We start from the raw sequence: 144179 nt of genomic DNA, 5'->3' as shown, positions 1-144179 counted from the left end.
TTTAGAGCCCTGGGCACAAATCACATTGCGTCAGCATCGTCAAAAGTCCTTGCAATGCTTTGTTTTAAGTGGACAGTCAGTTTCAGCCGCTCCATGCCAGTTGATGCACAACAGATAGCATAAAGCGCCACTCCTGAATCCACACTGCAAGGGAGTCATTCTTACTCCTGTCGTTTAACCACGCCTTTTTTTCATTTCTGCACGTTGACATTTACAGACCTGGGCAGAAATCACATTGCGTCAGCATGGTCAACGGCCCTCAAAATGCATTGTTTTATTTGGAGAGTCGGATTCTCCCGGTCCATGCCAGTTGAAGCGCACCAGGCAGCGCAAGCGCCACACTGCTCTAGCCGCACCTCAAGAGGGCCATTGTTACTCGCTTTGTGTAGCCATGCCTTGTTGCATTTCTTCACGTTGACATTTAGAGCGCTGGGCAGAAGTCACATTACGTCAGCATGATCAAAAGTCTTCGCAAAGCTTTGTTTTAATGGACAGTTGGATTCCACCGGTCCATACCAAATGAAGCACAATGGATAGCACAAAGCGAAACTGCTCAATAAACTCTGCACGGGAGTCATTCTTACTCCTGTCCTTTATACCCACCTTTTTGCATTTCTTCACGTTGACATTTAGAGCACTGGCTCCCAGAATGCTTTGTTTCATTTGGACAGTGAATTCCGCCCGTCCATGCCAGTTGAGGCGTACCATACCGCGCAAGAGCTGCACTGCTCCAGCCGCACCTCACAGGAGTCACTCTTACACCTGTCCTTTATCCAGGCATTTCTTTATTTCATCACTTTGCCGTTTAGAGCACTAGGCAGAAATCACATTGCGTCAGCATGGTGAACGGCCCGCGTAATCATTTGTTTTAAATGGACAGTCGGATTCCCCCGATCTATGCCAGTTGGAGTGCAGCAGACTGCGCAAGAGCCGCACTGCTCTAGTCGCACCTCGAGGGAGTCATTGTTACTCTCATCGCATACACACCTTCTTGCATTTCTTCACGTTGACATTAAATAGCACTGGGCAGAAATCACATTGTGTCAGCATCGGCAACAGCCTTCACAATCATTTGTTTTAAGTGCACAGTGAGATTCCCCCGGTGCATGACAGGTAAACCACACCAGACAGTGCAAAGCTGTGCTGCTCTAGTCGCACCTCATGGGAGTCATTGTTAGTCTCTTCGTTTACCCACGCCTTGTTGATTTTATCAAGTTGACATATAGGGGACTGGGCAGAAATCACATTGCGTCAGCATGGTCAAAAGTCCCCGCAATGCTTTGTTTTAAATGGACAGTCGGATTCCCCCGGTCTATACCAGTTGAAGCGCAATGGAAAGTGCAAAGCGGCACAGCTCAATCCACACTGCAAGGGAGTCATTCTTACTCCTGTCTTTTATCCACGCTTTTTTTTTCTTTTTTTCACTTCGACATTTAGAGCACTGTGCAGAAATCACACTGCGTCAGCATGCTCAACGGCCCCCAGAATGGTTTGTTTTATTTGGACAGTGGATTCTGTCAGTCCGTGCCAGTTCATTCGCACCAGACCGCGCAAGAGCTGCACTGCGCTACCCGCACTTAAAGCGTGTCATAGTTACTCCTGTCGTTTATCCAGCCCTTTCCTTAATTTATTTATTTCACGTTTAAAGCACTAGGCAGAAATCAAATTGCGTCGGCATGGTCAACGGCCCTCGCAATCATTTGTTTTAAATGGACAGTCGGATTACCCCGATCTATCCCAGTTGAAGCGCACCAGGCAGCGCTAGAGCCGCACTGCTCTAGTCGCAGCTCAAGGGAGTCATTGTTACTCACTTAGCTCCCCCACGCCTTGTTCTATTTCTTCAGGTTGACATTTAGGGCACTGGGCACAAATCACCTTGCATAAAAATGGTCAACCGCCCTCGCAATTATATCTTTTAAAAGCACAGTAAGATTCCCCCTGTGCATTCCAGTTGAACCACACCAGACAGTGCAAAGCAGCACTGTTCTAGCCGCACCTCAAGGGAGTCATTGTTACTAACGTCCTTCACCCACGCTTTGTTCCATTTCCTCACATTGACATTTAGAGCCCTGGGCACAAATCACATTGCGTCAGCATCGTCAAAAGTCCTTGCAATGCTTTGTTTTAAGTGGACAGTCAGTTTCAGCCGGTCCATGCCAGTTGAAGCACAACAGATAGCATAAAGCGCCACTCCTGAATCCACACTGCAAGGGAGTCATTCTTACTCGTGTCCTTTAACCAAGCCTTTTTTTTCATTTCTGCACGTTGACATTTACAGACCTGGGCAGAAATCACATTGCGTCAGCATGGTCAACGGCCCTCAAAATGCATTGTTTTATTTCGAGAGTCGGATTCTCCCGGTCCATGCCAGTTGAAGCGCACCAGGCAGCGCAAGCGCCACACTGCTCTAGCCGCACCTTAAGAGAGCCATTGTTACTCGCTTTGTGTAGCCATGCCTTGTTGCATTTCTTCACGTTGACATTTAGGGCGCTGGGCAGAAGTCACATTACGTCAGCATGATCAAAAGTCTTCGCAAAGCTTTGTTTTAATGGACAGTTGGATTCCACCGGTCCATACCAAATGAAGCACAATGGATAACACAAAGCGAAACTGCTCAATAAACCCTGCACGGGAGTCATTCTTACTCCTGTCCTTTATACCCACCTTTTTGCATTTCTTCACGTTGACATTTAGAGCACTGGCTCCCAGAATGCTTTGTTTCATTTGGACAGTGAATTCCACCCGTCCATGCCAGTTGAGGCGTACCATACCGCGCAAGACCTGCACTGCTCCAGCCGCACCTCACAGGAGTCACTCTTACACCTGTCCTTTATCCAGGCATTTCTTTATTTCATCACTTTGCCGTTTAGAGCACTAGGCAGAAATCACATTGCGTCAGCATGGTGAACGGCCCGCGTAATCATTTGTTTTAAATGGACAGTCGGATTCCCCCGATCTATGCCAGTTGGAGTGCAGCAGACTGCGCAAGAGCCGCGATGCTCTAGTCGCACCTCGAGGGAGTCATTGTTACTCTCCTCGCATACACACCTTCTTGCATTTCTTCACGTTGACATTAAATAGCACTGGGCAGAAATCACATTGTGTCAGCATCGGCAACAGCCTTCACAATCATTTGTTTTAAGTGCACAGTGAGATTCCCCCGGTGCATGACAGGTAAACCACACCAGACAGTGCAAAGCTGTGCTGCTCTAGTCGCACCTCATGGGAGTCATTGTTAGTCTCTTCGTTTACCCACGCCTTGTTGATTTTATCAAGTTGACATATAGGGGACTGGGCAGAAATCACATTGCGTCAGCATGGTCAAAAGTCCCCGCAATGCTTTGTTTTAAATGGACAGTCGGATTCCCCCGGTCCATGCCAGTTGATGCACAACAGATAGCATAAAGCGCCACTCCTGAATCCACACTGCAAGGGAGTCATTCTTACTCCTGTCGTTTAACCACGCCTTTTTTTCATTTCTGCACGTTGACATTTACAGACCTGGGCAGAAATCACATTGCGTCAGCATGGTCAACGGCCCTCAAAATGCATTGTTTTATTTGGAGAGTCGGATTCTCCCGGTCCATGCCAGTTGAAGCGCACCAGGCAGCGCAAGCGCCACACTGCTCTAGCCGCACCTCAAGAAAGCGATTGTTACTCGCTTTGTGTAGCCATGCCTTGTTGCATTTCTTCACGTTGACATTTAGAGCGCTGGGCAGAAGTCACATTACGTCAGCATGATCAAAAGTCTTCGCAAAGCTTTGTTTTAATGGACAGTTGGATTCCACCGGTCCATACCAAATGAAGCACAATGGATAGCACAAAGCGAAACTGCTCAATAAACTCTGCACGGGAGTCATTCTTACTCCTGTCCTTTATACCCACCTTTTTGCATTTCTTCACGTTGACATTTAGAGCACTGGCTCCCAGAATGCTTTGTTTCATTTGGACAGTGAATTCCGCCCGTCCATGCCAGTTGAGGCGTACCATACCGCGCAAGAGCTGCACTGCTCCAGCCGCACCTCACAGGCGTCACTGTTACACCTGTCCTTCATCCAGGCATTTCTTTATTTCATCACTTTGCCGTTTAGAGCACTAGGCAGAAATCACATTGCGTCAGCATCGGCAACAGCCTTCACAATCATTTGTTTTAAGTGCACAGTGAGATTCCCCCGGTGCATGCCAGGTAAGCCACACCAGACAGTGCAGAGCCGTGCTGATCTAGTCGCACTTCATGGGAGTCATTGTTAGTCTCTTCGTTTACCCTCGCCTTGTTGATTTTATCAAGTTGACATATAGGGGACTGGGCAGAGATCACATTGCATCAGCATGGTCAAAAGTCCTCGCAATGCTTTGTTTTAAATGGACAGTCAGATTCTCCCGGTCCATACCAGTTGAAGCGCAACGGAAAGTGCAAAGCGGCACAGCTCAATCCACACTGCAAGGGAGTCATTCTTACTCCTGTCATTTATCCATGCTTTTTTTTCATTTTTTCACTTCGACATTTAGAGCACTGTGCAGAAATCACACTGCGTCAGCATGCTCAACGGCCCCCAGAATGGTTTGTTTTATTTGGACAGTGGATTCTGTCAGTCCATGCCAGTTCATTCTCAACAGCCCGCGCAAGAGCTGCACTGCGCTAGCCGCACCTAAAGGGTGTCATAGTTACTCCTGTCGTTTATCCAGCCCTTTCCTTAATTTATTTATTTCACGTTTAAAGCACTAGGCAGAAATCAAATTGCGTCAGCATGGTCAACGGCCCTCGCAATCATTTGTTTTAAATGGACAGTCGGATTACCCCGATCTATCCCAGTTGAAGCGCACCAGGCAGCGCTAGAGCCGCACTGCTCTAGCCGCAGCTCAAGGGAGTCATTGTTACTCACTTAGCTCCCCCACGCCTTGTTCTATTTCTTCAGGTTGACATTTAGGGCACTGGGCACAAATCACCTTGCATAAAAATGGTCAACCGCCCTCGCAATTATATCTTTTAAAAGCACAGTAAGATTCCCCCTGTGCATTCCAGTTGAACCACACCAGACAGTGCAAAGCAGCACTGTTCTAGCCGCACCTCAAGGGAGTCATTGTTACTAACGTCCTTCACCCACGCTTTGTTCCATTTCCTCACATTGACATTTAGAGCCCTGGGCACAAATCACATTGCGTCAGCATCGTCAAAAGTCCTTGCAATGCTTTGTTTTAAGTGGACAGTCAGTTTCAGCCGGTCCATGCCAGTTGAAGCACAACAGATAGCATAAAGCGCCACTCCTGAATCCACACTGCAAGGGAGTCATTCTTACTCCTGTCGTTTAACCACGCCTTTTTTTTCATTTCTTCACGTTGACATTTACAGACCTGGGCAGAAATCACATTGCGTCAGCATGGTCAACGGCCCTCAAAATGCATTGTTTTATTTGGAGAGTCGGATTCTGCCGGTCCATGCCAGTTGAAGCGCACCAGGCAGCGCAAGCGCCACACTGCTCTAGCCGCACCTCAAGAGGGCCATTGTTACTCGCTTTGTGTAGCCATGCCTTGTTGCATTTCTTCACGTTGACATTTAGAGCGCTGGGCAGAAGTCACATTACGTCAGCATGATCAAAAGTCTTCGCAAAGCTTTGTTTTAATGGACAGTTGGATTCCACCGGTCCATACCAAATGAAGCACAATGGATAGCACAAAGCGAAACTGCTCAATAAACTCTGCACGGGAGTCATTCTTACTCCTGTCCTTTATACCCACCTTTTTGCATTTCTTCACGTTGACATTTAGAGCACTGGCTCCCAGAATGCTTTGTTTCATTTGGACAGTGAATTCCGCCCGTCCATGCCAGTTGAGGCGTACCATACCGCGCAAGAGCTGCACTGCTCCAGCCGCACCTCACAGGAGTCACTCTTACAGCTGTCCTTTATCCAGGCATTTCTTTATTTCATCACTTTGCCGTTTATAGCACTAGGCAGAAATCACAGTGCGTCAGCATGGTGAACGGCCCGCGTAATCATTTGTTTTAAATGGACAGTCGGATTCCCCCGATCTATGCCAGTTGGAGTGCAGCAGACTGCGCAAGAGCCGCACTGCTCTAGTCGCACCTCGAGGGAGTCATTGTTACTCTCATCGCATACACACCTTCTTGCATTTCTTCACGTTGACATTAAATAGCACTGGGCAGAAATCACATTGTGTCAGCATCGGCAACAGCCTTCACAATCATTTGTTTTAAGTGCACAGTGAGATTCCCCCGGTGCATGACAGGTAAACCACACCAGACAGTGCAAAGCTGTGCTGCTCTAGTCGCACCTCATGGGAGTCATTGTTAGTCTCTTCGTTTACCCACGCCTTGTTGATTTTATCAAGTTGACATATAGGGGACTGGGCAGAAATCACATTGCGTCAGCATGGTCAAAAGTCCCCGCAATGCTTTGTTTTAAATGGACAGTCGGATTCCCCCGGTCTCTACCAGTTGAAGCGCAATGGAAAGTGCAAAGCGGCACAGCTCAATCCACACTGCAAGGGAGTCATTCTTACTCCTGTCTTTTATCCACGCTTTTTTTTTTCTTTTTTTCACTTCGACATTTAGAGCACTGTGCAGAAATCACACTGCGTCAGCATGCTCAACGGCCCCCAGAATGGTTTGTTTTATTTGGACAGTGGATTCTGTCAGTCCGTGCCAGTTCATTCGCACCAGACCGCGCAAGAGCTGCACTGCGCTACCCGCACCTAAAGGGTGTCATAGTTACTCCTGTCGTTTATCCAGCCCTTTCCTTAATTTATTTATTTCACGTTTAAAGCACTAGGCAGAAATCAAATTGCGTCGGCATAGTCAACGGCCCTCGCAATCATTTGTTTTAAATGGACAGTCGGATTACCCCGATCTATCCCAGTTGAAGCGCACCAGGCAGCGCTAGAGCCGCACTGCTCTAGTCGCAGCTCAAGGGAGTCATTGTTACTCACTTAGCTCCCCCACGCCTTGTTCTATTTCTTCAGGTTGACATTTAGGGCACTGGGCACAAATCACCTTGCATAAAAATGGTCAACCGCCCTCGCAATTATATCTTTTAAAAGCACAGTAAGATTCCCCCTGTGCATTCCAGTTGAACCACACCAGACAGTGCAAAGCAGCACTGTTCTAGCCGCACCTCAAGGGAGTCATTGTTACTAACGTCCTGCACCCACGCTTTGTTCCATTTCCTCACATTGACATTTAGAGCCCTGGGCACAAATCACATTGCGTCAGCATCGTCAAAAGTCCTTGCAATGCTTTGTTTTAAGTGGACAGTCAGTTTCAGCCGGTCCATGCCAGTTGAAGCACAACAGATAGCATAAAGCGCCACTCCTGAATCCACACTGCAAGGGAGTCATTCTTACTCGTGTCCTTTAATCAAGCCTTTTTTTTCATTTCTGCACGTTGACATTTACAGACCTGGGCAGAAATCACATTGCGTCAGCATGGTCAACGGCCCTCAAAATGCATTGTTTTATTTCGAGAGTCGGATTCTCCCGGTCCATGCCAGTTGAAGCGCACCAGGCAGCGCAAGCGCCACACTGCTCTAGCCGCACCTCAAGAGAGCCATTGTTACTCGCTTTGTGTTGCCATGCCTTGTTGCATTTCTTCACGTTGACATTTAGAGCGCTGGGCAGAAGTCACATTACGTCAGCATGATCAAAAGTCTTCGCAAAGCTTTGTTTTAATGGACAGTTGGATTCCACCGGTCCATACCAAATGAAGCACAATGGATAGCACAAAGCGAAACTGCTCAATAAACTCTGCACGGGAGTCATTCTTACTCCTGTCCTTTATACCCACCTTTTTGCATTTCTTCACGTTGACATTAAGAGCACTGGCTCCCAGAATGCTTTGTTTCATTTGGACAGTGAATTCCGCCCGTCCATGCCAGTTGAGGCGTACCATACCGCGCAAGACCTGCACTGCTCCAGCCGCACCTCACAGGAGTCACTCTTACACCTGTCCTTTATCCAGGCATTTCTTTATTTCATCACTTTGCCGTTTAGAGCACTAGGCAGAAATCACATTGCGTCAGCATGGTGAACGGCCCGCGTAATCATTTGTTTTAAATGGACAGTCGGATTCCCCCGATCTATGCCAGTTGGAGTGCAGCAGACTGCGCAAGAGCCGCACTGCTCTAGTCGCACCTCGAGGGAGTCATTGTTACTCTCCTCGCATACACACCTTCTTGCATTTCTTCACGTTGACATTAAATAGCACTGGGCAGAAATCACATTGTGTCAGCATCGGCAACAGCCTTCACAATCATTTGTTTTAAGTGCACAGTGAGATTCCCCCGGTGCATGACAGGTAAACCACACCAGACAGTGCAAAGCTGTGCTGCTCTAGTCGCACCTCATGGGAGTCATTGTTAGTCTCTTCGATTACCCACGCCTTGTTGATTTTATCAAGTTGACATATAGGGGACTGGGCAGAAATCACATTGCGTCAGCATGGTCAAAAGTCCCCGCAATGCTTTGTTTTAAATGGACAGTCGGATTCCCCCGGTCCATGCCAGTTGATGCACAACAGATAGCATAAAGCGCCACTCCTGAATCCACACTGCAAGGGAGTCATTCTTACTCCTGTCGTTTAACCACGCCTTTTTTTCATTTCTGCACGTTGACATTTACAGACCTGGGCAGAAATCACATTGCGTCAGCATGGTCAACGGCCCCCAAAATGCTTTGTTTTATTTGGGCATTTTATTTTACAGGAGGTATTCAGAGACATGGATTGGGAAGATTTGGGGATAAAAGTTAATCGAGAATAGCTTAGTAACTCGCGATTCGCTGATGAAATTGCCTTCCTTAGTACCTCAGGGGACCAATTGCAATGCATGTTCACTGACCTGGATAGGCAAAGCAGAAGAGTGGGTCTAAAAATTAATCTGCAGGAAACTAAAGTAATGCTTAACAGTCTCGGAAGAAAACAGCAATTTACAATTGGCAGCGAGGCACTAGAAGTCGTAAGGGATTACATCAACTTAGGGCAGGTAGTGACAGCGGATGCGGATCATGAGACAGAAATATTCAGAAGAACAAGAATGGGCTGGGGTGCGTTTGGCAGGCATTCTCAGATGATGATTAGCAGGTTGCCATTATCCCCTCAAGAGGAAAGTATATAATACCTGTGTCTTACCAGTACTCACCTATGGGGTAGAAACCTGGAGGCTTACGAAATGGGTTCTGCTCAAATTGAGGACGAGGCAACGAGCTATGGAAAGAAGAATGATAGGTGTAACGTTAAAGGATAAGAAAAGAGCAGATTGGGTGAGGGAACAAACGCGAGTTAATGACATCTTAGTTGAAATCAAGAAAAAGAAATGGGCATGGGCAGGATACGAAATGAGGAGGGAAGATAACCGATGGTCATTAAGGGTTACGGAATGGATTCCAAGGGAAGGGAAGCTTAGCAGAGGGCGGCAGAAAGTTAGGCGGGCGCATGAGATTAAGAAGTTTGCAGGGACGACATGGCCACACATAGTACATGATCGGGGTTGTTGGAGATGTACGGGAGAGGCCTTTGCCCTGCAGTAGGCGTAACCAGGCTGATGCTGATGATGATTCCGCCGGTCCATGCCAGTTGAGGCACACAAGACCACGCAAGAGCCGCACTGCGATAGCCGCACCACAAGGGAGTCATTGTGACTCCTGTAGTTTATCCATGCCTTTTTTTATTTACTTCAGTTTCACGTTTAGAGCACTGGGCAGAAATCACATTGCGTCAGCATGGCCGACGGCCCTCGCAATCATTTGTTTTAAATGGACAGTCGGATTCCCCCGATCTATGCCAGCTGGAGTGCAGCAGACTGTGCAAAAGCTGCACTGTTCTAGTCGCACCTCAAGGGAGTCATTGTTACTCTCATAGCTTACACTCACCTTCTTGCATTTCTTCACGTTGACATTAAATAGCACTGGGCAGAAATCACATTGTGTCAGCATCGGCAACGGCCTTCGCAATCATTTCTTTTCATGGCAGAGTTAGATTCCGCCGTTGCATGCCAGGTAAACCACACCAGACAGTGCAAAGCCGCGCTACTCTAGTCCCACCTCATGGGAGTCATTGTTAGTCTCTTCGTTTACCCTCGCCTTGTTGCATTTTATCACGTTGACATTTAGGGGACTGGGCAGAGATCACATTGCATCAGCATGGTCAAAAGTCCTCGCAATGCTTTGTTTTAAATGGACAGTCAGATTCTCCCGGTCCATACCAGTTGAAGCGCAACGGAAAGTGCAAAGCGGCACAGCTCAATCCACACTGCAAGGGAGTCATTCTTACTCCTGTCTTTTATCCACGCTTTTTTTTTTCATTTTTTCACTTCGACATTTAGAGCACTGTGCAGAAATCACACTGCGTCAGCATGCTCAACGGCCCCCAGAATGGTTTGTTTTATTTGGACAGTGGATTCTGTCAGTCCATGCCAGTTCATTCGCACCAGACCGCGCAAGAGCTGCACTGCGCTAGCCGCACCTAAAGGGTGTCATAGTTACTCCTGTCGTTTATCCAGCCCTTTCCTTAATTTATTTATTTCACGTTTAAAGCACTAGGCAGAAATCAAATTGCGTCAGCATGGTCAACGGCCCTCGCAATCATTTGTTTTAAATGGACAGTCGGATTACCCCGATCTATCCCAGTTGAAGCGCACCAGGCAGCGCTAGAGCCGCACTGCTCTAGTCGCAGCTCAAGGGAGTCATTGTTACTCACTTAGCTCCCCCACGCCTTGATCTATTTCTTCAGGTTGACATTTAGGGCACTGGGCACAAATCACCTTGCATAAAAATGGTCAACCGCCCTCGCAATTATATCTTTTAAAAGCACAGTAAGATTCCCCCTGTGCATTCCAGTTGAACCACACCAGACAGTGCAAAGCAGCACTGTTCTAGCCGCACCTCAAGGGAGTCATTGTTACTAACGTCCTTCACCCACGCTTTGTTCCATTTCCTCACATTGACATTTAGAGCCCTGGGCACAAATCACATTGCGTCAGCATCGTCAAAAGTCCTTGCAATGCTTTGTTTTAAGTGGACAGACAGTTTCAGCCGGTCCATGCCAGTTGAAGCACAACAGATAGCATAAAGCGCCACTCCTGAATCCACACTGCAAGGGAGTCATTCTTACTCCTGTCCTTTAACCACGCCTTTTTTTTCATTTCTGCACGTTGACATTTACAGACCTGGGCAGAAATCACATTGCGTCAGCATGGTCAACGGCCCTCAAAATGCATTGTTTTATTTCGAGAGTCGGATTCTCCCGGTCCATGCCAGTTGAAGCGCACCAGGCAGCGCAAGCGCCACACTGCTCTAGCCGCACCTTAAGAGAGCCATTGTTACTCGCTTTGTGTAGCCATGCCTTGTTGCATTTCTTCACGTTGACATTTAGGGCGCTGGGCAGAAGTCACATTACGTCAGCATGATCAAAAGTCTTCGCAAAGCTTTGTTTTAATGGACAGTTGGATTCCACCGGTCCATACCAAATGAAGCACAATGGATAGCACAAAGCGAAACTGCTCAATAAACTCTGCACGGGAGTCATTCTTACTCCTGTCCTTTATACCCACCTTTTTGCATTTCTTCACGTTGACATTTAGAGCACTGGCTCCCAGAATGCTTTGTTTCATTTGGACAGTGAATTCCGCCCGTCCATGCCAGTTGAGGCGTACCATACCGCGCAAGAGCTGCACTGCTCCAGCCGCACCTCACAGGAGTCACTCTTACACCTGTCCTTTATCCAGGCATTTCTTTATTTCATCACTTTGCCGTTTAGAGCACTAGGCAGAAATCACATTGCGTCAGCATCGGCAACAGCCTTCACAATCATTTGTTTTAAGTGCACAGTGAGATTCCCCCGGTGCATGCCAGGTAAGCCACACCAGACAGTGCAGAGCCGTGCTGCTCTAGTCGCACCTCATGGGAGTCATTGTTAGTCTCTACGTTTACCCTCGCCTTGTTGATTTTATCAAGTTGACATTTAGGGGACTGGGCAGAAATCACATTGCGTCAGCATGGTCAAAAGTCCCCGCAATGCTTTGTTTTAAATGGACAGTCGGATTCCCCCGGTCCATGCCAGTTGATGCACAACAGATAGCATAAAGCGCCACTCCTGAATCCACACTGCAAGGGAGTCATTCTTACTCCTGTCGTTTAACCACGCCTTTTTTTCATTTCTGCACGTTGACATTTACAGACCTGGGCAGAAATCACATTGCGTCAGCATGGTCAACGGCCCCCAAAATGCTTTGTTTTATTTGGGCATTTTATTTTACAGGAGGTATTCAGAGACATGGATTGGGAAGATTTGGGGACAAAAGTTAATCGAGAATAGCTTAGTAACTCGCGATTCGCTGATGACATTGCCTTCCTTAGTACCTCAGGGGACCAATTGCAATGCATGTTCACTGACCTGGATAGGCAAAGCAGAAGAGTGGGTCTAAAAATTAATCTGCAGGAAACTAAAGTAATGCTTAACAGTCTCGGAAGAAAACAGCAATTTACAATTGGCAGCGAGGCACTAGAAGTCGTAAGGGATTACATCAACTTAGGGCAGGTAGTGACAGCGGATGCGGATCATGAGACAGAAATATTCAGAAGAACAAGAATGGGCTGGGGTGCGTTTGGCAGGCATTCTCAGATGATGATTAGCAGGTTGCCATTATCCCCTCAAGAGGAAAGTATATAATACCTGTGTCTTACCAGTACTCACCTATGGGGTAGAAACCTGGAGGCTTACGAAATGGGTTCTGCTCAAATTGAGGACGACGCAACGAGCTATGGAAAGAAGAATGATAGGTGTAACGTTAAAGGATAAGAAAAGAGCAGATTGGGTGAGGGAACAAACGCGAGTTAATGACATCTTAGTTGAAATCAAGAAAAAGAAATGGGCATGGGCAGGATACGAAATGAGGAGGGAAGATAACCGATGGTCATTAAGGGTTACGGAATGGATTCCAAGGGAAGGGAAGCTTAGCAGAGGGCGGCAGAAAGTTAGGCGGGCGCATGAGATTAAGAAGTTTGCAGGGACGACATGGCCACACATAGTACATGATCGGGGTTGTTGGAGATGTACGGGAGAGGCCTTTGCCCTGCAGTAGGCGTAACCAGGCTGATGCTGATGGTGATTCCGCCGGTCCATGCCAGTTGAGGCACACAAGACCACGCAAGAGCCGCACTGCGATAGCCGCACCACAAGGGAGTCATTGTGACTCCTGTAGTTTATCCATGCCTTTTTTTATTTACTTCAGTTTCACGTTTAGAGCACTGGGCAGAAATCACATTGCGTCAGCATGGCCGACGGCCCTCGCAATCATTTGTTTTAAATGGACAGTCGGATTCCCCCGATCTATGCCAGCTGGAGTGCAGCAGACTGTGCAAAAGCTGCACTGTTCTAGTCGCACCTCAAGGGAGTCATTGTTACTCTCATAGCTTACACTCACCTTCTTGCATTTCTTCACGTTGACATTAAATAGCACTGGGCAGAAATCACATTGTGTCAGCATCGGCAACGGCCTTCGCAATCATTTCTTTTCATGGCAGAGTTAGATTCCCCCGTTGCATGCCAGGTAAACCACACCAGACAGTGCAAAGCCGCGCTACTCTAGTCCCACCTCATGGGAGTCATTGTTAGTCTCTTCGTTTACCCTCGCCTTGTTGCATTTTATCACGTTGACATTTAGGGGACTGGGCAGAGATCACATTGCATCAGCATGGTCAAAAGTCCTCGCAATGCTTTGTTTTAAATGGACAGTCAGATTCTCCCGGTCCATACCAGTTGAAGCGCAACGGAAAGTGCAAAGCGGCACAGCTCAATCCACACTGCAAGGGAGTCATTCTTACTCCTGTCTTTTATCCACGCTTTTTTTTTCATTTTTTCACTTCGACATTTAGAGCACTGTGCAGAAATCACACTGCGTCAGCATGCTCAACGGCCCCCAGAATGGTTTGTTTTATTTGGACAGTGGATTCTGTCAGTCCATGCCAGTTCATTCGCACCAGACCGCGCAAGAGCTGCACTGCGCTAGCCGCACCTAAAGGGTGTCATAGTTACTCCTGTCGTTTATCCAGCCCTTTCCTTAATTTATTTATTTCACGTTTAAAGCACTAGGCAGAAATCAAATTGCGTCAGCATGGTCAACGGCCCTCGCAATCATTTGTTTTAAATGGACAGTCGGATTACCCCGATCTATCCCAGTTGAAGCGCACCAGGCAGCGCTAGAGCCGCACTGCTCTAGTCGCAGCTCAAGGGAGTCATTGTTACTCACTTAGCTCCCCCACGCCTTGATCTATTTCTTCAGGTTGACATTTAGGGCACTGGGCACAAATCACCTTGCATAAAAATGGTCAACCGCCCTCGCAATTATATATTTTAAAAGCACAGTAAGATTCCCCCTGTGCATTCCAGTTGAACCACACCAGACAGTGCAAAGCAGCACTGTTCTAGCCGCACCTCAAGGGAGTCATTGTTACTAACGTCCTTCGCCCACGCTTTGTTCCATTTCCTCACATTGACATTTAGAGCCCTGGGCACAAATCACATTGCGTCAGCATCGTCAAAAGTCCTTGCAATGCTTTGTTTTAAGTGGACAGTCAGTTTCAGCCGGTCCATGCCAGTTGAAGCACAACAGATAGCATAAAGCGCCACTCCTGAATCCACACTGCAAGGGAGTCATTCTTACTCCTGTCCTTTAACCACGCCTTTTTTTTCATTTCTGCACGTTGACATTTACAGACCTGGGCAGAAATCACATTGCGTCAGCATGGTCAACGGCCCTCAAAATGCATTGTTTTATTTCGAGAGTCGGATTCTCCCGGTCCACGCCAGTTGAAGCGCACCAGGCAGCGCAAGCGCCACACTGCTCTAGCCGCACCTTAAGAGAGCCATTGTTACTCGCTTTGTGTAGCCATGCCTTGTTGCATTTCTTCACGTTGACATTTAGGGCGCTGGGCAGAAGTCACATTACGTCAGCATGATCAAAAGTCTTCGCAAAGCTTTGTTTTAATGGACAGTTGGATTCCACCGGTCCATACCAAATGAAGCACAATGGATAGCACAAAGCGAAACTGCTCAATAAACTCTGCACGGGAGTCATTCTTACTCCTGTCCTTTATACCCACCTTTTTGCATTTCTTCACGTTGACATTTAGAGCACTGGCTCCCAGAATGCTTTGTTTCATTTGGACAGTGAATTCCGCCCGTCCATGCCAGTTGAGGCGTACCATACCGCGCAAGAGCTGCACTGCTCCAGCCGCACCTCACAGGAGTCACTCTTACACCTGTCCTTTATCCAGGCATTTCTTTATTTCATCACTTTGCCGTTTAGAGCACTAGGCAGAAATCACATTGCGTCAGCATCGTCAACAGCCTTCACAATCATTTGTTTTAAGTGCACAGTGAGATTCCCCCGGTGCATGCCAGGTAAGCCACACCAGACAGTGCAGAGCCGTGCTGCTCTAGTCGCACCTCATGGGAGTCATTGTTAGTCTCTACGTTTACCCTCGCCTTGTTGATTTTATCAAGTTGACATATAGGGGACTGGGCAGAGATCACATTGCATCAGCATGGTCAAAAGTCCTCGCAATGCTTTGTTTTAAATGGACAGTCAGATTCTCCCGGTCCATACCAGTTGAAGCGCAACGGAAAGTGCAAAGCGGCACAGCTCAATCCACACTGCAAGGGAGTCATTCTTACTCCTGTCTTTTATCCACGCTTTTTTTTCATTTTTTCACTTCGACATTTAGAGCACTGTGCAGAAATCACACTGCGTCAGCATGCTCAACGACCCCCAGAATGGTTTGTTTTATTTGGACAGTGGATTCTGTCAGTCCATGCCAGTTCATTCGCACCAGACCGCGCAAGAGCTGCACTGCGCTAGCCGCACCTAAAGGGTGTCATAGTTACTCCTGTCGTTTATCCAGCCCTTTCCTTAATTTATTTATTTCACGTTTAAAGCACTAGGCAGAAATCAAATTGCGTCAGCATGGTCAACGGCCCTAGCAATCATTTGTTTTAAATGGACAGTCGGATTGCCCCGATCTATCCCAGTTGAAGCGCACCAGGCAGCGCTAGAGCCGCACTGCTCTAGCCGCAGCTCAAGGGAGTCATTGTTACTCACTTAGCTCCCCCACGCCTTGTTCTATTTCTTCAGGTTGACATTTAGGGCACTGGGCACAAATCACCTTGCATAAAAATGGTCAACCGCCCTCGCAATTATATCTTTTAAAAGCACAGTAAGATTCCCCCTGTGCATTCCAGTTGAACCACACCAGACAGTGCAAAGCAGCACTGTTCTAACCGCACCTCAAGGGAGTCATTGTTACTAACGTCCTTCACCCACGCTTTGTTCCATTTCCTCACATTGACATTTAGAGCCCTGGGCACAAATCACATTGCGTCAGCATCGTCAAAAGTCCTTGCAATGCTTTGTTTTAAGTGGACAGTCAGTTTCAGCCGGTCCATGCCAGTTGAAGCACAACAGATAGCATAAAGCGCCACTCCTGAATCCACACTGCAAGGGAGTCATTCTTACTCCTGTCGTTTAACCACGCCTTTTTTTTCATTTCTGCACGTTGACATTTACAGACCTGGGCAGAAATCACATTGCGTCAGCATGGTCAACGGCCCTCAAAATGCATTGTTTTATTTGGAGAGTCGGATTCTCCCGGTCCATGCCAGTTGAAGCGCACCAGGCAGCGCAAGCGCCACACTGCTCTAGCCGCACCTCAAGAGGGCCATTGTTACTCGCTTTGTGTAGCCATGCCTTGTTGCATTTCTTCACGTTGACATTTAGAGCGCTGGGCAGAAGTCACATTACGTCAGCATGATCAAAAGTCTTCGCAAAGCTTTGTTTTAATGGACAGTTGGATTCCACCGGTCCATACCAAATGAAGCACAATGGGTAGCACAAAGCGAAACTGCTCAATAAACTCTGCACGGGAGTCATTCTTACTCCTGTCCTTTATACCCACCTTTTTGCATTTCTTCACGTTGACATTTAGAGCACTGGCTCCCAGAATGCTTTGTTTCATTTGGACAGTGAATTCCGCCCGTCCATGCCAGTTGAGGCGTACCATACCGCGCAAGAGCTGCACTGCTCCAGCCGCACCTCACAGGAGTCACTCTTACACCTGTCCTTTATCCAGGCATTTCTTTATTTCATCACTTTGCCGTTTAGAGCACTAGGCAGAAATCACATTGCGTCAGCATGGTGAACGGCCCGCGTAATCATTTGTTTTAAATGGACAGTCGGATTCCCCCGATCTATGCCAGTTGGAGTGCAGCAGACTGCGCAAGAGCCGCACCGCTCTAGTCGCACCTCGAGGGAGTCATTGTTACTCTCATCGCATACACACCTTCTTGCATTTCTTCACGTTGACATTAAATAGCACTGGGCAGAAATCACATTGTGTCAGCATCGGCAACAGCCTTCACAATCATTTGTTTTAAGTGCACAGTGAGATTCCCCCGGTGCATGACAGGTAAACCACACCAGACAGTGCAAAGCTGTGCTGCTCTAGTCGCACCTCATGGGAGTCATTGTTAGTCTCTTCGTTTACCCACGCCTTGTTGATTTTATCAAGTTGACATATAGGGGACTGGGCAGAAATCACATTGCGTCAGCATGGTCAAAAGTCCCCGCAATGCTTTGTTTTAAATGGACAGTCGGATTCCCCCGGTCCATGCCAGATGATGCACAACAGATAGCATAAAGCGCCACTCCTGAATCCACACTGCAAGGGAGTCATTCTTACTCCTGTCGTTTAACCACGCCTTTTTTTCATTTCTGCACGTTGACATTTACAGACCTGGGCAGAAATCACATTGCGTCAGCATGGTCAACGGCCCCCAAAATGCTTTGTTTTATTTGGGCATTTTATTTTACAGGAGGTATTCAGAGACATGGATTGGGAAGATTTGGGGATAAAAGTTAATCGAGAATAGCTTAGTAACTCGCGATTCGCTGATGACATTGCCTTCCTTAGTACCTCAGGGGACCAATTGCAATGCATGTTCACTGACCTGGATAGGCAAAGCAGAAGAGTGGGTCTAAAAATTAATCTGCAGGAAACTAAAGTAATGCTTAACAGTCTCGGAAGAAAACAGCAATTTACAATTGGCAGCGAGGCACTAGAAGTCGTAAGGGATTACATCAACTTAGGGCAGGTAGTGACAGCGGATGCGGATCATGAGACAGAAATATTCAGAAGAACAAGAATGGGCTGGGGTGCGTTTGGCAGGCATTCTCAGATGATGATTAGCAGGTTGCCATTATCCCCTCAAGAGGAAAGTATATAATACCTGTGTCTTACCAGTACTCACCTATGGGGCAGAAACCTGGAGGCTTACGAAATGGGTTCTGCTCAAATTGAGGACGACGCAACGAGCTATGGAAAGAAGAATGATAGGTGTAACGTTAAAGGATAAGAAAAGAGCAGATTGGGTGAGGGAACAAACGCGAGTTAATGACATCTTAGTTGAAAGCAAGAAAAAGAAATGGGCATGGGCAGGATACGAAATGAGGAGGGAAGATAACCGATGGTCATTAAGGGTTACGGAATGAATTCCAAGGGAAGGGAAGCTTAGCAGAGGGCGGCAGAAAGTTAGGCGGGCGCATGAGATTAAGAAGTTTGCAGGGACGACATGGCCACACATAGTACATGATCGGGGTTGTTGGAGATGTACGGGAGAGGCCTTTGCCCTGCAGTAGGCGTAACCAGGCTGATGCTGATGATGATTCCGCCGGTCCATGCCAGTTGAGGCACACAAGACCACGCAAGAGCCGCACTGCGATAGCCGCACCACAAGGGAGTCATTGTGACTCCTGTAGTTTATCCATGCCTTTTTTTATTTACTTCAGTTTCACGTTTAGAGCACTGGGCAGAAATCACATTGCATCAGCATGGTCGACGGCCCTCGCAATCATTTGTTTTAAATGGACAGTCGGATTCCCCCGATCTATGCCAGCTGGAGTGCAGCAGACTGTGCAAAAGCTGCACTGTTCTAGTCGCACCTCAAGGGAGTCATTGTTACTCTCATAGCTTACACACACCTTCTTGCATTTCTTCACGTTGACATTAAATAGCACTGGGCAGAAATCACATTGTGTCAGCATCGGCAACGGCCTTCGCAATCATTTCTTTTCATGGCAGAGTTAGATTCCCCCGTTGCATGCCAGGTAAACCACACCAGACAGTGCAAAGCCGCGCTACTCTAGTCCCACCTCATGGGAGTCATTGTTAGTCTCTTCGTTTACCCTCGCCTTGTTGCATTTTATCACGTTGACATTTAGGGGACTGGGCAGAGATCACATTGCATCAGCATGGTCAAAAGTCCTCGCAATGCTTTGTTTTAAATGGACAGTCAGATTCTCCCGGTCCATACCAGTTGAAGCGCAACGGAAAGTGCAAAGCGGCACAGCTCAATCCACACTGCAAGGGAGTCATTCTTACTCCTGTCTTTCATCCACGCTTTTTTTTTCATTTTTTCACTTCGACATTTAGAGCACTGTGCAGAAATCACACTGCGTCAGCATGCTCAACGGCCCCCAGAATGGTTTGTTTTATTTGGACAGTGGATTCTGTCAGTCCATGCCAGTTCATTTCCACCAGACCGCGCAAGAGCTGCACTGCGCTAGCCGCACCTAAAGGGTGTCATAGTTACTCCTGTCGTTTATCCAGCCCTTTCCTTAATTTATTTATTTCACGTTTAAAGCACTAGGCAGAAATCAAATTGCGTTGGCATGGTCAACGGCCCTCGCAATCATTTGTTTTAAATGGACAGTCGGATTACCCCGATCTATCCCAGTTGAAGCGCACCAGGCAGCGCTAGAGCCGCACTGCTCTAGTCGCAGCTCAAGGGAGTCATTGTTACTCACTTAGCTCCCCCACGCCTTGATCTATTTCTTCAGGTTGACATTTAGGGCACTGGGCACAAATCACCTTGCATAAAAATGGTCAACCGCCCTCGCAATTATATCTTTTAAAAGCACAGTAAGATTCCCCCTGTGCATTTCAGTTGAACCACACCAGACAGTGCAAAGCAGCACTGTTCTAGCCGCACCTTAAGGGAGTCATTGTTACTAATGTCCTTCACCCACGCTTTGTTCCATTTCCTCACATTGACATTTAGAGCCCTGGGCACAAATCACATTGCGTCAGCATCGTCAAAAGTCCTTGCAATGCTTTGTTTTAAGTGGACAGTCAGTTTAAGCCGGTCCATGCCAGTTGATGCACAACAGATAGCATAAAGCGCCACTCCTGAATCCACACTGCAAGGGAGTCATTCTTACTCCTGTCGTTTAACCACGCCTTTTTTTCATTTCTGCACGTTGACATTTACAGACCTGGGCAGAAATCACATTGCGTCAGCATGGTCAACGGCCCTCAAAATGCATTGTTTTATTTGGAGAGTCGGATTCTCCCGGTCCATGCCAGTTGAAGCGCACCAGGCAGCGCAAGCGCCACACTGCTCTAGCCGCGCCTCAAGAGAGCCATTGTTACTCGCTTTGTGTAGCCATGCCTTGTTGCATTTCTTCACGTTGACATTTAGAGCGCTGGGCAGAAGTCACATTACGTCAGCATGATCAAAAGTCTTCGCAAAGCTTTGTTTTAATGGACAGTTGGATTCCACCGGTCCATACCAAATGAAGCACAATGGATAGCACAAAGCGAAACTGCTCAATAAACTCTGCACTGGAGTCATTCTTACTCCTGTCCTTTATACCCACCTTTTTGCATTTCTTCACGTTGACATTTAGAGCACTGGCTCCCAGAATGCTTTGTTTCATTTGGACAGTGAATTCCGCCCGTCCATGCCAGTTGAGGCGTACCATACCGCGCAAGAGCTGCACTGCTCCAGCCGCACCTCACAGGAGTCACTCTTACACCTGTCCTTTATCCAGGCATTTCTTTATTTCATCACTTTGCCGTTTATAGCACTAGGCAGAAATCACATTGCGTCAGCATGGTGAACGGCCCGCGCAATTATTTGTTTTAAATGGACAGTCGGATTCCCCCGATCTATGCCAGTTGGAGTGCAGCAGACTGCGCAAGAGCCGCACTGCTCTAGTCGCACCTCGCGGGAGTCATTGTTACTCTCATCGCATTCACACCTTCTTGCATTTCTTCACGTTGACATTAAATGGCACTGGGCAGAAATCACATAGTGTCAGCATCGGCAACAGCCTTCACAATCGTTTGTTTTAAGTGCACAGTGAGATTCCCGCGGTGCATGCCAGGTAAGCCACACCAGACAGTGCAGACCTGTGCTGCTCTAGTCGCACCTCATGGGAGTCATTGTTAGTCTCTTCGTTTACCCACGCCTTGATGATTTTATCAAGTTGACATATAGGGGACTGGGCAGAGATCACATTGCATCAGCATGGTCAAAAGTCCTCGCAATGCTTTGTTTTAAATGGACAGTCAGATTCTCCCGGTCCATACCAGTTGAAGCGCAACGGAAAGTGCAAAGCGGCACAGCTCAATCCACACTGCAAGGGAGTCATTCTTACTCCTGTCTTTTATCCACGCTTTTTTTTTTATTTTTTCACCTCGACATTTAGAGCACTGTGCAGAAATCACACTGCGTCAGCATGCTCAACGGCCCCCAGAATGGTTTGTTTTATTTGGACAGTGGATTCTGTCAGTCCGTGCCAGTTCATTCGCACCAGACCGCGCAAGAGCTGCACTGCGCTAGCCGCACCTAAAGGGTGTCATAGTTACTCCTGTCGTTTATCCAGCCCTTTCCTTAATTTATTTATTTCACGTTTAAAGCACTAGGCAGAAATCAAATTGCGTCGGCATGGTCAACGGCCCTCGCAATCATTTGTTTTAAATGGACAGTCGGATTACCCCGATCTATCCCAGTTGAAGCGCACCAGGCAGCGCTAGAGCCGCACTGCTCTAGTCGCAGCTCAAGGGAGTCATTGTTACTCACTTAGCTCTCCCACGCCTTGTTCTATTTCTTCAGGTTGACATTTAGGGCACTGGGCACAAATCACCTTGCATAAAAATGGTCAACCGCCCTCGCAATTATATCTTTTAAAAGCACAGTAAGATTCCCCCTGTGCATTCCAGTTGAACCACACCAGACAGTGCAAAGCAGCACTGTTCTAGCCGCATCTCAAGGGAGTCATTGTTACTAACGTCCTTCACCCACGCTTTGTTCCATTTCCTCACATTGACATTTAGAGCCCTGGGCACAAATCACATTGCGTCAGCATCGTCAAAAGTCCTTGCAATGCTTTGTTTTAAGTGGACAGTCAGTTTCAGCCGGTCCATGCCAGTTGAAGCACAACAGATAGCATAAAGCGCCACTCCTGAATCCACACTGCAAGGGAGTCATTCTTTCTCCTGTCCTTTAACCACGCCTTTTTTTTCATTTCTGCACGTTGACATTTACAGACCTGGGCAGAAATCACATTGCGTCAGCATGGTCAACGGCCCCCAAAATGCATTGTTTTATTTCGAGAGTCGGATTCTCCCGGTCCATGCCAGTTGAAGCGCACCAGGCAGCGCAAGCGCCACACTGCTCTAGCCGCACCTTAAGAGAGCCATTGTTACTCGCTTTGTGTAGCCATGCCTTGTTGCATTTCTTCACGTTGACATTTAGGGCGCTGGGCAGAAGTCACATTACGTCAGCATGATCAAAAGTCTTCGCAAAGCTTTGTTTTAATGGACAGTTGGATTCCACCGGTCCATACCAAATGAAGCACAATAGATAGCACAAAGCGAAACTGCTCAATAAACTCTGCACGGGAGTCATTCTTACTCCTGTCCTTTATACCCACCTTTTTGCATTTCTTCACGTTGACATTTAGAGCACTGGCTCCCAGAATGCTTTGTTTCATTTGGACAGTGAATTCCGCCCGTCCATGCCAGTTGAGGCGTACCATACCGCGCAAGAGCTGCACTGCTCCAGCCGCACCTCACAGGAGTCACTCTTACACCTGTCCTTTATCCAGGCATTTCTTTATTTCATCACTGCCGTTTAGAGCACTAGGCAGAAATCACATTGCGTCAGCATGGTGAACGGCCCGCGTAATCATTTGTTTTAAATGGACAGTCGGATTCCCCCGATCTATGCCAGTTGGAGTGCAGCAGACTGCGCAAGAGCCGCACTGCTCTAGTCGCACCTCGAGGGAGTCATTGTTACTCTCATCGCATACACACCTTCTTGCATTTCTTCACGTTGACATTAAATAGCACTGGGCAGAAATCACATTGTGTCAGCATCGGCAACAGCCTTCACAATCATTTGCTTTAAGTGCACAGTGAGATTCCCCCGGTGCATGACAGGTAAACCACACCAGACAGTGCAAAGCTGTGCTGCTCTAGTCGCACCTCATGGGAGTCATTGTTAGTCTCTTCGTTTACCCACGCCTTCTTGATTTTATCAAGTTGACATATAGGGGACTGGGCAGAAATCACATTGCGTCAGCATGGTCAAAAGTCCCCGCAATGCTTTGTTTTAAATGGACAGTCGGATTCCCCCGGTCTATACCAGTTGAAGCGCAATGGAAAGTGCAAAGCGGCACAGCTGAATGCACACTGCAAGGGAGTCATTCTTACTCATGTAGTTTATCCACACCTTTTTTTCATTTTTTCACTTTGACATTTAGAGCACTGTGCAGAAATCACACTGCGTCAGCACGGTCAACGGCCCCCAAAATGCTTTGTTTTATTTGGGCATTTTATTTTACAGGAGGTATTCAGAGACATGGATTGGGAAGAATTGGGGATAAAAGTTAATCGAGAATAGCTTGGTAACTCGCGATTCGCTGATGACATTGCCTTGCTTAGTACCTCAGGGGACCAATTGCAATGCATGTTCAGTGACCTGGATAGGCAAAGCAGAAGAGTGGGTCTAAAAATTAATCTGCAGGAAACTAAAGTAATGCTTAACAGTCTCCGAAGAAAACCGCAATTTACAATAGGCAGCGAGGCACTGGAAGTTGTAAGGGAATACACCAACTTAGGTCAGGTAGTGACAGCGGATGCGGATCATAAGACAGAAATATTCAGAAGAACAAGAATGGGCTGGGGTGCGTTTGGCAGGCATTCTCAGATGATGAATAGCAGGTTGCCGTTATCCCCTCAAGAGGAAAGTATATAATACCTGTGTCTTACCAGCACTCACCTATGGGGCAGAAACCTTGAGGCTTACGAAAAGGGTTCTGCTCATATTGAGGACGACACAACGAGCTATGGAAAGAAGAATGATAGGTGTAACGTTCAAGGATAAGAAAAGAGCAGATTGGGTGAGGGAACAAACGCGACTTAATGACATCTTAGTTGAAATCAAGAAAAAGAAAGGGGCATGGGCAGGATACGCAATGAGGAGGGAAGATAACCGATGGTCATTGAGGGTTACGGAATGAATTCCAAGGGAAGAGAAGCTTAGCAGAGGGCGGCAGAAAGTTAGGCGGGCGCATGAGATTCAGAAGTTTGCGGGGACGACATGGCCACACTTAGTACATGATCGGGGTTGTTGGAGATGTATGGGAGAGGCCTTTGCCCTGCAGTAGGCGTAACCAGGCTGATGCTGATGATGATTCCGCCGGTCCATGCCAGTTGAGGCACACAAGACCACGCAAGAGCCGCACTGCGATAGCCGCACCACAAGGGAGTCATTGTGACTCCTGTAGTTTATCCATGCCTTTTTTTATTTACTTCAGTTTCACGTTTAGAGCACTGGGCAGAAATCACATTGCGTCAGCATGGCCGACGGCCCTCGCAATCATTTGTTTTAAATGGACAGTCGGATTCCCCCGATCTATGCCAGCTGGAGTGCAGGAGACTGTGCAAAAGCTGCACTGCTCTAGTCGCACCTCAAGGGAGTCATTGTTACTCTCACCGCTTACGCACACCTTCTTGCATTTCTTCACGTTGACATTAAATAGCACTGGGCAGAAATCACATAGTCTCAGCATCGGCAACAGCCTTCACAATCATTTGTTTTAAGTGCACAGTGAGATTCCCCCGGTGCATGCCAGGTAAGCCACACCAGACAGTGCAGAGCCGTGCTGCTCTAGTCGCACATCATGGGAGTCATTGTTAGTCTCTTCGTTTACCCACGCCTTGATGATTTTATCAAGTTGACATATAGGGGACTGGGCAGAGATCACATTGCATCAGCATGGTCAAAAGTCCTCGCAATGCTTTGTTTTAAATGGACAGTCAGATTCTCCCGGTCCATACCAGTTGAAGCGCAACGGAAAGTGCAAAGCGGCACAGCTCAATCCACACTGCAAGGCAGTCATTCTTACTCCTGTCTTTTATCCACGCTTTTTTTTCATTTTTTCACTTCGACATTTAGAGCACTGTGCAGAAATCACACTGCGTCAGCATGCTCAACGGCCCCCAGAATGGTTTGTTTTATTTGGACAGTGGATTCTGTCAGTCCGTGCCAGTTCATTCGCACCAGACCGCGCAAGAGCTGCACTGCGCTAGCCGCACCTAAAGGGTGTCATAGTTACTCCTGTCGTTTATCCAGCCCTTTCCTTAATTTATTTATTTCACGTTTAAAGCACTAGGCAGAAATCATATTGCGTCGGCATGGTCAACGGCCCTCGCAATCATTTGTTTTAAATGGACAGCCGGATTACCCCGATCTATCCCAGTTGAAGCGCACCAGGCAGCGCTAGAGCCGCACTGCTCTAGTCGCAGCTCAAGGGAGTCATTGTTACTCACTTAGCTCCCCCACGCCTTGTTCTATTTCTTCAGGTTGACATTTAGGGCACTGGGCACAAATCACCTTGCATAAAAATGGTCAACCGCCCTCGCAATTATATCTTTTAAAAGCACAGTAAGATTCCCCCTGTGCATTCCAGTTGAACCACACCAGACAGTGCAAAGCAGCACTGTTCTAGCCGCACCTCAAGGGAGTCATTGTTACTAACGTCCTTCACCCACGCTTTGTTCCATTTCCTCACATTGACATTTAGAGCCCTGGGCACAAATCACATTGCGTCAGCATCGTCAAAAGTCCTTGCAATGCTTTGTTTTAAGTGGACAGTCAGTTTCAGCCGGTCCATGCCAGTTGAAGCACAACAGATAGCATAAAGCGCCACTCCTGAATCCACACTGCAAGGGAGTCATTCTTACTCCTGTCCTTTAACCACGCCTTTTTTTTCATTTCTGCACGTTGACATTTACAGACCTGGGCAGAAATCACATTGCGTCAGCATGGTCAATGGCCCTCAAAATGCACTGTTTTATTTCGAGAGTCGGATTCTCCCGGTCCATGCCAGTTGAAGCGTACCAGGCAGCGCAAGCGCCACACTGCTCTAGCCGCACCTTAAGAGAGCCATTGTTACTCGCTTTGTGTAGCCATGCCTTTTTGCATTTCTTCACATTGACATTTAAGGCGCTGGGCAGAAGTCACATTACGTCAGCATGATCAAAAGTCTTCGCAAAGCTTTGTTTTAATGGACAGTTGGATTCCACCGGTCCATACCAAATGAAGCACAATGGATAGCACAAAGCGAAACTGCTCAATAAAGTCTGCACGGGAGTCATTCTTACTCCTGTCCTTTGTACCCACCTTTTTGCATTTCTTCACGTTGACATTTAGAGCACTGGCTCCCAGAATGCTTTGTTTCATTTGGACAGTGAATTCCGCCCGTCCATGCCAGTTGAGGCGTACCATACCGCGCAAGACCTGCACTGCTCCAGCCGCACCTCACAGGAGTCACTCTTACACCTGTCCTTTATCCAGGCATTTCTTTATTTCATCACTTTGCCGTTTAGAGCACTAGGCAGAAATCACATTGCGTCAGCATGGTGAACGGCCCGCATAATCATTTGTTTTAAATGGACAGTCGGATTCCCCCGATCTATGCCAGTTGGAGTGCAGCAGACTGCGCAAGAGCCGCACTGCTCTAGTCGCACCTCGAGGGAGTCATTGTTACTCTCATCGCATACACACCTTCTTGCATTTCTTCACGTTGACAATAAATAGCACTGGGCAGAAATCACATTGTGTCAGCATCGGCAACAGCCTTCACAATCATTTGTTTTAAGTGCACAGTGAGATTCCCCCGGTGCATGATAGGTAAACCACACCAGACAGTGCAAAGCTGTGCTGCTCTAGTCGCACCTCATGGGAGTCATTGTTAGTCTCTTCGTTTACCCACGCCTTGTTGATTTTATCAAGTTGACATTTAGGGGACTGGGCAGAAATCACATTGCGTCAGCATGGTCAAAAGTCCCCGCAATGCTTTGTTTTAAATGGACAGTCGGATTCCCCCGGTCCATGCCAGTTGATGCACAACAGATAGCATAAAGCGCCACTCCTGAATCCACACTGCAAGGGAGTCATTCTTACTCCTGTCGTTTAACCACGCCTTTTTTTCATTTCTGCACGTTGACATTTACAGACCTGGGCAGAAATCACATTGCGTCAGCATGGTCAACGGCCCCCAAAATGCTTTGTTTTATTTGGGCATTTTATTTTACAGGAGGTATTCAGAGACATGGATTGGGAAGATTTGGGGACAAAAGTTAATCGAGAATAGCTTAGTAACTCGCGATTCGCTGATGACATTGCCTTCCTTAGTACCTCAGGGGACCAATTGCAATGCATGTTCACTGACCTGGATAGGCAAAGCAGAAGAGTGGGTCTAAAAATTATTCTGCAGGAAACTAAAGTAATGCTTAACAGTCTCGGAAGAAAACAGCAATTTACAATTGGCAGCGAGGCACTAGAAGTCGTAAGGGATTACATCAACTTAGGGCAGGTAGTGACAGCGGATGCGGATCATGAGACAGAAATATTCAGAAGAACAAGAATGGGCTGGGGTGCGTTTGGCAGGCATTCTCAGATGATGATTAGCAGGTTGCCATTATCCCCTCAAGAGGAAAGTATATAATACCTGTGTCTTACCAGTACTCACCTATGAGGCAGAAACCTGGAGGCTTACGAAATGGGTTCTGCTCAAATTGAGGACGACGCAACGAGCTATGGAAAGAAGAATGATAGGCGTAACGTTAAAGGATAAGAAAAGAGCAGATTGGTTGAGGGAACAAACGCGAGTTAATGACATCTTAGTTGAAATCAAGAAAAAGAAATGGGCATGGGCAGGATACGAAATGAGGAGGGAAGATAACCGATGGTCATTAAGGGTTACGGACTGGATTCCAAGGGAAGGGAAGCTTAGCAGAGGGCGGCAGAAAGTTAGGCGGGCGCATGAGATTAAGAAGTTTGCAGCGACGACATGGCCACACATAGTACATGATCGGGGTTGTTGGAGATGTACGGGAGAGGCCTTTGCCCTGCAGTAGGCGTAACCAGGCTGATGCTGATGATGATTCCGCCGGTCCATGCCAGTTGAGGCACACAAGACCACGCAAGAGCCGCACTGCGATAGCCGCACCACAAGGGAGTCATTGTGACTCCTGTCGTTTATCCATGCCTTTTTTTATTTACTTCAGTTTCACGTTTAGAGCACTGGGCAGAAATCACATTGCGTCAGCATGGTCGACGGCCCTCGCAATCATTTGTTTTAAATGGACAGTCGGATTCCCCCGATCTATGCCAGCTGGAGTGCAGCAGACTGCAAAAGCTGCACTGTTCTAGTCGCACCTCAAGGGAGTCATTGTTACTCTCATAGCTTACACACACCTTCTTGCATTTCTTCACGTTGACATTAAATAGCACTGGGCAGAAATCACATTGTGTCAGCATCGGCAACGGCCTTCGCAATCATTTCTTTTCATGGCAGAGTTAGATTCCCCCGTTGCATGCCAGGTAAACCACACCAGACAGTGCAAAGCCGCGCTACTCTAGTCCCACCTCATGGGAGTCATTGTTAGTCTCTTCGTTTACCCTCGCCTTGTTGCATTTTATCACGTTGACATTTAGGGGACTGGGCAGAGATCACATTGCATCAGCATGGTCAAAAGTCCTCGCAATGCTTTGTTTTAAATGGACAGTCAGATTCTCCCGGTCCATACCAGTTGAAGCGCAACGGAAAGTGCAAAGCGGCACAGCTCAATCCACACTGCAAGGGAGTCATTCTTACTCCTGTCTTTTATCCACGCTTTTTTTTTCATTTTTTCACTTCGACATTTAGAGCACTGTGCAGAAATCACACTGCGTCAGCATGCTCAACGGCCCCCAGAATGTTTTGTTTTATTTGGACAGTGGATTCTGTCAGTCCATGCCAGTTCATTCGCACCAGACCGCGCAAGAGCTGCACTGCGCTAGCCGCACCTAAAGGGCGTCATAGTTACTCCTGTCGTTTATCCAGATCTTTCCTTAGTTTATTTATTTCACGTTTAAAGCACAAGGCAGAAATCAAATTGCGTCAGCATGGTCAACGGCCCTCGCAATCATTTGTTTTAAATGGACAGTCGGATTACCCCGATCTATCCCAGTTGAAGCGCACCAGGCAGCGCTAGAGCCGCACTGCCGTAGTCTCAGCTCAAGGGAGTCATTGTTACTCACTTAGCTCCCCCACGCCTTGATCTATTTCTTCAGGTTGACATTTAGGGCACTGGGCACAAATCACCTTGCATAAAAATGGTCAACCGCCCTCGCAATTATATCTTTTAAAAGCACAGTAAGATTCCCCCTGTGCATTCCAGTTGAACCACACCAGACAGTGCAAAGCAGCACTGTTCTAGCCGCACCTCAAGGGAGTCATTGTTACTAACGTCCTTCACCCAGGCTTTGTTCCATTTCCTCACATTGACATTTAGAGCCCTGGGCACAAGTCACATTGCGTCAGCATCGTCAAAAATCCTTGCAATGCTTTGTTTTAAGTGGACAGTCAGTTTCAGCCGGTCCATGCCAGTTGAAGCACAACAGATAGCATAAAGCGCCACTCCTGAATCCACACTGCAAGGGAGTCATTCTTACTCCTGTCCTTTAACCACGCCTTTTTTTTCATTTCTGCACGTTGACATTTACAGACCTGGTCAGAAATCACATTGCGTCAGCATGGTCAACGGCCCTCAAAATGCATTGTTTTATTTCGAGAGTCGGATTCTCCCGGTCCATGCCAGTTGAAGCGCACCAGGCAGCGCAAGCGCCACACTGCTCTAGCCGCACCTTAAGAGAGCCATTGTTACTCGCTTTGTGTAGCCATGCCTTGTTGCATTTCTTCACGTTGACATTTAGGGCGCTGGGCAGAAGTCACATTACGTCAGCATGATCAAAAGTCTTCGCAAAGCTTTGTTTTAATGGACAGTTGGATTCCACCGGTCCATACCAAATGAAGCACAATGGATAGCACAAAGCGAAACTGCTCAATAAACTCTGCACGGGAGTCATTCTTACTCCTGTCCTTTATACCCACCTTTTTGCATTTCTTCACGTTGACATCTAGAGCACTGGCTCCCAGAATGCTTTGTTTCATTTGGACAGTGAATTCCGCCCGTCCATGCCAGTTGAGGCGTACCATACCGCGCAAGAGCTGCACTGCTCCAGCCGCACCTCACAGGAGTCACTCTTACACCTGTCCTTTATCCAGGCATTTCTTTATTTCATCACTTTGCCGTTTAGAGCACTAGGCAGAAATCACATTGCGTCAGCATCGGCAACAGCCTTCACAATCATTTGTTTTAAGTGCACAGTGAGATTCCCCCGGTGCATGCCAGGTAAGCCACACCAGACAGTGCAGAGCCGTGCTGCTCTAGTCGCACCTCATGGGAGTCATTGTTAGTCTCTTCGTTTACCCACGCCTTGATGATTTTATCAAGTTGACATATAGGGGACTGGGCAGAGATCACATTGCATCAGCATGGTCAAAAGTCCTCGCAATGCTTTGTTTTAAATGGACAGTCAGATTCTCCCGGTCCATACCAGTTGAAGCGCAACGGAAAGTGCAAAGCGGCACAGCTCAATCCACACTGCAAGGGAGTCATTCTTACTCCTGTCTTTTATCCACGCTTTTTTTTTTCATTTTTTCACTTCGACATTTAGAGCACTGTGCAGAAATCACACTGCGTCAGCATGCTCAACGGCCCCCTGAATGGTTTGTTTTATTTGGACAGTGGATTCTGTCAGTCCGTGCCAGTTCATTCGCACCAGACCGCGCAAGAGCTGCACTGCGCTAGCCGCACCTAAAGGGGGTCATAGTTACTCCTGTCGTTTATCCAGCCCTTTCCTTAATTTATTTATTTCACGTTTAAAGCACTAGGGAGAAATCAAATTGCGTCGGCATGGTCAACGGCCCTCGCAATCATTTGTTTTAAATGGACAGTCGGATTACCCCGATCTATCCCAGTTGAAGCGCACCAGGCAGCGCTAGAGCCGCACTGCTCTAGTCGCAGCTCAAGGGAGTCATTGTTACTCACTTAGCTCCCCCACGCCTTGTTCTATTTCTTCAGGTTGACATTTAGGGCACTGGCACAAATCACCTTGCATAAAAATGGTCAACCGCCCTCGCAATTATATCTTTTAAAAGCACAGTAAGATTCCCCCTGTGCATTCCAGGTGAACCACACCAGACAGTGCAAAGCAGCACTGTTCTAGCCGCACCTCAAGGGAGTCATTGTTACTAACGTCCTTCACCCACGCTTTGTTCCATTTCCTCACATTGACATTTAGAGCCCTGGGCACAAATCACATTGCGTCAGCATCGTCAAAAGTCCTTGCAATGCTTTGTTTTAAGTGGACAGTCAGTTTCAGCCGGTCCATGCCAGTTGAAGCACAACAGATAGCATAAAGCGCCACTCCTGAATCCACACTGCAAGGGAGTCATTCTTACTCCTGTCCTTTAACCACGCCTTTTTTTTTCATTTCTGCACGTTGACATTTACAGACCTGGGCAGAAATCACATTGCGTCAGCATGGTCAACGGCCCTCAAAATGCATTGTTTTATTTCGAGAGTCGGATTCTCCCGGTCCATGCCAGTTGAAGCGTACCAGGCAGCGCAAGCGCCACACTGCTCTAGCCGCACCTTAAGAGAGCCATTGTTACTCGCTTTGTGTAGCCATGCCTTGTTGCATTTCTTCACGTTGACATTTAGGGCGCTGGGCAGAAGTCACATTACGTCAGCATGATCAAAAGTCTTCGCAAAGCTTTGTTTTAATGGACAGTTGGATTCCACCGGTCCATACCAAATGAAGCACAATGGATAGCACAAAGCGAAACTGCTCAATAAACTCTGCACGGGAGTCATTCTTACTCCTGTCCTTTATACCCAACTTTTTGCATTTCTTCACGTTGACATTTAGAGCACTGGCTCCCAGAATGCTTTGTTTCATTTGGACAGTGAATTCCGCCCGTCCATGCCAGTTGAGGCGTACCATACCGCGCAAGACCTGCACTGCTCCAGCCGCACCTCACAGGAGTCACTCTTACACCTGTCCTTTATCCAGGCATTTCTTTATTTCATCACTTTGCCGTTTAGAGCACTAGGCAGAAATCACATTGCGTCAGCATGGTGAACGGCCCGCGTAATCATTTGTTTTAAATGGACAGTCGGATTCCCCCGATCTATGCCAGTTGGAGTGCAGCAGACTGCGCAAGAGCCGCACTGCTCTAGTCGCACCTCGAAGGAGTCATTGTTACTCTCATCGCATACACACCTTCTTGCATTTCTTCACGTTGACATTAAATAGCACTGGGCAGAAATCACATTGTGTCAGCATCGGCAACAGCCTTCACAATCATTTGTTTTAAGTGCACAGTGAGATTCCCCCGGTGCATGACAGGTAAACCACACCAGACAGTGCAAAGCTGTGCTGCTCTAGTCGCACCTCATGGGAGTCATTGTTAGTCTCTTCGTTTACCCACGCCTTGTTGATTTTATCAAGTTGACATATAGGGGACTGGGCAGAAATCACATTGCGTCAGCATGGTCAAAAGTCCCCGCAATGCTTTGTTTTAAATGGACAGTCGGATTCCCCCGGTCCATGCCAGTTGATGCACAACAGATAGCATAAAGCGCCACTCCTGAATCCACACTGCAAGGGAGTCATTCTTACTCCTGTCGTTTAACCACGCCTTTTTTTCATTTGTGCACGTTGACATTTACAGACCTGGGCAGAAATCACATTGCGTCAGCATGGTCAACGGCCCCCAAAATGCTTTGTTTTATTTGGGCATTTTATTTTACAGGAGGTATTCAGAGACATGGATTGGGAAGATTTGGGGACAAAAGTTAATCGAGAATAGCTTAGTAACTCGCGATTCGCTGATGACATTGCCTTCCTTAGTACCTCAGGGGACCAATTGCAATGCATGTTCACTGACCTGGATAGGCAAAGCAGAAGAGTGGGTCTAAAAATTAATCTGCAGGAAACTAAAGTAATGCTTAACAGTCTCGGAAGAAAACAGCAATTTACAATTGGCAGCGAGGCACTAGAAGTCGTAAGGGATTACATCAACTTAGGGCAGGTAGTGACAGCGGATGCGGATCATGAGACAGAAATATTCAGAAGAACAAGAATGGGCTGGGGTGCGTTTGGCAGGCATTCTCAGATGATGATTAGCAGGTTGCCATTATCCCCTCAAGAGGAAAGTATATAATACCTGTGTCTTACCAGTACTCACCTATGGGGCAGAAACCTGGAGGCTTACGAAATGGGTTCTGCTCAAATTGAGGACGACGCAACGAGCTATGGAAAGAAGAATGATAGGTGTAACGTTAAAGGATAAGAAAAGAGCAGATTGGATGAGGGAACAAACGCGAGTTAATGACATCTTAGTTGAAATCAAGAAAAAGAAATGGGCATGGGCAGGATACGAAATGAGGAGGGAAGATAACCGATGGTCATTAAGGGTTACGGAATGGATTCCAAGGGAAGGGAAGCTTAGCAGAGGGCGGCAGAAAGTTAGGCGGGCGCATGAGATTAAGAAGTTTGCAGGGATGACATGGCCACACATAGTACATGATCGGGGTTGTTGGAGATGTACGGGAGAGGCCTTTGCCCTGCAGTAGGCGTAACCAGGCTGATGCTGATGATGATTCCGCCGGTCCATGCCAGTTGAGGCACACAAGACCACGCAAGAGCCGCACTGCGATAGCCGCACCACAAGGGAGTCATTGTGACTCCTGTAGTTTATCCATGCCTTTTTTTATTTACTTCAGTTTCACGTTTAGAGCACTGGGCAGAAATCACATTGCGTCAGCATGGTCGACGGCCCTCACAATCATTTGTTTTAAATGGACAGTCGGATTCCCCCGATCTATGCCAGCTGGAGTGCAGCAGACTGCAAAAGCTGCACTGTTCTAGTCGCACCTCAAGGGAGTCATTGTTACTCTCATAGCTTACACACACCTTCTTGCATTTCTTCACGTTGACATTAAATAGCACTGGGCAGAAATCATATTGTGTCAGCATCGGCAACGGCCTTCGCAATCATTTCTTTTCATGGCAGAGTTAGATTCCCCCGTTGCATGCCAGGTAAACCACACCAGACAGTGCAAAGCCGCGCTACTCTAGTCCCACCTCATGGGAGTCATTGTTAGTCTCTTCGTTTACCTTCGCCTTGTTGCATTTTATCACGTTGACATTTAGGGGACTGGGCAGAGATCACATTGCATCAGCATCGTCAAAAATCCTTGCAATGCTTTGTTTTAAGTGGACAGTCAGTTTCAGCCGGTCCATGCCAGTTGAAGCACAACAGATAGCATAAAGCGCCACTCCTGAATCCACACTGCAAGGGAGTCATTCTTACTCCTGTCCTTTAACCACGCCTTTTTTTTCATTTCTGCACGTTGACATTTACAGACCTGGGCAGAAATCACATTGCGTCAGCATGGTCAACGGCCCTCAAAATGCATTGTTTTATTTCGAGAGTCGGATTCTCCCGGTCCATGCCAGTTGAAGCGCACCAGGCAGCGCAAGCGCCACACTGCTCTAGCCGCACCTTAAGAGAGCCATTGTTACTCGCTTTGTGTAGCCATGCCTTGTTGCATTTCTTCACGTTGACATTTAGGGCGCTGGGCAGAAGTCACATTACGTCAGCATGATCAAAAGTCTTCGCAAAGCTTTGTTTTAATGGACAGTTGGATTCCACCGGTCCATACCAAATGAAGCACAATGGATAGCACAAAGCGAAACTGCTCAATAAACTCTGCACGGGAGTCATTCTTACTCCTGTCCTTTATACCCACCTTTTTGCATTTCTTCACGTTGACATTTAGAGCACTGGCTCCCAGAATGCTTTGTTTCATTTGGACAGTGAATTCCGCCCGTCCATGCCAGTTGAGGCGTACCATACCGCGCAAGAGCTGCACTGCTCCAGCCGCACCTCACAGGAGTCACTCTTACACCTGTCCTTTATCCAGGCATTTCTTTATTTCATCACTTTGCCGTTTAGAGCACTAGGCAGAAATCACATTGCGTCAGCATCGGCAACAGCCTTCACAATCATTTGTTTTAAGTGCACAGTGAGATTCCCCCGGTGCATGCCAGGTAAGCCACACCAGACAGTGCAGAGCCGTGCTGCTCTAGTCGCACCTCATGGGAGTCATTGTTAGTCTCTTCGTTTACCCACGCCTTGATGATTATATCAAGTTGACATATAGGGGACTGGGCAGAGATCACGTTGCATCAGCATGGTCAAAAGTCCTCGCAATGCTTTGTTTTAAATGGACAGTCAGATTCTCCCGGTCCATACCAGTTGAAGCGCAACGGAAAGTGCAAAGCGGCACAGCTCAATCCACACTGCAAGGGAGTCATTCTTACTCCTGTCTTTTATCCACGCTTTTTTTTTCATTTTTTCACTTCGACATCTAGAGCACTGTGCAGAAATCACACTGCGTCAGCATGCTCAACGGCCCCCAGAATGGTTTGTTTTATTTGGACAGTGGATTCTGTCAGTCCGTGCCAGTTCATTCGCACCAGACCGCGCAAGAGCTGCACTGCGCTAGCCGCACCTAAAGGGTGTCATAGTTACTCCTGTCGTTTATCCAGCCCTTTCCTTAATTTATTTATTTCACGTTTAAAGCACTAGGGAGAAATCAAATTGCGTCGGCATGGTCAACGGCCCTCGCAATCATTTGTTTTAAATGGACAGTCGGATTACCCCGATCTATCCCAGTTGAAGCGCACCAGGCAGCGCTAGAGCCGCACTGCTCTAGTCGCAGCTCAAGGGAGTCATTGTTACTCACTTAGCTCCCCCACGCCTTGTTCTATTTCTTCAGGTTGACATTTAGGGCACTGGGCACAAATCACCTTGCATAAAAATGGTCAACCGCCCTCGCAATTATATCTTTTAAAAGCACAGTAAGATTCCCCCTGTGCATTCCAGTTGAACCACACCAGACAGTGCAAAGCAGCACTGTTCTAGCCGCACCTCAAGGGAGTCATTGTTACTAACGTCCTTCACCCACGCTTTGTTCCATTTCCTCACATTGACATTTAGAGCCCTGGGCACAAATCACATTGCGTCAGCATCGTCAAAAGTCCTTGCAATGCTTTGTTTTAAGTGGACAGTCAGTTTCAGCCGGTCCATGCCAGTCGAAGCACAACAGATAGCATAAAGCGCCACTCCTGAATCCACACTGCAAGGGAGTCATTCTTACTCCTGTCCTTTAACCACGCCTTTTTTTTCATTTCTGCACGTTGACATTTACAGACCTGGGCAGAAATCACATTGCGTCAGCATGGTCAACGGCCCTCAAAATGCATTGTTTTATTTCGAGAGTCGGATTCTCCCGGTCCATGCCAGTTGAAGCGTACCAGGCAGCGCAAGCGCCACACTGCTCTAGCCGCACCTTAAGAGAGCCATTGTTACTCGCTTTGTGTAGCCATGCCTTGTTGCATTTCTTCACGTTGACATTTAGGGCGCTGGGCAGAAGTCACAATACGTCAGCATGATCAAAAGTCTTCGCAAAGCTTTGTTTTAATGGACAGTTGGATTCCACCGGTCCATACCAAATGAAGCACAATGGATAGCACAAAGCGAAACTGCTCAATAAACTCTGCACGGGAGTCATTCTTACTCCTGTCCTTTATACCCAACTTTTTGCATTTCTTCACGTTGACATTTAGAGCACTGGCTCCCAGAATGCTTTGTTTCATTTGGACAGTGAATTCCGCCCGTCCATGCCAGTTGAGGCGTACCATACCGCGCAAGACCTGCACTGCTCCAGCCGCACCTCACAGGAGTCACTCTTACACCTGTCCTTTATCCAGGCATTTCTTTATTTCATCACTTTGCCGTTTAGAGCACTAGGCAGAAATCACATTGCGTCAGCATGGTGAACGGCCCGCGTAATCATTTGTTTTAAATGGACAGTCGGATTCCCCCGATCTATGCCAGTTTGAGTGCAGCAGACTGCGCAAGAGCCGCACTGCTCTAGTCGCACCTCGAGGGAGTCATTGTTACTCTCATCGCATACACACCTTCTTGCATTTCTTCACGTTGACATTAAATAGCACTGGGCAGAAATCACATTGTGTCAGCATCGGCAACAGCCTTCACAATCATTTGTTTTAAGTGCACAGTGAGATTCCCCCGGTGCATGACAGGTAAACCACACCAGACAGTGCAAAGCTGTGCTGCTCTAGTCGCACCTCATGGGAGTCATTGTTAGTCTCTTCGTTTACCCACGCCTTGTTGATTTTATCAAGTTGACATATAGGGGACTGAGCAGAAATCACATTGCGTCAGCATGGTCAAAAGTCCCCGCAATGCTTTGTTTTAAATGGACAGTCGGATTCCCCCGGTCCATGCCAGTTGATGCACAACAGATAGCATAAAGCGCCACTCCTGAATCCACACTGCAAGGGAGTCATTCTTACTCCTGTCGTTTAACCACGCCTTTTTTTCATTTGTGCACGTTGACATTTACAGACCTGGGCAGAAATCACATTGCGTCAGCATGGTCAACGGCCCCCAAAATGCTTTGTTTTATTTGGGCATTTTATTTTACAGGAGGTATTCAGAGACATGGATTGGGAAGATTTGGGGACAAAAGTTAATCGAGAATAGCTTAGTAACTCGCGATTCGCTGATGACATTGCCTTCCTTAGTACCTCAGGGGACCAATTGCAATGCATGTTCACTGACCTGGATAGGCAAAGCAGAAGAGTGGGTCTAAAAATTAATCTGCAGGAAACTAAAGTAATGCTTAACAGTCTCGGAAGAAAACAGCAATTTACAATTGGCAGCGAGGCACTAGAAGTCGTAAGGGATTACATCAACTTAGGGCAGGTAGTGACAGCGGATGCGGATCATGAGACAGAAATATTCAGAAGAACAAGAATGGGCTGGGGTGCGTTTGGCAGGCATTCTCAGATGATGATTAGCAGGTTGCCATTATCCCCTCAAGAGGAAAGTATATAATACCTGTGTCTTACCAGTACTCACCTATGGGGCAGAAACCTGGAGGCTTACGAAATGGGTTCTGCTCAAATTGAGGACGACGCAACGAGCTATGGAAAGAAGAATGATAGGTGTAACGTTAAAGGATAAGAAAAGAGCAGATTGGGTGAGGGAACAAACGCGAGTTAATGACATCTTAGTTGAAATCAAGAAAAAGAAATGGGCATGGGCAGGATACGAAATGAGGAGGGAAGATAACCGATGGTCATTAAGGGTTACGGAATGGATTCCAAGGGAAGGGAAGCTTAGCAGAGGGCGGCAGAAAGTTAGGCGGGCGCATGAGATTAAGAAGTTTGCAGCGACGACATGGCCACACATAGTACATGATCGGGGTTGTTGGAGATGTACGGGAGAGGCCTTTGCCCTGCAGTAGGCGTAACCAGGCTGATGCTGATGATGATTCCGCCGGTCCATGCCAGTTGAGGCACACAAGACCACGCAAGAGCCGCACTGCGATAGCCGCACCACAAGGGAGTCATTGTGACTCCTGTCGTTTATCCATGCCTTTTTTTATTTACTTCAGTTTCACGTTTAGAGCACTGGGCAGAAATCACATTGCGTCAGCATGGTCGACGGCCCTCGCAATCATTTGTTTTAAATGGACAGTCGGATTCCCCCGATCTATGCCAGCTGGAGTGCAGCAGACTGCAAAAGCTGCACTGTTCTAGTCGCACCTCAAGGGAGTCATTGTTACTCTCATAGCTTACACACACCTTCTTGCATTTCTTCACGTTGACATTAAATAGCACTGGGCAGAAATCACATTGTGTCAGCATCGGCAACGGCCTTCGCAATCATTTCTTTTCATGGCAGAGTTAGATTCCCCCGTTGCATGCCAGGTAAACCACACCAGACAGTGCAAAGCCGCGCTACTCTAGTCCCACCTCATGGGAGTCATTGTTAGTCTCTTCGTTTACCCTCGCCTTGTTGCATTTTATCACGTTGACATTTAGGGGACTGGGCAGAGATCACATTGCATCAGCATGGTCAAAAGTCCTCGCAATGCTTTGTTTTAAATGGACAGTCAGATTCTCCCGGTCCATACCAGTTGAAGCGCAACGGAAAGTGCAAAGCGGCACAGCTCAATCCACACTGCAAGGGAGTCATTCTTACTCCTGTCTTTTATCCACGCTTTTTTTTTCATTTTTTCACTTCGACATTTAGAGCACTGTGCAGAAATCACACTGCGTCAGCATGCTCAACGGCCCCCAGAATGTTTTGTTTTATTTGGACAGTGGATTCTGTCAGTCCATGCCAGTTCATTCGCACCAGACCGCGCAAGAGCTGCACTGCGCTAGCCGCACCTTAAGGGCGTCATAGTTACTCCTGTCGTTTATCCAGATCTTTCCTTAGTTTATTTATTTCACGTTTAAAGCACAAGGCAGAAATCAAATTGCGTCAGCATGGTCAACGGCCCTCGCAATCATTTGTTTTAAATGGACAGTCGGATTACCCCGATCTATCCCAGTTGAAGCGCACCAGGCAGCGCTAGAGCCGCACTGCCGTAGTCTCAGCTCAAGGGAGTCATTGTTACTCACTTAGCTCCCCCACGCCTTGATCTATTTCTTCAGGTTGACATTTAGGGCACTGGGCACAAATCACCTTGCATAAAAATGGTCAACCGCCCTCGCAATTATATCTTTTAAAAGCACAGTAAGATTCCCCCTGTGCATTCCAGTTGAACCACACCAGACAGTGCAAAGCAGCACTGTTCTAGCCGCACCTCAAGGGAGTCATTGTTACTAACGTCCTTCACCCAGGCTTTGTTCCATTTCCTCACATTGACATTTAGAGCCCTGGGCACAAGTCACATTGCGTCAGCATCGTCAAAAATCCTTGCAATGCTTTGTTTTAAGTGGACAGTCAGTTTCAGCCGGTCCATGCCAGTTGAAGCACAACAGATAGCATAAAGCGCCACTCCTGAATCCACACTGCAAGGGAGTCATTCTTACTCCTGTCCTTTAACCACGCCTTTTTTTTTCATTTCTGCACGTTGACATTTACAGACCTGGTCAGAAATCACATTGCGTCAGCATGGTCAACGGCCCTCAAAATGCATTGTTTTATTTCGAGAGTCGGATTCTCCCGGTCCATGCCAGTTGAAGCGCACCAGGCAGCGCAAGCGCCACACTGCTCTAGCCGCACCTTAAGAGAGCCATTGTTACTCGCTTTGTGTAGCCATGCCTTGTTGCATTTCTTCACGTTGACATTTAGGGCGCTGGGCAGAAGTCACATTACGTCAGCATGATCAAAAGTCTTCGCAAAGCTTTGTTTTAATGGACAGTTGGATTCCACCGGTCCATACCAAATGAAGCACAATGGATAGCACAAAGCGAAACTGCTCAATAAACTCTGCACGGGAGTCATTCTTACTCCTGTCCTTTATACCCACCTTTTTGCATTTCTTCACGTTGACATCTAGAGCACTGGCTCCCAGAATGCTTTGTTTCATTTGGACAGTGAATTCCGCCCGTCCATGCCAGTTGAGGCGTACCATACCGCGCAAGAGCTGCACTGCTCCAGCCGCACCTCACAGGAGTCACTCTTACACCTGTCCTTTATCCAGGCATTTCTTTATTTCATCACTTTGCCGTTTAGAGCACTAGGCAGAAATCACATTGCGTCAGCATCGGCAACAGCCTTCACAATCATTTGTTTTAAGTGCACAGTGAGATTCCCCCGGTGCATGCCAGGTAAGCCACACCAGACAGTGCAGAGCCGTGCTGCTCTAGTCGCACCTCATGGGAGTCATTGTTAGTCTCTTCGTTTACCCACGCCTTGATGATTTTATCAAGTTGACATATAGGGGACTGGGCAGAGATCACATTGCATCAGCATGGTCAAAAGTCCTCGCAATGCTTTGTTTTAAATGGACAGTCAGATTCTCCCGGTCCATACCAGTTGAAGCGCAACGGAAAGTGCAAAGCGGCACAGCTCAATCCACACTCCAAGGGAGTCATTCTTACTCCTGTCTTTTATCCACGCTTTTTTTTTCATTTTTTCACTTCGACATTTAGAGCACTGTGCAGAAATCACACTGCGTCAGCATGCTCAACGGCCCCCTGAATGGTTTGTTTTATTTGGACAGTGGATTCTGTCAGTCCGTGCCAGTTCATTCGCACCAGACCGCGCAAGAGCTGCACTGCGCTAGCCGCACCTAAAGGGTGTCATAGTTACTCCTGTCGTTTATCCAGCCCTTTCCTTAATTTATTTATTTCACGTTTAAAGCACTAGGGAGAAATCAAATTGCGTCGGCATGGTCAACGGCCCTCGCAATCATTTGTTTTAAATGGACAGTCGGATTACCCCGATCTATCCCAGTTGAAGCGCACCAGGCAGCGCTAGAGCCGCACTGCTCTAGTCGCAGCTCAAGGGAGTCATTGTTACTCACTTAGCTCCCCCACGCCTTGTTCTATTTCTTCAGGTTGACATTTAGGGCACTGGGCACAAATCACCTTGCATAAAAATGGTCAACCGCCCTCGCAATTATATCTTTTAAAAGCACAGTAAGATTCCCACTGTGCATTCCAGTTGAACCACACCAGACAGTGCAAAGCAGCACTGTTCTAGCCGCACCTCAAGGGAGTCATTGTTACTAACGTCCTTCACCCACGCTTTGTTCCATTTCCTCACATTGACATTTAGAGCCCTGGGCACAAATCACATTGCGTCAGCATCGTCAAAAGTCCTTGCAATGCTTTGTTTTAAGTGGACAGTCAGTTTCAGCCGGTCCATGCCAGTTGAAGCACAACAGATAGCATAAAGCGCCACTCCTGAATCCACACTGCAAGGGAGTCATTCTTACTCCTGTCCTTTAACCACGCCTTTTTTTTTCATTTCTGCACGTTGACATTTACAGACCTGGGCAGAAATCACATTGCGTCAGCATGGTCAACGGCCCTCAAAATGCATTGTTTTATTTCGAGAGTCGGATTCTCCCGGTCCATGCCAGTTGAAGCGTACCAGGCAGCGCAAGCGCCACACTGCTCTAGCCGCACCTTAAGAGAGCCATTGTTACTCGCTTTGTGTAGCCATGCCTTGTTGCATTTCTTCACGTTGACATTTAGGGCGCTGGGCAGAAGTCACATTACGTCAGCATGATCAAAAGTCTTCGCAAAGCTTTGTTTTAATGGACAGTAGGATTCCACCGGTCCATACCAAATGAAGCACAATGGATAGCACAAAGCGAAACTGCTCAATAAACTCTGCACGGGAGTCATTCTTACTCCTGTCCTTTATACCCAACTTTTTGCATTTCTTCACGTTGACATTTAGAGCACTGGCTCCCAGAATGCTTTGTTTCATTTGGACAGTGAATTCCGCCCGTCCATGCCAGTTGAGGCGTACCATACCGCGCAAGACCTGCACTGCTCCAGCCGCACCTCACAGGAGTCACTCTTACACCTGTCCTTTATCCAGGCATTTCTTTATTTCATCACTTTGCCGTTTAGAGCACTAGGCAGAAATCACATTGCGTCAGCATGGTGAACGGCCCGCGTAATCATTTGTTTTAAATGGACAGTCGGATTCCCCCGATCTATGCCAGTTGGAGTGCAGCAGACTGCGCAAGAGCCGCACTGCTCTAGTCGCACCTCGAAGGAGTCATTGTTACTCTCATCGCATACACACCTTCTTGCATTTCTTCACGTTGACATTAAATAGCACTGGGCAGAAATCACATTGTGTCAGCATCGGCAACAGCCTTCACAATCATTTGTTTTAAGTGCACAGTGAGATTCCCCCGGTGCATGACAGGTAAACCACACCAGACAGTGCAAAGCTGTGCTGCTCTAGTCGCACCTCATGGGAGTCATTGTTAGTCTCTTCGTTTACCCACGCCTTGTTGATTTTATCAAGTTGACATATAGGGGACTGGGCAGAAATCACATTGCGTCAGCATGGTCAAAAGTCCCCGCAATGCTTTGTTTTAAATGGACAGTCGGATTCCCCCGGTCCATGCCAGTTGATGCACAACAGATAGCATAAAGCGCCACTCCTGAATCCACACTGCAAGGGAGTCATTCTTACTCCTGTCGTTTAACCACGCCTTTTTTTCATTTGTGCACGTTGACATTTACAGACCTGGGCAGAAATCACATTGCGTCAGCATGGTCAACGGCCCCCAAAATGCTTTGTTTTATTTGGGCATTTTATTTTACAGGAGGTATTCAGAGACATGGATTGGGAAGATTTGGGGACAAAAGTTAATCGAGAATAGCTTAGTAACTCGCGATTCGCTGATGACATTGCCTTCCTTAGTACCTCAGGGGACCAATTGCAATGCATGTTCACTGACCTGGATAGGCAAAGCAGAAGAGTGGGTCTAAAAATTAATCTGCAGGAAACTAAAGTAATGCTTAACAGTCTCGGAAGAAAACAGCAATTTACAATTGGCAGCGAGGCACTAGAAGTCGTAAGGGATTACATCAACTTAGGGCAGGTAGTGACAGCGGATGCGGATCATGAGACAGAAATATTCAGAAGAACAAGAATGGGCTGGGGTGCGTTTGGCAGGCATTCTCAGATGATGATTAGCAGGTTGCCATTATCCCCTCAAGAGGAAAGTATATAATACCTGTGTCTTACCAGTACTCACCTATGGGGCAGAAACCTGGAGGCTTACGAAATGGGTTCTGCTCAAATTGAGGACGACGCAACGAGCTATGGAAAGAAGAATGATAGGTGTAACGTTAAAGGATAAGAAAAGAGCAGATTGGGTGAGGGAACAAACGCGAGTTAATGACATCTTAGTTGAAATCAAGAAAAAGAAATGGGCATGGGCAGGATACGAAATGAGGAGGGAAGATAACCGATGGTCATTAAGGGTTACGGAATGGATTCCAAGGGAAGGGAAGCTTAGCAGAGGGCGGCAGAAAGTTAGGCGGGCGCATGAGATTAAGAAGTTTGCAGGGATGACATGGCCACACATAGTACATGATCGGGGTTGTTGGAGATGTACGGGAGAGGCCTTTGCCCTGCAGTAGGCGTAACCAGGCTGATGCTGATGATGATTCCGCCGGTCCATGCCAGTTGAGGCACACAAGACCACGCAAGAGCCGCACTGCGATAGCCGCACCACAAGGGAGTCATTGTGACTCCTGTAGTTTATCCATGCCTTTTTTTATTTACTTCAGTTTCACGTTTAGAGCACTGGGCAGAAATCACATTGCGTCAGCATGGTCGACGGCCCTCACAATCATTTGTTTTAAATGGACAGTCGGATTCCCCCGATCTATGCCAGCTGGAGTGCAGCAGACTGCAAAAGCTGCACTGTTCTAGTCGCACCTCAAGGGAGTCATTGTTACTCTCATAGCTTACACACACCTTCTTGCATTTCTTCACGTTGACATTAAATAGCACTGGGCAGAAATCATATTGTGTCAGCATCGGCAACGGCCTTCGCAATCATTTCTTTTCATGGCAGAGTTAGATTCCCCCGTTGCATGCCAGGTAAACCACACCAGACAGTGCAAAGCCGCGCTACTCTAGTCCCACCTCATGGGAGTCATTGTTAGTCTCTTCGTTTACCTTCGCCTTGTTGCATTTTATCACGTTGACATTTAGGGGACTGGGCAGAGATCACATTGCATCAGCATCGTCAAAAATCCTTGCAATGCTTTGTTTTAAGTGGACAGTCAGTTTCAGCCGGTCCATGCCAGTTGAAGCACAACAGATAGCATAAAGCGCCACTCCTGAATCCACACTGCAAGGGAGTCATTCTTACTCCTGTCCTTTAACCACGCCTTTTTTTTCATTTCTGCACGTTGACATTTACAGACCTGGGCAGAAATCACATTGCGTCAGCATGGTCAACGGCCCTCAAAATGCATTGTTTTATTTCGAGAGTCGGATTCTCCCGGTCCATGCCAGTTGAAGCGCACCAGGCAGCGCAAGCGCCACACTGCTCTAGCCGCACCTTAAGAGAGCCATTGTTACTCGCTTTGTGTAGCCATGCCTTGTTGCATTTCTTCACGTTGACATTTAGGGCGCTGGGCAGAAGTCACATTACGTCAGCATGATCAAAAGTCTTCGCAAAGCTTTGTTTTAATGGACAGTTGGATTCCACCGGTCCATACCAAATGAAGCACAATGGATAGCACAAAGCGAAACTGCTCAATAAACTCTGCACGGGAGTCATTCTTACTCCTGTCCTTTATACCCACCTTTTTGCATTTCTTCACGTTGACATTTAGAGCACTGGCTCCCAGAATGCTTTGTTTCATTCGGACAGTGAATTCCGCCCGTCCATGCCAGTTGAGGCGTACCATACCGCGCAAGAGCTGCACTGCTCCAGCCGCACCTCACAGGAGTCACTCTTACACCTGTCCTTTATCCAGGCATTTCTTTATTTCATCACTTTGCCGTTTAGAGCACTAGGCAGAAATCACATTGCGTCAGCATCGGCAACAGCCTTCACAATCATTTGTTTTAAGTGCACAGTGAGATTCCCCCGGTGCATGCCAGGTAAGCCACACCAGACAGTGCAGAGCCGTGCTGCTCTAGTCGCACCTCATGGGAGTCATTGTTAGTCTCTTCGTTTACCCACGCCTTGATGATTATATCAAGTTGACATATAGGGGACTGGGCAGAGATCACGTTGCATCAGCATGGTCAAAAGTCCTCGCAATGCTTTGTTTTAAATGGACAGTCAGATTCTCCCGGTCCATACCAGTTGAAGCGCAACGGAAAGTGCAAAGCGGCACAGCTCAATCCACACTGCAAGGGAGTCATTCTTACTCCTGTCTTTTATCCACGCTTTTTTTTTCATTTTTTCACTTCGACATCTAGAGCACTGTGCAGAAATCACACTGCGTCAGCATGCTCAACGGCCCCCAGAATGGTTTGTTTTATTTGGACAGTGGATTCTGTCAGTCCGTGCCAGTTCATTCGCACCAGACCGCGCAAGAGCTGCACTGCGCTAGCCGCACCTAAAGGGTGTCATAGTTACTCCTGTCGTTTATCCAGCCCTTTCCTTAATTTATTTATTTCACGTTTAAAGCACTAGGGAGAAATCAAATTGCGTCGGCATGGTCAACGGCCCTCGCAATCATTTGTTTTAAATGGACAGTCGGATTACCCCGATCTATCCCAGTTGAAGCGCACCAGGCAGCGCTAGAGCCGCACTGCTCTAGTCGCAGCTCAAGGGAGTCATTGTTACTCACTTAGCTCCCCCACGCCTTGTTCTATTTCTTCAGGTTGACATTTAGGGCACTGGGCACAAATCACCTTGCATAAAAATGGTCAACCGCCCTCGCAATTATATCTTTTAAAAGCACAGTAAGATTCCCCCTGTGCATTCCAGTTGAACCACACCAGACAGTGCAAAGCAGCACTGTTCTAGCCGCACCTCAAGGGAGTCATTGTTACTAACGTCCTTCACCCACGCTTTGTTCCATTTCCTCACATTGACATTTAGAGCCCTGGGCACAAATCACATTGCGTCAGCATCGTCAAAAGTCCTTGCAATGCTTTGTTTTAAGTGGACAGTCAGTTTCAGCCGGTCCATGCCAGTCGAAGCACAACAGATAGCATAAAGCGCCACTCCTGAATCCACACTGCAAGGGAGTCATTCTTACTCCTGTCCTTTAACCACGCCTTTTTTTTTCATTTCTGCACGTTGACATTTACAGACCTGGGCAGAAATCACATTGCGTCAGCATGGTCAACGGCCCTCAAAATGCATTGTTTTATTTCGAGAGTCGGATTCTCCCGGTCCATGCCAGTTGAAGCGTACCAGGCAGCGCAAGCGCCACACTGCTCTAGCCGCACCTTAAGAGAGCCATTGTTACTCGCTTTGTGTAGCCATGCCTTGTTGCATTTCTTCACGTTGACATTTAGGGCGCTGGGCAGAAGTCACAATACGTCAGCATGATCAAAAGTCTTCGCAAAGCTTTGTTTTAATGGACAGTTGGATTCCACCGGTCCATACCAAATGAAGCACAATGGATAGCACAAAGCGAAACTGCTCAATAAACTCTGCACGGGAGTCATTCTTACTCCTGTCCTTTATACCCAACTTTTTGCATTTCTTCACGTTGACATTTAGAGCACTGGCTCCCAGAATGCTTTGTTTCATTTGGACAGTGAATTCCGCCCGTCCATGCCAGTTGAGGCGTACCATACCGCGCAAGACCTGCACTGCTCCAGCCGCACCTCACAGGAGTCACTCTTACACCTGTCCTTTATCCAGGCATTTCTTTATTTCATCACTTTGCCGTTTAGAGCACTAGGCAGAAATCACATTGCGTCAGCATGGTGAACGGCCCGCGTAATCATTTGTTTTAAATGGACAGTCGGATTCCCCCGATCTATGCCAGTTTGAGTGCAGCAGACTGCGCAAGAGCCGCACTGCTCTAGTCGCACCTCGAGGGAGTCATTGTTACTCTCATCGCATACACACCTTCTTGCATTTCTTCACGTTGACATTAAATAGCACTGGGCAGAAATCACATTGTGTCAGCATCGGCAACAGCCTTCACAATCATTTGTTTTAAGTGCACAGTGAGATTCCCCCGGTGCATGACAGGTAAACCACACCAGACAGTGCAAAGCTGTGCTGCTCTAGTCGCACCTCATGGGAGTCATTGTTAGTCTCTTCGTTTACCCACGCCTTGTTGATTTTATCAAGTTGACATATAGGGGACTGAGCAGAAATCACATTGCGTCAGCATGGTCAAAAGTCCCCGCAATGCTTTGTTTTAAATGGACAGTCGGATTCCCCCGGTCCATGCCAGTTGATGCACAACAGATAGCATAAAGCGCCACTCCTGAATCCACACTGCAAGGGAGTCATTCTTACTCCTGTCGTTTAACCACGCCTTTTTTTCATTTGTGCACGTTGACATTTACAGACCTGGGCAGAAATCACATTGCGTCAGCATGGTCAACGGCCCCCAAAATGCTTTGTTTTATTTGGGCATTTTATTTTACAGGAGGTATTCAGAGACATGGATTGGGAAGATTTGGGGACAAAAGTTAATCGAGAATAGCTTAGTAACTCGCGATTCGCTGATGACATTGCCTTCCTTAGTACCTCAGGGGACCAATTGCAATGCATGTTCACTGACCTGGATAGGCAAAGCAGAAGAGTGGGTCTAAAAATTAATCTGCAGGAAACTAAAGTAATGCTTAACAGTCTCGGAAGAAAACAGCAATTTACAATTGGCAGCGAGGCACTAGAAGTCGTAAGGGATTACATCAACTTAGGGCAGGTAGTGACAGCGGATGCGGATCATGAGACAGAAATATTCAGAAGAACAAGAATGGGCTGGGGTGCGTTTGGCAGGCATTCTCAGATGATGATTAGCAGGTTGCCATTATCCCCTCAAGAGGAAAGTATATAATACCTGTGTCTTACCAGTACTCACCTATGGGGCAGAAACCTGGAGGCTTACGAAATGGGTTCTGCTCAAATTGAGGACGACGCAACGAGCTATGGAAAGAAGAATGATAGGTGTAACGTTAAAGGATAAGAAAAGAGCAGATTGGGTGAGGGAACAAACGCGAGTTAATGACATCTTAGTTGAAATCAAGAAAAAGAAATGGGCATGGGCAGGATACGAAATGAGGAGGGAAGATAACCGATGGTCATTAAGGGTTACGGAATGGATTCCAAGGGAAGGGAAGCTTAGCAGAGGGCGGCAGAAAGTTAGGCGGGCGCATGAGATTAAGAAGTTTGCAGGGACGACATGGCCACACATAGTACATGATCGGGGTTGTTGGAGATGTACGGGAGAGGCCTTTGCCCTGCAGTAGGCGTAACCAGGCTGATGCTGATGATGATTCCGCCGGTCCATGCCAGTTGAGGCACACAAGACCACGCAAGAGCCGCACTGCGATAGCCGCACCACAAGGGAGTCATTGTGACTCCTGTAGTTTATCCATGCCTTTTTTTTGTTTACTTCAGTTTCACGTTTAGAGCACTGGGCAGAAATCACATTGCGTCAGCATGGTCGACGGCCCTCGCAATCATTTGTTTTAAATGGACAGTCGGATTCCCCCGATCTATGCCAGCTGGAGTGCAGCAGACTGCAAAAGCTGCACTGTTCTAGTCGCACCTCAAGGGAGTCATTGTTACTCTCATAGCTTACACACACCTTCTTGCATTTCTTCACGTTGACATTAAATAGCACTGGGCAGAAATCACATTGTGTCAGCATCGGCAACGGCCTTCGCAATCATTTCTTTTCATGGCAGAGTTAGATTCCCCCGTTGCATGCCAGGTAAACCACACCAGACAGTGCAAAGCCGCGCTACTCTAGTCCCACCTCATGGGAGTCATTGTTAGTCTCTTCGTTTACCCTCGCCTTGTTGCATTTTATCACGTTGACATTTAGGGGACTGGGCAGAGATCACATTGCATCAGCATGGTCAAAAGTCCTCGCAATGCTTTGTTTTAAATGGACAGTCAGATTCTCCCGGTCCATACCAGTTGAAGCGCAACGGAAAGTGCAAAGCGGCACAGCTCAATCCACACTGCAAGGGAGTCATTCTTACTCCTGTCTTTTATCCACGCTTTTTTTTTTCATTTTTTCACTTCGACATTTAGAGCACTGTGCAGAAATCACACTGCGTCAGCATGCTCAACGGCCCCCAGAATGGTTTGTTTTATTTGGACAGTGGATTCTGTCAGTCCGTGCCAGTTCATTCGCACCAGACCACGCAAGAGCTGCACTGCGCTAGCCGCACCTAAAGGGTGTCATAGTTACTCCTGTCGTTTATCCAGCCCTTTCCTTAATTTATTTATTTCACGTTTAAAGCACTAGGCAGAAATCAAATTGCGTCGGCATGGTCAACGGCCCTCGCAATCATTTGTTTTAAATGGACAGTCGGATTACCCCGATCTATCCCAGTTGAAGCGCACCAGGCAGCGCTAGAGCCGCACTGCTCTAGTCGCAGCTCAAGGGAGTCATTGTTACTCACTTAGCTCCCCCACGCCTTGTTCTATTTCTTCAGGTTGACGTTTAGGGCACTGGGCACAAATCACCTTGCATAAAAATGGTCAACCGCCCTCGCAATTATATCTTTTAAAAGCACAGTAAGATTCCCCCTGTGCATTCCAGTTGAACCACACCAGACAGTGCAAAGCAGCACTGTTCTAGCCGCACCTCAAGGGAGTCATTGTTACTAACGTCCTTCACCCACGCTTTGTTCCATTTCCTCACATTGACATTTAGAGCCCTGGGCACAAATCACATTGCGTCAGCATCGTCAAAAGTCCTTGCAATGCTTTGTTTTAAGTGGACAGTCAGTTTCAGCCGGTCCATGCCAGTTGAAGCACAACAGATAGCATAAAGCGCCACTCCTGAATCCACACTGCAAGGGAGTCATTCTTACTCCTGTCCTTTAACAGTCAGCGGCAAAACCGGCCGGTGTCACTTAGACGTTACTTCGTTTCTTGGCAGATTTCACAGGCTGGACGCGGCGGCATCTCCCGGATCTTATCATCCCTGTCGTCGGTCGCTGGCATCACGGACGCTCTGCGGCGCATGCGTCCTCTGCATTTCACGGTCCTATCCGTGTACGGCTCCGCAGCATCCCCTGGTGCAAGACAGCTCAACCCGGTCCGCCTGGTGTCTGTTGCAGCGTACATAAGGCCTGCCTCCCCGGTGCTTCTCTGCAGTCAGCGGCAAAACCGGCCGGTGTCACTTAGACGTTACTTCGTTTCTTGGCAGATTTCACAGGCTGGACGCGGCGGCATCTCCCGGATCTTATCATCCCTGTCGTCGGTCGCTGGCATCACGGACGCTCTGCGGCGCATGCGTCCTCTGCATTTCACGGTCCTATCCGTGTACGGCTCCGCAGCATCCCCTGGTGCAAGACAGCTCAACCCGGTCCGCCTGGTGTCTGTTGCAGCGTACATAAGGCCTGCCTCCCCGGTGCTTCTCTGCAGTCAGCGGCAAAACCGGCCGGTGTCACTTAGACGTTACTTCGTTTCTTGGCAGGTAGGTTTCTTAAACTGCCTTTAGTACGTACACATTTGGCTGTTTTGCCGCTGACTGCACTGCACTGCCTTCTGTGTGTTCTGCAATGTCTTCTGTGTGTTCGGTATGCGACAAGCCCGTAGAGGGCAAGTTTCTTGTATGTTCCGGTTGCAAAGCAAGTTTCCATTTAGGGAAACACTGTTCCGGGATAACAGACAGTGTTTACACCAAAATGTCCACTGTTAAACGTGAAACATGGACGTGTCAGACATGTAGCTCTGGTGCTGGTTCCAGTAATAGCGATGGCTCACTCGGCCACCACTTTTCGTCTGTTAATACCAAACTTGACCAATTAACCAGCACTGTTCAGACGCTCATGGTAAAGGTTCAGGAACTGCTCTCTTTCAAGGCAACTTGTGAAAAGATGGCTGATACGGTGACCGGCATTCAAGCCTCTATCGCTTTCCTTTCTGAAAAGTATGATTCTATGCTCTCCAAAGTGACTACTTATCAAACCGAAGTGTCTCAGCTACGGGCTCAAGTGGAGTCACTTTCCGGTACTGTCGCCCGTCAGGCTGAAATCCTAGACCAAACAACGATGCAATTAAACGAACTTGATCAATATGGCAGACGTTGCAATTTCGAAATTCATGGCCTCCCTTTGAAGCCTGGTGAGGACTTGAAGTCCTTCATGTGCGACTTAGCTGGACAACTGCGCCTATGTAACTTCCAGGAAGATGAAATTTGCAGGGTACACCGTTTACCGACCGGGAATAAATCTAGCTCTAGCCCTCCTATCCTTGTGCAAGTACAGAACGCTTCAGTGAAAGAAAAATGGTTTCGTGCTCGGAAGTGTCTCTCGGATCTTGCTCAGCCGGAGAAGTTTCCTCGTCTGTTCTTCAACGAAAACTTGACACGGTTGAACCGGGAGCTTTTCCGGTTGGCCCGCTCCAAAGGAAAGGAAAATGGATATAAGTTCGTGTGGACGAGGAACGGAAAGGTTCTAGCAAGAAAATCTGAGGGAGCACCTTTCATTCGAGTTGAGAAATTCTCGGATTTGGATAGGATTGCCTAGACATGGCTGGCACAGAGAGTATGAAATGCACTGATTTTGCGGATGTAAATAGTTTTTTTTCTGATGCTTCCACCAGCAGTTTCAAAGTTGCGCATGTGAACATTCGCAGCATTCGGAAACACTGGAATCAGTTTTATGCCATCATTTCATCATCTCGCCTAACGTTCGATGCTTTTGTACTTACTGAAATTAATATTCCTGCCGAGAGCATTCCACAGTATTCATTGCCGGGTTTCCAAGGCTTCTCGTACACGCGTCCAAGCAGAAAAGGAGGAGGAATTGCAGTTTTTATAAGTAACAGATGGGCAGCTTCACAGTTAACGTTTTCCTTTTCCCAAGCTGAAGTGATATCGCTGCGCTTGAGCACACCTGTTTTTTCGGTGATTCTGTTATCGGTGTACCGACCTCCTAGTTTTAATGCGCGGCTTTTCTTATCCGAACTCGATTCCACATTGTCAACCTTATCGCTCGAGGAACACGTGTGTATCACAGGTGATATCAATATTGACCTTTTGCGTCCTACTGTGGGCTTGGTCGCAGATTACCTCGATAGCCTTTCCAAATGGGGCTTGGAATGCGTCATTTATGAAGCGACTCGAGAGGAATTTCTGGCTGGTAAGCTCACTGTGTCCTGCATTGATCACGTTATCGTTCGTGCTCAAAATCTAGCCATAAAATCCGCTATTGTAGAAATTAAGCTTGCTGACCACTATTTCGTTTGCGCCTCAATGAGTTATCCAGATACTGCGACAGCGCCCACAGATTCTAAAAAACTAATTTCAGTGCTTGATCCGAAAATATTTGATAATCTGGTGGCTCAATATGACTGGCAATCTTTTTTAGCAATAGAGTCTCCTGCTGCCATATATGATAAACTCGTGGAAGTGTTCAAAAACTTAAAAGATAGTGCTACCCGTACAATACATATCAAACAACGTAACGTGGATAACAAGTGGATGTCTTCTGTCATACTCGCAGCAATAAAAGAAAAAGACTTACTGTGGGCCCAATGCAAGCGTGCCCCGAATTGTGCAGACTTACGGGCCCAATTTAAGCTGCTCAGAAACAAAGTTACTGCCATGATCCGTTCCGCAAAGCGAATACATTTTCGAGACAAATTTAAAGCCGCTAGTCACAGCAGTAAGAAGACATGGTCGTTAATTAACAGCTTTAGAGGCACTAATACGCGGGCTGATTTAATGAACTATTTTCATTCTAATTTATCCAGCGGCAGTCAGAATATTTCTGATGAGTTTAATAATCACTTCTCTCGTGTAATGAGAAACGCAAACCTGCAGGTAGATTCTTGTACTTTGCGTCACAGCATTAGTGAATCGGCATATCTGCCTTCAATTTCTCAGGAAGAGCTAAGATCGATTATATTCAATTTAAGATGTAATAAATCTCCTGGAATTGACGGCATTTCTATTAATGAGTTGCGCAGAACCTATGAATACATCCAAGAAGTTTTGCTAACACTACTTAATCGCATAATTTCAAGTGGTGAAATTCCTGTAAAACTGAAAACAGCGAAGGTTATACCTCTTCATAAAAGCGGTGCACGTAATAAAATAGAAAACTATCGCCCCATTTCAATTCTGCCTTCTACGCTCAAATACTTGAAAAACACCTATTGTTAACAATGACAAGCTTTCTGGACGCCCACAGCATTTTGTCGCCTAGTCAGTATGGTTTCCGACCCGGCAAAAGCACTCAGACCCTTCTGGAAGATTTATCCGATCAGTTGAATATAGCTTTCGATAATAACAAAGTTGCTTGTGCGCTCCTTCTTGATTGTAGCAAGGCTTTTGACAGTGTTCATCATGATCTGCTGTTAAATAAGCTTTTCTTGTTAGGATTTCGGGGTGCTTTCTGGTCGTTGTTAGCAAATTTCCTTCGGGGTAGGCGTCAGGTTGTCTCAGTTGGGGAAGTTCATAGTGCATTCTCCATTATTAATGCTTGAGTTCCGCAGGGATCTATACTCAGCCCATTATTATTTAATATTTTTGTAAATGACCTCTCTAGCGTGATACCCGTTTCGCTTTATCAATACGCCGATGATACGATGATCGTAACTACCGCCCACAGCTACTATGATGCAATTGCTTCTTTACAGTCTGCTGCCACAAAAGCTATGGATTGGTTTCAAAATAACCTAATTACAATAAATGTATCTAAGACGCAATTAATCTGCTTCCATAATCCTTTAAGGAGGGTAGCCCTTGACTATCCTCTTGTTTTGCATTCTTCAGATTGTTCAGCTTGTTCTTGTAGACCTTTAAAGTACTCACCTGTTGTAAAATATCTTGGTTTATATCTTGATAGCGACCTGTCTTGGAACAGTCACCTTGCTTACGTTTGTAAAAAGCTTCGAGCCGTATCCTGTCTACTGTACAATATAAGATACTACATGCCCTTATCAGTAAGGAAAACTATAACACATGCTTTAGGCTACAGTCTACTCCGGTATGGAATAACAATTTACGGGCACTGTGCTGTCCGCTGGCACAACAGAATAAATGCGATACTGCACTCCCTCTTAAAAAACATATCTTATGATATGAACCTGAATGCTGACACAGACCGCTTCAAAGTACTTTCGATGCCGAATTTCAATGATCTTTTAATGCAAACGGTTATTTTGAAACACTTCTGGTGCAGTCAATTCCTAGTTCCATACACAGCTTCCCGATGCTTAAGGCCCAGGGACCCCTTTTGGAGGCCACGTTGTTCCACAAGGTACGGCACTAGAGCTCGGGCCCATTATGTGCCCACCTACTTCAATAAATTACCGCACAGTACATTTTGTGCAAAAACGAAATATAAGTTAAAGAGACTGCTAAGGCGTGTCTGTTCGTAAAGGCGTACTTGTTCCTTTTTTTACCGTTACTGTTTGTGTTTTGTACATGTGGTTGTGCCATTCCTTTGCACCATGATGGTCAGTCTGGTATATGGTTATGCATCCTCTCACGGTAATTTTTTCACACGCATTGCTGTACTTCTGTGTTTCATTATGCTCAATGAAATTTCTTTTCATAGACACTGTATACATTCTCATAACCTTTTTTGTGTTGTATACTTGATTTCGCTGCTTACAACTAGTATATCAATGTACCGTGTATGGTTTTGCTGCCTGCCAGGCACTGCCACTCAAGCCTTCAAAGGCTTTGGCAGGCCTGTATGAATGTACTGATTTGATTATTTGCAATAAAAGTATTATTATTATTATTATTATTATTAACCACGCCTTTTTTTTCATTTCTGCACGTTGACATTTACAGACCTGGGCAGAAATCACATTGCGTCAGCATGGTCAACGGCCCTCAAAATGCATTGTTTTATTTCGAGAGTCGTATTCTCCCGGTCCATGCCAGTTGAAGCGTACCAGGCAGCGCAAGCGCCACACTGCTCTAGCCGCACCTTAAGAGAGCCATTGTTACTCGCTTTGTGTAGCCATGCCTTGTTGCATTTCTTCACGTTGACATTTAGGGCGCCGGGCAGAAGTCACATTACGTCAGCATGATCAAAAGTCTTCGCAAAGCTTTGTTTTAATGGACAGTTGCATTCCACCGGTCCATACCAAATGAAGCACAATGGATAGCACAAAGCGAAACTGCTCAATAAACTCTGCACGGGAGTCATTCTTACTCCTGTCCTTTATACCCACCTTTTTGCATTTCTTCACGTTGACATTTAGAGCACTGGCTCCCAGAATGCTTTGTTTCATTTGGACAGTGAATTCCGCCCGTCCATGCCAGTTGAGGCGTACCATACCGCGCAAGAGCTGCACTGCTCCAGCCGCACCTCACAGGAGTCACTCTTACACCTGTCCTTTATCCAGGCATTTCTTTATTTCATCACTTTGCCGTTTAGAGCACTAGGCAGAAATCACATTGCGTCAGCATCGGCAACAGCCTTCACAATCATTTGTTTTAAGTGCACAGTGAGATTCCCCCGGTGCATGCCAGGTAAGCCACACCAGACAGTGCAGAGCCGTGCTGCTCTAGTCGCACCTCATGGGAGTCATTGTTAGTCTCTTCGTTTACCCACGCCTTGATGATTTTATCAAGTTGACATATAGGGGACTGGGCAGAGATCACATTGCATCAGCATGGTCAAAAGTCCTCGCAATGCTTTGTTTTAAATGGACAGTCAGATTCTCCCGGTCCATACCAGTTGAAGCGCAACGGAAAGTGAAAAGCGGCACAGCTCAATCCACACTGCAAGTGAGTCATTCTTACTCCTGTCTTTTATCCACGCTTTTTTTTCATTTTTTCACTTCGACATTTAGAGCACTGTGCAGAAATCACACTGCGTCAGCATGCTCAACGGCCCCCAGAATGGTTTGTTTTATTTGGACAGTGGATTCTGTCAGTCCGTGCCAGTTCATTCGCACCAGACCGCGCAAGAGCTGCACTGCGCTAGCCGCGCCTAAAGGGTGTCATAGTTACTCCTGTCGTTTATCCAGCCCTTTCCTTAATTTATTTATTTCACGTTTAAAGCACTAGGCAGAAATCAAATTGCGTCGGCATGGTCAACGGCCCTCGCAATCATTTGTTTTAAATGGACAGTCGGATTACCCCGATCTATCCCAGTTGAAGCGCACCAGGCAGCGCTAGAGCCGCACTGCTCTAGTCGCAGCTCAAGGGAGTCATTGTTACTCACTTAGCTCCCCCACGCCTTGTTCTATTTCTTCAGGTTGACATTTAGGGCACTGGACACAAATCACCTTGCATAAAAATGGTCAACCGCCCTCGCAATTATATCTTTTAAAAGCACAGTAAGATTCCCCCTGTGCATTCCAGTTGAACCACACCAGACAGTGCAAAGCAGCACTGTTCTAGCCGCACCTCAAGGGAGTCATTGTTACTAACGTCCTTCACCCACGCTTTGTTCCATTTCCTCACATTGACATTTAGAGCCCTGGGCACAAATCACATTGCGTCAGCATCGTCAAAAGTCCTTGCAATGCTTTGTTTTAAGTGGACAGTCAGTTTCAGCCGGTCCATGCCAGTTGAAGCACAACAGATAGCATAAAGCGCCACTCCTGAATCCACACTGCAAGGGAGTCATTCTTACTCCTGTCCTTTAACCACGCCTTTTTTTTCATTTCTGCACGTTGACATTTACAGACCTGGGCAGAAATCACATTGCGTCAGCATGGTCAACGGCCCTCAAAATGCATTGTTTTATTTCGAGAGTCGGATTCTCCCGGTCCATGCCAGTTGAAGCGTACCAGGCAGCGCAAGCGCCACACTGCTCTAGCCGCACCTTAAGAGAGCCATTGTTACTCGCTTTGTGTAGCCATGCCTTGTTGCATTTCTTCACGTTGACATTTAGGGCGCTGGGCAGAAGTCACATTACGTCAGCATGATCAAAAGTCTTCGCAAAGCTTTGTTTTAATGGACAGTTGGATTCCACCGGTCCATACCAAATGAAGCACAATGGATAGCACAAAGCGAAACTGCTCAATAAACTCTGCACGGGAGTCATTCTTACTCCTGTCCTTTATACCCACCTTTTTGCATTTCTTCACGTTGACATTTAGAGCACTGGCTCCCAGAATGCTTTGTTTCATTTGGACAGTGAATTCCGCCCGTCCATGCCAGTTGAGGCGTACCATACCGCGCAAGAGCTGCACTGCTCCAGCCGCACCTCACAGGAGTCACTCTTACACCTGTCCTTTATCCAGGCATTTCTTTATTTCATCACTTTGCCGTTTAGAGCACTAGGCAGAAATCACATTGCGTCAGCATCGGCAACAGCCTTCACAATCATTTGTTTTAAGTGCACAGTGAGATTCCCCCGGTGCATGCCAGGTAAGCCACACCAGACAGTGCAGAGCCGTGCTGCTCTAGTCGCACCTCATGGGAGTCATTGTTAGTCTCTTCGTTTACCCACGCCTTGATGATTTTATCAAGTTGACATATAGGGGACTGGGCAGAGATCACATTGCATCAGCATGGTCAAAAGTCCTCGCAATGCTTTGTTTTATATGGACAGTCAGATTCTCCCGGTCCATACCAGTTGAAGCGCAACGGAAAGTGCAAAGCGGCACAGCTCAATCCACACTGCAAGGGAGTCATTCTTACTCCTGTCTTTTATCCACACTTTTTTTTTCATTTTTTCACTTCGACATTTAGAGCACTGTGCAGAAATCACACTGCGTCAGCATGCTCAACGGCCCCCAGAATGGTTTGTTTTATTTGGACAGTGGATTCTGTCAGTCCGTGCCAGTTCATTCGCACCAGACCGCGCAAGAGCTGCACTGCGCTAGCCGCACCTAAAGGGTGTCATAGTTACTCCTGTCGTTTATCCAGCCCTTTCCTTAATTTATTTATTTCACGTTTAAAGCACTAGGCAGAAATCAAATTGCGTCGGCATGGTCAACGGCCCTCGCAATCATTTGTTTTAAATGGACAGTCGGATTACACCGATCTATCCCAGTTGAAGCGCACCAGGCAGCGCTAGAGCCGCACTGCTCTAGTCGCAGCTCAAGGGAGTCATTGTTACTCACTTAGCTCCCCCACGCCTTGTTCTATTTCTTCAGGTTGACATTTAGGGCACTGGGCACAAATCACCTTGCATAAAAATGGTCAACCGCCCTCGCAATTATATCTTTTAAAAGCACAGTAAGATTCCCCCTGTGCATTCCAGTTGAACCACACCAGACAGTGCAAAGCAGCACTGTTCTAGCCGCACCTCAAGGGAGTCATTGTTACTAACGTCCTTCATCCACGCTTTGTTCCATTTCCTCACATTGACATTTAGAGCCCTGGGCACAAATCACATTGCGTCAGCATCGTCAAAAGTCCTTGCAATGCTTTGTTTTAAGTGGACAGTCAGTTTCAGCCGGTCCATGCCAGTTGAAGCACAACAGATAGCATAAAGCGCCACTCCTGAATCCACACTGCAAGGGAGTCATTCTTACTCCTGTCCTTTAACCACGCCTTTTTTTTCATTTCTGCACGTTGACATTTACAGACCTGGGCAGAAATCACATTGCGTCAGCATGGTCAACGGCCCTCAAAATGCATTGTTTTATTTCGAGAGTCGGATTCTCCCGGTCCATGCCAGTTGAAGCGTACCAGGCAGCGCAAGCGCCACACTGCTCTAGCCGCACCTTAAGAGAGCCATTGTTACTCGCTTTGTGTAGCCATGCCTTGTTGCATTTCTTCACGTTGACATTTAGGGCGCTGGGCAGAAGTCACATTACGTCAGCATGATCAAAAGTCTTCGCAAAGCTTTGTTTTAATGCACTTTTGACCATGCTGACGCAATGTGATTTCTGCCCAGTCCCCTATATGTCAACTTGATAAAATGCGACAAGGCGTGGGTAAATGAAGAGACTAACTATGACTCCCATGAGGTGCGACTAGAGCAGCACGGCTTTGCACTGTCTGGTGTGGTTTACCTGGCATGCACCGGGGGAATCTCACTGTGCAATTAAAACAAATAATTGTGAAGGCTGTTGCCGATGCTGACACAATGTGATTTCTGCCCACTGCTATTTAATGTCAACGTGAAGAAATGCAAGAAGGTGTGTGTAAGCGGTGAGAGTAACAATGACTCCCTTGACATGCGCCTAGAGCAGTGCGGCTCTTGCGCAGTCTGCTGCACTCCAACTGGCATAGATCGGGGGAATCCGACTGTCAATTTATAACAAATGATTGCGAGGGCCGTTCACCATGCTTACGCAATGTGATTTCTGCCCAGTGCTCTAAACGTCAAAGTGAAGTAATTAAAAAAAAGGACGGATAAACGACAGGAGTAACCATGACTCCCTTGTGGAGCGGCTATCGCAGTGCGGCTCTTGCGTGGTCTTGTGTGCCTCAACTGGCATGGACCGGCGGAATCAGCATCAGCCTGGTTACGCCTACTGCAGGGCAGGGGCCTCTCCCATACATCTCCAACAACCCCGATCATGTACTAAGTGTGGCCATGTCGTCCCTGCAAAGTTCTTAATCTCATGCGCCCGCCTAACTTTCTGCCGCCCTCTGCTAAGCTTCCCTTCCCTTGGAATCCATTCCGTAACCCTTAATGACCATTGGTTATCTTCCCTCCTCATTTCGTGTCCTGCCCATGCCCATTTCTTTTTCTTGATTTCAACTAAGACATCATTAACTCGCGTTTGTTCCCTCACCCAATCTGCTCTTTCCTTATCCTTTAACATTACACCTATCATTCTTCTTTCCATAGCTCGTTGCGTCGTCCTCAATTTGAGCAGAACCATTTTCGTAAGCCTCCAGGTTTCTGCCCCATAGTTGAGTACTGGTAAGACACAGGTATTATTTACTTTCCTCTTGAGGGGATAATGGCAACCTGCTAATCATCATCTGAGAATGCCTGCCAAACACACCCCAGCCCATTCTTGTTCTTCTGAATATTTCTGTCTCATGATCCGCATCCGCTGTCACTACCTGCCCTAAGTTGATGTATTCCCTTACGACTTCTAGTGCCTCGCTGCCAATTGTAAATTGCTGTTTTCTTCCGAGACTGTTAAGCATTACTTTAGTTTCCTGCAGATTAATTTTTAGACCCACTCTTCTGCTTTGCCTATCCAGGTCAGTGAACATGCATTGCAATTGGTCCCCTGAGGTACTGAGGAAGGCAATGTCATCAGCGAATCGCGAGTTACTAAGCTATTCTCGATTAACTTTTATCCCCAATTCTTCCCAATCCATGTCTCTGAATACCTCCTGTAAAATAAAATGCCCAAATAAAACAAAGCATTTTGGGGGCCGTTGACCGTGCTGACGCAGTGTGATTTCTGCCCAGTCCCCTATATGTCAACTTGATAAAATGCAACAAGGCGTGGGTAAACGAAGGGACTAACAATGACTCCCATGAGGTGCGACTAGAGCAGCACGGTTCTGCACTGTCTGGTGTGGTTTACCTGGCATGCACCGCGGGAATCTCACTGTGCACTTAAAACAAATGATTGTGAAGGCTGTTGCCGATGCTGACACTATGTGATTTCTGCCCAGTGCTATTTAATGTCAACGTGAAGAAATGCAGGAAGGCGTGCGTAAGCGAAGAGAGTAACAATGACTCCCTCGTGGTGCGACTAGAGCAGTGCGGCTCTTGCGCAGTCTGCTGCACTCCAACTGGCATAGATCGGGGGAATCCGACTGTCCATTTAAAACAAATGATTCGAGGGCCGTTCACCATGCTGACGCAATGTGATTTCTGCCTAGTGCTCTAAACGGCAAAGTGATGAAATAAAGAAATGCCTGGATAAAGGACAGGTGTAAGAGTGACTCCTGTGAGGTGCGGCTGGAGCAGTGCAGCTCTTGCACGGTATGGTACGCCTCAACTGGCATGGACCGGCGGAATTCACTGTCCAAATGAAACAAAGCATTCTGGGGGCCAGTGCTCTAAAGGTCAACGTGAAGAAATGCAAAAAGGTGGGTATAAAGGACAGGAGTAAGAATGACTCCCGTGCAGAGTTTATTGAGCAGTTTCGCTTTGTGCTATCCATTGTCCTTCATTTGGTATGGACCGGTGCAATCCAACTGTCCATTAAAACAAAGCTTTGCGAAGACTTTTGATCATGCTGACGTAATGTGACTTCTGTCCAGCGCTCTAAATGTCAACGTGAAGAAATGCAACAAGGCATGGCTACACAAAGCGAGTAACAATGGCTCTCTTGAGGGGCGGCTAGAGCAGTGTGGCGCTTGCGCTGCTTGGTGCGCTTCAACTGGCATGGACCGGGAGAATCCGACTCTCCAAATAAAACAATGCATTTTGAGGGCCGTTGACCATGCTGACGCAATGTGATTTCTGCCCAGGTCTGTAAATGTCAACGTGAAGAAATGAAAAAAAGGCGTGGTTAAACGACAGGAGTAACTATGACACCCTTTAGGTGCGGCTAGCGCAGTACAGCTCTTGCGCGGTCTGGTGCGAATGAACTGGCATGGACTGACAGAATCCACTGTCCAAATAAAACAAACCATTCTGGGGGCCGTTGAGCATGCTGACGCAGTGTGATTTCTGCACAGTGCTCTAAATGTCGAAGTGAAAAAATGAAAAAAAAGCGTGGATAAAAGACAGGAGTAAGAATGACTCCCACTAGTGGGGATTGAGCTGTGCCGCTTTGCACTTTCCGTTGCGCTTCAACTGGTATGGACCGGGAGAATCTGACTGTCCATTGAAAACAAAGCATTGCGAGAACTTTTGACCATGCTGATGCAATGTGATCTCTGCCCAGTCCCCTATATGTCAACTTGATAAAATCAACAAGGCGTGGGTAAACGAAGAGACTAACAATGACTCCCATGAGGTGCGACTAGAGCAGCACGGCTCTGCACTGTCTGGTGTGGCTTACCTGGCATGCACCAGGGGAATCTCACTGTGCACTTAAAACAAATGATTGTGAAGGCTGTTGCCGATGCTGACACAATGTGATTTCTGCCCAGTGCTATTTAATGTCAACGTGAAGAAATGCAAGAAGGTGTGTGTAAGCTATGAGAGTAACAATGACTCTCTTGAGGTGCGACTAGAACAGTGCAGCTTTTGCAGTCTGCTGCACTCCAGCTGGCATAGATCGGGGGAATCCGACTGTCCATTTAAAACAAATGATTGCGAGGGCCGTCGACCATGCTGACGCAATGTGATTTCTGCCCAGTGCTCTAAACGTGAAACTGAAGTAAATAAAAAAAGGCACGGATAAACTACAGGAGTCACAATGACTCCCTTGTGGTGCGGCTATCGCAGTGCGGCTCTTGCGTGGTCTTGTGTGCCTCAACGTGCATGGACCGGCGGAATCATCATCAGCATCAGCCTGGTTACGCCTACTGCAGGGCAAAGGCCTCTCCCGTACATCTCCAACAACCCCGATCATGTACTATGTGTGGCCATGTCGTCCCTGCAAACTTCTTAATCTCGTGCGCCCGCCTAACTTTCTGCCGCCCTCTGCTAAGCTTCCCTTCCCTTGGAATCCATTCCGTAACCCTTAATGACCATCGGTAATCTTCCCTCCTCATTTCGTATCCTGCCCATGCCCATTTCTTTTTCTTGATTTCAACTAAGATGTCATTAACTCGCGTTTGTTCCCTCACCCAATCTGCTTTTTCTTATCCTTTAACGTTACACCTATCATGCTTCTTTCCATAGCTCGTTGCGGCGTCCTCAATTTGAGCAGAACCCATTTCGTAAGCCTCCAGGTTTCTGCCCCATAGGTGAGTACTGGTAAGACACAGGTATTATATACTTTCCTCTTGAGGGGATAATGGCAACCTGCTAATCATCATCTGAGAATGCCTGCCAAACGCACCCCAGCCCATTCTTGTTCTTCTGAATATTTCTGTCTCATGATCCGCATCCGCTGTCACTACCTGCCCTAAGTTGATGTAATCCCTTAGGACTTCTAGTGCCTCGCTGCCAATTGTAAATTGCTGTTTTCTTCCGAGACTGTTAAGCATTACTTTAGTTTCCTGCAGATTAATTTTTAGACCCACTCTTCTGCTTTGCCTATCCAGGTCAGTGAACATGCATTGCAATTGGTCCCCTGAGGTACTAAGGAAGGCAATGTCATCAGCGAATCGCGAGTTACTAAGCTATTCTCGATTAACTTTTATCCCCAAATCTTCCCAATCCATGTCTCTGAATACCTCCTGTAAAATAAAATGCCCAAATAAAACAAAGCATTTTGGGGGCCGTTGACCATGCTGACGCAGTGTGATTTCTGCACAGTGCTCTAAATGTCAAAGTAAAGAAATGAAAAAAAGGTGTGGATAAACGACATGAGTAAGAATGACTCCCTTTCAGTGTGCATTCAGCTGTGCCGCTTTGCACTTTCCATTGCGCTTGAACTGGTATAGACCGGGGGAATCCGACTGTCGATTTAAAACAAAGCATTGCGGGGACTTTTGACCACGCTGACGCAATGTGATTTCTGCCCAGTCCCCTATATGTCAACTTGATAAAATGCAACAAGGCGTGGGTAAACGAAGAGACTAACAATGACTCCCATGAGGTGCGACTAGAGCAGCACAGGTCTGCACTGTCTGGTGTGGCTTACCTGGCATGCACCGCGGGAATCTCACTGTGCACTTAAAACAAACGATTGTGAAGGCTGTTGCCGATGCTGACACTATGTGATTTCTGCCCAGTGCTATTTAATGTCAACGTGAAGAAATGCAAGAAGGTGTGTATGCGATGAGAGTAACAATGACTCCCTCGAGGTGCGACTAGAGCAGTGCGGCTCTTGCGCAGTCTGCTGCACTCCAACTGGCATAGATCGGGGGAATCCGACTGTCCATTTAAAACAAATAATTGCGTGGGCCGTTCACCATGCTGACGCAATGTGATTTCTGCCTAGTGCTCTAAACGGCAAAGTGATGAAATAAAGAAATGCCTGGATAAAGGACAGGTGTAAGAGTGACTCCTGTGAGGTGCGGCTGGAGCAGTGCAGCTCTTGCGCGGTATGGTACGCCTCAACTGGCATGGACGGGCGGAATTCACTGTCCAAATGAAACAAAGCATTCTGGGAGCCAGTGCTCTAAATGTCAACGTGAAGAAATGCAAAAAGGTGGGTATAAAGGACAGGAGTAAGAATGACTCCCGTGCAGAGTTTATTGAGCAGTTTCGCTTTGTGCTATCCATTGTGCTTCATTTGGTATGGACCGGTGGAATCCAACTGTCCATTAAAACAAAGCTTTGCGAAGACTTTTGATCATGCTGACGTAATGTGACTTCTGCCCAGCGCTCTAAATGTCAACGTGAAGAAATGCAACAAGGCATGGCTACACAAAGCGAGTAACAATCGCTCTCTTGAGGTGCGGCTAGAGCAGTGTGGCGCTTGCGCTGCCTGGTGCGCTTCAACTGGCATGGACCGGGAGAATCCGACTCTCCGAATAAAACAATGCATTTTGAGGGCCGTTGACCATGCTGACGCAATGTGATTTCTGCCCAGGTCTGTAAATGTCAACGTGCAGAAATGAAAAAAAGGCGTGGTTAAACGACAGGAGTAAGAATGACTCCCTTGCAGTGTGGATTCAGGAGTGGCGCTTTATGCTATCTGTTGTGCATCAACTGGCATGGAGCGGCTGAAACTGACTGTCCACTTAAAACAAAGCTTTGCATGGACTTTTGACGATGCTGACGCAATGTGATTTGTGCCCAGGGCTCTAAATGTCAATGTGAGGAAATGGAACAAAGCGTGGGTGAAGGACGTTAGTAACAATGACTCCCTTGAGGTGCGGCTAGAACAGTGCTGCTTTGCACTGTCTGGTGTGGTTCAACTGGAATGCACAGGGGGAATCTTACTGTGCTTTTAAAAGATATAATTGCGAGGGCGGTTGACCATTTTTATGCAAGGTGATTTGTGCCCAGTGCCCTAAATGTCAACCTGAAGAAATAGAACAAGGCGTGGGGGAGCTAAGTGAGTAACAATGACTCCCTTGAGCTGCGACTAGAGCAGTGCGGCTCTAGCGCTGCCTGGTGCGCTTCAACTGGGATAGATCGAGGTAATCCGACTGTCCATTTAAAACAAATAATTGCGAGGGCCGTTGACCATGCTGACGCAATTTGATTTCTGCCTAGTGCTTTAAACGTGAAATAAATAAATTAAGGAAAGGGCTGGATAAACGACAGGAGTAACTATGACACCCTTTAGGTGCGGCTAGCGCAGTGCAGCTCTTGCGCGGTCTGGTGCGAATGAACTGGCATGGACTGACAGAATCCACTGTCCAAATAAAACAAACCATTCTGGGGGCCGTTGAGCATGCTGACGCAGTGTGATTTCTGCACAGTGCTCTAAATGTCGAAGTGAAAAAATGAAGAAAAAAAGCGTGGATAAAAGACAGGAGTAAGAATGACTCCCTTGCAGTGTGGATTGAGCTGTGCCGCTTTGCACTTTCCGTTGCGCTTCAACTGGTATGGACCGGGAGAATCTGACTGTCCATTTAAAACAAAGCATTGCGAGGACTTTTGACCATGCTGATGCAATGTGATCTCTGCCCAGTCCCCTAAATGTCAACGTGATAAAATGCAACAAGGCGAGGGTAAACGAAGAGACTAACAATGACTCCCATGAGGTGGGACTAGAGTAGCGCGGCTTTGCACTGTCTGGTGTGGTTTACCTGGCATGCAACGGGGGAATCTAACTCTGCCATGAAAAGAAATGATTGCGAAGGCCGTTGACCATGCTGACACAATGTGATTTCTGCCCAGTGCTATTTAATGTCAATGTGAATAAATGCAAAAAAGGTGTGTGTAAGCGATGAGAGTAACAATGACACCCTTGAGGTGTGATTAGAGCAGCGCAGCATTTGCACAGTCTGCTGCACTCCAGCTGGCATAGATCGGGGGAATCCGACTGTCCAATTAAAACAAATGATTGTGAGCGCCGTCGACCATGCTGACGGAATGTCATTTCTGCCCAGTGCTCTAAACGTCAAAGTGAAGTAAATAAAAAAAGGACGCAGAAACGACAGGAGTAACAATGACTCCCTCGCAGTGCGGCTATCGCAGTGCGGCTATTGCGTGGTCTTGTGCGCCTCAACTGGCATGGACCGGCGGAATCATCATCAGCATAGGCCTGGTTACGCCTACTGCAGGGCAAAGGCCTCTCCCATACATTTCCAACAACCCCGATCATGTACTAAGTGTGGCCATGTCGTCCCCGCAAACTTCTGAATCTCATGCGCCCGCCTAACATTCTGCCGCCCTCTGCTAAGCTTCTCTTCCCTTGGAATCCATTCCGTAACCCTCAATGACCATCGGTTATCTTCCCTCCTCATTGCGTATCCTGCCCATGCCCCTTTCTTTTTCTTGATTTCAACTAAGATGTCATTAAGTCGCGTTTGTTCCCTCACCCAATCTGCTCTTTTCTTATCCTTGAACGTTACACCTATCATTCTTCTTTCCATAGCTCGTTGTGTCGTCCTCAATATGAGCAGAACCCTTTTCGTAAGCCTCAAGGTTTCTGCCCCATAGGTGAGTGCTGGTAAGACACAGGTATTATATACTTTCCTCTTGAGGGGATAACGGCAACCTGCTATTCATCATCTGAGAATGCCTGCCAAACGCACCCCAGCCCATTCTTGTTCTTCTGAATATTTCTGTCTTATGATCCGCATCCGCTGTCACTACCTGACCTAAGTTGGTGTATTCCCTTACGACTTCCAGTGCCTCGCTGCCTATTGTAAATTGCGGTTTTCTTCGGAGACTGTTAAGCATTACTTTAGTTTCCTGCAGATTAATTTTTAGACCCACTCTTCTGCTTTGCCTATCCAGGTCACTGAACATGCATTGCAATTGGTCCCCTGAGGTACTAAGCAAGGCAATGTCATCAGCGAATCGCGAGTTACCAAGCTATTCTCGATTAACTTTTATCCCCAATTCTTCCCAATCCATGTCTCTGAATACCTCCTGTAAACAAAAATGCCCAAATAAAACAAAGCATTTTGGGGGCCGTTGACCGTGCTGACGCAGTGTGATTTCTGCACAGTGCTCTAAATGTCAAAGTGAAAAAATGAAAAAAAGGTGTGGATAAACGACATGAGTAAGAATGACTCCCTTGCAGTGTGGATTGAGCTGTGCCGCTTTGCACTTTCCGTTGCGCTTCAACTGGTATGGACCGGGAGAATCTGACTGTCCATTTAAAACAAAGCATTGCGAGGACTTTTGACCATGCTGATGCAATGTGATCTCTGCCCAGTCCCCTATATGTCAACTTGATAAAATCAACAAGGCGAGGGTAAACGAAGAGACTAACAATGACTCCCATGAGGTGCGACTAGAGCATCACGGCTCTGCACTGTCTGGTGTGGCTTACCTGGCATGCACCGGGGGAATCTCACTGTGCACTTAAAACAAATGATTGTGAAGGCTGTTGCCGATGCTGACGCAATGTGATTTCTGCCTAGTGCTCTAAACGGCAAAGTGATGAAATAAAGAAATGCCTGGATAAAGGACAGGTGTAACAGTGACTCCTGTGAGGTGCGGCTGGAGCAGTGCAGCTCTTGCGCGGTATGGTACGCCTCAACTGGCATGGACGGGCGGAATTCACTGTCCAAATGAAACAAAGCATTCTGGGAGCCAGTGCTCTAAATGTCAACGTGAAGAAATGCAAAAAGGTGGGTATAAAGGACAGGAGTAAGAATGACTCCCGTGCAGAGTTTATTGAGCAGTTTCGCTTTGTGCTATCCATTGTACTTCATTTGGTATGGACCGGTGGAATCCAACTGTCCATTAAAACAAAGCTTTGCGAAGACTTTTGATCATGCTGACGTAATGTGACTTCTGCCCAGCGCTCTAAATGTCAACGTGAAGAAATGCAACAAGGCATGGCCACACAAAGCGAGTAACAATCGCTCTCTTGAGGTGCGGCTAGAGCAGTGTGGCGCTTGCGCTGCCTGGTGCGCTTCAACTGGCATGGACCGGGAGAATCCGACTCTCCAAATAAAACAATGCATTTTGAGGGCCGTTGACCATGCTGATGCAATGTGATTTCTGCCCAGGTCTGTAAATGTCAACGTGCAGAAATGAAAAAAAGGCGTGGTTAAACGACAGGAGTAAGAATGACTCCCTTGCAGTGTGCATTCAGCTGTGCCGCTTTGCACTTTCCATTGCGCTTGAACTTGTATAGACCGGGGGAATCCGACTGTCCATTTTAAACAAAGCATTGCGGGGACTTTTGACCACGCTGACGCAATGTGATTTCTGCCGAGTCCCCTATATGTCAACTTGATAAAATGCAACAAGGCGTGGGTAAACGAAGAGACTAACAATGACTCCCATGAGGTGCGACTAGAGCAGCACAGGTCTGCACTGTCTGGTGTGGCTTACCTGGCATGCACCGCGGGAATCTCACTGTGCACTTAAAACAAACGATTGTGAAGGCTGTTGCCGATGCTGACACTATGTGATTTCTGCCCAGTGCTATTTAATGTCAACGTGAAGAAATGCAAGAAGGTGTGTGTAAGCTATGAGAGTAACAATGACTCCCTTGAGGTGCGGCTAGAACAGTGCAGCTTTTGCAGTCTGCTGCACTCCAGCTGGCATAGATCGGGGGAATCCGACTGTCCAATTAAAAGAAATGATTGCGAGGGCCGTCGACCATGCTGACGCAATGTGATTTCTGCCCAGTGCTCTAAACGTGAAACTGAAGTAAATAAAAAAAGGCATGGATAAACTACAGGAGTCACAATGACTCCCTTGTGGTGCGGCTATCGCAGTGCGGCTCTTGCGTGGTCTTGTGTGCCTCAACTGGCATGGACCGGCGGAATCATCATCAGCATCAGCCTGGTTACGCCTACTGCAGGGCAAAGGCCTCTCCCATACATCTCCAACAACCCCGATCATGTACTAAGTGTGGCCATGTCGTCCCTGCAAACTTCTTAATCTCGTGCGCCCGCCTAACTTTCTGCCGCCCTCTGCTAAGCTTCCCTTCCCTTGGAATCCATTCCGTAACCCTTAATGACCATCGGTTATCGTCCCTCCTCATTTCGTATCCTGCCCATGCCCATTTCTTTTTCTTGATTTCAACTAAGATATCATTAACTCGCGTTTGTTCCCTCACCCAATCTGCTCTTTTCTTATCCTTTAACGTTACACCTATCATTCTTCTTTCCATAGCTCGTTGCGGCGTCCTCAATTTGAGCAGAACCCATTTCGTAAGCCTCCAGGTTTCTGCCCCATAGGTGAGTACTGGTAAGACACAGGTATTATATACTTTCCTCTGGAGGGGATAATGGCAACCTGCTAATCATCATCTGAGAATGCCTGCCAAACGCACCCCAGCCCATTCTTGTTCTTCTGAATATTTCTGTCTCATGATCCGCATCCGCTGTCACTACCTGCCCTAAGTTGATGTATTCCCTTACGACTTCTAGTGCCTCGCTGCCAATTGTAAATTGCTGTTTTCTTCCGAGACTGTTAAGCATTACTTTAGTTTCCTGCAGATTAATTTTAGACCCACTCTTCTGCTTTGCCTATCCAGGTCAGTGAACATGCATTGCAATTGGTCCCCTGAGGTACTAAGGAAGGCAATGTCATCAGCGAATCGCGAGTTACTAAGCTATTCTCGATTAACTTTGGCGTCAGGTACGTCTTCTGTATGATTGGCTGCAATGGATATGTTTTTCCCAGAATTCTGCGAACATTGCAGGCGTGAAACTTCTGTCCTTCAGGCGGCTGGCCGCCCAAACTAGTGAATTCTTGTGGAAAAAGACATTGCCGGTACTATCAAAATGTGGTGAAAGAAGAAACCAAGACAGCAGCATGGCGCTCAGGGTTCTGGGGGGTACTAGTATTCCGGATGATGTAGTTGCCATCCTTAGGAAGGGCCCGAAGTACAGCATCGAGCCTAGGATTCAAGGGCATGAGCTACTTTCCTTGAACCGAAGGATTGCCGGTAAAGCTGACCCAGAGGACCAGGAAAGGTGCTTGCTAGATGGCGTGGACAGCCTCAACAGGACCGCGCCCATCAACAGAGCTAGACATGAGTCGACCACCAAAAGAGTCGTCGAGTTCTTCGCCGACCAGAAGCTGCGACTCACCGAAGCGGACAAGCAGGGCGGATTCGTCATCATTCCGTCTGGTATGTTCAACGAGAAGGCTCATGAAGCTGTGCACAAGAATTTCCGGAAGACCGTGGTTAATCTGGGAAAGCTGAAATCTAATGCGGTTTCACTGTGTGAAAGTATTGGCTTGGACAGACTTGCTAAAGGTATTCGGCTTTGTAAAGGAAACAGCTTACATGTGTTTTTCACTGCAAAAACACATAAGGAACGAATCCCATTCAGATGTATCGTGAGTGAAAGAGGGGCTTGGCAGAGCCATGTTAGTGGTTTCCTGCTAAGGCAACTTAATGGGTTAGATGTCGAAGATCCATTTTCTTGCAGGAACTCTCTTGATATTGTCAAATTTTTGAATGACAATAAGTCTTCAGATTATATGTTTTCCATTGACGTTGTTGACCTTTTCTATTCTATCCCACAGACTGAGTTGTTAGCCGCTGTACAGTCGTGCATTGAAATGAATGGGGCGATTTCCTTCCAGAACTCTGCCGGTGTTTCTGTTGCGAATTTCATGGCATTGTTAGAATATTACTTGTCTTGCACGGTGGTTTTATTTGAAGACCGGCTGTTTGTTCAGAAAAAAGGAATTTGCATTGGTTCCTGCGTCGCTCCAGTGCTATGTAACATCTTTCTCGCGCAGATGGACAAGTCACTGGCGGATACTTTTGACGAAGCCAAAGTGCTGAAAACTTTTAGATACGTTGACGATTTTTTAATTATTTTAAAGAAACAGGTTTCCTCATCTTACCCACAAATAGTGGAAGAAGTTTTATCTGGTTTTAAACTACTTGGAAAAGGTTTGGACTTCACCTACGAGCTTGCCCAAGGCAACAGATTGCAGTTTTTAGACATTGACATTACCCTTAATGACCAAAGCTTTTGCTGGATGTATCACCCTCGCGCACAAAAAGAACTAATGCCATATGATTCCTCCCATTCAAAGACAGTAAAACGCGCCATTGCTCAGATGTGCCTGGAAGCGTCACTGAAGAAATCTTGTTGCCATAAGGCAGAGGAAAGCTTTCACACCCAGATTCGCAAGTTGGAAAAAGCAGGCTTTCCAACCTCGATCTTAACCGGAGTAGCGGAAGCCTTGCTGCGAAAAATGAAAAAAGAAAGTACAAAGAAGGGCGACCAAGATGTCGTCCCCAAAAGCAAAAGTAGACCGGTTGTCATCCCGTACACCCATAAGGTAGCGCACAATTTGAAGCATGTAGCGGCAAAATATAAGGTTCCTGTGGTTTTTTCCGCCCCAAAGAAACTGGCTGGTTTGTGCGTTAAAACTGACCCCGACAATGTAAACAAAACTGACTGTAAAAAGAGACATGCAGCCCCGTTTGTTAAGTGTGCCGTGGGTGTTGTATATCAGATACCTCTCACATGTGGAAAGAAGTACATCGGACAAACCGGCCGTTGTATTAATGACCGATTAGCGGAACATAATCGCGATTTAAAAAATGGCACTGGTTCCCATCTGCCGCATCATTGTAAAGCCTGCGGAGAAGAAAGGAAGATCAAGTGTGTGGCAAGGCTGAAAGAAGCAAAGGTTTTAAAGAGAAGTAAGGACCAGACTGCCCGTGAACTGTTGGAGGCCTACTATATTAAAAGAAACTGTAGCGATTGTGTTAGCGCCCCATCTATCTCCATTTATAAGAATGAAACTGCTTTTTTAGATACACGGGCGTGAGATACGTGTGCACTTAACCTATCTTTATCCGCTTTATGCAAATACCTCGTGCGCATGTGTGGTTCTTGCTGCCCATCTTTGTCCTTATATTCATTCGCATACGCGGTGAATAAACAGTTGGAAGTTGCGCCTGTCCCGTCTCGCTTGCTGTGTGTTGTGTTTTTTCGGCGCCATAACCCTCTTCTGGAAACATGCACCAACTAGCCCCCCAACAAGTATTACTCAGTTACCTTTCTTCTACAGTGGGCCCCTTTCTTTGTGTTCCTTCTGCAAGACCACCGCCTCTTTCAGTGTTAGTCAGCCATATCGCCCTCATCTCCTGCCGCGCTAGGAAGATGGGATTCTGCATAAGAAAAGGCCTGGTCCCACACGAGATCTCCTGCCTGTTTGGTTCTACCAGACCTTCTCTTGGCCACGTCAAGAGGATATGCCGAATTTTACGCGCGGAACTGTGGCGTCAGGTACGTCTTCTGTATGATTGGCTGCAATGGATATGTTTTTCCCAGAATTCTGCGAACATTGCAGGCGTGAAACTTCTGTCCTTCAGGCGGCTGGCCGCCCAAACTAGTGAATTCTTGTGGAAAAAGACATTGCCGGTACTATCAAAATGTGGTGAAAGAAGAAACCAAGACAGCAGCATGGCGCTCAGGGTTCTGGGGGGTACTAGTATTCCGGATGATGTAGTTGCCATCCTTAGGAAGGGCCCGAAGTACAGCATCGAGCCTAGGATTCAAGGGCATGAGCTACTTTCCTTGAACCGAAGGATTGCCGGTAAAGCTGACCCAGAGGACCAGGAAAGGAGCTTGCTAGATGGCGTGGACAGCCTCAACAGGACCGCGCCCATCAACAGAGCTAGACATGAGTCGACCACCAAAAGAGTCGTCGAGTTCTTCGCCGACCAGAAGCTGCGACTCACCCAAGCGGACAAGCAGGGCGGATTCGTCATCATTCCGTCTGGTATGTTCAACGAGAAGGCTCATGAAGCTGTGCACAAGAATTTCCGGAAGACCGTGGTTAATCTGGGAAAGCTGAAATCTAATGCGGTTTCACTGTGTGAAAGTATTGGCTTGGACAGACTTGCTAAAGGTATTCGGCTTTGTAAAGGAAACAGCTTACATGTGTTTTTCACTGCAAAAACACATAAGGAACGAATCCCATTCAGATGTATCGTGAGTGAAAGAGGGGCTTGGCAGAGCCATGTTAGTGGTTTCCTGCTAAGGCAACTTAATGGGTTAGATGTCGAAGATCCATTTTCTTGCAGGAACTCTCTTGATATTGTCAAATTTTTGAATGACAATAAGTCTTCAGGTTATATGTTTTCCATTGACGTTGTTGACCTTTTCTATTCTATCCCACAGACTGAGTTGTTAGCCGCTGTACAGTCGTGCATTGAAATGAATGGGGCGATTTCCTTCCAGAACTCTGCCGGTGTTTCTGTTGCGAATTTCATGGCATTGTTAGAATATTACTTGTCTTGCACGGTGGTTTTATTTGAAGACCGGCTGTTTGTTCAGAAAAAAGGAATTTGCATTGGTTCCTGCGTCGCTCCAGTGCTATGTAACATCTTTCTCGCGCAGATGGACAAGTCACTGGCGGATACTTTTGACGAAGCCAAAGTGCTGAAAACTTTTAGATACGTTGACGATTTTTTAATTATTTTAAAGAAACAGGTTTCCTCATCTTACCCACAAATAGTGGAAGAAGTTTTATCTGGTTTTAAACTACTTGGAAAAGGTTTGGACTTCACCTACGAGCTTGCCCAAGGCAACAGATTGCAGTTTTTAGACATTGACATTACCCTTAATGACCAAAGCTTTTGCTGGATGTATCACCCTCGCGCACAAAAAGAACTAATGCCATATGATTCCTCCCATTCAAAGACAGTAAAACGCGCCATTGCTCAGATGTGCCTGGAAGCGTCACTGAAGAAATCTTGTTGCCATAAGGCAGAGGAAAGCTTTCACACCCAGATTCGCAAGTTGGAAAAAGCAGGCTTTCCAACCTCGATCTTAACCGGAGTAGCGGAAGCCTTGCTGCGAAAAATGAAAAAAGAAAGTACAAAGAAGGGCGACCAAGATGTCGTCCCCAAAAGCAAAAGTAGACCGGTTGTCATCCCGTACACCCATAAGGTAGCGCACAATTTGAAGCATGTAGCGGCAAAATATAAGGTTCCTGTGGTTTTTTCCGCCCCAAAGAAACTGGCTGGTTTGTGCGTTAAAACTGACCCCGACAATGTAAACAAAACTGACTGTAAAAAGAGACATGCAGCCCCGTTTGTTAAGTGTGCCGTGGGTGTTGTATATCAGATACCTCTCACATGTGGAAAGAAGTACATCGGACAAACCGGCCGTTGTATTAATGACCGATTAGCGGAACATAATCGCGATTTAAAAAATGGCACTGGTTCCCATCTGCCGCATCATTGTAAAGCCTGCGGAGAAGAAAGGAAGATCAAGTGTGTGGCAAGGCTGAAAGAAGCAAAGGTTTTAAAGAGAAGTAAGGACCAGACTGCCCGTGAACTGTTGGAGGCCTACTATATTAAAAGAAACTGTAGCGATTGTGTTAGCGCCCCATCTATCTCCATTTATAAGAATGAAACTGCTTTTTTAGATACACGGGCGTGAGATACGTGTGCACTTAACCTATCTTTATCCGCTTTATGCAAATACCTCGTGCGCATGTGTGGTTCTTGCTGCCCATCTTTGTCCTTATATTCATTCGCATACGCGGTGAATAAACAGTTGGAAGTTGCGCCTGTCCCGTCTCGCTTGCTGTGTGTTGTGTTTTTTCGGCGCCATAACCCTCTTCTGGTAACTTTTATCCCCAAATCTTCCCAATCCATGTCTCTGAATACCTCCTGTAAAATAAAATGCCCAAATAAAACAAAGCACTTTGGGGGCCGTTGACCGTGCTGACGCAGTGTGATTTCTGCACAGTGCTCTAAATGTCAAAGTAAAGAAATGAAAAAAAGGTGTGGATAAACGACATGAGTAAGAATGACTCCCTTGCAGTGTGCATTCAGCTGTGCCGCTTTGCACTTTCCATTGCGCTTGAACTGGTATAGACCGGGGGAATCCGACTGTCGATTTAAAACAAAGCATTGCGGGGACTTTTGACCACGCTGACGCAATGTGATTTCTGCCCAGTCCCCTATATGTCAACTTGATAAAATGCAACAAGGCGTGGGTAAACGAAGAGACTAACAATGACTCCCATGAGGTGCGACTAGAGCAGCACAGGTCTGCACTGTCTGGTGTGGCTTACCTGGCATGCACCGCGGGAATCTCACTGTGCACTTAAAACAAACGATTGTGAAGGCTGTTGCCGATGCTGACACTATGTGATTTCTGCCCAGTGCTATTTAATGTCAACGTGAAGAAATGCAAGAAGGTGTGTATGCGATGAGAGTAACAATGACTCCCTCGAGGTGCGACTAGAGCAGTGCGGCTCTTGCGCAGTCTGCTGCACTCCAACTGGCATAGATCGGGGGAATCCGACTGTCCATTTAAAACAAATAATTGCGTGGGCCGTTCACCATGCTGACGCAATGTGATTTCTGCCTAGTGCTCTAAACGGCAAAGTGATGAAATAAAGAAATGCCTGGATAAAGGACAGGTGTAAGAGTGACTCCTGTGAGGTGCGGCTGGAGCAGTGCAGCTCTTGCGCGGTATGGTACGCCTCAACTGGCATGGACGGGCGGAATTCACTGTCCAAATGAAACAAAGCATTCTGGGAGCCAGTGCTCTAAATGTCAACGTGAAGAAATGCAAAAAGGTGGGTATAAAGGACAGGAGTAAGAATGACTCCCGTGCAGAGTTTATTGAGCAGTTTCGCTTTGTGCTATCCATTGTGCTTCATTTGGTATGGACCGGTGGAATCCAACTGTCCATTAAAACAAAGCTTTGCGAAGACTTTTGATCATGCTGACGTAATGTGACTTCTGCCCAGCGCTCTAAATGTCAACGTGAAGAAATGCAACAAGGCATGGCTACACAAAGCGAGTAACAATCGCTCTCTTGAGGTGCGGCTAGAGCAGTGTGGCGCTTGCGCTGCCTGGTGCGCTTCAACTGGCATGGACCGGGAGAATCCGACTCTCCAAATAAAACAATGCATTTTGAGGGCCGTTGACCATGCTGACGCAATGTGATTTCTGCCCAGGTCTGTAAATGTCAACGTGCAGAAATGAAAAAAAGGCGTGGTTAAACGACAGGAGTAAGAATGACTCCCTTGCAGTGTGCATTCAGCTGTGCCGCTTTGCACTTTCCATTGCGCTTGAACTGGTATAGACCGGGGGAATCCGACTGTCCATTTAAAACAAAGCATTGCGGGGACTTTTGACCACGCTGACGCAATGTGATTTCTGCCCAGTCCCCTATATGTCAACTTGATAAAATGCAACAAGGCGTGGGTAAACGAAGAGACTAACAATGACTCCCATGAGGTGCGACTAGAGCAGCACAGGTCTGCACTGTCTGGTGTGGCTTACCTGGCATGCACCGCGGGAATCTCACTGTGCACTTAAAACAAACGATTGTGAAGGCTGTTGCCGATGCTGACACTATGTGATTTCTGCCCAGTGCTATTTAATGTCAACGTGAAGAAATGCAAGAAGGTGTGAATGCGATGAGAGTAACAATGACTCCCGCGAGGTGCGACTAGAGCAGTGCGGCTCTTGCGCAGTCTGCTGCACTCCAACTGGCATAGATCGGGGGAATCCGACTGTCCATTTAAAACAAATAATTGCGTGGGCCGTTCACCATGCTGACGCAAGGTGATTTCTGCCTAGTGCTCTAAACGGCAAAGTGATGAAATAAAGAAATGCCTGGATAAAGGACAGGTGTAAGAGTGACTCCTGTGAGGTGCGGCTGGAGCAGTGCAGCTCTTGCGCGGTATGGTACGCCTCAACTGGCATGGACGGGCGGAATTCACTGTCCAAATGAAACAAAGCATTCTGGGAGCCAGTGCTCTAAATGTCAACGTGAAGAAATGCAAAAAGGTGGGTATAAAGGACAGGAGTAAGTATGACTCCCGTGCAGAGTTTATTGAGCAGTTTCGCTTTGTGCTATCCATTGTGCTTCATTTGGTATGGACCGGTGGAATCCAACTGTCCATTAAAACAAAGCTTTGCGAAGACTTTTGATCATGCTGACGTAATGTGACTTCTGCCCAGTGCTCTAAATGTCAACGTGAAGAAATGCAACAAGGCATGGCTACACAAAGCGAGTAACAATCGCTCTCTTGAGGTGCGGCTAGAGCAGTGTGGCGCTTGCGCTGCCTGGTGCGCTTCAACTGGCATGGACCGGGAGAATCCGACTCTCCAAATAAAACAATGCATTTTGAGGGCCGTTGACCATGCTGACGCAATGTGATTTCTGCCCAGGTCTGTAAATGTCAACGTGCAGAAATGAAAAAAAGGCGTGGTTAAACGACAGGAGTAAGAATGACTCCCTTGCAGTGTGGATTCAGGAGTGGCGCTTTATGCTATCTGTTGTGCATCAACTGGCATGGAGCGGCTGAAACTGACTGTCCACTTAAAACAAAGCATTGCAAGGACTTTTGACGATGCTGACGCAATGTGATTTGTGCCCAGGGCTCTAAATGTCAATGTGAGGAAATGGAACAAAGCGTGGGTGAAGGACGTTAGTAACAATGACTCCCTTGAGGTGCGGCTAGAACAGTGCTGCTTTGCACTGTCTGGTGTGGTTCAACTGGAATGCACAGGGGGAATCTTACTGTGCTTTTAAAAGATATAATTGCGAGGGCGGTTGACCATTTTTATGCAAGGTGATTTGTGCCCAGTGCCCTAAATGTCAACCTGAAGAAATAGAACAAGGCGTGGGGGAGCTAAGTGAGTAACAATGACTCCCTTGAGCTGCGCCTTGAGCAGTGCGGCTCTAGCGCTGCCTGGTGCGCTTCAACTGGGATAGATCGGGGTAATCCGACTGTCCATTTAAAACAAATGATTGCGAGGGCCGTTGACCATGCTGACGCAATTTGATTTCTGCCTAGTGCTTTAAACGTGAAATAAATAAATTAAGGAAAGGGCTGGATAAACGACAGGAGTACCTATGACACCCTTTAGGTGCGGCTAGCGCAGTGCAGCTCTTGCGCGGTCTGGTGCGAATGAACTGGCATGGACTGACAGAATCCACTGTCCAAATAAAACAAACCATTCTGGGGGCCGTTGAGCATGCTGACGCAGTGTGATTTCTGCACAGTGCTCTAAATGTCGAAGTGAAAAAATGAAAAAAAAAGCGTGGATAAAAGACAGGAGTAAGAATGACTCCCTTGCAGTGTGGATTGAGCTGTGCCGCTTTGCACTTTCCGTTGCGCTTCAACTGGTATGGACCGGGAGAATCTGACTGTCCATTTAAAACAAAGCATTGCGAGGACTTTTGACCATGCTGATGCAATGTGATCTCTGCAAGGTCCCCTATATGTCAACTTGATAAAATCAACAAGGCGAGGGTAAACGAAGAGACTAACAATGACTCCCATCAGGTGCGACTAGAGCAGCACGGCTCTGCACTGTCTGGTGTGGCTTACCTGGCATGCACCGGGGGAATCTCACTGTGCAATTAAAACAAATGATTGTGAAGGCTGTTGCCGATGCTGACACAATGTGATTTCTGCCCAGTGCTCTAAACGTCAAACTGAAGTAATTAAAAAAAGGCATGGATAAACTACAGGAGTCACAATGACTCCCTTGTGGTGCGGCTATCGCAGTGCGGCTCTTGCGTGGTCTTGTGTGCCTCAACTGGCATGGACCGGCGCAATCATCATCAGCATCAGCCTGGTTACGCCTACTGCAGGGCAAAGGCCTCTCCCATACATCTCCAACAACCCCGATCATGTACTATGTGTGGCCATGTCGTCCCTGCAAACTTCTTAATCTCATGCGCCCGCCTAACTTTCTGCCGCCCTCTGCTAAGCTTCCCTTCCCTTGGAATCCATTCCGTAACCCTCAATGACCATCGGTTATCTTCCCGCCTCATTGCGTATCCTGCCCATGCCCATTTCTTTTTCTTGATTTCAACTAAGATGTCATTAACTCGCGTTTGTTCCCTCACCCAATCTGCTCTTTTCTTATCCTTGAACGTTACACCTATCATTCTTCTTTCCATAGCTCGTTGCGTCGTCCTCAATTTGAGCAGAACCCTTTTCGTAAGCCTCCAGGTTTTTGCCCCATAGGTGAGTACTGGTAAGACACAGGTATTACGCGATAGCGTTAAGGAGCTCGTGTCGCAGAAAAGCCGGTGTCGTCGGCGTCGGGTGTCGGCGTCGGCGTCCGCGGCGTTGACCGTGAGCGATAAATCACGGCAGGCACTTCATAAATAAAAAGCAACTTCCAAGATTGGCCCGGTGGGAATCGAACCAGGGTCTCCGGAGTGTGAGACGGAGACGCTACCACTCAGCCACGAGTTCGATGCTTCCAAGCGGTGCAAACGCGCCTCTAGTGAATGCGGTGTTGCCTTCGAAACGAGCCGTGGAAAGTTATGCTGCGGTGTATATCGGTAATTATGAACATGTAACGTACAGAAGTCACAATTACACGACTTGCGAAGTGCGTTTCCGCTGCATTTCTTCTGCGCTTTCCGCACACGCAGAGCCATCTTGCGGCAAACACAGAAGACCCCCTCCTCTCAATGTACGGCGCTGCCCCGACAGGAGGCGCGCCGCGCGCGCATTGGGACCGCTGCCAGCCGCGTCGCGGGACTCCCTCTCCCCTGACGACGCTTCGCCGTGCTCCCGGTCCTTTCTTTAGATTACTATCTATCTCTCTGCCCGTGCCGATCGCGACGTTTGGCTGGCGTAGATCGTTTCCCCTCCGAGACACCGAGTTCTTTGGTTCGTTCCGTTCGCTCAGGCGCACGTTTCGTTGGCGCGCCGAACGCTGCGGTGCTCGACGCTCACCGCGTGATAGGTGGGCGCTAAGTCCGATGCGGGGCGCATCGTAAGTGATCGCTGTGCCGTAGCGCATTGTCTTATACCCCTTGGCGGGTCGACGGGAACGCTGTCGCGTCCCACTCTTGAAGGCGAAGCTTAAGCGTCCTCCAATTTTTATATACTTTTCTCTTGAGGGGATAATGGCAACCTGCTAATCATCATCTGAGAATGCCTGCCAAACGCACCCCAGCCCATTCTTGTTCTTCTGAATATTTCTGTCTCATGATCCGCATCCGCTGTCACTACCTGCCCTAAGTTGATGTATTCCCTTATGACTTCCAGTGCCTCGCTGCCAATTGTAAATTGCTGTTTTCTTCCGAGACTGTTAAGCATTACTTTAGTTTCCTACAGATTACTTTTTAGACCCACTCTTCTGCTTTGTCTCTCCAGGTCAGTGAACATGCATTGCAATTGGTCCCCTGAGGTACTAATGAAGGCAATGTCATCAGCGAATCGCGAGTTACTAAGCTATTCTCGATTAACTTTTATCCCCAATTCTTCCCAATCCATGTCTCTGAATACCTCCTGTAAAATAAAATGCCCAAATAAAACAAAGCATTTTGGGGGCCGTTGACCATGCTGACGCAATGTGATTTCTGCCCAGGTCTGTAAATGTCAACGTGCAGAAATGAAAAAAAGGCGTGGTTAAACGACAGGAGTAAGAATGACTCCCTTGCAGTGTGGATTCAGGAGTGGCGCTTTATGCTATCTGTTGTGCATCAACTGGCATGGACCGGGGGAATCCGACTGTCCATTTAAAACAAAGCATTGCGGGGACTTTTGACCATGCTGACGCAATGTGATTTCTGCCCAGTCCCCTATATGTCAACTTTATAAAATCAACAAGGCGTGGGTAAACGAAGAGACTAACAATGACTCCCATGAGGTGGGACTAGAGTAGCGCGGCTTTGCACTGTCTGGTGTGGTTTACCTGGCATGCAACGGGGGAATCTAACTCTGCCATGAAAAGAAATGTTTGCGAAGGCCGTTGCCGATGCTGACACAATGTGATTTCTGCCCAGTGCTATTTAATGTCAACGTGAAGAAATGCAAGAAGGTGTGTGTAAGCTATGAGAGTAAAAATGACTCCCTTGAGGTGCGACTAGAACAGTGCAGCTTTTGCACAGTCTGCTGCACTCCAGCTGGCATAGATCGGGGGAATCCGACTGTCCATTTAAAACAAATGATTGCGAGGGCCGTCGACCATGCTGACGCAATGTGATTTCTGCCCAGTGCTCTAAACGTGAAACTGAAGTAAATAAAAAAAGGCATGGATAAACTACAGGAGTCACAATGACTCCCTTGTGGTGCGGCTATCGCAGTGCGGCTCTTGCGTGGTCTTGTGTGCCTCAACTGGCATGGACCGGCGGAATCATCATCAGCATAGGCCTGGTTACGCCTACTGCAGGGCAAAGGCCTCTCCCGTACATCTCCAACAACCCCGATCATGTACTATGTGTGGCCATGTCGTCCCTGCAAACTTCTTAATCTCATGCGCCCGCCTAACTTTCTGCCGCCCTCTGCTAAGCTTCCCTTCCCTTGGAATCCATTCCGTAACCCTTAATGACCATCGGTTATCTTCCCTCCTCATTTCGTATCCTGCCCATGCCCATTTCTTTTTCTTGATTTCAACTAAGATGTCATTAACTCGCGTTTGTTCCCCACCCAATCTGCTCTTTTCTTATCCTTTAACGTTACACCTATCATTCTTCTTTCCATAGCTCGTTGCGTCGTCCTCAATTTGAGCAGAACCCATTTCGTAAGCCTCCAGGTTTCTTCCCCATAGGTGAGTACTGGTAAGACACAGGTATTATATACTTTCCTCTTGAGGGGATAATGGCAACCTGCTAATCATCATCTGAGAATGCCTGCCAAACGCACCCCAGCCCATTCTTGTTCTGAATATTTCTGTCTCATGATCCGCATCCGCTGTCACTACCTGCCCTAAGTTGATGTAATCCCTTACGACTTCTAGTGCCTCGCTGCCAATTGTAAATTGCTGTTTTCTTCCGAGACTGTTAAGCATTACTTTAGTTTCCTGCAGATTAATTTTTAGACCCACTCTTCTGCTTTGCCTATCCAGGTCAGTGAACATGCATTGCAATTGGTCCCCTGAGGTACTAAGGAAGGCAATGTCATCAGCGAATCGCGAGTTACTAAGCTATTCTCGATTAACTTTTATCCCCAAATCTTCCCAATCCATGTCTCTGAATACCTCCTGTAAAATAAAATGCCCAAATAAAACAAAGCATTTTGGGGGCCGTTGACCATGCTTACGCAATGTGATTTCTGCCCAGGTCTGTAAATGTCAACGTGCAGAAATGAAAAAAAGGCGTGGTTAAACGACAGGAGTAAGAATGACTCCCTTGCAGTGTGGATTCAGGAGTGGCGCTTTATGCTATCTGTTGTGCATCAACTGGCATGGACTGGGGGAATCCGACTGTCCATTTAAAACAAAGCATTGCGGGGACTTTTGACCATGCTGACGCAATGTGATTTCTGCCCAGTCCCCTATATGTCAACTTGATAAAATCAACAAGGCGTGGGTAAACGAAGAGACTAACAATGACTCCCATGAGGTGCGACTAGAGCAGCACAGCTTTGCACTGTCTGGTGTGGTTTACCTGTCATGCACCGGGGGAATCTCACTGTGCACTTAAAACAAATGATGGTGAAGGCTGTTGCCGATGCTGACACAATGTGATTTCTGCCCAGTGCTATTTAATGTCAACGTGAAGAAATGCAAGAAGGTGTGTATGCGATGAGAGTAACAATGACTCCCTCGAGGTGCGACTAGAGCAGTGCGGCTCTTGCACAATCTGCTGCACTCCAACTGGCATAGATCGGGGGAATCCGACTGTCCATTTAAAACAAATGATTACGCGGGCCGTTCACCATGCTGACGCAATGTGATTTCTGCCTAGTGCTCTAAACGGCAAAGTGATGAAATAAAGAAATGCCTGGATAAAGGACAGGTGTAAGAGTGACTCCTGTGAGGTGCGGCTGGAGCAGTGCAGGTCTTGCGTGGTATGGTACGCCTCAACTGGCATGGACGGGCGGAATTCACTGTCCAAATGAAACAAAGCATTCTGGGAGCCAGTGCTCTAAATGTCAACGTGAAGAAATGCAAAAAGGTGGGTATAAAGGACAGGAGTAAGAATGACTCCCGTGCAGAGTTTATTGAGCAGTTTCGCTTTGTGCTATCCATTGTGCTTCATTTGGTATGGACCGGTGGAATCCAACTGTCCATTAAAACAAAGCTTTGCGAAGACTTTTGATCATGCTGACGTAATGTGACTTCTGCCCAGCGCCCTAAATGTCAACGTGAAGAAATGCAACAAGGCATGGCTACACAAAGCGAGTAACAATGGCTCTCTTAAGGTGCGGCTAGAGCAGCGTGGCGCTTGCGCTGCCTGGTGCGCTTCAACTGGCATGGACCGGGAGAATCCGACTCTCGAAATAAAACAATGCATTTTGAGGGCCGTTGACCATGCTGACGCAATGTTATTTCTGCCCAGGTCTGTAAATGTCAACGTGCAGAAATGAAAAAAAAGGCGTGGTTAAGGGACAGGAGTAAGAATGACTCCCTTGCAGTGTGGATTCAGGAGTGGCGCTTTATGCTATCTGTTGTGCTTCAACTGGCATGGACCGGCTGAAACTGACTGTCCACTTAAAACAAAGCATTGCAAGGACTTTTGACGATGCTGACGCAATGTGATTTGTGCCCAGGGCTCTAAATGTCAATTTGAGGAAATGGAACAAAGCGTGGGTGAAGGACGTTAGTAACAATGACTCCCTTGAGGTGCGGCTAGAACAGTGCTGCTTTGCACTGTCTGGTGTGGTTCAACTGGAATGCACAGGGGGAATCTTACTGTGCTTTTAAAAGATATAATTGCGAGGGCGGTTGACCATTTTTATGCAAGGTGATTTGTGCCCAGTGCCCTAAATGTCAACCTGAAGAAATAGAACAAGGCGTGGGGGAGATAAGTGAGTAGCAATGACTCCCTTGAGCTGCGACTAGAGCAGTGTGGCTCTAGCGCTGCCTGGTGCGCTTCAACTGGGATAGATCGGGGTAATCCGACTGTCCATTTAAAACAAATGATTGCGAGGGCCGTTGACCATGCCGACGCAATTTGATTTCTGCCTAGTGCTTTACACGTGAAATAAATAAATTAAGGAAAGGGCTGGATAAACGACAGGAGTAACTATGACACCCTTTAGGTGCGGCTAGCGCAGTGCAGCTCTTGCGCGGTCTGGTGCGAATGAACTGGCACGGACTGACAGAATCCACTGTCCAAATAAAACAAACCATTCTGGGGGCCGTTGAGCATGCTGACGCAGTGTGATTTCTGCACAGTGCTCTAAATGTCGAAGTGAAAAAATGAAAAAAAAAGCGTGGATAAAAGACAGGAGTAAGAATGACTCCCTTGCAGTGTGGATTGAGCTGTGCCGCTTTGCACTTTCCGTTGCGCTTCAACTGGTATGGACCGGGAGAATCTGACTGTCCATTTAAAACAAAGCATTGCGAGGACTTTTGACCATGCTGATGCAATGTGATCTCTGCCCAGTCCCCTATATGTCAACTTGATAAAATCATCAAGGCGTGGGTAAACGAAGAGACTAACAATGACTCCCATGAGGTGCGACTAGAGCAGCACGGCTCTGCACTGTCTGGTGTGGCTTACCTGGCATGCACCGGGGGAATCTCACTGTGCACTTAAAACAAATGATTGTGAAGGCTGTTGCCGATGCTGACACAATGTGATTTCTGCCTAGTGCTCTAAACGGCAAAGTGATGAAATAAAGAAATGCCTGGATAAAGGACAGGTGTAAGAGTGACTCCTGTGAGGTGCGGCTGGAGCAGTGCAGCTCTTGCGCGGTATGGTACGCCTCAACTGGCATGGACGGGCGGAATTCACTGTCCAAATGAAACAAAGCATTCTGGGAGCCAGTGCTCTAAATGTCAACGTGAAGAAATGCAAAAAGGTGGGTGTAAAGGACAGGAGTAAGAATGACTCCCGTGCAGAGTTTATTGAGCAGTTTCGCTTTGTGCTATCCATTGTGCTTCATTTGGTATGGACCGGTGGAATCCAACTGTCCATTAAAACAAAGCTTTGCGAAGACTTTTGATCATGCTGACGTAATGTGACTTCTGCCCAGCGCCCTAAATGTCAACGTGAAGAAATGCAACAAGGCATGGCTACACAAAGCGAGTAACAATGGCTCTCTTAAGGTGCGGCTAGAGCAGTGTGGCGCTTGCGCTGCCTGGTGCGCTTCAACTGGCATGGACCGGGAGAATCCGACTCTCGAAATAAAACAATGCATTTCGAGGGCCGTTGACCATGCTGACGCAATGTGATTTCTGCCCAGGTCTGTAAATGTCAACGTGCAGAAATGCAAAAAAAGGCGTGGTTAAAGGACAGGAGTAAGAATGACTCCCTTGCAGTGTGGATTCAGGAGTGGCGCTTTATGCTATCTGTTGTGCTTCAACTGGCATGGACCGGCTGAAACTGACTGTCCACTTAAAACAAAGCATTGCAAGGACTTTTGACGATGCTGACGCAATGTGATTTGTGCCCAGGGCTCTAAATGTCAATGTGAGGAAATGGAACAAAGCGTGGGTGAAGGACGTTAGTAACAATGACTCCCTTGAGGTGCGGCTAGAACAGTGCTGCTTTGCACTGTCTGGTGTGGTTCAACTGGAATGCACAGGGGGAATCTTACTGTGCTTTTAAAAGATATAATTGCGAGGGCGGTTGACCATTTTTATGCAAGGTGATTTGTGCCCAGTGCCCTAAATGTCAACCTCAAGAAATAGAACAAGGCGTGGGGGAGCTAAGTGAGTAACAATGACTCCCTTGAGCTGCGACTAGAGCAGTGCGGCTCTAGCGCTGCCTGGTGCGCTTCAACTGGGATAGATCGGGGTAATCCGACTGTCCATTTAAAACAAATGATTGCGAGGGCCGTTGACCATGCCGACGCAATTTGATTTCTGCCTAGTGCTTTAAACGTGAAATAAATAAATTAAGGAAAGGGCTGGATAAACGACAGGAGTAACTATGACACCCTTTAGGTGCGGCTAGCGCAGTGCAGCTCTTGCGCGGTCTGGTGCGAATGAACTGGCACGGACTGACAGAATCCACTGTCCAAATAAAACAAACCATTCGGGGGGCCGTTGAGCATGCTGACGCAGTGTGATTTCTGCACAGTGCTCTAAATGTCGAAGTGAAAAAATGAAAAAAAAAGCGTGGATAAAAGACAGGAGTAAGAATGACTCCCTTGCAGTGTGGATTGAGCTGTGCCGCTTTGCACTTTCCGTTGCGCTTCAACTGGTATGGACCGGGAGAATCTGACTGTCCATTTAAAACAAAGCATTGCGAGGACTTTTGACCATGCTGATGCAATGTGATCTCTGCCCAGTCCCCTATATGTCAGCTTGATAAAATCATCAAGGCGTGGGTAAACGAAGAGACTAACAATGACTCCCATGAGGTGCGACTAGAGCAGCACGGCTCTGCACTGTCTGGTGTGGCTTACCTGGCATGCACCGGGGGAATCTCACTGTGCACTTAAAACAAATGATTGTGAAGGCTGTTGCCGATGCTGACACTATGTGATTTCTGCCCAGTGCTATTTAATGTCAACGTGAAGAAATGCAAGAAGGTGTGTGTAAGCGGTGAGAGTAACAATGACTCCCTTGAGGTGCGACTAGAGCAGTGCAGCTTTTGCACAGTCTGCTGCACTCCAGCTGGCATAGATCGGGGGAATCCGACTGTCCATTTAAAACAAATGATTGCGAGGGCCGTCGGCCATGCTGACGCAATGTGATTTCTGCCCAGTGCTCTAAACGTGAAACTGAAGTAAATAAAAAAAGGCATGGATAAACTACAGGAGTCACAATGACTCCCGGTGCGGCTATCGCAGTGCGGCTCTTGCGTGGTCTTATGTGCCTCAACTGGCATGGACCGGCGGAATCATCATCAGCATCAGCCTGGTTACGCCTACTGCAGGGCAAAGGCCTCTCCCATACATCTCCAACAACCCCGATCTTGTACTAAGTGTGGCCATGTCGTCCCCGCAAACTTCTGAATCTCATGCGCCCGCCTAACTTTCTGCCGCCCTCTGCTAAGCTTCTCTTCCCTTGGAATCCATTCCGTAACCCTCAATGACCATCGGTTATCTTCCCTCCTCATTGCGTATCCTGCCCATGCCCCTTTCTTTTTCTTGATTTCAACTAAGATGTCATTAGGTCGCGTTTGTTCCCTCACCCAATCTGCTCTTTTCTTATCCTTGAACGTTACACCTATCATTCTTCTTTCCATAGCTCGTTGTGTCGTCCTCAATATGAGCAGAACCCTTTTCGTAAGCCTCAAGGTTTCTGCCCCATAGGTGAGTGCTGGTAAGACACAGGTATTATATACTTTCCTCTTGAGGGGATAACGGCAACCTGCTATTCATCATCTGAGAATGCCTGCCAAACGCACCCCAGCCCATTCTTGTTCTTCTGAATATTTCTGTCTTATGATCCGCATCCGCTGTCACTACCTGACCTAAGTTGGTGTATTCCCTTACGACTTCCAGTGCCTCGCTGCCTATTGTAAATTGCGGTTTTCTTCGGAGACTGTTAAGCATTACTTTAGTTTCCTGCAGATTAATTTTTAGACCCACTCTTCTGCTTTGCCTATCCAGGTCACTGAACATGCATTGCAATTGGTCCCCTGAGGTACTAAGCAAGGCAATGTCATCAGCGAATCGCGAGTTACCAAGCTATTCTCGATTAACTTTTATACCCAATTCTTCCCAATCCATGTCTCTGAATACCTCCTGTAAAATAAAATGCCCAAATAAAACAAAGCATTTTGGGGGCCGTTGACCGTGCTGACGCAGTGTGATTTCTGCACAGTGCTCTAAATGTCAAAGTGAAAAAATGAAAAAAAGGTGTGGATAAACGACATGAGTAAGAATGACTCCCTTGCAGTGTGCATTCAGCTGTGCCGCTTTGCACTTTCCATTGCGCTTCAACTGGTATAGACCGGGGGAATCCGACTGTCCATTTAAAACAAAGCATTGCGGGGACTTTTGACCATGCTGACGCAATGTGATTTCTGCCCAGTCCCCTATATGTCAACTTGATAAAATCAACAAGGCGTGGGTAAACGAAGAGACTAACAATGACTCCCATGAGGTGCGACTAGAGCAGCACAGCTTTGCACTGTCTGGTGTGGTTTACCTGTCATGCACCGGGGGAATCTCACTGTGCACTTAAAACAAATGATTGTGAAGGCTGTTACCGATGCTGACACAATGTGATTTCTGCCCAGTGCTATTTAATGTCAACGTGAAGAAATGCAAGAAGGTGTGTATGCGATGAGAGTAACAATGACTCCCTCGAGGTGCGACTAGAGCAGTGCGGCTCTTGCACAGTCTGCTGCACTCCAACTGGCATAGATCGGAGGAATCCGACGGTCCATTTAAAACAAATGATTACGCGGGCCGTTCACCATGCTGACGCAATGTGATTTCTGCCTAGTGCTCTAAACGGCAAAGTGATGAAATAAAGAAATGCCTGGATAAAGGACAGGTGTAAGAGTGACTCCTGTGAGGTGCGGCTGGAGCAGTGCAGCTCTTGCGCGGTATGGTACGCCTCAACTGGCATGGACGGGCGGAATTCACTGTCCAAATGACACAAAGCATTCTGGGAGCCAGTGCTCTAAATGTCAACGTGAAGAAATGCAAAAAGGTGGGTATAAAGGACAGGAGTAAGAATGACTCCCGTGCAGAGTTTATTGAGCAGTTTCGCTTTGTGCTATCCATTGTGCTTCATTTGGTATGGACCGGTGGAATCCAACTGTCCATTAAAACAAAGCTTTGCGAAGACTTTTGATCATGCTGACGTAATGTGACTTCTGCCCAGCGCTCTAAATGTCAACGTGAAGAAATGCAACAAGGCATGGCTACACAAAGCGAGTAACAATGGCCCTCTTGAGGTGCGGCTAGAGCAGTGTGGCGCTTGCGCTGCCTGGTGCGCTTCAACTGGCATGGACCGGGAGAATCCGACTCTCCAAATAAAACAATGCATTTTGAGGGCCGTTGACCATGCTGACGCAATGTGATTTCTGCCCAGGTCTGTAAATGTCAACGTGCAGAAATGAAAAAAAAAGGCGTGGTTAAAGGACAGGAGTAAGAATGACTCCCTTGCAGTGTGGATTCAGGAGTGGCGCTTTATGCTATCTGTTGTGCTTCAACTGGCATGGACCGGCTGAAACTGACTGTCCACTTAAAACAAAGCATTGCAAGGACTTTTGACGATGCTGACGCAATGTGATTTGTGCCCAGGGCTCTAAATGTCAATGTGAGGAAATGGAACAAAGCGTGGGTGAAGGACGTTAGTAACAATGACTCCCTTGAGGTGCGGCTAGAACAGTGCTGCTTTGCACTGTCTGGTGTGGTTCAACTGGAATGCACAGGGGGAATCTTACTGTGCTTTTAAAAGATATAATTGCGAGGGCGGTTGACCATTTTTATGCAAGGTGATTTGTGCCCAGTGCCCTAAATGTCAACCTGAAGAAATAGAACAAGGCGTGGGGGAGCTAAGTGAGTAACAATGACTCCCTTGAGCTGCGACTAGAGCAGTGCGGCTCTAGCGCTGCCTGGTGCGCTTCAACTGGGATAGATCGGGGTAATCCGACTGTCCATTTAAAACAAATGATTGCGAGGGCCGTTGACCATGCCGACGCAATTTGATTTCTGCCTAGTGCTTTAAACGTGAAATAAATAAATTAAGGAAAGGGCTGGATAAACGACAGGAGTAACTATGACACCCTTTAGGTGCGGCTAGCGCAGTGCAGCTCTTGCGCGGTCTGGTGCGAATGAACTGGCACGGACTGACAGAATCCACTGTCCAAATAAAACAAACCATTCTGGGGGCCGTTGAGCATGCTGACGCAGTGTGATTTCTGCACAGTGCTCTAAATGTCGAAGTGAAAAAATGAAAAAAAAGCGTGGATAAAAGACAGGAGTAAGAATGACTCCCTTGCAGTGTGGATTGAGCTGTGCCGCTTTGCACTTTCCGTTGCGCTTCAACTGGTATGGACCGGGAGAATCTGACTGTCCATTTAAAACAAAGCATTGCGAGGACTTTTGACCATGCTGATGCAATGTGATCTCTGCCCAGTCCCCTATATGTCAACTTGATAAAATCATCAAGGCGTGGGTAAACGAAGAGACTAACAATGACTCCCATGAGGTGCGACTAGAGCAGCACGGCTCTGCACTGTCTGGTGTGGCTTACCTGGCATGCACCGGGGGAATCTCACTGTGCACTTAAAACAAATGATTGTGAAGGCTGTTGCCGATGCTGACGCAATGTGATTTCTGCCTAGTGCTCTAAACGGCAAAGTGATGAAATAAAGAAATGCCTGGATAAAGGACAGGTGTAAGAGTGACTCCTGTGAGGTGCGGCTGGAGCAGTGCAGCTCTTGCGCGGTATGGTACGCCTCAACTGGCATGGACGGGCGGAATTCACTGTCCAAATGAAACAAAGCATTCTGGGAGCCAGTGCTCTAAATGTCAACGTGAAGAAATGCAAAAAGGTGGGTATAAAGGACAGTAGTAAGAATGACTCACGTGCAGAGTTTATTGAGCAGTTTCGCTTTGTGCTATCCATTGTGCTTCATTTGGTATGGACCGGTGGAATCCAACTGTCCATTAAAACAAAGCTTTGCGAAGACTTTTGATCATGCTGACGTAATGTGACTTCTGCCCAGCGCCCTAAATGTCAACGTGAAGAAATGCAACAAGGCATGGCTACACAAAGCGAGTAACAATGGCTCTCTTAAGGTGCGGCTAGAGCAGTGTGGCGCTTGCGCTGCCTGGTGCGCTTCAACAGGCATGGACCGGGAGAATCCGACTCTCGAAATAAAACAATGCATTTTGAGGGCCGTTGACCATGCTGACGCAATGTGATTTCTGCCCAGGTCTGTAAATGTCAACGTGCAGAAATGAAAAAAAGGCGTGGTTAAAGGACAGGAGTAAGAATGACTCCCTTGCAGTGTGGATTCAGGAGTGGCGCTTTATGCTATCTGTTGTGCTTCAACTGGCATGGACCGGCTGAAACTGACTGTCCACTTAAAACAAAGCATTGCAAGGACTTTTGACGATGCTGACGCAATGTGATTTGTGCCCAGGGCTCTAAATGTCAATGTGAGGAAATGGAACAAAGCGTGGGTGAAGGACGTTAGTAACAATGACTCCCTTGAGGTGCGGCTAGAACAGTGCTGCTTTGCACTGTCTGGTGTGGTTCAACTGGAATGCACAGGGGGAATCTTACTGTGCTTTTAAAAGATATAATTGCGAGGGCGGTTGACCATTTTTATGCAAGGTGATTTGTGCCCAGTGCCCTAAATGTCAACCTGAAGAAATAGAACAAGGCGTGGGGGAGCTAAGTGAGTAACAATGACTCCCTTGAGCTGCGACTAGAGCAGTGCGGCTCTAGCGCTGCCTGGTGCGCTTCAACTGGGATAGATCAGGGTAATCCGACTGTCCATTTAAAACAAATGATTGCGAGGGCCGTTGACCATGCCGACGCAATTTGATTTCTGCCTAGTGCTTTAAACGTGAAATAAATAAATTAAGGAAAGGGCTGGATAAACGACAGGAGTAACTATGACACCCTTTAGGTGCGGCTAGCGCAGTGCAGCTCTTGCGCGGTCTGTTGCGAATGAACTGGCACGGACTGACAGAATCCACTGTCCACATAAAACAAACCATTCTGGGGGCCGTTGAGCATGCTGACGCAGTGTGATTTCTGCACAGTGCTCTAAATGTCGCAGTGAAAAAATGAAAAAAAAGCGTGGATAAAAGACAGGAGTAAGAATGACTCCCTTGCAGTGTGGATTGAGCTGTGCCGCTTTGCACTTTCCGTTGCGCTTCAACTGGTATGGACCGGGAGAATCTGACTGTCCATTTAAAACAAAGCATTGCGAGGACTTTTGACCATGCTGATGCAATGTGATCTCTGCCCAGTCCCCTATATGTCAACTTGATAAAATCATCAAGGCGTGGATAAACGAAGAGACTAACAATGACTCCCATGAGGTGCGACTAGAGCAGCACGGCTCTGCACTGTCTGGTGTGGCTTACCTGGCATGCACCGGGGGAATCTCACTGTGCACTTAAAACAAATGATTGTGAAGGCTGTTGCCGATGCTGACGCAATGTGATTTCTGCCTAGTGCTCTAAACGGCAAAGTGATGAAATAAAGAAATGCCTGGATAAAGGACAGGTGTAAGAGTGACTCCTGTGAGGTGCGGCTGGAGCAGTGCAGCTCTTGCGCGGTATGGTACGCCTCAACTGGCATGGACGGGCGGAATTCACTGTCCAAATGAAACAAAGCATTCTGTGAGCCAGTGCTCTAAATGTCAACGTGAAGAAATGCAAAAAGGTGGGTATAAAGGACAGGAGTAAGAATGACTCCCGTGCAGAGTTTATTGAGCAGTTTCGCTTTGTGCTATCCATTGTGCTTCATTTGGTATGGACCGGTGGAATCCAACTGTCCAATAAAACAAAGCTTTGCGAAGACTTTTGATCATGCTGACGTAATGTGACTTCTGCCCAGCGCCCTAAATGTCAACGTGAAGAAATGCAACAAGGCATGGCTACACAAAGCGAGTAACAATGGCTCTCTTAAGGTGCGGCTAGAGCAGTGTGGCGCTTGCGCTGCCTGGTGCGCTTCAACTGGCATGGACCGGGAGAATCCGACTCTCGAAATAAAACAATGCATTTTGAGGGCCTTTGACCATGCTGACGCAATGTGATTTCTGCCCAGGTCTGTAAATGTCAACGTGCAGAAATGAAAAAAAGGCGTGGTTAAAGGACAGGAGTAAGAATGACTCCCTTGCAGTGTGGATTCAGGAGTGGCGCTTTATGCTATCTGTTGTGCTTCAACTGGCATGGACCGGCTGAAACTGACTGTCCACTTAAAACAAAGCATTGCAAGGACTTTTGACGATGCTGACGCAATGTGATTTGTGCCCAGGGCTCTAAATGTCAATGTGAGGAAATGGAACAAAGCGTGGGTGAAGGACGTTAGTAACAATGACTCCCTTGAGGTGCGGCTAGAACAGTGCTGCTTTGCACTGTCTGGTGTGGTTCAACTGGAATGCACAGGGGGAATCTTACTGTGCTTTTAAAAGATATAATTGCGAGGGCGGTTGACCATTTTTATGCAAGGTGATTTGTGCCCAGTGCCCTAAATGTCAACCTGAAGAAATAGAACAAGGCGTGGGGGAGCTAAGTGAGTAACAATGACTCCCTTGAGCTGCGACTAGAGCAGTGCGGCTCTAGCGCTGCCTGGTGCGCTTCAACTGGGATAGATCGGGGTAATCCGACTGTCCATTTAAAACAAATGATTGCGAGGGCCGTTGACCATGCCGACGCAATTTGATTTCTGCCTAGTGCTTTAAACGTGAAATAAATAAATTAAGGAAAGGGCTGGATAAACGACAGGAGTAACTATGACACCCTTTAGGTGCGGCTAGCGCAGTGCAGCTCTTGCGCGGTCTGGTGCGAATGAACTGGCACGGACTGACAGAATCCACTGTCCAAATAAAACAAACCATTCTGGGGGCCGTTGAGCATGCTGACGCAGTGTGATTTCTGCACAGTGCTCTAAATGTCGAAGTGAAAAAATTAAAAAAAACGCGTGGATAAAAGACAGGAGTAAGAATGACTCCCTTGCAGTGTGGATTGAGCTGTGCCGCTTTGCACTTTCCGTTGCGCTTCAACTGGTATGGACCGGGAGAATCTGACTGTCCATTTAAAACAAAGCATTGCGAGGACTTTTGACCATGCTGATGCAATGTGATCTCTGCCCAGTCCCCTATATGTCAACTTGATAAAATCATCAAGGCGTGGGTAAACGAAGAGACTAACAATGACTCCCATGAGGTGCGACTAGAGCAGCACGGCTCTGCACTGTCTGGTGTGGCTTACCTGGCATGCACCGGGGGAATCTCACTGTGCACTTAAAACAAATGATTGTGAAGGCTGTTGCCGATGCTGACGCAATGTGATTTCTGCCTAGTGCTCTAAACGGCAAAGTGATGAAATAAAGAAATGCCTGGATAAAGGACAGGTGTAAGAGTGACTCCTGTGAGGTGCGGCTGGAGCAGTGCAGCTCTTGCGCGGTATGGTACGCCTCAACTGGCATGGACGGGCGGAATTCACTGTCCAAATGAAACAAAGCATTCTGGGAGCCAGTGCTCTAAATGTCAACGTGAAGAAATGCAAAAAGGTGTGTATAAAGGACAGGAGTAAGAATGACTCCCGTGCAGAGTTTATTGAGCAGTTTCGCTTTGTGCTATCCATTGTGCTTCATTTGGTATGGACCGGTGGAATCCAACTGTCCATTAAAACAAAGCTTTGCGAAGACTTTTGATCATGCTGACGTAATGTGACTTCTGCCCAGCGCCCTAAATGTCAACGTGAAGAAATGCAACAAGGCATGGCTACACAAAGCGAGTAACAATGGCTCTCTTAAGGTGCGGCTAGAGCAGTGTGGCGCTTGCGCTGCCTGGTGCGCTTCAACAGGCATGGACCGGGAGAATCCGACTCTCGAAATAAAACAATGCATTTTGAGGGCCGTTGACCATGCTGACGCAATGTGATTTCTGCCCAGGTCTGTAAATGTCAACGTGCAGAAATGAAAAAAAGGCGTGGTTAAAGGACATGAGTAAGAATGACTCCCTTGCAGTGTGGATTCAGGAGTGGCGCTTTATGCTATCTGTTGTGCTTCAACTGGCATGGACCGGCTGAAACTGACTGTCCACTTAAAACAAAGCATTGCAAGGACTTTTGACGATGCTGACGCAATGTGATTTGTGCCCAGGGCTCTAAATGTCAATGTGAGGAAATGGAACAAAGCGTGGGTGAAGGACGTTAGTAACAATGACTCCCTTGAGGTGCGGCTAGAACAGTGCTGCTTTGCACTGTCTGGTGTGGTTCAACTGGAATGCACAGGGGGAATCTTACTGTGCTTTTAAAAGATATAATTGCGAGGGCGGTTGACCATTTTTATGCAAGGTGATTTGTGCCCAGTGCCCTAAATGTCAACCTGAAGAAATAGAACAAGGCGTGGGGGAGCTAAGTGAGTAACAATGACTCCCTTGAGCTGCGACTAGAGCAGTGCGGCTCTAGCGCTGCCTGGTGCGCTTCAACTGGGATAGATCGGGGTAATCCGACTGTCCATTTAAAACAAATGATTGCGAGGGCCGTTGACCATGCCGACGCAATTTGATTTCTGCCTAGTGCTTTAAACGTGAAATAAATAAATTAAGGAAAGGGCTGGATAAACGACAGGAGTAACTATGACACCCTTTAGGTGCGGCTAGCGCAGTGCAGCTCTTGCGCGGTCTGGTGCGAATGAACTGGCACGGACTGACAGAATCCACTGTCCAAATAAAACAAACCATTCTGGGGGCCGTTGAGCATGCTGACGCAGTGTGATTTCTGCACAGTGCTCTAAATGTCGCAGTGAAAAAATGAAAAAAAAAGCGTGGATAAAAGACAGGAGTAAGAATGACTCCCTTGCAGTGTGGATTGAGCTGTGCCGCTTTGCACTTTCCGTTGCGCTTCAACTGGTATGGACCGGGAGAATCTGACTGTCCATTTAAAACAAAGCATTGCGAGGACTTTTGACCATGCTGATGCAATGTGATCTCTGCCCAGTCCCCTATATGTCAACTTGATAAAATCATCAAGGCGTGGGTAAACGAAGAGACTAACAATGACTCCCATGAGGTGCGACTAGAGCAGCACGGCTCTGCACTGTCTGGTGTGGCTTACCTGGCATGCACCGGGGGAATCTCACTGTGCACTTAAAACAAATGATTGTGAAGGCTGTTGCCGATGCTGACGCAATGTGATTTCTGCCTAGTGCTCTAAACGGCAAAGTGATGAAATAAAGAAATGCCTGGATAAAGGACAGGTGTAAGAGTGACTCCTGTGAGGTGCGGCTGGAGCAGTGCAGCTCTTGCGCGGTATGGTACGCCTCAACTGGCATGGACGGGCGGAATTCACTGTCCAAATGAAACAAAGCATTCTGGGAGCCAGTGCTCTAAATGTCAACGTGAAGAAATGCAAAAAGGTGTGTATAAAGGACAGGAGTAAGAATGACTCCCGTGCAGAGTTTATTGAGCAGTTTCGCTTTGTGCTATCCATTGTGCTTCATTTGGTATGGACCGGTGGAATCCAACTGTCCATTAAAACAAAGCTTTGCGAAGACTTTTGATCATGCTGACGTAATGTGACTTCTGCCCAGCGCCCTAAATGTCAACGTGAAGAAATGCAACAAGGCATGGCTACACAAAGCGAGTAACAATGGCTCTCTTAAGGTGCGGCTAGAGCAGTGTGGCGCTTGCGCTGCCTGGTGCGCTTCAACAGGCATGGACCGGGAGAATCCGACTCTCCAAATAAAACAATGCATTTTGAGGGCCGTTGACCATGCTGACGCAATGTGATTTCTGCCCAGGTCTGTAAATGTCAACGTGCAGAAATGAAAAAAAGGCGTGGTTAAAGGACAGGAGTAAGAATGACTCCCTTGCAGTGTGGATTCAGGAGTGGCGCTTTATGCTATCTGTTGTGCTTCAACTGGCATGGACCGGCTGAAACTGACTGTCCACTTAAAACAAAGCATTGCAAGGACTTTTGACGATGCTGACGCAATGTGATTTGTGCCCAGGGCTCTAAATGTCAATGTGAGGAAATGGAACAAAGCGTGGGTGAAGGACGTTAGTAACAATGACTCCCTTGAGGTGCGGCTAGAACAGTGCTTCTTTGCACTGTCTGGTGTGGTTCAACTGGAATGCACAGGGGGAATCTTACTGTGCTTTTAAAAGATATAATTGCGAGGGCGGTTGACCATTTTTATGCAAGGTGATTTGTGCCCAGTGCCCTAAATGTCAACCTGAAGAAATAGAACAAGGCGTGGGGGAGCTAAGTGAGTAACAATGACTCCCTTGAGCTGCGACTAGAGCAGTGCGGCTCTAGCGCTGCCTGGTGCGCTTCAACTGGGATAGATCGGGGTAATCCGACTGTCCATTTAAAACAAATGATTGCGAGGGCCGTTGACCATGCCGACGCAATTTGATTTCTGCCTAGTGCTTTAAACGTGAAATAAATAAATTAAGGAAAGGGCTGGATAAACGACAGGAGTAACTATGACACCCTTTAGGTGCGGCTAGCGCAGTGCAGCTCTTGCGCGGTCTGGTGCGAATGAACTGGCACGGACTGACAGAATCCACTGTCCAAATAAAACAAACCATTCTGGGGGCCGTTGAGCATGCTGACGCAGTGTGATTTCTGCACAGTGCTCTAAATGTCGCAGTGAAAAAATGAAAAAAAAAGCGTGGATAAAAGACAGGAGTAAGAATGACTCCCTTGCAGTGTGGATTGAGCTGTGCCGCTTTGCACTTTCCGTTGCGCTTCAACTGGTATGGACCGGGAGAATCTGACTGTCCATTTAAAACAAAGCATTGCGAGGACTTTTGACCATGCTGATGCAATGTGATCTCTGCCCAGTCCCCTATATGTCAACTTGATAAAATCATCAAGGCGTGGGTAAACGAAGAGACTAACAATGACTCCCATGAGGTGCGACTAGAGCAGCACGGCTCTGCACTGTCTGGTGTGGCTTACCTGGCATGCACCGGGGGAATCTCACTGTGCACTTAAAACAAATGATTGTGAAGGCTGTTGCCGATGCTGACGCAATGTGATTTCTGCCTAGTGCTCTAAACGGCAAAGTGATGAAATAAAGAAATGCCTGGATAAAGGACAGGTGTAAGAGTGACTCCTGTGAGGTGCGGCTGGAGCAGTGCAGCTCTTGCGCGGTATGGTACGCCTCAACTGGCATGGACGGGCGGAATTCACTGTCCAAATGAAACAAAGCATTCTGGGAGCCAGTGCTCTAAATGTCAACGTGAAGAAATGCAAAAAGGTGGGTATAAAGGACAGGAGTAAGAATGACTCCCGTGCAGAGTTTATTGAGCAGTTTCGCTTTGTGCTATCCATTGTGCTTCATTTGGTATGGACCGGTGGAATCCAACTGTCCATTAAAACAAAGCTTTGCGAAGACTTTTGATCATGCTGACGTAATGTGACTTCTGCCCAGCGCCCTAAATGTCAACGTGAAGAAATGCAACAAGGCATGGCTACACAAAGCGAGTAACAATGGCTCTCTTAAGGTGCGGCTAGAGCAGTGTGGCGCTTGCGCTGCCTGGTGCGCTTCAACAGGCATGGACCGGGAGAATCCGACTCTCGAAATAAAACAATGCATTTTGAGGGCCGTTGACCATGCTGACGCAATGTGATTTCTGCCCAGGTCTGTAAATGTCAACGTGCAGAAATGAAAAAAAGGCGTGGTTAAAGGACAGGAGTAAGAATGACTCCCTTGCAGTGTGGATTCAGGAGTGGCGCTTTATGCTATCTGTTGTGCTTCAACTGGCATGGACCGCCTGAAACTGACTGTCCACTTAAAACAAAGCATTGCAAGGACTTTTGACGATGCTGACGCAATGTGATTTGTGCCCAGGGCTCTAAATGTCAATGTGAGGAAATGGAACAAAGCGTGGGTGAAGGACGTTAGTAACAATGACTCCCTTGAGGTGCGGCTAGAACAGTGCTGCTTTGCACTGTCTGGTGTGGTTCAACTGGAATGCACAGGGGGAATCTTACTGTGCTTTTAAAAGATATAATTGCGAGGGCGGTTGACCATTTTTATGCAAGGTGATTTGTGCCCAGTGCCCTAAATGTCAACCTGAAGAAATAGAACAAGGCGTGGGGGAGCTAAGTGAGTAACAATGACTCCCTTGAGCTGCGACTAGAGCAGTGCGGCTCTAGCGCTGCCTGGTGCGCTTCAACTGGGATAGATCGGGGTAATCCGACTGTCCATTTAAAACAAATGATTGCGAGGGCCGTTGACCATGCCGACGCAATTTGATTTCTGCCTAGTGCTTTAAACGTGAAATAAATAAATTAAGGAAAGGGCTGGATAAACGACAGGAGTAACTATGACACCCTTTAGGTGCGGCTAGCGCAGTGCAGCTCTTGCGCGGTCTGGTGCGAATGAACTGGCACGGACTGACAGAATCCACTGTCCAAATAAAACAAACCATTCTGGGGGCCGTTGAGCATGCTGACGCAGTGTGATTTCTGCACAGTGCTCTAAATGTCGCAGTGAAAAAATGAAAAAAAAAGCGTGGATAAAAGACAGGAGTAAGAATGACTCCCTTGCAGTGTGGATTGAGCTGTGCCGCTTTGCACTTTCCGTTGCGCTTCAACTGGTATGGACCGGGAGAATCTGACTGTCCATTTAAAACAAAGCATTGCGAGTACTTTTGACCATGCTGATGCAATGTGATCTCTGCCCAGTCCCCTATATGTCAACTTGATAAAATCATCAAGGCGTGGGTAAACGAAGAGACTAACAATGACTCCCATGAGGTGCGACTAGAGCAGCACGGCTCTGCACTGTCTGGTGTGGCTTACCTGGCATGCACCGGGGGAATCTCACTGTGCACTTAAAACAAATGATTGTGAAGGCTGTTGCCGATGCTGACGCAATGTGATTTCTGCCTAGTGCTCTAAACGGCAAAGTGGTGAAATAAAGAAATGCCTGGATAAAGGACAGGTGTAAGAGTGACTCCTGTGAGGTGCGGCTGGAGCAGTGCAGCTCTTGCGCGGTATGGTACGCCTCAACTGGCATGGACGGGCGGAATTCACTGTCCAAATGAAACAAAGCATTCTGGGAGCGAGTGCTCTAAATGTCAACGTGAAGAAATGCAAAAAGGTGGGTATAAAGGACAGGAGTAAGAATGACTCCCGTGCAGAGTTTATTGAGCAGTTTCGCTTTGTGCTATCCATTGTGCTTCATTTGGTATGGACCGGTGGAATCCAACTGTCCATTAAAACAAAGCTTTGCGAAGACTTTTGATCATGCTGACGTAATGTGACTTCTGCCCAGCGCCCTAAATGTCAACGTGAAGAAATGCAACAAGGCATGGCTACACAAAGCGAGTAACAATGGCTCTCTTAAGGTGCGGCTAGAGCAGTGTGGCGCTTGCGCTGCCTGGTGCGCTTCAACTGGCATGGACCGGGAGAATCCGACTCTCGAAATAAAACAATGCATTTTGAGGGCCGTTGACCATGCTGACGCAATGTGATTTCTGCCCAGGTCTGTAAATGTCAACGTGCAGAAATGCAAAAAAAGGCGTGGTTAAAGGACAGGAGTAAGAATGACTCCCTTGCAGTGTGGATTCAGGAGTGGCGCTTTATGCTATCTGTTGTGCTTCAACTGGCATGGACCGGCTGAAACTGACTGTCCACTCAAAACAAAGCATTGCAAGGACTTTTGACGATGCTGACGCAATGTGATTTGTGCCCAGGGCTCTAAATGTCAATGTGAGGAAATGGAACAAAGCGTGGGTGAAGGACGTTAGTAACAATGACTCCCTTGAGGTGCGGCTAGAACAGTGCTGCTTTGCACTGTCTGGTGTGGTTCAACTGGAATGCACAGGGGGAATCTTACTGTGCTTTTAAAAGATATAATTGCGAGGGCGGTTGACCATTTTTATGCAAGGTGATTTGTGCCCAGTGCCCTAAATGTCAACCTCAAGAAATAGAACAAGGCGTGGGGGAGCTAAGTGAGTAACAATGACTCCCTTGAGCTGCGACTAGAGCAGTGCGGCTCTAGCGCTGCCTGGTGCGCTTCAACTGGGATAGATCGGGGTAATCCGACTGTCCATTTAAAACAAATGATTGCGAGGGCCGTTGACCATGCCGACGCAATTTGATTTCTGCCTAGTGCTTTAAACGTGAAATAAATAAATTAAGGAAAGGGCTGGATAAACGACAGGAGTAACTATGACACCCTTTAGGTGCGGCTAGCGCAGTGCAGCTCTTGCGCGGTCTGGTGCGAATGAACTGGCACGGACTGACAGAATCCACTGTCCAAATAAAACAAACCATTCTGGGGGCCGTTGAGCATGCTGACGCAGTGTGATTTCTGCACAGTGCTCTAAATGTCGCAGTGAAAAAATGAAAAAAAAGCGTGGATAAAAGACAGGAGTAAGAATGACTCCCTTGCAGTGTGGATTGAGCTGTGCCGCTTTGCACTTTCCGTTGCGCTTCAACTGGTATGGACCGGGAGAATCTGACTGTCCATTTAAAACAAAGCATTGCGAGGACTTTTGACCATGCTGATGCAATGTGATCTCTGCCCAGTCCCCTATATGTCAACTTGATAAAATCATCAAGGCGTGGGTAAACGAAGAGACTAACAATGACTCCCATGAGGTGCGACTAGAGCAGCACGGCTCTGCACTGTCTGGTGTGGCTTACCTGGCATGCACCGGGGGAATCTCACTGTGCACATAAAACAAATGATTGTGAAGGCTGTTGCCGATGCTGACGCAATGTGATTTCTGCCTAGTGCTCTAAACGGCAAAGTGATGAAATAAAGAAATGCCTGGATAAAGGACAGGTGTAAGAGTGACTCCTGTGAGGTGCGGCTGGAGCAGTGCAGCTCTTGCGCGGTATGGTACGCCTCAACTGGCATGGACGGGCGGAATTCACTGTCCAAATGAAACAAAGCATTCTGGGAGCCAGTGCTCTAAATGTCAACGTGAAGAAATGCAAAAAGGTGGGTATAAAGGACAGGAGTAAGAATGACTCCCGTGCAGAGTTTATTGAGCAGTTTCGCTTTGTGCTATCCATTGTGCTTCATTTGGTATGGACCGGTGGAATCCAACTGTCCATTAAAACAAAGCTTTGCGAAGACTTTTGATCATGCTGACGTAATGTGACTTCTGCCCAGCGCCCTAAATGTCAACGTGAAGAAATGCAACAAGGCATGGCTACACAAAGCGAGTAACAATGGCTCTCTTAAGGTGCGGCTAGAGCAGTGTGGCGCTTGCGCTGCCTGGTGCGCTTCAACAGGCATGGACCGGGAGAATCCGACTCTCGAAATAAAACAATGCATTTTGAGGGCCGTTGACCATGCTGACGCAATGTGATTTCTGCCCAGGTCTGTAAATGTCAACGTGCAGAAATGAAAAAACGGCGTGGTTAAAGGACAGGAGTAAGAATGACTCCCTTGCAGTGTGGATTCAGGAGTGGCGCTTTATGCTATCTGTTGTGCTTCAACTGGCATGGACCGGCTGAAACTGACTGTCCACTTAAAACAAAGCATTGCAAGGACTTTTGACGATGCTGACGCAATGTGATTTGTGCCCAGGGCTCTAAATGTCAATGTGAGGAAATGGAACAAAGCGTGGGTGAAGGACGTTAGTAACAATGACTCCCTTGAGGTGCGGCTAGAACAGTGCTGCTTTGCACTGTCTGGTGTGGTTCAACTGGAATGCACAGGGGGAATCTTACTGTGCTTTTAAAAGATATAATTGCGAGGGCGGTTGACCATTTTTATGCAAGGTGATTTGTGCCCAGTGCCCTAAATGTCAACCTGAAGAAATAGAACAAGGCGTGGGGGAGCTAAGTGAGTAACAATGACTCCCTTGAGCTGCGACTAGAGCAGTGCGGCTCTAGCGCTGCCTGGTGCGCTTCAACTGGGATAGATCGGGGTAATCCGACTGTCCATTTAAAACAAATGATTGCGAGGGCCGTTGACCATGCCGACGCAATTTGATTTCTGCCTAGTGCTTTAAACGTGAAATAAATAAATTAAGGAAAGGGCTGGATAAACGACAGGAGTAACTATGACACCCTTTAGGTGCGGCTAGCGCAGTGCAGCTCTTGCGCGGTCTGGTGCGAATGAACTGGCACGGACTGACAGAATCCACTGTCCAAATAAAACAAACCATTCTGGGGGCCGTTGAGCATGCTGACGCAGTGTGATTTCTGCACAGTGCTCTAAATGTCGCAGTGAAAAAATGAAAAAAAAAGCGTGGATAAAAGACAGGAGTAAGAATGACTCCCTTGCAGTGTGGATTGAGCTGTGCCGCTTTGCACTTTCCGTTGCGCTTCAACTGGTATGGACCGGGAGAATCTGACTGTCCATTTAAAACAAAGCATTGCGAGTACTTTTGACCATGCTGATGCAATGTGATCTCTGCCCAGTCCCCTATATGTCAACTTGATAAAATCATCAAGGCGTGGGTAAACGAAGAGACTAACAATGACTCCCATGAGGTGCGACTAGAGCAGCACGGCTCTGCACTGTCTGGTGTGGCTTACCTGGCATGCACCGGGGGAATCTCACTGTGCACTTAAAACAAATGATTGTGAAGGCTGTTGCCGATGCTGACGCAATGTGATTTCTGCCTAGTGCTCTAAACGGCAAAGTGATGAAATAAAGAAATGCCTGGATAAAGGACAGGTGTAAGAGTGACTCCTGTGAGGTGCGGCTGGAGCAGTGCAGCTCTTGCGCGGTATGGTACGCCTCAACTGGCATGGACGGGCGGAATTCACTGTCCAAATGAAACAAAGCATTCTGGGAGCGAGTGCTCTAAATGTCAACGTGAAGAAATGCAAAAAGGTGGGTATAAAGGACAGGAGTAAGAATGACTCCCGTGCAGAGTTTATTGAGCAGTTTCGCTTTGTGCTATCCATTGTGCTTCATTTGGTATGGACCGGTGGAATCCAACTGTCCATTAAAACAAAGCTTTGCGAAGACTTTTGATCATGCTGACGTAATGTGACTTCTGCCCAGCGCCCTAAATGTCAACGTGAAGAAATGCAACAAGGCATGGCTACACAAAGCGAGTAACAATGGCTCTCTTAAGGTGCGGCTAGAGCAGTGTGGCGCTTGCGCTGCCTGGTGCGCTTCAACTGGCATGGACCGGGAGAATCCGACTCTCGAAATAAAACAATGCATTTTGAGGGCCGTTGACCATGCTGACGCAATGTGATTTCTGCCCAGGTCTGTAAATGTCAACGTGCAGAAATGAAAAAAAAAGGCGTGATTAAAGGACAGGAGTAAGAATGACTCCCTTGCAGTGTGGATTCAGGAGTGGCGCTTTATGCTATCTGTTGTGCTTCAACTGGCATGGACCGGCTGAAACTGACTGTCCACTTAAAACAAAGCATTGCAAGGACTTTTGACGATGCTGACGCAATGTGATTTGTGCCCAGGGCTCTAAATGTCAATGTGAGGAAATGGAACAAAGCGTGGGTGAAGGACGTTAGTAACAATGACTCCCTTGAGGTGCGGCTAGAACAGTGCTGCTTTGCACTGTCTGGTGTGGTTCAACTGGAATGCACAGGGGGAATCTTACTGTGCTTTTAAAAGATATAATTGCGAGGGCGGTTGACCATTTTTATGCAAGGTGATTTGTGCCCAGTGCCCTAAATGTCAACCTCAAGAAATAGAACAAGGCGTGGGGGAGCTAAGTGAGTAACAATGACTCCCTTGAGCTGCGACTAGAGCAGTGCGGCTCTAGCGCTGCCTGGTGCGCTTCAATTGGGATAGATCGGGGTAATCCGACTGTCCATTTAAAACAAATGATTGCGAGGGCCGTTGACCATGCCGACGCAATTTGATTTCTGCCTAGTGCTTTAAACGTGAAATAAATAAATTAAGGAAAGGGCTGGATAAACGACAGGAGTAACTATGACACCCTTTAGGTGCGGCTAGCGCAGTGCAGCTCTTGCGCGGTCTGGTGCGAATGAACTGGCACGGACTGACAGAATCCACTGTCCAAATAAAACAAACCATTCTGGGGGCCGTTGAGCATGCTGACGCAGTGTGATTTCTGCACAGTGCTCTAAATGTCGAAGTGAAAAAATAAAAAAAAGCGTGGATAAAGACAGGAGTAAGAATGACTCCCTTGCAGTGTGGATTGAGCTGTGCCGCTTTGCACTTTCCGTTGCGCTTCAACTGGTATGGACCGGGAGAATCTGACTGTCCATTTAAAACAAAGCATTGCGAGGACTTTTGACCATGCTGATGCAATGTGATCTCTGCCCAGTCCCCTATATGTCACCTTGATAAAATCATCAAGGCGTGGGTAAACGAAGAGACTAACAATGACTCCCATGAGGTGCGACTAGAGCAGCACCGCTCTGCACTGTCTGGTGTGGCTTACCTGGCATGCACCGGGGGAATCTCACTGTGCACTTAAAACAAATGATTGTGAAGGCTGTTGCCGATGCTGACGCAATGTGATTTCTGCCTAGTGCTCTAAACGGCAAAGTGATGAAATAAAGAAATGCCTGGATAAAGGACAGGTGTAAGAGTGACTCCTGTGAGGTGCGGCTGGAGCAGTGCAGCTCTTGCGCGGTATGGTACGCCTCAACTGGCATGGACGGGCGGAATTCACTGTCCAAATGAAACAAAGCATTCTGGGAGCCAGTGCTCTAAATGTCAACGTGAAGAAATGCAAAAAGGTGGGTATAAAGGACAGGAGTAAGAATGACTCCCGTGCAGAGTTTATTGAGCAGTTTCGCTTTGTGCTATCCATTGTGCTTCATTTGGTATGGACCGGTGGAATCCAACTGTCCATTAAAACAAAGCTTTGCGAAGACTTTTGATCATGCTGACGTAATGTGACTTCTGCCCAGCGCCCTAAATGTCAACGTGAAGAAATGCAACAAGGCATGGCTACACAAAGCGAGTAACAATGGCTCTCTTAAGGTGCGGCTAGAGCAGTGTGGCGCATGCGCTGCCTGGTGCGCTTCAACTGGCATGGACCGGGAGAATCCGACTCTCGAAATAAAACAATGCATTTTGAGGGCCGTTGACCATGCTGACGCAATGTGATTTCTGCCCAGGTCTGTAAATGTCAACGTGCAGAAATGAAAAAAAAAGGCGTGATTAAAGGACAGGAGTAAGAATGACTCCCTTGCAGTGTGGATTCAGGAGTGGCGCTTTATGCTATCTGTTGTGCTTCAACTGGCATGGACCGGCTGAAACTGACTGTCCACTTAAAACAAAGCATTGCAAGGACTTTTGACGATGCTGACGCAATGTGATTTGTGCCCAGGGCTCTAAATGTCAATGTGAGGAAATGGAACAAAGCGTGGGTGAAGGACGTTAGTAACAATGACTCCCTTGAGGTGCGGCTAGAACAGTGCTGCTTTGCACTGTCTGGTGTGGTTCAACTGGAATGCACAGGGGGAATCTTACTGTGCTTTTAAAAGATATAATTGCGAGGGCGGTTGACCATTTTTATGCAAGGTGATTTGTGCCCAGTGCCCTAAATGTCAACCTGAAGAAATAGAACAAGGCGTGGGGGAGCTAAGTGAGTAACAATGACTCCCTTGAGCTGCGACTAGAGCAGTGCGGCTCTAGCGCTGCCTGGTGCGCTTCAATTGGGATAGATCGGGGTAATCCGACTGTCCATTTAAAACAAATGATTGCGAGGGCCGTTGACCATGCCGACGCAATTTGATTTCTGCCTAGTGCTTTAAACGTGAAATAAATAAATTAAGGAAAGGGCTGGATAAACGACAGGAGTAACTATGACACCCTTTAGGTGCGGCTAGCGCAGTGCAGCTATTGCGCGGTCTGGTGCGAATGAACTGGCACGGACTGACAGAATCCACTGTCCAAATAAAACAAACCATTCTGGGGGCCGTTGAGCATGCTGACGCAGTGTGATTTCTGCACAGTGCTCTAAATGTCGAAGTGAAAAAATAAAAAAAAAGCGTGGATAAAAGACAGGAGTAAGAATGACTCCCTTGCAGTGTGGATTGAGCTGTGCCGCTTTGCACTTTCCGTTGCGCTTCAACTGGTATGGACCGGGAGAATCTGACTGTCCATTTAAAACAAAGCATTGCGAGGACTTTTGACCATGCTGATGCAATGTGATCTCTGCCCAGTCCCCTATATGTCACCTTGATAAAATCATCAAGGCGTGGGTAAACGAAGAGACTAACAATGACTCCCATGAGGTGCGACTAGAGCAGCACCGCTCTGCACTGTCTGGTGTGGCTTACCTGGCATGCACCGGGGGAATCTCACTGTGCACTTAAAACAAATGATTGTGAAGGCTGTTGCCGATGCTGACGCAATGTGATTTCTGCCTAGTGCTCTAAACGGCAAAGTGATGAAATAAAGAAATGCCTGGATAAAGGACAGGTGTAAGAGTGACTCCTGTGAGGTGCGGCTGGAGCAGTGCAGATCTTGCGCGGTATGGTACGCCTCAACTGGCATGGACGGGCGGAATTCACTGTCCAAATGAAACAAAGCATTCTGGGAGCCAGTGCTCTAAATGTCAACGTGAAGAAATGCAAAAAGGTGGGTATAAAGGACAGGAGTAAGAATGACTCCCGTGCAGAGTTTATTGAGCAGTTTCGCTTTGTGCTATCCATTGTGCTTCATTTGGTATGGACCGGTGGAATCCAACTGTCCATTAAAACAAAGCTTTGCGAAGACTTTTGATCATGCTGACGTAATGTGACTTCTGCCCAGCGCCCTAAATGTCAACGTGAAGAAATGCAACAAGGCATGGCTACACAAAGCGAGTAACAATGGCTCTCTTAAGGTGCGGCTAGAGCAGTGTGGCGCATGCGCTGCCTGGTGCGCTTCAACTGGCATGGACCGGGAGAATCCGACTCTCGAAATAAAACAATGCATTTTGAGGGCCGTTGACCATGCTGACGCAATGTGATTTCTGCCCAGGTCTGTAAATGTCAACGTGCAGAAATGAAAAAAAAAGGCGTGATTAAAGGACAGGAGTAAGAATGACTCCCTTGCAGTGTGGATTCAGGAGTGGCGCTTTATGCTATCTGTTGTGCTTCAACTGGCATGGACCGGCTGAAACTGACTGTCCACTTAAAACAAAGCATTGCAAGGACTTTTGACGATGCTGACGCAATGTGATTTGTGCCCAGGGCTCTAAATGTCAATGTGAGGAAATGGAACAAAGCATGGGTGAAGGACGTTAGTAACAATGACTCCCTTGAGGTGCGGCTAGAACAGTGCTGCTTTGCACTGTCTGGTGTGGTTCAACTGGAATGCACAGGGGGAATCTTACTGTGCTTTTAAAAGATATAATTGCGAGGGCGGTTGACCATTTTTATGCAAGGTGATTTGTGCCCAGTGCCCTAAATGTCAACCTGAAGAAATAGAACAAGGCGTGGGGGAGCTAAGTGAGTAACAATGACTCCCTTGAGCTGCGACTAGAGCAGTGCGGCTCTAGCGCTGCCTGGTGCGCTTCAATTGGGATAGATCGGGGTAATCCGACTGTCCATTTAAAACAAATGATTGCGAGGGCCGTTGACCATGCCGACGCAATTTGATTTCTGCCTAGTGCTTTAAACGTGAAATAAATAAATTAAGGAAAGGGCTGGATAAACGACAGGAGTAACTATGACACCCTTTAGGTGCGGCTAGCGCAGTGCAGCTATTGCGCGGTCTGGTGCGAATGAACTGGCACGGACTGACAGAATCCACTGTCCAAATAAAACAAACCATTCTGGGGGCCGTTGAGCATGCTGACGCAGTGTGATTTCTGCACAGTGCTCTAAATGTCGAAGTGAAAAAATAAAAAAAAAGCGTGGATAAAAGACAGGAGTAAGAATGACTCCCTTGCAGTGTGGATTGAGCTGTGCCGCTTTGCACTTTCCGTTGCGCTTCAACTGGTATGGACCGGGAGAATCTGACTGTCCATTTAAAACAAAGCATTGCGAGGACTTTTGACCATGCTGATGCAATGTGATCTCTGCCCAGTCCCCTATATGTCACCTTGATAAAATCATCAAGGCGTGGGTAAACGAAGAGACTAACAATGACTCCCATGAGGTGCGACTAGAGCAGCACGGCTCTGCACTGTCTGGTGTGGCTTACCTGGCATGCACCGGGGGAATCTCACTGTGCACTTAAAACAAATGATTGTGAAGGCTGTTGCCGATGCTGACGCAATGTGATTTCTGCCTAGTGCTCTAAACGGCAAAGTGATGAAATAAAGAAATGCCTGGATAAAGGACAGGTGTAAGAGTGACTCCTGTGAGGTGCGGCTGGAGCAGTGCAGCTCTTGCGCGGTATGGTACGCCTCAACTGGCATGGACGGGCGGAATTCACTGTCCAAATGAAACAAAGCATTCTGGGAGCCAGTGCTCTAAATGTCAACGTGAAGAAATGCAAAAAGGTGGGTATAAAGGACAGGAGTAAGAATGACTCCCGTGCAGAGTTTATTGAGCAGTTTCGCTTTGTGCTATCCATTGTGCTTCATTTGGTATGGACCGGTGGAATCCAACTGTCCATTAAAACAAAGCTTTGCGAAGACTTTTGATCATGCTGACGTAATGTGACTTCTGCCCAGCGCCCTAAATGTCAACGTGAAGAAATGCAACAAGGCATGGCTACACAAAGCGAGTAACAATGGCTCTCTTAAGGTGCGGCTAGAGCAGTGTGGCGCTTGCGCTGCCTGGTGCGCTTCAACTGGCATGGACCGGGAGAATCCGACTCTCGAAATAAAACAATGCATTTTGAGGGCCGTTGACCATGCTGACGCAATGTGATTTCTGCCCAGGTCTGTAAATGTCAACGTGCAGAAATGCAAAAAAAGGCGTGGTTAAAGGACAGGAGTAAGAATGACTCCCTTGCAGTGTGGATTCAGGAGTGGCGCTTTATGCTATCTGTTGTGCTTCAACTGGCATGGACCGGCTGAAACTGACTGTCCACTTAAAACAAAGCATTGCAAGGACTTTTGACGATGCTGACGCAATGTGATTTGTGCCCAGGGCTCTAAATGTCAATGTGAGGAAATGGAACAAAGCGTGGGTGAAGGACGTTAGTAACAATGACTCCCTTGAGGTGCGGCTAGAACAGTGCTGCTTTGCACTGTCTGGTGTGGTTCAACTGGAATGCACAGGGGGAATCTTACTGTGCTTTTAAAAGATATAATTGCGAGGGCGGTTGACCATTTTTATGCAAGGTGATTTGTGCCCAGTGCCCTAAATGTCAACCTGAAGAAATAGAACAAGGCGTGGGGGAGCTAAGTGAGTAACAATGACTCCCTTGAGCTGCGACTAGAGCAGTGCGGCTCTAGCGCTGCCTGGTGCGCTTCAACTGGGATAGATCGGGGTAATCCGACTGTCCATTTAAAACAAATGATTGCGAGGGCCGTTGACCATGCCGGCGCAATTTGATTTCTGCCTAGTGCTTTAAACGTGAAATAAATAAATTAAGGAAAGGGCTGGATAAACGACAGGAGTAACTATGACACCCTTTAGGTGCGGCTAGCGCAGTGCAGCTCTTGCGCGGTCTGGTGCGAATGAACTGGCACGGACTGACAGAATCCACTGTCCAAATAAAACAAACCATTCTGGGGGCCGTTGAGCATGCTGACGCAGTGTGATTTCTGCACAGTGCTCTAAATGTCGAAGTGAAAAAATAAAAAAAAGCGTGGATAAAAGACAGGAGTAAGAATGACTCCCTTGCAGTGTGGATTGAGCTGTGCCGCTTTGCACTTTCCGTTGCGCTTCAACTGGTATGGACCGGGAGAATCTGACTGTCCATTTAAAACAAAGCATTGCGAGGACTTTTGACCATGCTGATGCAATGTGATCTCTGCCCAGTCCCCTATATGTCACCCTTATAAAATCATCAAGGCGTGGGTAAACGAAGAGACTAACAATGACTCCCATAAGGTGCGACTAGAGCAGCACGGCTCTGCACTGTCTGGTGTGGCTTACCTGGCATGCACCGGGGGAATCTCACTGTGCACTTAAAACAAAGGATTGTGAAGGCTGTTGCCGATGCTGACGCAATGTGATTTCTGCCTAGTGCTCTAAACGGCAAAGTGATGAAATAAAGAAATGCCTGGATAAAGGACAGGTGTAAGAGTGACTCCTGTGAGGTGCGGCTGGAGCAGTGCAGCTCTTGCGCGGTATGGTACGCCTCAACTGGCATGGACGGGCGGAATTCACTGTCCAAATGAAACAAAGCATTCTGGGAGCCAGTGCTCTAAATGTCAACGTGAAGAAATGCAAAAAGGTGGGTATAAAGGACAGGAGTAAGAATGACTCCCGTGCAGAGTTTATTGAGCAGTTTCGCTTTGTGCTATCCATTGTGCTTCATTTGGTATGGACCGGTGGAATCCAACTGTCCATTAAAACAAAGCTTTGCGAAGACTTTTGATCATGCTGACGTAATGTGACTTCTGCCCAGCGCCCTAAATGTCAACGTGAAGAAATGCAACAAGGCATGGCTACACAAAGCGAGTAACAATGGCTCTCTTAAGGTGCGGCTAGAGCAGTGTGGCGCTTGCGCTGCCTGGTGCGCTTCAACTGGCATGGACCGGGAGAATCCGACTCTCGAAATAAAACAATGCATTTTGAGGGCCGTTGACCATGCTGACGCAATGTGATTTCTGCCCAGGTCTGTAAATGTCAACGTGCAGAAATGCAAAAAAAGGCGTGGTTAAAGGACAGGAGTAAGAATGACTCCCTTGCAGTGTGGATTCAGGAGTGGCGCTTTATGCTATCTGTTGTGCTTCAACTGGCATGGACCGGCTGAAACTGACTGTCCACTTAAAACAAAGCATTGCAAGGACTTTTGACGATGCTGACGCAATGTGATTTGTGCCCAGGGCTCTAAATGTCAATGTGAGGAAATGGAACAAAGCGTGGGTGAAGGACGTTAGTAACAATGACTCCCTTGAGGTGCGGCTAGAACAGTGCTGCTTTGCACTGTCTGGTGTGGTTCAACTGGAATGCACAGGGGGAATCTTACTGTGCTTTTAAAAGATATAATTGCGAGGGCGGTTGACCATTTTTATGCAAGGTGATTTGTGCCCAGTGCCCTAAATGTCAACCTGAAGAAATAGAACAAGGCGTGGGGGAGCTAAGTGAGTAACAATGACTCCCTTGAGCTGCGACTAGAGCAGTGCGGCTCTAGCGCTGCCTGGTGCGCTTCAACTGGGATAGATCGGGGTAATCCGACTGTCCATTTAAAACAAATGATTGCGAGGGCCGTTGACCATGCCGACGCAATTTGATTTCTGCCTAGTGCTTTAAACGTGAAATAAATAAATTAAGGAAAGGGCTGGATAAACGACAGGAGTAACTATGACACCCTTTAGGTGCGGCTAGCGCAGTGCAGCTCTTGCGCGGTCTGGTGCGAATGAACTGGCACGGACTGACAGAATCCACTGTCCAAATAAAACAAACCATTCTGGGGGCCGTTGAGCATGCTGACGCAGTGTGATTTCTGCACAGTGCTCTAAATGTCGAAGTGAAAAAATGAAAAAAAAGCGTGGATAAAAGACAGGAGTAAGAATGACTCCCTTGCAGTGTGGATTGAGCTGTGCCGCTTTGCACTTTCCGTTGCGCTTCAACTGGTATGGACCGGGAGAATCTGACTGTCCATTTAAAACAAAGCATTGCGAGGACTTTTGACCATGCTGATGCAATGTGATCTCTGCCCAGTCCCCTATATGTCAACTTGATAAAATCATCAAGGCGTGGGTAAACGAAGAGACTAACAATGACTCCCATGAGGTGCGACTAGAGCGGCACGGCTCTGCACTGTCTGGTGTGGCTTACCTGGCATGCACCGGGGGAATCTCACTGTGCACTTAAAACAAATGTTTGTGAAGGCTGTTGCCGATGCTGACGCAATGTGATTTCTGCCTAGTGCTCTAAACGGCAAAGTGATGAAATAAAGAAATGCCTGGATAAAGGACAGGTGTAAGAGTGACTCCTGTGAGGTGCGGCTGGAGCAGTGCAGCTCTTGCGCGGTATGGTACGCCTCAACTGGCATGGACGGGCGGAATTCACTGTCCTAATGAAACAAAGCATTCTGGGAGCCAGTGCTCTAAATGTCAACGTGAAGAAATGCAAAAAGGTGGGTATAAAGGACAGGAGTAAGAATGACTCCCGTGCAGAGTTTATTGAGCAGTTTCGCTTTGTGCTATCCATTGTGCTTCATTTGGTATGGACCGGTGGAATCCAACTGTCCATTAAAACAAAGCTTTGCGAAGACTTTTGATCATGCTGACGTAATGTGACTTCTGCCCAGCGCCCTAAATGTCAACGTGAAGAAATGCAACAAGGCATGGCTACACAAAGCGAGTAACAATGGCTCTCTTAAGGTGCGGCTAGAGCAGTGTGGCGCTTGCGCTGCCTGGTGCGCTTCAACTGGCATGGACCGGGAGAATCCGACTCTCGAAATAAAACAATGCATTTTGAGGGCCGTTGACCATGCTGACGCAATGTGATTTCTGCCCAGGTCTGTAAATGTCAACGTGCAGAAATGAAAAAAAAGGCGTGGTTAAAGGACAGGAGTAAGAGTGACTCCCTTGCAGTGTGGATTCAGGAGTGGCGCTTTATGCTATCTGTTGTGCTTCAACTGGCATGGACCGGCTGAAACTGACTGTCCACTTAAAACAAAGCATTGCAAGGACTTTTGACGATGCTGACGCAATGTGATTTGTGCCCAGGGCTCTAAATGTCATTGTGAGGAAATGGAACAAAGCGTGGGTGAAGGACGTTAGTAACAATGACTCCCTTGAGGTGCGGCTAGAACAGTGCTGCTTTGCACTGTCTGGTGTGGTTCAACTGGAATGCACAGGGGGAATCTTACTGTGCTTTTAAAAGATATAATTGCGAGGGCGGTTGACCATTTTTATGCAAGGTGATTTGTGCCCAGTGCCCTAAATGTCAACCTGAAGAAATAGAACAAGGCGTGGGGGAGCTAAGTGAGTAACAATGACTCCCTTGAGCTGCGCCTAGAGCAGTGCGGCTCTAGCGCTGCCTGGTGCGCTTCAACTGGGATAGATCGGGGTAATCCGACTGTCCATTTAAAACAAATGATTGCGAGGGCCGTTGACCATGCCGACGCAATTTGATTTCTGCCTAGTGCTTTAAACGTGAAATAAATAAATTAAGGAAAGGGCTGGATAAACGACAGGAGTAACTATGACACCCTTTAGGTGCGGCTAGCGCAGTGCAGCTCTTGCGCGGTCTGGTGCGAATGAACTGGCACGGACTGACAGAATCCACTGTCCAAATAAAACAAACCATTCTGGGGGCCGTTGAGCATGCTGACGCAGTGTGATTTCTGCACAGTGCTCTAAATGTCGAGGTGAAAAAATGAAAAAAAAGCGTGGATAAAAGACAGGAGTAAGAATGACTCCCTTGCAGTGTGGATTGAGCTGTGCCGCTTTGCACTTTCCGTTGCGCTTCAACTGGTATGGACCGGGAGAATCTGACTGTCCATTTAAAACAAAGCATTGCGAGGACTTTTGACCATGCTGATGCAATGTGATCTCTGCCCAGTCCCCTATATGTCAACTTGATAAAATCATCAAGGCGTGGGTAAACGAAGAGACTAACAATGACTCCCATGAGGTGCGACTAGAGCGGCACGGCTCTGCACTGTCTGGTGTGGCTTACCTGGCATGCACCGGGGGAATCTCACTGTGCACTTAAAACAAATGATTGTGAAGGCTGTTGCCGATGCTGACGCAATGTGATTTCTGCCTAGTGCTCTAAACGGCAAAGTGATGAAATAAAGAAATGCCTGGATAAAGGACAGGTGTAAGAGTGACTCCTGCGAGGTGCGGCTGGAGCAGTGCAGCTCTTGCGCGGTATGGTACGCCTCAACTGGCATGGACGGGCGGAATTCACTGTCCAAATGAAACAAAGCATTCTGGGAGCCAGTGCTCTAAATGTCAACGTGAAGAAATGCAAAAAGGTGGGTATAAAGGACAGGAGTAAGAATGACTCCCGTGCAGAGTTTATTGAGCAGTTTCGCTTTGTGCTATCCATTGTGCTTCATTTGGTATGGACCGGTGGAATCCAACTGTCCATTAAAACAAAGCTTTGCGAAGACTTTTGATCATGCTGACGTAATGTGACTTCTGCCCAGCGCCCTAAATGTCAACGTGAAGAAATGCAACAATGCATGGCTACACAAAGCGAGTAACAATGGCTCTCTTAAGGTGCGGCTAGAGCAGTGTGGCGCTTGCGCTGCCTGGTGCGCTTCAACTGGCATGGATCGGGAGAATCCGACTCTCGAAATAAAACAATGCATTTTGAGGGCCGTTGACCATGCTGACGCAATGTGATTTCTGCCCAGGTCTGTAAATGTCAACGTGCAGAAATGAAAAAAAAGGCGTGGTTAAAGGACAGGAGTAAGAATGACTCCCTTGCAGTGTGGATTCAGGAGTGGCGCTTTATGCTATCTGTTGTGCTTCAACTGGCATGGACCGGCTGAAACTGACTGTCCACTTAAAACAAAGCATTGCAAGGACTTTTGACGATGCTGACGCAATGTGATTTGTGCCCAGGGCTCTAAATGTCAATGTGAGGAAATGGAAAAAAGCGTAGGTGAAGGACGTTAGTAACAATGACTCCCTTGAGGTGCGGCTAGAACAGTGCTGCTTTGCACTGTCTGGTGTGGTTCAACTGGAATGCACAGGGGGAATCTTACTGTGCTTTTAAAAGATATAATTGCGAGGGCGGTTGACCATTTTTATGCAAGGTGATTTGTGCCCAGTGCCCTAAATGTCAACCTGAAGAAATAGAACAAGGCGTGGGGGAGCTAAGTGAGTAACAATGACTCCCTTGAGCTGCGACTAGAGCAGTGCGGCTCTAGCGCTGCCTGGTGCGCTTCAACTGGGATAGATCGGGGTAATCCGACTGTCCATTTAAAACAAATGATTGCGAGGGCCGTTGACCATGCCGACGCAATTTGATTTCTGCCTAGTGCTTTAAACGTGAAATAAATAAATTAAGGAAAGGGCTGGATAAACGACAGGAGTAACTATGACACCCTTTAGGTGCGGCTAGCGCAGTGCAGCTCTTGCGCGGTCTGGTGCGAATGAACTGGCATGGACTGACAGAATCCACTGTCCAAATAAAACAAACCATTCTGGGGGCCGTTGAGCATGCTGACGCAGTGTGATTTCTGCACAGTGCTCTAAATGTCGAAGTGAAAAAATGAAAAAAAAAGCGTGGATAAAAGACATGAGTAAGAATGACTCCCTTGCAGTGTGGATTGAGCTGTGCCGCTTTGCACTTTCCGTTGCGCTTCAACTGGTATGGACCGGGAGAATCTGACTGTCCATTTAAAACAAAGCATTGCGAGGACTTTTGACCATGCTGATGCAATGTGATCTCTGCCCAGTCCCCTATATGTCAACTTGATAAAATCATCAAGGCGTGGGTAAACGAAGAGACTAACAATGACTCCCATGAGGTGCGACTAGAGCGGCACGGCTCTGCACTGTCTGGTGTGGCTTACCTGGCATGCACCGGGGGAATCTCACTGTGCACTTAAAACAAATGATTGTGAAGGCTGTTGCCGATGCTGACACAATGTGATTTCTGCCCAGTGCTATTTAATGTCAACGTGAAGAAATGCAAGAAGGTGTGTGTAAGCTATGAGAGTAACAATGACTCCCTTGAGGTGCGACTAGAACAGTGCAGCTTTTGCAGTCTGCTGCACTCCAGCTGGCATAGATCGGGGGAATCCGACTGTCCATTTAAAACAAATGATTGCGAGGGCCGTCGACCATGCTGACGCAATGTGATTTCTGCCCAGTGCTCTAAACGTGAAACTGAAGTAAATAAAAAAAGGCATGGATAAACTACAGGAGTCACAATGACTCCCTTGTGGTGCGGCTATCGCAGTGCGGCTCTTGCGTGGTCTTGTGTGCCTCAACTGGCATGGACCGGCGGAATCATCATCAGCATCAGCCTGGTTACGCCTACTGCAGGGCAAAGGCCTCTCCCGTACATCTCCAACAACCCCGATCATGTACTATGTGTGGCCATGTCGTCCCTGCAAACTTCTTAATCTCATGCGCCCGCCTAACTTTCTGCCGCCCTCTGCTAAGCTTCCCTTCCCTTGGAATCCATTCCGTAACCCTTAATGACCATCGGTTATCTTCCCTCCTCATTTCGTATCCTGCCCATGCCCATTTCTTTTTCTTGATTTCAACTAAGATGTCATTAACTCGCGTTTGTTCCCTCACCCAATCTGCTCTTTTCTTATCCTTTAACGTTACACCTATCATTCTTCTTTCCATAGCTCGTTGCGTCGTCCTCAATTTGAGCAGAACCCATTTCGTAAGCCTCCAGGTTTCTGCCCCATAGGTGAGTACTGGTAAGACACAGGTATTATATACTTTCCTCTTGAGGGGATAATGGCAACCTGCTAATCATCATCTGAGAATGCCTGCCAAACGCACCCCAGCCCATTCTTGTTCTTCTGAATATTTCTGTCTCATGATCCGCATCCGCTGTCACTACCTGCCCTAAGTTGATGTAATCCCTTACGACTTCTAGTGCCTCGCTGCCAATTGTAAATTGCTGTTTTCTTCCGAGACTGTTAAGCATTACTTTAGTTTCCTGCAGATTAATTTTAGACCCACTCTTCTGCTTTGCCTATCCAGGTCAGTGAACATGCATTGCAATTGGTCCCCTGAGGTACTAAGGAAGGCAATGTCATCAGCGAATCGCGAGTTACTAAGCTATTCTCGATTAACTTTTATGCCCAAATCTTCCCAATCCATGTCTCTGAATACCTCCTGTAAAATAAAATGCCCAAATAAAACAAAGCATTTTGGGGGCCGTTGACCGTGCTGACGCAGTGTGATTTCTGCACAGTGCTCTAAATGTCAAAGTAAAGAAATGAAAAAAAGGTGTGGATAAACGACATGAGTAAGAATGACTCCCTTGCAGTGTGCATTCAGCTGTGCCGCTTTGCACTTTCCATTGCGCTTGAACTGGTATAGACCGGGGGAATCCGACTGTCGATTTAAAACAAAGCATTGCGGGGACTTTTGACCACGCTGACGCAATGTGATTTCTGCCCAGTCCCCTATATGTCAACTTGATAAAATGCAACAAGGCGTGGGTAAACGAAGAGACTAACAATGACTCCCATGAGGTGCGACTAGAGCAGCACAGGTCTGCACTGTCTGGTGTGGCTTACCTGGCATGCACCGCGGGAATCTCACTGTGCACTTAAAACAAACGATTGTGAAGGCTGTTGCCGATGCTGACACTATGTGATTTCTGCCCAGTGCTATTTAATGTCAACGTGATGAAATGCAAGAAGGTGTGTATGCGATGAGAGTAACAATGACTCCCTCGAGGTGCGACTAGAGCAGTGCGGCTCTTGCGCAGTCTGCTGCACTCCAACTGGCATAGATCGGGGGAATCCGACTGTCCATTTAAAACAAATAATTGCGTGGGCCGTTCACCATGCTGACGCAATGTGATTTCTGCCTAGTGCTCTAAACGGCAAAGTGATGAAATAAAGAAATGCCTGGATAAAGGACAGGTGTACGAGTGACTCCTGTGAGGTGCGGCTGGAGCAGTGCAGCTCTTGCGCGGTATGGTACGCCTCAACTGGCATGGACGGGCGGAATTCACTGTCCAAATGAAACAAAGCATTCTGGGAGCCAGTGCTCTAAATGTCAACGTGAAGAAATGCAAAAAGGTGGGTATAAAGGACAGGAGTAAGAATGACTCCCGTGCAGAGTTTATTGAGCAGTTTCGCTTTGTGCTATCCATTGTGCTTCATTTGGTATGGACCGGTGGAATCCAACTGTCCATTAAAACAAAGCTTTGCGAAGACTTTTGATCATGCTGACGTAATGTGACTTCTGCCCAGCGCTCTAAATGTCAACGTGAAGAAATGCAACAAGGCATGGCTACACAAAGCGAGTAACAATGGCTCTCTTGAGGTGCGGCTAGAGCAGTGTGGCGCTTGCGCTGCCTGGTGCGCTTCAACTGGCATGGACCGGGAGAATCCGACTCTCCAAATAAAACAATGCATTTTGAGGGCCGTTCACCATGCTGACGCAATGTGATTTCTGCCCAGGTCTGTAAATGTCAACGTGCAGAAATGAAAAAAAGGCATGGTTAAACGACAGGAGTAAGAATGACTCCCTTGCAGTGTGGATTCAGAAGTGGCGCTTTATGCTATCTGTTGTGCATCAACTGGCATGGAGCGGCTGAAACTGACTGTCCACTTAAAACAAAGCATTGCAAGGACTTTTGACGATGCTGACGCAATGTGATTTGTGCCGAGGGCTCTAAATGTCAATGTGAGGAAATGGAACAAAGCGTGGGTGAAGGACGTTAGTAACAATGACTCCCTTGAGGTGCGGCTAGAACAGTGCTGCTTTGCACTGTCTGGTGTGGTTCAACTGGAATGCACAGGGAGAATCTTACTGTGCTTTTAAAAGATATAATTGCGAGGGCGGTTGACCATTTTTATGCAAGGTGATTTGTGCCCAGTGCCCTAAATGTCAACCTGAAGAAATAGAACAAGGCGTGGGGGAGCTAAGTGAGTAACAATGACTCCCTTGAGCTGCGGCTAGAGCAGTGCGGCTCTAGCGCTGCCTGGTGCGCTTCAACTGGGATAGATCGGGGTAATCCGACTGTCCATTTAAAACAAATGATTGCGAGGGCCGTTGACCATGCTGACGCAATTTGATTTCTGCCTAGTGCTTTAAACGTGAAATAAATAAATTAAGGAAAGGGCTGGATAAACGACAGGAGTAACTATGACACCCTTTAGGTGCGGCTAGCGCAGTACAGCTCTTGCGCGGTCTGGTGCGAATGAACTGGCATGGACTGACAGAATCCACTGTCCAAATAAAACAAACCATTCTGGGGGCCGTTGAGCATGCTGACGCAGTGTGATTTCTGCACAGTGCTCTAAATGCCGAAGTGAAAAAATGAAAAAAAAAGCGTGGATAAAAGACAGGAGTAAGAATGACTCCCTTGCAGTGTGGATTGAGCTGTGCCGCTTGGCACTTTCCGTTGCGCTTCAACTGGTATGGACCGGGAGAATCTGACTGTCCATTTAAAACAAAGCATTGCGAGGACTTTTGACCATGCTGATGCAATGTGATCTCTGCCCAGTCCCCTAAATGTCAACGTGATAAAATGCAACAAGGCGAGGGTAAACGAAGAGACTAACAATGACTCCCATGAGGTGGGACTAGAGTAGCGCGGCTTTGCACTGTCTGGTGTGGTTTACCTGGCATGCAACGGGGGAATCTAACTCTGCCATGAAAAGAAATGATTGCGAAGGCCGTTGACCATGCTGACACAATCTGATTTCTGCCCAGTGCTATTTAATGTCAATGTGAAGAAATGCAAAAAAGGTGTGTGTAAGCGATGAGAGTAACAATGACACCCTTGAGGTGTGATTAGAGCAGCGCAGCATTTGCACAGTCTGCTGCACTCCAGCTGGCATAGATCGGGGGAATCCGACTGTCCAATTAAAACAAATGATTGTGAGCGCCGTCGACCATGCTGACGGAATGTGATTTCTGCCCAGTGCTCTAAACGTGAAACTGAAGTAAATAAAAAAAGGCATGGATAAAATACAGGAGTCACAATGACTCCCGGTGCGGCTATCGCAGTGCGGCTATTGCGTGGTCTTGTGCGCCTCAACTGGCATGGACCGGCGGAATCATCATCAGCATAGGCCTGGTTTCGCCTACTGCAGGGCAAAGGCCTCTCCCGTACATCTCCAACAACCCCGATCATGTACTAAGTGTGGCCATGTCGTCCCCGCAAACTTCTGAATCTCATGCGCCCGCCTAACTTTCTGCCGCCCTCTGCTAAGCTTCTCTTCCCTTGGAATCCATTCCGTAACCCTCAATGACCATCGGTTATCTTCCCTCCTCATTGCGTATCCTGCCCATGCCCCTTTCTTTTTCTTGAGTTCAACTAAGATGTCATTAAGTCGCGTTTGTTCCCTCACCCAATCTGCTCTTTTCTTATCCTTGAACGTTACACCTATCATTCTTCTTTCCATAGCTCGTTGTGTCGTCCTCAATATGAGCAGAACCCTTTTCGTAAGCCTCAAGGTTTCTGCCCCATAGGTGAGTGCTGGTAAGACACAGGTATTATATACTTTCCTCTTGAGGGGATAACGGCAACCTGCTATTCATCATCTGAGAATGCCTGCCAAACGCACCCCAGCCCATTCTTGTTCTTCTGAATATTTCTGTCTCATGATCCGCATCCGCTGTCACTACCTGCCCTAAGTTGATGTATTCCCTTACGACTTCTAGTGCCTCGCTGCCAATTGTAAATTGCTGTTTTCTTCCGAGACTGTTAAGCATTACTTTAGTTTCCTGCTGATTAATTTTTATACCCACTCTTCTGCTTTGCCTATCCAGGTCAGTGAACATGCATTGCAATTGGTCCCCTGAGGTACTGAGGAAGGCAATGTCATCAGCGAATCGCGAGTTACTAAGCTATTCTCGATTAACTTTTATCCCCAATTCTTCCCAATCCATGTCTCTGAATACCTCCTGTAAAATAAAATGCCCAAATAAAACAAAGCATTTTGGGGGCCGTTGACCGTGCTGACGCAGTGTGATTTCTGCCCAGTCCCCTATATGTCAACTTGATAAAATGCAACAAGGCGTGGGTAAACGAAGAGACTAACAATGACTCCCATGAGGTGCGACTAGAGCAGCACGGTTCTGCACTGTCTGGTGTGGTTTACCTGGCATGCACCGCGGGAATCTCACTGTGCACTTAAAACAAATGATTGTGAAGGCTGTTGCCGATGCTGACACTATGTGATTTCTGCCCAGTGCTATTTAATGTCAACGTGAAGAAATGCAAGAAGGTGTGCGTAAGCGAAGAGAGTAACAATGACTCCCTCGTGGTGTGACTAGAGCAGTGCGGCTCTTGCGCAGTCTGCTGCACTCCAACTGGCATAGATCGGGGGAATCCGACTGTCCATTTAAAACAAATAATTGCGCGGGCCGTTCACCATGCTGACGCAATGTGATTTCTGCCTAGTGCTATAAACGGCAAAGGGATGAAATAAAGAAATGCCTGGATAAAGGACAGGTGTAAGAGTGACTCCTGTGAGGTGCGGCTGGAGCAGTGCAGCTCTTGCACGGTATGGTACGCCTCAACTGGCATGGACCGGTGGAATTCACTGTCCAAATGAAACAAAGCATTCTGGGGGCCAGTGCTCTAAAGGTCAACGTGAAGAAATGCAAAAAGGTGGGTATAAAGGACAGGAGTAAGAATGACTCCCGTGCAGAGTTTATTGAGCAGTTTCGCTTTGTGCTATCCATTGTGCTTCATTTGGTATGGACCGGTGGAATCCAACTGTCCATTAAAACAAAGCTTTGCGAAGACTTTTGATCATGCTGACGTAATGTGACTTCTGCCCAGCGCTCTAAATGTCAACGTGAAGAAATGCAACAAGGCATGGCTACACAAAGCGAGTAACAATGGCTCTCTTGAGGGGCGGCTAGAGCAGTGTGGCGCTTGCGCTGCTTGGTGCGCTTCAACTGGCATGGACCGGGAGAATCCGACTCTCCAAATAAAACAATGCATTTTGAGGGCCGTTGACCATGCTGACGCAATGTGATTTCTGCACAGGTCTGTAAATGTCAACGTGAAGAAATGAAAAAAAGGCGTGGTTAAACGACAGGAGTAACTATGACACCCTTTAGGTGCGGCTAGCGCAGTACAGCTCTTGCGCGGTCTGGTGCGAATGAACTGGCATGGACTGACAGAATCCACTGTCCAAATAAAACAAACCATTCTGGGGGCCGTTGAGCATGCTGACGCAGTGTGATTTCTGCACAGTGCTCTAAATGTCGAAGTGAAAAAATGAAAAAAAAGCGTGGATAAAAGACAGGAGTAAGAATGACTCCCTTGCAGTGTGGATTGAGCTGTGCCGCTTTGCACTTTCCGTTGCGCTTCAACTGGTATGGACCGGGAGAATCTGACTGTCCATTGAAAACAAAGCATTGCGAGGACTTTTGACCATGCTGATGCAATGTGATCTCTGCCCAGTCCCCTATATGTCAACTTGATAAAATCAACAAGGCGTGGGTAAACGAAGAGACTAACAATGACTCCCATGAGGTGCGACTAGAGCAGCACGGCTCTGCACTGTCTGGTGTGGCTTACCTGGCATGCACCGGGGGAATCTCACTGTGCACTTAAAACAAATGATTGTGAAGGCTGTTGCCGATGCTGACACTATGTGATTTCTGCCCAGTGCTATTTAATGTCAACGTGAAGAAATGCAAGAAGGTGTGTGTAAGCGGTGAGAGTAACAACGACTCCCTTGAGTTGCGACTAGAGCAGTGCAGCTTTTGCACAGTCTGCTGCACTCCAGCTGGCATAGATCGGGGGAATCCGACTGTCCATTTAAAACAAATGATTGCGAGGGCCGTCGGCCATGCTGACGCAATGTGATTTCTGCCCAGTGCTCTAAACGTGAAACTGAAGTAAATAAAAAAAGGCATGGATAAACTACAGGAGTCACAATGACTCCCTTGTGGTGCGCCTATCGCAGTGCGGCTCTTGCGTGGTCTTGTGTGCCTCAACTGGCATGGACCGGCGGAATCATCATCAGCATCAGCCTGGTTACGCCTACTGCAGGGCAAAGGCCTCTCCCATACATCTCCAACAACCCCGATCATGTACTATGTGTGGCCATGTCGTCCCTGCAAACTTCTTAATCTCATGCGCCCGCCTAACTTTCTGCCGCCCTCTGCTAAGCTTCCCTTCCCTTGGAATCCATTCCGTAACCCTTAATGACCATTGGTTATCTTCCCTCCTCATTTCGTGTCCTGCCCATGCCCATTTCTTTTTCTTGATTTCAACTAAGACATCATTAACTCGCGTTTGTTCCCTCACCCAATCTGCTCTTTTCTTATCCTTTAACATTACACCTATCATTCTTCTTTCCATAGCTCGTTGCGTCGTCCTCAATTTGAGCAGAACCATTTTCGTAAGCCTCCAGGTTTCTGCCCCATAGTTGAGTACTGGTAAGACACAGGTATTATATACTTTCCTCTTGAGGGGATAATGGCAACCTGCTAATCATCATCTGAGAATGCCTGCCAAACACACCCCAGCCCATTCTTGTTCTTCTGAATATTTCTGTCTCATGATCCGCATCCGCTGTCACTACCTGCCCTAAGTTGATGTATTCCCTTACGACTTCTAGTGCCTCGCTGCCAATTGTATATTGCTGTTTTCTTCCGAGACTGTTAAGCATTACTTTAGTTTCCTGCTGATTAATTTTTAGACCCACTCTTCTGCTTTGCCTATCCAGGTCAGTGAACATGCATTGCAATTGGTCCCCTGAGGTACTGAGGAAGGCAATGTCATCAGCGAATCGCGAGTTACTAAGCTATTCTCGATTAACTTTTATCCCCAATTCTTCCCAATCCATGTCTCTGAATACCTCCTGTAAAATAAAATGCCCAAATAAAACAAAGCATTTTGGGGGCCGTTGACCGTGCTGACGCAGTGTGATTTCTGCCCAGTCCCCTATATGTCAACTTGATAAAATGCAACAAGGCGTGGGTAAACGAAGAGACTAACAATGACTCCCATGAGGTGCGACTAGAGCAGCACGGTTCTGCACTGTCTGGTGTGGTTTACCTGGCATGCACCGCGGGAATCTCACTGTGCACTTAAAACAAATGATTGTGAAGGCTGTTGCCGATGCTGACACTATGTGATTTCTGCCCAGTGCTATTTAATGTCAACGTGAAGAAATGCAAGAAGGTGTGCGTAAGCGAAGAGAGTAACAATGACTCCCTCGTGGTGCGACTAGAGCAGTGCGGCTCTTGCGCAGTCTGCTGCACTCCAACTGGCATAGATCGGGGGAATCCGACTGTCCATTTAAAACAAATGATTCGAGGGCCGTTCACCATGCTGACGCAATGTGATTTCTGCCTAGTGCTCTAAACGGCAAAGTGATGAAATAAAGAAATGCCTGGATAAAGGACAGGTGTAAGAGTGACTCCTGTGAGGTGCGGCTGGAGCAGTGCAGCTCTTGCACGGTATGGTACGCCTCAACTGGCATGGACCGGTGGAATTCACTGTCCAAATGAAACAAAGCATTCTGGGGGCCAGTGCTCTAAAGGTCAACGTGAAGAAATGCAAAAAGGTGGGTATAAAGGACAGGAGTAAGAATGACTCCCGTGCAGAGTTTATTGAGCAGTTTCGCTTTGTGCTATCCATTGTGCTTCATTTGGTATGGACCGGTGGAATCCAACTGTCCATTAAAACAAAGCTTTGCGAAGACTTTTGATCATGCTGACGTAATGTGACTTCTGCCCAGCGCTCTAAATGTCAACGTGAAGAAATGCAACAAGGCATGGCTACACAGAGCGAGTAACAATGGCTCTCTTGTGGGGCGGCTAGAGCAGTGCGGCTCTTGCGTGGTCTTGTGTGCCTCAACTGGCATGGACCGGCGGAATCATCATCAGCATCAGCCTGGTTACGCCTACTGCAGGGCAAAGGCCTCTCCCATACATCTCCAACAACCCCGATCATGTACTATGTGTGGCCATGTCGTCCCTGCAAACTTCTTAATCTCATGCGCCCGCCTAACTTTCTGCCGCCCTCTGCTAAGCTTCCCTTCCCTTGGAATCCATTCCGTAACCCTTAATGACCATTGGTTATCTTCCCTCCTCATTTCGTGTCCTGCCCATGCCCATTTCTTTTTCTTGATTTCAACTAAGACATCATTAACTCGCGTTTGTTCCCTCACCCAATCTGCTCTTTTCTTATCCTTTAACATTACACCTATCATTCTTCTTTCCATAGCTCGTTGCGTCGTCCTCAATTTGAGCAGAACCATTTTCGTAAGCCTCCAGGTTTCTGCCCCATAGTTGAGTACTGGTAAGACACAGGTATTATATACTTTCCTCTTGAGGGGATAATGGCAACCTGCTAATCATCATCTGAGAATGCCTGCCAAACACACCCCAGCCCATTCTTGTTCTTCTGAATATTTCTGTCTCATGATCCGCATCCGCTGTCACTACCTGCCCTAAGTTGATGTATTCCCTTACGACTTCTAGTGCCTCGCTGCCAATTGTATATTGCTGTTTTCTTCCGAGACTGTTAAGCATTACTTTAGTTTCCTGCTGATTAATTTTTAGACCCACTCTTCTGCTTTGCCTATCCAGGTCAGTGAACATGCATTGCAATTGGTCCCCTGAGGTACTGAGGAAGGCAATGTCATCAGCGAATCGCGAGTTACTAAGCTATTCTCGATTAACTTTTATCCCCAATTCTTCCCAATCCATGTCTCTGAATACCTCCTGTAAAATAAAATGCCCAAATAAAACAAAGCATTTTGGGGGCCGTTGACCGTGCTGACGCAGTGTGATTTCTGCCCAGTCCCCTATATGTCAACTTGATAAAATGCAACAAGGCGTGGGTAAACGAAGAGACTAACAATGACTCCCATGAGGTGCGACTAGAGCAGCACGGTTCTGCACTGTCTGGTGTGGTTTACCTGGCATGCACCGCGGGAATCTCACTGTGCACTTAAAACAAATGATTGTGAAGGCTGTTGCCGATGCTGACACTATGTGATTTCTGCCCAGTGCTATTTAATGTCAACGTGAAGAAATGCAAGAAGGTGTGCGTAAGCGAAGAGAGTAACAATGACTCCCTCGTGGTGCGACTAGAGCAGTGCGGCTCTTGCGCAGTCTGCTGCACTCCAACTGGCATAGATCGGGGGAATCCGACTGTCCATTTAAAACAAATGATTCGAGGGCCGTTCACCATGCTGACGCAATGTGATTTCTGCCTAGTGCTCTAAACGGCAAAGTGATGAAATAAAGAAATGCCTGGATAAAGGACAGGTGTAAGAGTGACTCCTGTGAGGTGCGGCTGGAGCAGTGCAGCTCTTGCACGGTATGGTACGCCTCAACTGGCATGGACCGGTGGAATTCACTGTCCAAATGAAACGAAGCATTCTGGGGGCCAGTGCTCTAAAGGTCAACGTGAAGAAATGCAAAAAGGTGGGTATAAAGGACAGGAGTAAGAATGACTCCCGTGCAGAGTTTATTGAGCAGTTTCGCTTTGTGCTATCCATTGTGCTTCATTTGGTATGGACCGGTGGAATCCAACTGTCCATTAAAACAAAGCTTTGCGAAGACTTTTGATCATGCTGACGTAATGTGACTTCTGCCCAGCGCTCTAAATGTCAACGTGAAGAAATGCAACAAGGCATGGCTACACAGAGCGAGTAACAATGGCTCTCTTGTGGGGCGGCTAGAGCAGTGCGGCTCTTGCGTGGTCTTGTGTGCCTCAACTGGCATGGACCGGCGGAATCATCATCAGCATCAGCCTGGTTACGCCTACTGCAGGGCAAAGGCCTCTCCCATACATCTCCAACAACCCCGATCATGTACTATGTGTGGCCATGTCGTCCCTGCAAACTTCTTAATCTCATGCGCCCGCCTAACTTTCTGCCGCCCTCTGCTAAGCTTCCCTTCCCTTGGAATCCATTCCGTAACCCTTAATGACCATTGGTTATCTTCCCTCCTCATTTCGTGTCCTGCCCATGCCCATTTCTTTTTCTTGATTTCAACTAAGACATCATTAACTCGCGTTTGTTCCCTCACCCAATCTGCTCTTTTCTTATCCTTTAACATTACACCTATCATTCTTCTTTCCATAGCTCGTTGCGTCGTCCTCAATTTGAGCAGAACCATTTTCGTAAGCCTCCAGGTTTCTGCCCCATAGTTGAGTACTGGTAAGACACAGGTATTATATACTTTCCTCTTGAGGGGATAATGGCAACCTGCTAATCATCATCTGAGAATGCCTGCCAAACACACCCCAGCCCATTCTTGTTCTTCTGAATATTTCTGTCTCATGATCCGCATCCGCTGTCACTACCTGCCCTAAGTTGATGTATTCCCTTACGACTTCTAGTGCCTCGCTGCCAATTGTATATTGCTGTTTTCTTCCGAGACTGTTAAGCATTACTTTAGTTTCCTGCTGATTAATTTTTAGACCCACTTTTCTGCTTTGCCTATCCAGGTCAGTGAACATGCATTGCAATTGGTCCCCTGAGGTACTGAGGAAGGCAATGTCATCAGCGAATCGCGAGTTACTAAGCTATTCTCGATTAACTTTTATCCCCAATTCTTCCCAATCCATGTCTCTGAATACCTCCTGTAAAATAAAATGCCCAAATAAAACAAAGCATTTTGGGGGCCGTTGACCGTGCTGACGCAGTGTGATTTCTGCCCAGTCCCCTATATGTCAACTTGATAAAATGCAACAAGGCATGGGTAAACGAAGAGACTAACAATGACTCCCATGAGGTGCGACTAGAGCAGCACGGTTCTGCACTGTCTGGTGTGGTTTACCTGGCATGCACCGCGGGAATCTCACTGTGCACTTAAAACAAACGATTGTGAAGGCTGTTGCCGATGCTGACACTATGTGATTTCTGCCCAGTGCTACTTAATGTCAACGTGAAGAAATGCAAGAAGGTGTGAATGCGATGAGAGTAACAATGACTCCCGCGAGGTGCGACTAGAGCAGTGCGGCTCTTGCGCAGTCTGCTGCACTCCAACTGGCATAGATCGGGGGAATCCGACTGTCCATTTAAAACAAATGATTCGAGGGCCGTTCACCATGCTGACGCAATGTGATTTCTGCCTAGTGCTCTAAACGGCAAAGTGATGAAATAAAGAAATGCCTGGATAAAGGACAGGTGTAAGAGTGACTCCTGTGAGGTGCGGCTGGAGCAGTGCAGCTCTTGCACGGTATGGTACGCCTCAACTGGCATGGACCGGTGGAATTCACTGTCCAAATGAAACAAAGCATTCTGGGGGCCAGTGCTCTAAAGGTCAACGTGAAGAAATGCAAAAAGGTGGGTATAAAGGACAGGAGTAAGAATGACTCCCGTGCAGAGTTTATTGAGCAGTTTCGCTTTGTGCTATCCATTGTGCTTCATTTGGTATGGACCGGTGGAATCCAACTGTCCATTAAAACAAAGCTTTGCGAAGACTTTTGATCATGCTGACGTAATGTGACTTCTGCCCAGCGCTCTAAATGTCAACGTGAAGAAATGCAACAAGGCATGGCTACACAGAGCGAGTAACAATGGCTCTCTTGTGGGGCGGCTAGAGCAGTGTGGCGCTTGCGCTGCTTGGTGCGCTTCAACTGGCATGGACCGGGAGAATCCGACTCTCCAAATAAAACAATGCATTTTGAGGGCCGTTGACCATGCTGACGCAACGTGATTTCTGCCCAGGTCTGTAAATGTCAACGTGAAGAAATGAAAAAAGGCGTGGTTAAACGAAAGGAGTAACTATGACACCCTTTAGGTGCGGCTAGCGCAGTACAGCTCTTGCGCGGTCTGGTGCGAATGAACTGGCATGGACTGACAGAATCCACTGTCCAAATAAAACAAACCATTCTGGGGGCCGTTGAGCATGCTGACGCAGTGTGATTTCTGCACAGTGCTCTAAATGTCGAAGTGAAAAAATGAAAAAAAAAGCGTGGATAAAAGACAGGAGTAAGAATGACTCCCTTGCAGTGTGGATTGAGCTGTGCCGCTTTGCACTTTCCGTTGCGCTTCAACTGGTATGGACCGGGAGAATCTGACTGTCCATTGAAAACAAAGCATTGCGGGGACTTTTGACCACGCTGACGCAATGTGATTTCTGCCCAGTCCCCTATATGTCAACTTGATAAAATGCAACAAGGCGTGGGTAAACGAAGAGACTAACAATGACTCCCATGAGGTGCGACTAGAGCAGCACAGGTCTGCACTGTCTGGTGTGGCTTACCTGGCATGCACCGCGGGAATCTCACTGTGCACTTAAAACAAACGATTGTGAAGGCTGTTGCCGATGCTGACACTATGTGATTTCTGCCCAGTGCTACTTAATGTCAACGTGAAGAAATGCAAGAAGGTGTGAATGCGATGAGAGTAACAATGACTCCCGCGAGGTGCGACTAGAGCAGTGCGGCTCTTGCGCAGTCTGCTGCACTCCAACTGGCATAGATCGGGGGAATCCGACTGTCCATTTAAAACAAATAATTGCGCGGGCCGTTCACCATGCTGACGCAATGTGATTTCTGCCTAGTGCTATAAACGGCAAAGTGATGAAATAAAGAAATGCCTGGATAAAGGACAGGTGTAAGAGTGACATCTGTGAGGTGCGGCTGGAGCAGTGCAGCTCTTGCGCGGTATGGTACGCCTCAACTGGCATGGACGGGCGGAATTCACTGTCCAAATGAAACAAAGCATTCTGGGAGCCAGTGCTCTAAATGTCAACGTGAAGAAATGCAAAAAGGTGGGTATAAAGGACAGGAGTAAGAATGACTCCCGTGCAGAGTTTATTGAGCAGTTTCGCTTTGTGCTATCCATTGTGCTTCATTTGGTATGGACCGGTGGAATCCAACTGTCCATTAAAACAAAGCTTTGCGAAGACTTTTGATCATGCTGACGTAATGTGACTTCTGCCCAGCGCTCTAAATGTCAACGTGAAGAAATGCAACAAGGCATGGCAACACAAAGCGAGTAACAATGGCTCTCTTGAGGTGCGGCTAGAGCAGTGTGGCGCTTGCGCTGCCTGGTGCGCTTCAACTGGCATGGACCGGGAGAATCCGACTCTCCAAATAAAACAATGCATTTTCAGGGCCGTTGACCATGCTGACGCAATGTGATTTCTGCCCAGGTCTGTAAATGTCAACGTGCAGAAATGAAAAAAAGGCGTGGTTAAACGACAGGAGTAAGAATGACTCCCTTGCAGTGTGGATTCAGGAGTGGCGCTTTATGCTATCTGTTGTGCATCAACTGGCATGGAGCGGCTGAAACTGACTGTCCACTTAAAACAAAGCATTGCAAGGACTTTTGACGATGCTGACGCAATGTGATTTGTGCCCAGGGCTCTAAATGTCAATGTGAGGAAATGGAACAAAGCGTGGGTGAAGGACGTTAGTAACAATGACTCCCTTGAGGTGCGGCTAGAAGAGTGCTGCTTTGCACTGTCTGGTGTGGTTCAACTGGAATGCACAGAGAAATCTTACTGTGCTTTTAAAAGATATAATTGCGAGGGCGGTTGACGATTTTTATGCAAGGTGATTTGTGCCCAGTGCCCTAAATGTCAACCTGAAGAAATAGAACAAGGCGTGGGGGAGCTAAGTGAGTAACAATGACTCCCTTGAGCTGCGACTAGAGCAGTGCGGCTCTAGCGCTGCCTGGTGCGCTTCAACTGGGATAGATCGGGGTAATCCGACTGTCCATTTAAAACAAATGATTGCGAGGGCCGTTGACCATGCCGACGCAATTTGATTTCTGCCTAGTGCTTTAAACGTGAAATAAATAAATTAAGGAAAGGGCTGGATAAACGACAGGAGTAACTATGACACCCTTTAGGTGCGGCTAGCGCAGTGCAGCTCTTGCGCGGTCTGGTGCGAATGAACTGGCATGGACTGACAGAATCCACTGTCCAAATAAAACAAACCATTCTGGGGGCCGTTGAGCATGCTGACGCAGTGTGATTTCTGCACAGTGCTCTAAATGTCGAAGTGAAAAAATGAAAAAAAAATGGCTGTGGCTTAGCTAAGGTTAAGCCCAGGATGCGAAGCATACTAGCCTTTATTTTAACGCGACAGCGTTAAGGAGCTCGTGTCGCAGAAAAGCCGGTGTCGTCGGCGTCGGCTCAGGCGTGCGGCGCTTGCTCAGGCGCACATTTCGTTGTCGCGCCGAACGCTGCGTTGCTCGACGCGCACCGCGTCCGATGCGGGGCGCGACGCCGCGAGCGACGGCGGGAGTTGGAGCGCCGGTTCTCCTCTGTCGTGACGTCACGGTGTCACGTGATTTCATGGTCACCGCCGCGCCTGAGGAGCTGGGTTGAGCCCTCGTAATATGCTTCGCATAACGTCGGCTCAGGCGTGCGGCGCTTGCTCAGGCGCACATTTCGTTGTCGCGCCGAACGCTGCGTTGCTCGACGCGCACCGCGTCCGATGCGGGGCGCGACGCCGCGAGCGACGGCGGGAGTTGGAGCGCCGGTTCTCCTCTGTCGTGACGTCACGGTGTCACGTGATTTCATGGTCACCGCCGCGCCTGAGGAGCTGGGTTGAGCCCTCGTAATATGCTTCGCATAAAAAGCGTGGATAAAAGACAGGAGTAAGAATGACTCCCTTGCAGTGTGGATTGAGCTGTGCCGCTTTGCACTTTCCGTTGCGCTTCAACTGGTATGGACCGGGAGAATCTGACTGTCCATTTAAAACAAAGCATTGCGAGGACTTTTGACCATGCTGATGCAATGTGATCTCTGCCAAGTCCCCTAAATTTCAACGTGATAAAATGCAACAAGGCGAGGGTAAACGAAGAGACTAACAATGACTCCCATGAGGTGGGACTAGAGTAGCGCGGCTTTGCACTGTCTGGTGTGGTTTACCTGGCATGCAACGGGGGAATCTAACTCTGCCATGAAAAGAAATGATTGCGAAGGCCGTTGACCATGCTGACACAATGTGATTTCTGCCCAGTGCTATTTAATGTCAATGTGAAGAAATGCAAGAAAGGTGTGTGTAAGCGATGAGAGTAACAATGACACCCTTGAGGTGTGATTAGAGCAGCGCAGCATTTGCACAGTCTGCTGCACTCCAGCTGGCATAGATCGGGGGAATCCGACTGTCCAATTAAAACAAATGATTGTGAGCGCCGTCGACCATGATGACGGAATGTGATTTCTGCCCAGTGCTCTAAACGTCAAAGTGAAGTAAATAAAAGAAAGGACGGATAAACGACAGGAGGAACAATGACTCCCTCGTGGTGCGGCTATCGCAGTGCGGCTATTGCGTGGTCTTGTGCGCCTCAAATGGCATGGACCGGCGGAATCATCATCAGCATAGGCCTGGTTACGCCTACTGCAGGGCAAAGGCCTCTCCCATACATCTCCAACAACCCCGATCATGTACTAAGTGTGGCCATGTCGTCCCCGCAAACTTCTGAATCTCGTGCGCCCGCCTAACTTTCTGCCGCCCTCTGCTAAGCTTCTCTTCCCTTGGAATCCATTCCGTAACCCTCAATGACCATCGGTTATCTTCCCTCCTCATTGCGTATCCTGCCCATGCCCCTTTCTTTTTCTTGATTTCAACTAAGATGTCATTAAGTCGCGTTTGTTCCCTCACCCAATCTGCTCTTTTCTTATCCTTGAACGTTACACCTATCATTCTTCTTTCCATAGCTCGTTGTGTCGTCCTCAATATGAGCAGAACCCTTTTCGTAAGCCTCCAGGTTTCTGCCCCATAGTTGAGTACTGGTAAGACACAGGTATTATATACTTTCCTCTTGAGGGGATAATGGCAACCTGCTAATCATCATCTGAGAATGCCTGCCAAACACACCCCAGCCCATTCTTGTTCTTCTGAATATTTCTGTCTCATGATCCGCATCCGCTGTCACTACCTGCCCTAAGTTGATGTATTCCCTTACGACTTCTAGTGCCTCGCTGCCAATTGTATATTGCTGTTTTCTTCCGAGACTGTTAAGCATTACTTTAGTTTCCTGCTGATTAATTTTTAGACCCACTCTTCTGCTTTGCCTATCCAGGTCAGTGAACATGCATTGCAATTGGTCCCCTGAGGTACTGAGGAAGGCAATGTCATCAGCGAATCGCGAGTTACTAAGCTATTCTCGATTAACTTTTATCCCCAATTCTTCCCAATCCATGTCTCTGAATACCTCCTGTAAAATAAAATGCCCAAATAAAACAAAGCATTTTGGGGGCCGTTGACCGTGCTGACGCAGTGTGATTTCTGCCCAGTCCCCTATATGTCAACTTGATAAAATGCAACAAGGCGTGGGTAAACGAAGAGACTAACAATGACTCCCATGAGGTGCGACTAGAGCAGCACGGTTCTGCACTGTCTGGTGTGGTTTACCTGGCATGCACCGCGGGAATCTCACTGTGCACTTAAAACAAATGATTGTGAAGGCTGTTGCCGATGCTGACACTATGTGATTTCTGCCCAGTGCTATTTAATGTCAACGTGAAGAAATGCAAGAAGGTGTGCGTAAGCGAAGAGAGTAACAATGACTCCCTCGTGGTGCGACTAGAGCAGTGCGGCTCTTGCGCAGTCTGCTGCACTCCAACTGGCATAGATCGGGGGAATCCGACTGTCCATTTAAAACAAATGATTCGAGGGCCGTTCACCATGCTGACGCAATGTGATTTCTGCCTAGTGCTCTAAACGGCAAAGTGATGAAATAAAGAAATGCCTGGATAAAGGACAGGTGTAAGAGTGACTCCTGTGAGGTGCGGCTGGAGCAGTGCAGCTCTTGCACGGTATGGTACGCCTCAACTGGCATGGACCGGTGGAATTCACTGTCCAAATGAAACGAAGCATTCTGGGGGCCAGTGCTCTAAAGGTCAACGTGAAGAAATGCAAAAAGGTGGGTATAAAGGACAGGAGTAAGAATGACTCCCGTGCAGAGTTTATTGAGCAGTTTCGCTTTGTGCTATCCATTGTGCTTCATTTGGTATGGACCGGTGGAATCCAACTGTCCATTAAAACAAAGCTTTGCGAAGACTTTTGATCATGCTGACGTAATGTGACTTCTGCCCAGCGCTCTAAATGTCAACGTGAAGAAATGCAACAAGGCATGGCTACACAGAGCGAGTAACAATGGCTCTCTTGTGGGGCGGCTAGAGCAGTGCGGCTCTTGCGTGGTCTTGTGTGCCTCAACTGGCATGGACCGGCGGAATCATCATCAGCATCAGCCTGGTTACGCCTACTGCAGGGCAAAGGCCTCTCCCATACATCTCCAACAACCCCGATCATGTACTATGTGTGGCCATGTCGTCCCTGCAAACTTCTTAATCTCATGCGCCCGCCTAACTTTCTGCCGCCCTCTGCTAAGCTTCCCTTCCCTTGGAATCCATTCCGTAACCCTTAATGACCATTGGTTATCTTCCCTCCTCATTTCGTGTCCTGCCCATGCCCATTTCTTTTTCTTGATTTCAACTAAGACATCATTAACTCGCGTTTGTTCCCTCACCCAATCTGCTCTTTTCTTATCCTTTAACATTACACCTATCATTCTTCTTTCCATAGCTCGTTGCGTCGTCCTCAATTTGAGCAGAACCATTTTCGTAAGCCTCCAGGTTTCTGCCCCATAGTTGAGTACTGGTAAGACACAGGTATTATATACTTTCCTCTTGAGGGGATAATGGCAACCTGCTAATCATCATCTGAGAATGCCTGCCAAACACACCCCAGCCCATTCTTGTTCTTCTGAATATTTCTGTCTCATGATCCGCATCCGCTGTCACTACCTGCCCTAAGTTGATGTATTCCCTTACGACTTCTAGTGCCTCGCTGCCAATTGTATATTGCTGTTTTCTTCCGAGACTGTTAAGCATTACTTTAGTTTCCTGCTGATTAATTTTTAGACCCACTTTTCTGCTTTGCCTATCCAGGTCAGTGAACATGCATTGCAATTGGTCCCCTGAGGTACTGAGGAAGGCAATGTCATCAGCGAATCGCGAGTTACTAAGCTATTCTCGATTAACTTTTATCCCCAATTCTTCCCAATCCATGTCTCTGAATACCTCCTGTAAAATAAAATGCCCAAATAAAACAAAGCATTTTGGGGGCCGTTGACCGTGCTGACGCAGTGTGATTTCTGCCCAGTCCCCTATATGTCAACTTGATAAAATGCAACAAGGCATGGGTAAACGAAGAGACTAACAATGACTCCCATGAGGTGCGACTAGAGCAGCACGGTTCTGCACTGTCTGGTGTGGTTTACCTGGCATGCACCGCGGGAATCTCACTGTGCACTTAAAACAAACGATTGTGAAGGCTGTTGCCGATGCTGACACTATGTGATTTCTGCCCAGTGCTACTTAATGTCAACGTGAAGAAATGCAAGAAGGTGTGAATGCGATGAGAGTAACAATGACTCCCGCGAGGTGCGACTAGAGCAGTGCGGCTCTTGCGCAGTCTGCTGCACTCCAACTGGCATAGATCGGGGGAATCCGACTGTCCATTTAAAACAAATGATTCGAGGGCCGTTCACCATGCTGACGCAATGTGATTTCTGCCTAGTGCTCTAAACGGCAAAGTGATGAAATAAAGAAATGCCTGGATAAAGGACAGGTGTAAGAGTGACTCCTGTGAGGTGCGGCTGGAGCAGTGCAGCTCTTGCACGGTATGGTACGCCTCAACTGGCATGGACCGGTGGAATTCACTGTCCAAATGAAACAAAGCATTCTGGGGGCCAGTGCTCTAAAGGTCAACGTGAAGAAATGCAAAAAGGTGGGTATAAAGGACAGGAGTAAGAATGACTCCCGTGCAGAGTTTATTGAGCAGTTTCGCTTTGTGCTATCCATTGTGCTTCATTTGGTATGGACCGGTGGAATCCAACTGTCCATTAAAACAAAGCTTTGCGAAGACTTTTGATCATGCTGACGTAATGTGACTTCTGCCCAGCGCTCTAAATGTCAACGTGAAGAAATGCAACAAGGCATGGCTACACAGAGCGAGTAACAATGGCTCTCTTGTGGGGCGGCTAGAGCAGTGTGGCGCTTGCGCTGCTTGGTGCGCTTCAACTGGCATGGACCGGGAGAATCCGACTCTCCAAATAAAACAATGCATTTTGAGGGCCGTTGACCATGCTGACGCAACGTGATTTCTGCCCAGGTCTGTAAATGTCAACGTGAAGAAATGAAAAAAGGCGTGGTTAAACGAAAGGAGTAACTATGACACCCTTTAGGTGCGGCTAGCGCAGTACAGCTCTTGCGCGGTCTGGTGCGAATGAACTGGCATGGACTGACAGAATCCACTGTCCAAATAAAACAAACCATTCTGGGGGCCGTTGAGCATGCTGACGCAGTGTGATTTCTGCACAGTGCTCTAAATGTCGAAGTGAAAAAATGAAAAAAAAAGCGTGGATAAAAGACAGGAGTAAGAATGACTCCCTTGCAGTGTGGATTGAGCTGTGCCGCTTTGCACTTTCCGTTGCGCTTCAACTGGTATGGACCGGGAGAATCTGACTGTCCATTGAAAACAAAGCATTGCGGGGACTTTTGACCACGCTGACGCAATGTGATTTCTGCCCAGTCCCCTATATGTCAACTTGATAAAATGCAACAAGGCGTGGGTAAACGAAGAGACTAACAATGACTCCCATGAGGTGCGACTAGAGCAGCACAGGTCTGCACTGTCTGGTGTGGCTTACCTGGCATGCACCGCGGGAATCTCACTGTGCACTTAAAACAAACGATTGTGAAGGCTGTTGCCGATGCTGACACTATGTGATTTCTGCCCAGTGCTACTTAATGTCAACGTGAAGAAATGCAAGAAGGTGTGAATGCGATGAGAGTAACAATGACTCCCGCGAGGTGCGACTAGAGCAGTGCGGCTCTTGCGCAGTCTGCTGCACTCCAACTGGCATAGATCGGGGGAATCCGACTGTCCATTTAAAACAAATAATTGCGCGGGCCGTTCACCATGCTGACGCAATGTGATTTCTGCCTAGTGCTATAAACGGCAAAGTGATGAAATAAAGAAATGCCTGGATAAAGGACAGGTGTAAGAGTGACATCTGTGAGGTGCGGCTGGAGCAGTGCAGCTCTTGCGCGGTATGGTACGCCTCAACTGGCATGGACGGGCGGAATTCACTGTCCAAATGAAACAAAGCATTCTGGGAGCCAGTGCTCTAAATGTCAACGTGAAGAAATGCAAAAAGGTGGGTATAAAGGACAGGAGTAAGAATGACTCCCGTGCAGAGTTTATTGAGCAGTTTCGCTTTGTGCTATCCATTGTGCTTCATTTGGTATGGACCGGTGGAATCCAACTGTCCATTAAAACAAAGCTTTGCGAAGACTTTTGATCATGCTGACGTAATGTGACTTCTGCCCAGCGCTCTAAATGTCAACGTGAAGAAATGCAACAAGGCATGGCAACACAAAGCGAGTAACAATGGCTCTCTTGAGGTGCGGCTAGAGCAGTGTGGCGCTTGCGCTGCCTGGTGCGCTTCAACTGGCATGGACCGGGAGAATCCGACTCTCCAAATAAAACAATGCATTTTCAGGGCCGTTGACCATGCTGACGCAATGTGATTTCTGCCCAGGTCTGTAAATGTCAACGTGCAGAAATGAAAAAAAGGCGTGGTTAAACGACAGGAGTAAGAATGACTCCCTTGCAGTGTGGATTCAGGAGTGGCGCTTTATGCTATCTGTTGTGCATCAACTGGCATGGAGCGGCTGAAACTGACTGTCCACTTAAAACAAAGCATTGCAAGGACTTTTGACGATGCTGACGCAATGTGATTTGTGCCCAGGGCTCTAAATGTCAATGTGAGGAAATGGAACAAAGCGTGGGTGAAGGACGTTAGTAACAATGACTCCCTTGAGGTGCGGCTAGAAGAGTGCTGCTTTGCACTGTCTGGTGTGGTTCAACTGGAATGCACAGAGAAATCTTACTGTGCTTTTAAAAGATATAATTGCGAGGGCGGTTGACGATTTTTATGCAAGGTGATTTGTGCCCAGTGCCCTAAATGTCAACCTGAAGAAATAGAACAAGGCGTGGGGGAGCTAAGTGAGTAACAATGACTCCCTTGAGCTGCGACTAGAGCAGTGCGGCTCTAGCGCTGCCTGGTGCGCTTCAACTGGGATAGATCGGGGTAATCCGACTGTCCATTTAAAACAAATGATTGCGAGGGCCGTTGACCATGCCGACGCAATTTGATTTCTGCCTAGTGCTTTAAACGTGAAATAAATAAATTAAGGAAAGGGCTGGATAAACGACAGGAGTAACTATGACACCCTTTAGGTGCGGCTAGCGCAGTGCAGCTCTTGCGCGGTCTGGTGCGAATGAACTGGCATGGACTGACAGAATCCACTGTCCAAATAAAACAAACCATTCTGGGGGCCGTTGAGCATGCTGACGCAGTGTGATTTCTGCACAGTTCTCTAAATGTCGAAGTGAAAAAATGAAAAAAAAATGGCTGTGGCTTAGCTAAGGTTAAGCCCAGGATGCGAAGCATACTAGCCTTTATTTTAACGCGACAGCGTTAAGGAGCTCGTGTCGCAGAAAAGCCGGTGTCGTCGGCGTCGGCTCAGGCGTGCGGCGCTTGCTCAGGCGCACATTTCGTTGTCGCGCCGAACGCTGCGTTGCTCGACGCGCACCGCGTCCGATGCGGGGCGCGACGCCGCGAGCGACGGCGGGAGTTGGAGCGCCGGTTCTCCTCTGTCGTGACGTCACGGTGTCACGTGATTTCATGGTCACCGCCGCGCCTGAGGAGCTGGGTTGAGCCCTCGTAATATGCTTCGCATAACGTCGGCTCAGGCGTGCGGCGCTTGCTCAGGCGCACATTTCGTTGTCGCGCCGAACGCTGCGTTGCTCGACGCGCACCGCGTCCGATGCGGGGCGCGACGCCGCGAGCGACGGCGGGAGTTGGAGCGCCGGTTCTCCTCTGTCGTGACGTCACGGTGTCACGTGATTTCATGGTCACCGCCGCGCCTGAGGAGCTGGGTTGAGCCCTCGTAATATGCTTCGCATAAAAAGCGTGGATAAAAGACAGGAGTAAGAATGACTCCCTTGCAGTGTGGATTGAGCTGTGCCGCTTTGCACTTTCCGTTGCGCTTCAACTGGTATGGACCGGGAGAATCTGACTGTCCATTTAAAACAAAGCATTGCGAGGACTTTTGACCATGCTGATGCAATGTGATCTCTGCCAAGTCCCCTAAATTTCAACGTGATAAAATGCAACAAGGCGAGGGTAAACGAAGAGACTAACAATGACTCCCATGAGGTGGGACTAGAGTAGCGCGGCTTTGCACTGTCTGGTGTGGTTTACCTGGCATGCAACGGGGGAATCTAACTCTGCCATGAAAAGAAATGATTGCGAAGGCCGTTGACCATGCTGACACAATGTGATTTCTGCCCAGTGCTATTTAATGTCAATGTGAAGAAATGCAAAAAAGGTGTGTGTAAGCGATGAGAGTAACAATGACACCCTTGAGGTGTGATTAGAGCAGCGCAGCATTTGCACAGTCTGCTGCACTCCAGCTGGCATAGATCGGGGGAATCCGACTGTCCAATTAAAACAAATGATTGTGAGCGCCGTCGACCATGATGACGGAATGTGATTTCTGCCCAGTGCTCTAAACGTCAAAGTGAAGTAAATAAAAGAAAGGACGGATAAACGACAGGAGGAACAATGACTCCCTCGTGGTGCGGCTATCGCAGTGCGGCTATTGCGTGGTCTTGTGCGCCTCAAATGGCATGGACCGGCGGAATCATCATCAGCATAGGCCTGGTTACGCCTACTGCAGGGCAAAGGCCTCTCCCATACATCTCCAACAACCCCGATCATGTACTAAGTGTGGCCATGTCGTCCCCGCAAACTTCTGAATCTCGTGCGCCCGCCTAACTTTCTGCCGCCCTCTGCTAAGCTTCTCTTCCCTTGGAATCCATTCCGTAACCCTCAATGACCATCGGTTATCTTCCCTCCTCATTGCGTATCCTGCCCATGCCCCTTTCTTTTTCTTGATTTCAACTAAGATGTCATTAAGTCGCGTTTGTTCCCTCACCCAATCTGCTCTTTTCTTATCCTTGAACGTTACACCTATCATTCTTCTTTCCATAGCTCGTTGTGTCGTCCTCAATATGAGCAGAACCCTTTTCGTAAGCCTCAAGGTTTCTGCCCCATAGGTGAGTGCTGGTAAGACACAGGTATTATATACTTTCCTCTTGAGGGGATAACGGCAACCTGCTATTCATCATCTGAGAATGCCTGCCAAACGCACCCCAGCCCATTCTTGTTCTTCTGAATATTTCTGTCTTATGATCCGCATCCGCTGTCACTACCTGACCTAAGTTGGTGTATTCCCTTACGACTTCCAGTGCCTCGCTGCCTATTGTAAATTGCGGTTTTCTTCGGAGACTGTTAAGCATTACTTTAGTTTCCTGCAGATTACTTTTTAGACCCACTCTTCTGCTTTGCCTATCCAGGTCACTGAACATGCATTGCAATTGGTCCCCTGAGGTACTAAGCAAGGCAATGTCATCAGCGAATCGCGAGTTACCAAGCTATTCTCGATTAACTTTTATCCCCAATTCTTCCCAATCCATGTCTCTGAATACCTCCTGTAAAATAAAATGCCCAAATAAAACAAAGCATTTTGGGGGCCGTTGACCGTGCTGACGCAGTGTGATTTCTGCACAGTGCTCTAAATGTCAAAGTGAAAAAATGAAAAAAAAAGCGTGGATAAAAGACAGGAGTAAGAATGACTCCCTTGCAGTGTGGATTGAGCTGTGCCGCTTTGCACTTTCCGTTGCGCTTCAACTGGTATGGACCGGGAGAATCTGACTGTCCATTTAAAACAAAGCATTGCGAGGACTTTTGACCATGCTGATGCAATGTGATCTCTGCCCAGTCCCCTATATGTCAACTTGATAAAATCAACAAGGCGAGGGTAAACGAAGAGTCTAACAATGACTCCCATGAGGTGCGACTAGAGCAGCACGGCTCTGCACTGTCTGGTGTGGCTTACCTGGCATGCACCGGGGGAATCTCACTGTGCACTTAAAACATATGATTGTGAAGGCTGTTGCCGATGCTGACACAATGTGATTTCTGCCCAGTGCTCTAAACGTCAAACTGAAGTAATTAAAAAAAGGCATGGATAAACTACAGGAGTCACAATGACTCCCTTGTGGTGCGGCTATCGCAGTGCGGCTCTTGCGTGGTCTTGTGTGCCTCAACTGGCATGGACCGGCGCAATCATCATCAGCTTCAGCCTGGTTACGCCTACTGCAGGGCAAAGGCCTCTCCCATACATCTCCAACAACCCCGATCATGTACTATGTGTGGCCATGTCGTCCCTGCAAACTTCTTAATCTCATGCGCCCGCCTAACTTTCTGCCGCCCTCTGCTAAGCTTCCCTTCCCTTGGAATCCATTCCGTAACCCTCAATGACCATCGGTTATCTTCCCTCCTCATTGCGTATCCTGCCCATGCCCATTTCTTTTTCTTGATTTCAACTAAGATGTCATTAACTCGCGTTTGTTCCCTCACCCAATCTGCTCTTTTCTTATCCTTGAACGTTACACCTATCATTCTTCTTTCCATAGCTCGTTGCGTCGTCCTCAATTTGAGCAGAACCCTTTTCGTAAGCCTCCAGGTTTTTGCCCCATAGGTGAGTACTGGTAAGACACAGGTATTATATACTTTCCTCTTGAGGGGATAATGGCAACCTGCTAATCATCATCTGAGAATGCCTGCCAAACGCACCCCAGCCCATTCTTGTTCTTCTGAATATTTCTGTCTCATGATCCGCATCCGCTGTCACTACCTGCCCTAAGTTGATGTAATCCCTTACGACTTCCAGTGCCTCGCTGCCAATTGTAAATTGCTGTTTTCTTCCGAGACTGTTAAGCATTACTTTAGTTTCCTGCAGATTAATTTTTAGACCCACTCTTCTGCTTTGCCTATCCAGGTCAGTGAACATGCATTGCAATTGGTCCCCTGAGGTACTAAGGAAGGCAATGTCATCAGCGAATCGCGAGTTACTAAGCTATTCTCGATTAACTTTTATCCCCAAATCTTCCCAATCCATGTCTCTGAATACCTCCTGTAAAATAAAATGCCCAAATAAAACAAAGCATTTTGGGGGACGTTGACCATGCTGACGCAATGTGATTTCTGCCCAGGTCTGTAAATGTCAACGTGCAGAAATGAAAAAAAGGCGTGGTTAAACGACAGGAGTAAGAATGACTCCCTTGCAGTGTGCATTCAGCTGTGCCGCTTTGCACTTTCCATTGCGCTTCAACTGGTATAGACCGGGGGAATCCGACTGTCCATTTAAAACAAAGCATTGCGGGGACTTTTGACCATGCTGACGCAATGTGATTTCTGCCCAGTCCCCTATATGTCAACTTGATAAAATCAACAAGGCGTGGGTAAACGAAGAGACTAACAATGACTCCCATGAGGTGCGACTAGAGCAGCACAGCTTTGCACTGTCTGGTGTGGTTTACCTGTCATGCACCGGGGGAATCTCACTGTGCACTTAAAACAAATGATTGTGAAGGCTGTTGCCGATGCTGACACAATGTGATTTCTGCCCAGTGCTATTTAATGTCAACGTGAAGAAATGCAAGAAGGTGTGTGTAAGCGGTGAGAGTAACAATGACTCCCTTGAGGTGCGACTAGAGCAGTGCAGCTTTTGCACAGTCTGCTGCACTCCAGCTGGCATAGATCGGGGGAATCCGACTGTCCATTTAAAACAAATGATTGTGAAGGCTGTTGCCGATGCTGACACAATGTGATTTCTGCCCAGTGCTCTAAACGTCAAACTGAAGTAATTAAAAAAAGGCATGGATAAACTACAGGAGTCACAATGACTCCCTTGTGGTGCGGCTATCGCAGTGCGGCTCTTGCGTGGTCTTGTGTGCCTCAACTGGCATGGACCGGCGCAATCATCATCAGCTTCAGCCTGGTTACGCCTACTGCAGGGCAAAGGCCTCTCCCATACATCTCCAACAACCCCGATCATGTACTATGTGTGGCCATGTCGTCCCTGCAAACTTCTTAATCTCATGCGCCCGCCTAACTTTCTGCCGCCCTCTGCTAAGCTTCCCTTCCCTTGGAATCCATTCCGTAACCCTCAATGACCATCGGTTATCTTCCCTCCTCATTGCGTATCCTGCCCATGCCCATTTCTTTTTCTTGATTTCAACTAAGATGTCATTAACTCGCGTTTGTTCCCTCACCCAATCTGCTCTTTTCTTATCCTTGAACGTTACACCTATCATTCTTCTTTCCATAGCTCGTTGCGTCGTCCTCAATTTGAGCAGAACCCTTTTCGTAAGCCTCCAGGTTTTTGCCCCATAGGTGAGTACTGGTAAGACACAGGTATTATATACTTTCCTCTTGAGGGGATAATGGCAACCTGCTAATCATCATCTGAGAATGCCTGCCAAACGCACCCCAGCCCATTCTTGTTCTTCTGAATATTTCTG

This window comes from Dermacentor albipictus, unplaced genomic scaffold (assembly GCF_038994185.2).
Source record: "Dermacentor albipictus isolate Rhodes 1998 colony unplaced genomic scaffold, USDA_Dalb.pri_finalv2 scaffold_37, whole genome shotgun sequence".
NCBI lineage: Eukaryota > Metazoa > Arthropoda > Arachnida > Ixodida > Ixodidae > Dermacentor > Dermacentor albipictus.
Note: the sequence above shows the minus strand (reverse complement) of the source record.